We start from the raw sequence: 144179 nt of genomic DNA, 5'->3' as shown, positions 1-144179 counted from the left end.
CCTCTACCTAGTGCTCCCATGCAGTGCCAGCCACTTAGACTGGAAATCCCCCAGTAGGCTGCCATCCTAAAGAAGAGGTCTAAAGGCTTTCATCCTAAAGAAGAGGTCTGAAATAAATCAGGTGTTGGACAGCAACTGGGAAGCCGATCCTGGTGGTTTACTCTGAAGTGAAGGGTCATACTGATGCAGCAGTGGCTTCTAGGTGGGTGTTCAGAAAGTCCCACCTGGGTCCTTTCTTTCACCACGTGAAGGTCCCTGCTTTCATCTCTGTTCCTCAATTCTCATTCTGTAAAATGAGAATAGCTCCCGTCCATCCTGAAGAATTTTGTGACAGTAAATACAGGCCTGGATATTCTGAAATGGCTGGATGAAATTAAGTGGTATAAAAAGCCACATGGAAAATGTCAAAAGGAAATGAATAATTTTTGTTTTCAGAGCAGGTTTTTAAAGTTTTACAGCAATAAGGAATGGGGGTCACTCACTGTATGAGGGAAAAGCTTATGATGAAAGAGGTCCTACAGAGAAGAAAAAGTATATGATAATGCATGTGATAATTAAAAACTATGTAATAATGCAGCTGGCCAAGAAGTCTGACAGAGAATTGTGCAGTGTTTCATTTTTTAGTGCTAGTCTTGCAAATTTAATAACATTCTTTTACTTCTGAGTGGGTAACACATCAGAGAGATCTCAGATCACTAAATGACAGAGCATTCACTCCTTAATTGATCCTAAAACATACAGTATGTCTTTGCATGTTGTAAGATGCACTGTTTTGAAAGTACCTTTTTTCTTAAGGTAATTTCAAATACTTTGGAGATTTGAATCTCAGTAAGCATATCAGGCATTGAAATTACTGGTTGCTTCATTGTAGTTTTGTGCACCCAGAAGCTGACAAGTATAACAGTAGGGTTGGTGAATCCATCTGTCTTTCTCATATGTATACATACATATATGTGCACACACACACATGTGCATGCACTTGTACACACACACACACCCCTACCTCTCTCATTATGACTTTCTCTTTGCCCAAGTCTCTCACATTCAGGGTATTTTAGAGTTTCAAAAGAACCTCAGTTATGTTCTCCTGCACCACATTTCTCCTTTAAAATGTTTTCCTTTGCCATTTCCCCCCAGTTTGGTGGACTCTCCAAATTTGACAAGAGAGCACACTCCGTCTCTTCCTCCAGATTGTCGGTAAAGGTGCTAAACGGGACAGGTCACAGGACAGACGCATTCAGCACCCCACTTGTTAATGGCCCCCAAGGTAGAGTGTGACCCTTCAATCATGCAACCAGTTTTACCCATTTAGTTTTACCCCAGATCATAGTGCCCTAACTTGAATCATGCTTGTTTTACTCATTTTCCTGTATGCAGTCCTATGTAGCTAATATCAAAAAGTCTTGTGTAACAAAGGTGCATATAGGTGTATATAGGAATTTGTGTACTAGGAGACAAAGTAAGCTGCATCCTAAAAAACGTCCTTAAATAACAGTAAGTAGTCTTATTAATGAAATGATTGTGAGAACACTGCGAGACAGAAAAAAATCCAGGTTCGCCTGGCACAGGAACACAAGAGGACAACAGTCATTAGCAGAGACGTTGCAAGAAAAGAAGATGACTTAGAAAAAAGACAGTGAATGCTAATTCTCTGCTGCTCATCATTATTTCAGGGAAACTGGACTCTTTCCAAAGCCAGGCACTTTGTGCATTGCTATGCAGCAATGAAAGAGCCATTTGGGGTCAGTAGTAACTGTAAAATAAATGGACAGCAAAGGAGTCCCTCATTACTCAGCTTGACTGGAGACAGAAGAATATTTGATGATCACTTTTATATTCTGTCCCTGAAGGTGACCACAATTAAGCCAAGCCAAAATGATGATGGCTAATGGGATGCCACTGAGATTCAAACATTATGTAGAATCCCATGGCATGTGAAGTCAGAGCCAGTAACACACTTCTGTGGTCTAATTAAAAATGGAAATTTAATGAACACTGTGTTAGTGCAATGGGAGAAATTTGTATTTTAAAAATTGTCCTAACAAGAGAAGATGGAACATTTGTGAGAGCTGAGAAAAAGCCCAGCTGGCCAAAGGATCAAAAGGTCAAACATATTTCACTATTGCTTTTAGTTTCCTGTAGGAATTATAAACAGAAGGATCTCTGAGAACCTTGGTGCAAGAAAAATAGCTTTAGCAGCACCTGAAACTATAGTGGGCAAAGGTATTTCAATGGCATTCATTGTAGCCTGAAAGAAGAAATTGCTCAGTTCTCTGGGTGAAACGTATTAACCTCTAACAGGCAGTGAGTCAATAAAAATGACTTAAGACTTCTTTCTGGCCTTAAACTCTGTGAATCTATGAATACCAGACGACACCTGTGCAAAGCCAACTGCTTGTCATTCATACCATGATCTTCTTTATGTTTCCTGAAGTATTAAAAGAACAATGTTCTTCTTCTCTATCTGCCCACTTGCACATCTTAAAAGAGTTTGTAATCATATGCCAAAGACTTTGCGAGTTGTTGCTACCCTCTGCATGACCTACTTGGAAGCTGTGAACTTGGGATACGTGCACAGAATTGCAGCTATGCTGCTGCCAGCTCATGATAAAAGTGGGAATATGACTGTTTCTTTTATTTTTACCAGATCCTTCTTTCTAAACTATGGATTTCACATAAATCCTGTAGCTCTCACAGCTCTGTCAGGACATAAACACCAACAGTGACTGCAGAATGTAAGCACTGGTTTTACTGCCATCACAAGACACAGAAGAAGGCAAGGGCATCTTTGAATGAAACAATCCCTTAGTCACAAAGTTTTGAGCACATACTAACTTGAAAAGATATTCCACAAGGTAGGGAGCAAAATGTAAGTGTCTCTTAGGGAGGATTTCAGAGAAGGAATGGTTTTCCAAAAGCCAAGATGGATGGGAAGGGTGACAGGCAGAGAGAGGGGAGGTTGTTGGGATGTCCTCAGGCATTGGCATTAGGGAAAGCACGCCAGGTCTCTCCCTGACTGCAGAAATCAGCAACAGTTTATTGCCCTGCTGCAGCCCCAGTCGGAGGAGTCTGCAATTTGTGTGGTGCCAAGGGCTTTCCATTTGCACCTCTGCTGCTTTTCAGTCACAATGCTGCGGTCTACCAGTCACTTTTCTGGGCATCTCTGCATCTTCATACCCCAAGGGTGCTGGGGCAGAATTTTGTACCCCTCTATCCAAAATGCTGTCATCCTCCCAGTTTTGCACTCCCAGTTCTGGACCACAGCCATAGCTGTTGCATTGGATTTCTCATGAGAAGCAATTGGTACCACTGCATGAACAACTGGTTTTGACTTTCTCTCCTTCTTCAACCTTTGTTTTGTGGATTTTAGTGTATAATATTATTTTAGGGAACGTGTAAGAGATGGCAGTGTTTTAGGTAGCCAACAAGCATTGCCCAGTAAGACATTTGCAAAAAGCTCAGGAGCCAGTTAGCATGGGCAACACATGTGCAAGCAAAATGTGCTCTGAGCAGTAGGATTAGCGTAATGAGTAAGGGTGACTACTAAAGAGGTGGAGCACATCAGGGTGGAACCATATGCTTACTGTAGGAAGATTATCTGGGAGGGATCACCAGCTGCACTGGAGAGGAAGACTGTCCAGGAATGCCCACCACCACCACCAGCACCACCACCACTGCTTCACCTCCCAGCTAGCTGCCATGGAAAATTCCCTTTTCTCTTTACCTTTCTCCTTTTCCTTTCTCATATCCCTTTTCTCCTTTCTTTTTTTTCCATTCCCATTTCCTCTTCCCTTCTCTCTTTTCCCCTTTCTTAAATTTATGGGTTTTTTAGTCTTTCCTCGAAAATGGCCATTCCCACCAGAGCTGATATCCCTTGACTCTTTATATCATCAGTCATATCCAGACACACTCTCTGTAAAACATCCATGTGGATGTTGCAAAAAATCAGCTGGGTAATCAGTCACTTAGTGATTTATTGCTGGTGCCTAGGGTGCCTTGGGTTTCCACTTTTAGGTTTGTTACAATTTCCTCTGAATTAATGCCTAATGAGCCTAAAAGGTCTTGCTGCTTCTTCTCTGTTCTTTTTGCATTTAAAAACTCTTGTCCACAAAACGCTGAATCTTTCTCTCTATGCCAAACGTTTCTTCTTTAAAAAAACTGTCCTCTGCCTCTCTTGCTTTCTGCCTCGCTTCCATTCATCTAGCAGCCTGGAAGGATACCTACTGGATAGTTACTGTGTCAGGAGTGATACTGGTCATCTCTGCAAACTGTTTGATTACTCTTTCGTGGGAGGCAGCATGCACCAGTAGACAAGGCAGTGTACTAAGGCTCAAGACTGCTGGGGTCTATTCCTGTCCGCATGATTCCCTTTTCTGTGTTTTTTGCCGAGTTATTCCACCTCTGTGCCTTAGTTTCTTTATCTGTGGTAAAGAGAGCACTGATACCAGGTTCTTACTGTTGTCTGCAAAGTACTTTGACTCTAGAGATGAGAAGGGATGTAGGTAAGCATGGGAGCTTTTTGTTAGATCCAGCTTGTTGACAGTGAAATCTTTATGAACAAATAGGTCCTAAAATTAGATCATTGTGAAGTCAGTTTATTTCATTTCACCACATCTAGCAGCTTGGTGACAGCAGAGGAGGGAAAGTGCTGGAAGTGCATGGAGAGGTCAGGTTCTGCTACAGTTCTTTTATACAATCAGTGCAAATGAAACATTCCCAATTCCCAGCTAAATATTAGAAGTGTGTTATTTCACCTGTTTTACCCATCTAGAAAGTAGGAGTCAGACATCTAATTTCCTGTTATAGTTGAGAGGGAAAGACAGATTCCTTGAACAGCAGTCCATCCAACTGCTAGGATACTACCCTGCACAACGGCATCTTTATCTGGTATCTGCTTATCTACTAAGCATACTGTATCTGCAGTGTCCTAGCATTATACGTACAGTTTTGTAGTTGCACCTCTTTGGTTGCTCATTATCTTTGTGTGAGAAAGTAGTCTGCTGAAATCCTTCTCAGTTGGTTTCAAGAGATGTCCTCTTGTGTGACTGCAGAAATTCTTTCTACTATTCCCTAAATTCATGATTTGACATTTTATGCTGCGGAAATCTTTTTTCCAATTTCCAGTACTTTGAATCTAAAGATCATCTATCTATTTCTTGTGCAATAGCTTGAACCTCTTCTATATTAATCACTTCCCATAACACATTATCACAAGCAAGTCAGCATGTTTCCACATCTAATCCTAAAATGCTGTGAAAATACTTTAAAAATCAGTCACTAGGCTACTCCTTGAGGAACTCCACTCCTGAATTTCCTCCACACAGTACATTCCCTTTCAGAAGTACCTACTGCTGTCTCTCCTCTAATTCCTTATTCACCTGAAATTTCTTCTGCTAATTTGCATCTTCTCCAATTTCCCGTACGGCATGGTAGGCCAGACAGATGACATCGATGCCTTTTCTTTTGTCTAGAAAATGAGTTAGCAAAGAAGGATGTCAGGCTATTCAAATGTGATTCACATTCAGTAAAACCAAGCTGCAATTTATCTCATTCTCCATTTTTTCATTGTCTCCAGTATCTTTTTCCATCAAAATATGTCAGGGCCCTGAGGGCACTAATAAGCCTTAATTGTCCTGACCAGTCTTGCCTGAGGCCCCCACCCACCCCTGCCAGCTCCTCCAGGAACCATCAACCCTGGCTGTTCCCTGACAATTCGCTCTTAAACTTCTCATACTTTTGAGATCAGAATAATGGGCCTGTAGTTACATAAATAACACTTTTAACCATCCTTAAATAACATCACTGCATTTTCTTGCTTTCCCTGACTTGAGATCTGTGTTGGAAGTACTGCTATTAGACCAATAGCTTTGTGTATTCCCAAGTCTCTTTATAGAGAAATCTGTAATGGAGATGACACTCTCCCTCACCTGAACTCATCGATCTCTCTCATGTTTTTGTGTGCACTTCAGTTCTGGTAATTTTTATTTCTATATTCTTAATCACAGAGCTGTCCTGCCTTTGCCCATATGTTTAGTATTATCATCTTTACTAAAAACTGAGAAGTACACCAACAATTAATGCTTCATCGGAAAACTTCTTTTTGTAGATTCGTTTACAACCTCACAGTTAGGTTGTTAGGTACATGACTTAGAGGTCAGTGGGAAAATTTGCATGTTTAAACACTTCACTCTATTGGACACTGGCACCCAGTTGCCAAGCTTGCTGCCACAAAACTAGTGACATTCTGCAGTTCAGCTCACGTTACATAGTCTTCAGGCATCTCAAGGAGCTGACACAGGTGTCAAGAGACACTTTCCAAGGCTAAATATTGGAGCTTGCATTTTAATACAGTATATTATTACAGGCAAATATTCTCATCTAGTAGCCATGCACCATATGGTTATCTAGTTTCAAGCAGATTGCTAACCCCAGACCTCCTTAATGCAAATAAATTGTGGCATTCTCTTAATATATTGGAGGCTGCATCTGTTATCCTGCACCTGTCACTACTGCGGCAACAGAATGATTTATGGTTCTAAACTCCAGCTTGTTACAAAATGGCACAGGCCTAGACACACGCGCCACCATCAGTTTTGGGGATAGATGGAAATGTATCAGTGTCATAAACTTCAGACATTATTTCCTGATAATATCAAAGTTCTCTGTTGGACAGTTCTTTTGAGAAACACACCTAGAAACTGGTTACTCACCAGTATCTGCAAGTTTCTTTAGTAACTGGAGCAACGCTTTATATCTGCTGGCTTAACCTGTCTTACATGACGTGAGGTTCATTTAAAACATCCACACTGGAAAAATGAACATCAGTACACAGCTTGACAGTACAAACAAGAATAGAACTTCTCTAATTATTTGTTGTTTGCAACTCAATTTAAAGGTGATTTTAAATGAATGAAGTGTGTGTGTGTGTATGTGTGTATACAGCTTAGACAGACCTACTACTTGTTCAAGAACAAGTAGAAATATATTCATAACTTGATAAATAAAAAATTACTTCAATATTGTTTTGAAAGTGTTCTTTCTTACATATAGGATAAATTTCACCCAACCTTACCAATCTAATATAAACATCTATGTCTCTTGTGGCCCTATTGACAATGAAGGGCAATTCCTCCCATCTTAAAAATAGATGTTGAAGATAACTACCTCTTAAGTAAGTGCAGATTTCTAGTATATGCCAAATTTTAATCACATAAAAGAGGATCAAACCCAAGACTCTTCTAAACATTAAAGTTAGGAACTAGCATGGCTTGCTCAGATTAAACTATTAATTCATCTGTTTGCCCCACCTTTTTTTTCACAAGCTCCTTGCCCTAGCTTCCATCTACGAGTTGACTGTACTAGCATATAGTACCAAGAAACTCTTACTGATGTCTGGTCTTTTCAATGCGTTTAAACATAACTGCAAATAATTTCAATTACAGAATGTTTGAACACCATGAAAATAATTCAAGTAGCTTGAAATATTACCAAACGCTTTGAAGAAATTTACTTGGGAGAGTCTTGGTTTTTGCTATTCTTCCATTTCAGCTTACCACAGTGTATGCCTGGAGAGGAGCAGAACATGGATTATTTTATCACATAGGCCAAACACCTTAGAAAGCAAGATGAGATGGTCCAGAAATGCATTTCTGTGTAGTTTTCTCTTTCATGACCAAAGTGGAGCAACTAAATTTCTAGTGCCTAATAATTTCATACATCAGTACAGGTAAACTATCTTTGATTGTGTTTTTCATTCATACCAAGAATCTATAAATTACATCTGATCTGATCAGAAATTTTCTGTAACAAATTGTACCGGAGTCATTCATTCACATAACTTTTTTGATGGTTACATGCCTGGTTTCATGCCAGCTTGCCTGCTTTCTCAGCAGCCACCAAGAGATCCAAAAAAACTTCAGATTTCTCAACTTTTTAGCTCTGTGACTAGAGGATTAAACATGACAGTTGAATTCACTGTTTCATCAGAAAATTGCTGTCTGACTAATGAAAGAGCATGCACGTGAGTAGTTACCTCTACATTCAGGTGAAGAGCTTCATCCTGTCCCAAACAAGAAAGCTTGTTGGACCTCCAACTCCAAAGCTCTCTGACTCTTTCACAGGCCACCAAGCAGGATATTGTGAAACAGGAGCCCTCTAGATCCCTGGAGAATATCTGCAGCTAAATATTGAGGAATTTTGGCTCCATTAAAATTTCTGGGGTATTAACTTCTCGTCCCAGTTCTCAGAACTATTTTTCATGGATGTAGAATTTGCTTTTTCAGCAAGCTGTGAACTAGACACCTTGCACTAACAGATGTTACTATACATCTCAGTAGACATCTCACAGCTCACTAGAGTTTTTATATTTGTTTGATGTCATGCTGCAAGGTTGTCAGGGTTTTCAGATGTGCAAAATTGCAGCTAGGGTACTTAAAATGATTTTCAAAAAGGCCTGTAGGCATCTAATTCCAATGATTTTGAGTGTGCTTTTTCATCCTCTATATTCAAAACAAACATTTTAAAAATTATTATTATTATTGCTTCTGTAGCAAATACTCTGCAACAGAGAACAACATACCCTAGATTAATTTTTTATATTCTATATATAATGAGAATTATTGATGTTTTAAGGTTGTGCTTTAGAGCCTAGAAGGTATTTAAAATGCAAAATTATTGTCAAATTGTTAGCAAATTATCACTGTTTTCTAAAAAATGCATGTGTAGATTTCCATACATGAACAGAAACTTCTCTTTGAGGACACTCATAAATAAACTTTAGGAAATTGGGCCAAATTTTGCCTTGACAGAAACAAAGTAAAATCTCAGTATTTTATTGAGAATTTGTAGACTGTAAATCAAGGCAGATTTTGGTCAGTGCTAGGCAACAGAAATGTACCAGCCTTGGAGGAGCTATAAGTCACAAATTTAACTTTTCTATTAACATTGAGCTGGCTTAGACAAATTGCAATTCTCAATCAACTGCTTTGCCCATCTGAGACACAAAAAACACTATGCCAACCTTATGCTTTCAAGTGAAAATACATCATCAATGTTATTAGTTATTTAAGGATGGATCTGAAGCCTGTGGAAATGTGCCACTTATTTTAACAGATTTTGGAACAAGTCTTTCAGAATCATAAACAGCTTAATAGTAAATAGAAAGTACTACAAAAAGCAATCTCAATCATCCTTCATGGGTTTATAACTCCTACAGTTGTAAAACTACTCTATGGGAGTTACAGACATATTTCTGATGTGTGAAACCACATATGCAGGCAAATCTGCACACAGAAATAAACATTCTTCATGTTTTATCTTTTGTTGTCTGCATTTTACATATAGTCTATTTCAACTTGAAACACAGCAGCCTGAAAGCAAGTAGGAAAGTTGGTAAAAAAAATGTACCCTATAGTTTCAACATTCTGAATTAAATAGAAAAAAGAAATAAATCATTGCTGTCTGAAGCTGTATGAGAGAAAGCTATTTTTAGTTGTTTAAAATGTTTCTGTAGATTACCAACAATTATATACAGATAGACTTATTTAACAAATCAGTGGCTGTTAGATTGATATTCTTTAGGAAAATTACTAATGTTACCAATTTTATAAATTTATTCATAAATGTTGTGATATTTAGTGCTTTTCTTCTAGTTCCACATTCTTTGAATACAGTAATAATGTAGTAATTCCAGGTATTATTGAAAGCCAAATTAAGTTTCTAATCCCTAGAGCTAAAGAGAAAGCAGCATGCCAAGGGATAAAACCCAAGCAGCTTACAAAAGGATCAATTAAATCTGTAGGGTTTTTTATCCCAAATCATAGTTATTGGAACTATTAGGATTTAGCAGCACTGAACCACTGTTAAGGATACAAAAAGGCTATGCTTGCTTCACTTGGGGTCTTATTATATTCTCATTATATCATTATATGATTATATTCTCATTTCTGCTCTGTTAATCAATGTAATTTGGGGGCTGAAAGTAGAATTTGGTTTGTGAGGAAATTTTTCTTATGTTATTGGCAGTCCCTTTATCCCCCTCCTGAGATACACATTGGTCTCAAAAAAGACTGGAACCCCAGGCAGTACCTACAGAGTCAGTTTAGCAGAATCACTCAAAAAGAGAGCAGCAGCAATGGTAAGATATTCAGAAAGCATGGCCTGCCCTAAGAAGTTGAAAGAACTGGGATTGTTTAGCCTAAATGAATGAAAAGAGAGCACATTTGAGTGATTTAATATAAAATATTGTCAAAAAGTGGAAAGGATTAACTTGTTCTGCATTCCTGTGATGGTCAAGATGAGAAGTCACAGGATTAAGCTGTAGAAAGGATCATTTAGGTTAGATATTAGTAAATGTAATTTCGTATGGTTTTATTTGGCCCTTTGATCTGTCCCTCACAATCCCAACCACTGAATATGTGTTAGGGAAAAAGGGCATTTGTATAGTCTTTATATTCTTGGTGACAGAAAAAAAGGGTAAGACATTCAAGCATAGATCTGCATAATTACATAGATTCTTTGATTTGTGGAAAGTGAAAAGATCAAGAAGGCAGAAAAGTGGAAAGTAAGTGGTGACTTAGATCTGCTTTTTCTATACCCTTCAAGTGTATATTTTATCATAATGAATCCATAATACAAGATTTCCCACGTCAATCCAGTCCCTTTTAAGACATTAACATCTGATTTATACACTCAATCGTAAGTTTCACATAACCAGTTGCACTACAAGACTTTGATGTAAAGGGATCATTATGCCAACAACCAAAATTATAAACTACAGACAATTGCAACTTCTCTAAAAAGTTTAGTTATCCTCACAATAATCCAACAAGGTAACAAAGTGTTAGAGTGGCCCTTTTAAACCACAGGAAATAGAATGACAAAGACTAAGTCCCTTTCTTGAGATCATGCAGATAATAAGTGGCTATCATTAGAGCAGATTAAATAATTCTTTTCTATTCACTAGACAGTGCTTCCTCTCTAACCATGATAACATCATGATTAGTTATTTATGACAGAATTGGGCTGAAGTAATTCCACTACGTTGCAATAATTGATGGAAAGTGTGGCATTTCTACTTCTGTTGTCATTTGCCCTTTGTCTCAATTCTAACTCACAAATTTGGTGTTTCATCAGATCGAGCTTCCAGAGCATCCAATTCACTGAAGCTGAAAGCAGAATTCCTCACTAGGGAGAGCCAGGCTCACTAGAAACAGTGAAAGGTCAGCTGCAAGATAGCTTGCTTTCTAAACTGCATGTGGAAATTATACTATTTGTGCAGTACCATAACAGGATGGATGTCCATTTGACAAGGTAACAATACAGAAACCTCACTGTGCTAATACCATCTTTCAATAATGTAATTACTTCATGAACTGAGGTACCCAATTCTTTAATTAAAATTAAGGAATAGAAATTATTTTTAAATTATTCAATTGCTGTCCACCTGCATATATTTAGAACAATAACAATGGATTATCTACAGATTGAGTAGAAAACTCATTACAGCAGAGTCTTTTCAGAGACAGTGATTTGCAAGTTTGACTTCTCTGGCTGTCTCATTAGATTCCACACAGAAGATAAAACACCATGTTGAATGTTTTTATTAATGTGCTCAGTTACTACATGGGATGTTACACCGTCAGTCTAGACATACAAAGCTTTCTGAATGACAGAGTAGAAAACAGCTTTCTCAAAACAGTCTTCACAGTTGCTCTCAAATAGCTTTATAGAAATGAAACCATATCAGACACAGTTTCATTTTGGTGAATCCTACTGAGTCAATCTTTGCTAAATTTCTATTTGGCTGACTTCAATACCTTTTTGTCTCTTGAACAGTTCTAAAATTATATTAGGCTCCTGCATTACTGTTGCTAGACATCATCCATACCTATTACAGCACAGAAATTAAAGATTTTTTTTTTTTTTAAAAAAAAAGCATAATGATTCTATTTGTAATCCAGTAAATGTAATTTGTCATTCAGGAGCCATTTTTAGGGGATGTTTCTGAATGCTTTGACAACTCCATTTCAAATTACTCTAACAATGAGTGTACACCAACTCTTTGGCCAAAATGTCACTGTAGGAGATATCATTAACATTTTTGCTGCTGGTTTAAGATATATCTCATAAGCTGTATCTATTCAGCTAATCATATCCTGTCCCCTATCTTGATGACACTGAACCATGATAAGCCCTTCAGATAACTGCAGTTGAGAACAGATATACAGCAAATAGGAACACACCCTGGTTCCTCAGTGGCAACTAAAAGCTTTATGTCCACCTAGCAAAAGATATGCAGTAAGTTTTCTCCACCTCTGCTTTACCTCTGTTGACATTAATTAATGTGCAAAGTAGTTGTATAAAGTTATATCACTGGCTTTCAGCGCTCACCTGGGCATCTCTGCACTGCTTCTCTGAGGCCCACTTAAGGTAGGTAAGCAAACAGATTTCAAATGTCTTAAATTTGCTTCAGTGAAAAGTTTTCAACTGAAAACCATTACTATTAAATTGGATCCATATATTCCTTTGCAAAAGAAAATATAACAAACTAACCAAGAGAAGTGGGTTATATCTGTGATATTTTTTTGGAAAAAAAGTGTATCTTTAAGCACATAATGGTGTTTATTAATTCATTTTTAAATTCTTCACAACCTTTTTTTGATATTGAGGTGCTCATAACAGTCCATTGTTGTGACAGCTTAATATAATATCTATTAATAATATCTAATAGCTATTTAACATCTCTGTGCACTCTGGTGTCCTGTACAATTTCAAAGTAGGAGCTATATATTCTCTCTGCCCCAAGAGCACTAACTAGTCTGTAGTTCTATTTTCTTTTCATTTTGCTTAATTCTTCTAGGAAAACAATAAAATTAACATCTCCCTGGAAAAAGTCAGGCAGCATTCACTCCACTCTAAGTCAGCTATACCCATTCCCTTCTAAATTTATTAAACAAACTAGTCCTTCTGTTACTACTACCACTATTAGTACAACTGACTAGCTGTACTGCAGGAACACTGCAGTGCCTCAACTTGTTAGGCACTCCACCATCACACAGCAAATAACCAGACCTGTTCTCAAGGAAAAAAGAGGAAATGATAGATATAAGAAATGGATGAGGCGAAGTACAAAATAAGCATGGGAAATATGCCACATTTATTACAGAGAGGAAAACAAAGACAAAGAATGAAATTCTGGTGACAGGTAGGTGAGCTACTCTGTGCATGTAATTACAAACAAGATGCTCTCTTCCCCAAAATATCAACAGGCCAGCCTGGAAAAAGCAGTGTATCTTGGAGCAAAGGGAGACTGTGAATCCTCTTTCTCTTCTGTAAGCAAGAGAGCTTATAGCAAGCAGACACAGAGCCTTCTGCACATCTGTAAACCCCTTCTACCCTATATTGTGATTTTACTTACCAGATGTCCATGCTCTCCCAGTTCTTCATAACCAGCTTGGTATTTGGATACCGTGATGTCCTCAAGGGCATGAACGAACCCTTGAATCTCTCAAAGTCTCTGTTGTAACAGAACTTCAGAGGCTTTACTGTTTTGGGGAATTCATATGTCTTTTCATATCCAACATCATCTGCCCTCTGGTGCATTAACAATTGTGAGAGACGAGAAACCAGGCCTGTGAGAAACTAAGACAAACAACCTGGGAAAGCAAAAGTTGAGGCTGATTGAAGAAATGCCTCAAACACTCACAAGACAAAACTCTGAGTCACAGGGTGCATTCTGTGGAGGCCGAAGCTGGTAACGCTGCCCGACGTATCTGGGGGACAGAGCCCTGTGGAGACAGGACGGCTCTCCTCTGGGGCACCTGGGCAAATTTCAGGGGCCATGTGTCCGGTGAATGAACTTTGCTTCATTATCCACGAAATGCATATTAAAGTTATCACCCCTCAATATGCTAACGAGGGCTGTCATGATCATGCTAATGACATCATCCCATGAAACACCTTACCCCTCCCCGTACATGGGATAAGTAGGTCTGTGGGTCGACCTAGGGGATGGACCCAAGGAAAGTGGGTATAAATCGAAGGGGAGAAGAAAGGACTCTCTCTCTCTCTCTGACCCCCTCTCCCTGCCCCCTCCCCCCCCCCCCGACCATCTGGAGAAAGCAGTGAAGCGAAGAAGACGAATGCCAGCGAAGAAGACGGCCGCCTCCTGGAACCCTCGCCGGCGGGATCAGCGCAGGAACCCAGACCGGTGATCTGTATTCCCCCATTCCCTCTATCTCCCTCTTTTCCTTTCTCTATTAAGAAATGCAAGGCATATTATATTGCTCGCCACAACTTGCTCTGTACTTAGCCAATTATCATGTGTTCAATTAGTACATTGTAGGTAGTTAATAAATGCTTGAACTTGGAGACTTGTTGTCCGCTCCAATTGGGGATTTGCGAATCTGAGTCACTTGTCCCCCTCGTCGGAGCGGGACGTGACAACAATTCATCTCTGAATTGTGATTATGGTCATAATGTTTGAAGGGCAGTAATATTCTGAAAGCTAATATTCTGAAAAGAAACCTCAAATGGCACTGTACGGATGCACCTTTTATTGTCTCCTTGGTGCCTCTAATGCAAGCTGTTTACTTTGGCATATTTGAAAGACCACACTGTTATTTGTCCTAAAACTTGCTGCAGATTGATTTGATAATCATGCCAAGTTCTTTCTATTTCTGATATCTTCAGTCCTAATAATTCAACTCATTTATCAGTGGCGGTAAAGGAATGGAATGCCTCTTGCTGTGCAACGTTCACAGGAGTGAAAGAACTTTATCAATGTTACGTGTCCAGAAAGTGCTATGAAACACTCAGCATGGTTCCTGTATGTTGTACTTCTGAATTCACACACCTGTAACCTTTTTATTGTCCACTTTTCTGATTTTCATTGTACTTTCAGAGTAGTCCTTGACATAGATGCATTCAGCCCCATGAGGACAAAATGCTCTAATGATCACATTGAAAAGCAGATGACCAAACCCAGAAAGATTTGTTTCACTCCTTCATTAATTATAAACTTGTCTTCTGCTTTTAAGAAATTAAACTCGAGGAAGACTCAAAATTATGTAATCTAGAAATCTACCTGCACATATTTCCCCCAATATTTAAGTGATTTTTCAGGTGAAATTGTCACAAATGAAAATAAAAATAGTTGATGTTCCTCTGGAAGAACTCAGCTCATGGTTACCATTTGCATCCACTTTCAAATTTTGCAGGTCCTTGATGAATTACTGTGTCTATTCCCTTGGTCACATTCTGAACCAGTGTGACTCATTTTCCTGTGCTGGAGATGCTGTCAGATCACATGAGAGCTACTAATCTCAGAGTCAATATACAGTTAATTTGGAAAAGGAAATCAGCTTGCCATACAAAAAACTTAACATGAGGTGTGGATAAAATCTGAAGAGAGCCTGAAAGAACAACAGAAAAAAGCACTTGACTGAAGAGTGCAGGTGATCTGAGAGGAGCTGTGCAAAAATATGCCACTAACACTGGAGTTTATATTCATGGAATTTGACGTCACAAGGACATCATTATTTTTTAAGTTTATTATAACACAAGGTAGTTGGTTCAACACATGACAAAATAATGCAGCTAGCAAGGTAGCAAATACACTTCTGTAATTTGGCTACCTTTATAGAGGTACATCTTACAGACCTGTGTGGGAAGTCAGGTTCTACTCTGCAGCTGTGGTAAAATCTACATCAAGTTCTTTTTTTGTTTGTAGCTTCAACAAAGCTAAAAAACCGAAAGAAAAAAAGTATAAGTAAAATATGGATGCATAATTGTCTTTATTTTGTATTCCTTACTTTATCTACTCGTCAAATATGGGTAATGATTTTTTTCTCTGTACCCTCTAAGCCTGTATGTTTATAAACCTGGAAACTGGATGCAAGTTTTACAATATTCTTATTTGCATAGTGATTAGTATGCATTTCTTCATACACATATGTTCATTTTTTTCCTTCCAGTCCTGCTTCAGTGCTGAACAGAGAACCTGATATATTGATACACAGTTTGCTCCACTATAAACCACAACGAACAAAGCACTTGGATATTTTGATGCTTTTAGGATTTAGTGAAACTAAAATGTACATGCATACTAAAGTTATGGACTTGAGCTTAGATGTTTCAAAGGAAAGGGGAGAAAAGAGGAGCTATCGTAGGCAGCAAAAGACAGCTGTCATGTTCAAGTACAATGTCCTATAGGATAAGGATCCCCACAGCCTCTGGGTCCTTTGAGGGAATTCTCTTTCTTTACAATTTCAGACTGTGGCTACTAATGCTACAAATGCCCTGTTTCAATCCTTCGTGTTGTGGTCTGTTCATACTCTCTCCTACCGAAATAAAGAACATCCTGTAATCTGTTTCTTGAACAGAAGCAAAAGCAAAATATTCAAGCCCTGTAATATCTTAGTTTCTTTGATCACAGCTGGGTGGCAATATAGACTAGAAAGACTAATGATTTGTAATGAAGAAATATTCCACAGACATTCAAACACATTTACCTATAATTTTTCCACCTTCCCCAAGTAAGATGAAGAAATCCAGACAGCCTTTTCAGAAAAAAACTTTACACAAAAGTGGATGAAACATGAGCTAAAGCCAGCAGGCACCAGGTAACCATGATACTAATTAGCTGTGATTTTCTTTCAAGCCTTTGTCTAACCCACCTATTTTGATAGCACTGTACCATTAGACTGTCTCTTCTTTCTAGGAGTATTCTTACATTCCAGGCTCTGTAATCCAATGATAAGAAGGTTTTTAGAAGTCATTTAGTCTTTAAGTCATATAAAATATATGAAGAACAGGCAACAAGGATCAGGATGCAAGACTGCTTTCCTCTCACCAGAGCATGCCCTCTACTCACCACTCTGAAGAATCCAGCTCTCTTTATTTTCTTCCTCTGGTCTCATTAATCTTGAATTCTTCTACAGACAGTAGTTTGATCAAGCTCCAATAAAAGCAGTAGAAAGCACACCCTAGCAGAGATCCTCTAGACTTCAAAAGGGTGAGATCTAAGATGGCAGGGTAATTTTGCAAATTTGTTTTTTCTAAAATTTTCTAACCACAAGGTTGTGATGGAAGATATATCTCACTACTGCTGTCAAAATCCAACATTTGACTCTGATTCCTGAAAGACATAGGAATCAGACATAAAACAGACAGACACTCTGGTAAAGCCAGATTCCAGCTCAAACACAGCTCTGCATCTTGTGTTTCCTATTGCCTTCTCCAGTTGGGCCCTTCAATGTCATATGTAAAGTCAGAAGACTGTCACTGTAATGTAAAGGAGCAGTGTTAAATAATTTTCATGTTAATACATCTGGCAGTGAAAGACAGGAAAATAATAGCAACATTAAATAAAATGTGATAATTTTAAAATACTTCTAGAATCTTCTAATCATTATATCAATCAGTATTTTTGTATGTAGAATCTCTTCATCACAACACGTTGGAAAGCAAGCAAAGGTGTCAGGACACCTGCATAGGTGAGGAAGGAGCTCCTAACTGAACTCAGACAGAAAAAGAAGTGTATAAGAGGTGGAAACAGGGAATCCAAGGCCAACCTGGACCTGAATCTGGTGAGGGATGTGAAGGGCAACAAGAAAGGTTTCTACAAGTATGTTAGTAGCCAGGGAAAATATGGGCCCACTGCTGAACAGGGCAAGGCAACTGTTGACAGATGTCATGAGAAAGGATGAGGTTCTCAATGCCTTCTTTGCCTCAGTCTTTACTGGTAAGCCTGGTCTTCAGGAATCCCAGGCCTCTGAGACCAGAGGGAAAGTCTGAGACCAGGGAGAAGACATACTTTCAGTGGAGGACCAGGTGAGATAGCACTTAAACAAACTGGACATACACAAGTCCATGGGGCCTAATGGGCTGCACCCACAAGTGCTGAGGGAGCTGGCTGATGTCACTGCAAGGCCACTCTTCATTATCTCTGAAAGGTTATGGCAGCTGGGAGAGGTTCCTGAAGACAGTCAGGGAGAAAACATCACTCCTATCTTCAGAAAGGGCAAGAAGAAACATCCAGGGAACTATAGGCCAGTCAGGCTCACCTCAATCCCTGGGAAGGTGATGGAGCAAATAATCCTGGAAAACATTTCCAAACTCATGAAAGACAAGAAAGTGATTTGGACTAGTTGGCATGGATTTACAAAGGGGAAATCATGTGAGCCAACCTGATAGCCATCTACAATGGGGTGACTAGCTTGGTGGATGAAGTAAGAGGAGTGGCTGTTGCTTAGCCCAGCTTTAGAAAGGCTTTTGACACTTACTGTCTCGCAGAACATCCTCATCAACAAGCTGACACAGTACAGGTTAGGTAAGTGGACAGCAAGGTGGATTGAAAACTGGTTGAACAGCCAGGTCCGGAGAGTTGTGATCAGCTGCAAAAAGTCCAGTTGGAACCAAGTCACTAGTGATGTGCTCCACAAGTCAATACTGGGGCTTACACTTTTTAGCCTCTTCATTAAGGACCTAGATGATGGGACAGTGTACCTTCAACAAGTTCATAAATAATACAAAACTGGGAGGAGTGGCTGATAGACAAGATAGGTGTGCTGTCATTGAGATGAACCAGGACAGGTTGGAGACATCAGGTGAGGGTAACCTCTTGAAGTTCAAAAGAGAGAAATGCAAAGTCTTGCCCCTGGGGAGGAATAATGTCAGGCACCACTACATGCTGGGGGCTGAATGAAAAGCAGCTTAGCAGACCAAGACCTGGGCGTCCTGGTAGACAACAATGCTGATCATGTGCTGTCATGGCAAAAAAAGTCAACAGCTTCCAGGACTGCATTAGGAAGAGTGCTGCCAGCAGGTTGAGGGTCTACTCACAGCTGGTGAGGCCACATCTGGAGTACTGGGACCAGTGCTCCCCAGTACAAGACAGATATGAACGTACTGGAGTGAGCCCAGAGCAGGGCCACAAAGACGATTAATGGACTGGAACTTGTTTCATACCAGAAGAGACTGAGAAACATGGGACTGTTCAGTCTGGAGAAGAAATGGCTCAGGGAGGTCTCATCAATGTGTATAGGAGGGAATGAAGAAGAAGCTGGTGGGAGGGAATGAAGAAGTAGCAGCCAGCCTCTCCACATTAGTCCCCACTGAGAAGACAAGGGGTAATGGGCACAGATTAAAAAACATGAAATTCCATCTGCTCTTGCTCACACTGTTTGAGCAGAGGGATTGGACTTGACAATCTAAAGAGGTTCTTTCCAACCTAAATGATTCTGTGATTCTATGACAAAACAGCAATGAAAAATCAACTAATTTCTCCAAATGTGACTGCATTCATGAATTAAAACATAGTAAAACATGCTGAATGCCTCATTCTCAGGAAATAAAATAGCAATTTGGTCTTACAGAAAACCTAGTATCACAAAGGACTGAAATAAAAGCACAATGTTTCTACAGAAACAGTATGTAGCTCTGGAAACCAAAATCCTCTGTAGAATTATGAGTATCAATCATCTTGAATCACATCAGAACGTATTACTGTAAGAAAAGATAACAGACTATCAAATCAAAAGAAACACAAATTCTGCTCTCTTTTAAAGGCCTTGCTTTCTCATTTAAGAAAGCCTTAAGAAAAATCAAAGCTTACAGAACGTATTATTATTGAGGCAAAGATACCTAACGGTAATTGCCAAATGAAGATAGTTGGGTTGAACAGTCTGCTAAAAAAGTATACATTTTTAATATATCATAACTCTTGTGATGTTTGTTATAGATATGCAAAGGAAAAAAATGCTGAATTTTGAACTAGGAATAAAGTCCATGCCTTCTAATTCTGTTTTCTCTGTTTCTTGATATAAAGTTTTAGAGCAAGAATCTCTGTATAATGTCTGATAAACAAGGCTTCAGATCCTGTGTGTATCTTGTAGGAGTCACTACAATGCAAATAAATAAGTATAGGACAGAGGGGACAAGGTGAAATAAATAGAAAAAAGAAATAATAGAAATAAACTTCATGTAAGTTAATCACAGTCTTTTAGTTTAAAATAAATTTCAGGAAAAGAATCTCTAAAAATATTACGTACTTAAGACAATTCATAACTTACTGTACACAAGATACACAGCTACTGTACAGAAGATACACAGCTTTCTCTTCTAACACCCTCGCCTTGAGGAAAGGGTGTTATAAAGCACAGTCAGTCTTTCTGGATGGAAAAGGAAAAGGAATGGAAGGCTGGTGCATGAACTTCAATGGAGCTATAGCATGCTGGAACATCTGTGTAAATCATAGAGATGTAGAGCCAATAAATCAGAAGGCCAAAGTGATCTTTTCATCCCATTTCCAAACCAGCAAAAATCAGTTAGTTCTTTTCCTGAGGAAAAACAGAAAAAAAAAAAAGTAGGGTTCACGTGTCTAAACACTGATGTCTGCTACCATAGCAGACACCATAAAGTAACTGAGATACCTGCTAGCATATATGAAACACAGAGGAAAACAATCAAGGTCAGAGGAACAGGTCCAGATGAAAAAGAAATTATTTGGTGGCACACACCATTGCATTATTGGTAGTTATAGAGCTTCAAAAAATAACACAAAGTTCCTCAGATTTCAATAAGCAAGGCAGTCACAGAGGAATAATCATCGGAGAAAGCAGCATATACTCACATTAACTTTGTGTCAAAAGTAAAAGCTAATCAATAATATTGTAGAAGATAATGATTGTTCAAGATGTTAGAAAAAATACTCAGATGTAATATATGGATTCTTCAAAAAGAACCTATGGATTAGGACAGAATTATGACTGCAACCTTGGCAAAAGATCTCCCAATAACACAACAGAAAGACACTGACTTAGTTATCCTACTAGCAAAGTTGTTACTGAAAATTCACAAGTAAAGACATACACAAAACAATGAACTGTAGCACTTTGATGGGTTTGTTTCAATATTTCCTTTTGTTAAAATTATTCCACAATTATAAAATAAGAATAAAAACTTCAGCTTCCAAAGTGAAGTGTAATGGATAAAAAAGCTGAAAGTTATTTTTAGTTAAAGAGAATGCATGCCTTAGAGTGAACAACAAATTTCAACAGATAGAGCTTGCAGTCCCACTCACAAACCACTGTTCTCCGAGGATAAATGGTATTCTAGAAACAATGATGTCTGAGTATGATCTATACCATCCAAAGTAACTGATACCAGATTTGCCAAACACTTCACATCTAAGTAGCAAGAATTTCTGAAAGCATCAGAAAAGAGTGTGAAAATGATAGAATATAAAAATACCCCAAAAGTCTCACAATCCTAACTGCAGCACTATCTTCTTAATCAGAATTATGGGTAATACATCTAGAAGAAAACTTCTAAGTGGGAAAACCTTCTTCTTCATTATCTGCTGTTTAGAAACACCCCAGTATGAAGTCTTAGAACGCAAAAAGAAATGTCTAAAATAAAACATCAATAATCATCTGGCTTTGGGGTCCTCTGAGAAGTTACAGTCCTCTACAGTTAAACCAAATAAACAATACTTGAATAACTTAACTCTTAGAAATGCCACAAGGTTGCTTTTCAGTATGTATCACTTCCCATTTCCCTGCATTCAAAACTGTATTAAAACAGCAGTCCTAAAAAAAAAAAAAAAAAACACAAAAAAAACCAAAAAAAACCCCAGCAAGTCAAGAAATCAAAATTCTATTAAATCACATTTTTCACTTCCTGACACACTGTTTTGACAAGCTTCCCCATATCATTTCATTAGCAACAGCATCTTTAAAGAAAGGAATGACACATTAAGTAATAGGACTATATATTCAAACTGCCTGTGCAGTATTTACTGCTATTCTAATTACTTTAGATGGTGGAAAGTATCCCATTGATGTGAAAAGTGTTTCCTGACTTTAAAATTTAGTTCGTTTAGCTTTAGACATATAATATACAGTTTTATATGTGAACTAGGCATCCTAACTTCCCTTTATAGTTATTGCACAGAAACAGAGAGTCTGAAGGCGTTTCATCCACTTCATTTTAGATACATGTATTAGGAAGAGATGAATTGGGCCTAGAAATGCTTGTCTCTTCTCGTGGACTGTCAAGGGACAGAAAGACAGACATTTCAGCTGTAGATAACTACTATGTAGACCTTTATAATTTTGAGACTTTGATTAACTTCATTTGACCTAGAACAATAGAAAAGAAGCATTATTTTAAACCAGATTTTGAGGAATCTTTTGCATACCTAAATGATATCTAGATATTAATGTTAATTGGTGTAGATATCTTAATGTTAATGGTATAGATATCTTAAACACACAAATGTACCAAATATATTTTTATGCAATACATATATTATAAAAACTGTGGCCTGGGTTTGCATAAAAAGGTTTTGGTAGCAGGAAGGGACTGCAGGGGGGGGCTTCTCTGAGAAGTTCCAAGTCAGAGCCATCACTAGCCAAGGCTGAGTCCATCAGCAACTCTGGTAGTGCCTCTGGGATAACATATTTAAGAAGGAAATAAAACCCCTGTGCAATTGCAACCAGACAGAAGAGTTAGAATATGTGAGAGAAAGAACCCTGCAGCCCCCCAGGTCAGTGCAGGAGGAGGGGCAGGAGGTGCTCCAGGCCCAGAGCAGAGGTTCCCCTGCAGGCTGTGGGGCAGCCCATGGGGAGGCAGCTGTGCCCGGCACCCATGGAGCTCCACGGGGGAGCAGAGACCCACCTGCAGCCCGGGGAGGAGCCCACACCGGAGCAGGCGGGTGCCCGAAGGAGGCTGTGACCCCGTGGGGAGCCCACGCTGGAGCAGGCTCCTGGCAGGACCTGTGGCCCCGTGGAGAGAGGAGCCCACGCTGGAGCAGGTTTGCTGGCAGGACTGGTGACCCCGTGGGGGACCCACGCTGGAGCAGCCTGTGCCTGAAGGGCTGCACCCCCTGGGAGGGACCCACGCTGGGGCAGTTCCTGAAGAGCTGCAGCTCATGGGCAGGACTCATGTTGGAGAAGTTTGTGGAGGACTGTGCTCTGTGGGTGGGACCCTATATTGGAGCAGGGGAAGAGTGTGAGGAGTCCTGAGGAGGAAGGAGAGCCAAAGTGCAATGAACCAACCACAACACCCACTCCCCATCCCCCCTGTGCTGCTGGCGCGGAGGAAGTAGAGAAATCAGGAGTGAAATTGAGCCCAGGAAGAAGGGAGGGGTGGGGGGAAGGTGTTTTTTAAGATTTGGTTTTATTTCTCATTATCCTGCTCTGATTTGATTGGTAATAAATTAAACTAATTTCCCCAAGTTGAATCTGTTTTACCTGTGATGGTAATTGGTGAGTGATCTCTCCCTGTCCTTACCTCGACCCACAAGATTTTCATTATATTTTTCTCTCCCCTGTCCAGCTGAGGAGGGGAATGATAGAGCGGCTTTGGTGGGCACCTGGTGACCAGCCAGGGTCAACCCACCATAAATTGATACAATGTAAGTAAAAAAATTGCACATGGTCTGTCTGTATTCTTCTTTACTTCCTACATATCATTTATCTTGGGTTCAAAAAGACAGTGGAAAAATCATGGAATATGCAGCTGCTCATTGCAGGGGGGTTGGACTAGATGACCTTTAAAGGTCACTTCCTACCCAAACTATTCTATGATTAGTCTTCTTGAATTAGAAAATTTCTATGGGAGGAATCTCTTAACAGAAACTTCCTTAACTGAGGGCTAAACCGGCTTAAGTTACTTCCCATTTGTTGCATATCAAGAACACAAAAATGTGAAATTACTATGAACCAGCTGCTAGACAGTAACTTGTTAAAATGTCTAGAACACAACTTGGCACCCAGAACCTACTGCTATAGAAAAGATATTTAATGAAACAAAAGTAATGCAGTCGAACCTGACTTGACTGAAATAAAAAATGCTCACACAGTTGGCTTGAAAGAATTATAAAATAGTTTTTAAATCTATGTTTGGCCTTGTGTAAGTTAAACAGCTACAAAATTATTTTTTCAAGTAAATCATTGCAAGGGGTTATTCAGGTACAAAGATAATAAGACCCTGGAAAAATCCTTGGTAGCAACAGACAATCTGTCTTTATTGAAGCTAATAGTACAGCGGTTATACATGCAAAAAGATAACAAAAAGGAACTGCTTAATAAGGAAATAATGTGTTATCAATTGACCAGGCATTTTTTTCAAATATAGCTGACGAGAATCCTCTTCTTGATTCAAAGATTTCACCTTAGGACACTTCACTCTGCGTTACAGCAACTATGCACACTGTACCTTACACAAACTATGCACATACCAAACATATACCAACAATAACTGGCTTTCCAGACAGGGAGAAGGATGAAGAATTATAAGCCTGAGTACACACTAGAAGTGACAGAAGATATCTCCCAATCCACCATTTGTACAACAACACATGTCAAGTTTTATAACTATGAAAAATAACCTACTACACCCTGAAAAGATGCAGGAGGCAGAAACAGAAATATTCACAGATTTGGTTCCATGTGGCAGTAACAGATGACTAGCCATGTGGCTTGGGAGTGCTCTTAAAAGAAGAGTAACATTCACTTCCCAAACCTTAAGGAAAGAAGAGCAATGTTGTGAATCTTTTTGGAAAGCACTCTGTAAATTTGCAAATATGGTTACTCTCTATGCACTGATAAAGAATTCAACACCTCAAAAGAATGAAAGCTTTTTTTCCCAAGGTTTGAAAAAATGCAAGGAGAACACAAAGAAATCTTTATCGGCATGTCAGTCGATGCTTGCTGTGTGGAATTTTTCCAGCAGAAAACTCTGTGGGAAAAACCCTTTACATGCTATAACAAGAACCATCAAAGCAGTTTAATCTTAATGGTCGAAACTGTCTGCTTTTCAACACAAAGATGCTAAACTGCAACAAAGACATTTACAATGTTTCTACACACAAAAAAAAATATTATTTAAATAAATAAACTGAAAAGCATATTAAAAACCTTATTTCCAGATGTAGCAATGCTTAAAGACCATATGAAAATTACCAATATCCCACCGATTCTGTTAATCTGAATTCAATCCTTCTGCTTCCAATACACCTCTAAGAGTCATTTTATAAAACGATTGATGAAATGTGTTGAACTACACTGGAAAACAGGAAGAGAATGCAGAATGCCTTTTCATTATAGCATATTAACAGAAACGTTACTTTGGGTTAGATTTATCTTTCTCTATCAGACAAGATGAAATTTCATTAAACTACTTTTGCTGAAGTAAGAAGAACAATCTGTGAATGAAAAATGTATATGAATAATTAATGTCATGGCCACTGAGTTACTGAATCCCAGCCAAGAGAATTATTGGATGTAATGGGAGGACTTGCTAACCTAGCCAGGACTCTGTTCCCTAAATATTGCATGTGCAATAAATAGGAAATGGTCATTGCTGCAACAGACAAAGGACAGATAGGCAAATGAGAATATAATTAATATTGTATCAATTTTCCTTTTCTGGAAATTAATCCAAATGGTCTGCTGAAAAGCTCATGAAGCCTATGACAAAGTTCAGAGCTGAGTTCAGAACTCATGAGTTCACGTAACCACCCTCCTTCTCTATTTGCTACAGGTTATGACTGTATAAACTTGGCTTTCACGGTTTCTTTTTTTTTTGCAGTAACCATATACAAGAAGTCCTAAAATCCACACAGACTGACTGCTTTCAAGCATCCTCTGATACTTCAGGTGATCAGTTATCCTACTGAATAGTTCCACCGACAGAAGTGCACGGTTTTGGCATGAAACATTAAATGCTTCAGGAAAATTGCTGAAATGTAGGCGTGGCTGACCCCATACCACTACACATTATGGAGGAGGAGGAATTTTTTGGGTGGGAAAAGTGAAACTAAATAGAAGAAAATCTTGAACAAAGGCCCAAAAAATACTTACACCAGTGAGCTCTATCTGCCTGCTGAAGAAAACCTCCAGAAGAGCACCACTCTTTCAGTCAATAAAATCTAGCCTGGATATAAAGATCATTAGAATTGGCCTTTAAAGATCATTATGGCCTAGAGAGAGAGTAGGTAATGCAGGAGGTTCTTTATAATACTATGTATTGAGGAGGGTAAGCTATTTTTAGTCAGCAATTTTATATTTGGTTTTTCAATTTAAACTACTGGGAATGTGGAGAGCTGAAAATATTGCTTTAATATCTCCCGAGCTGTGGACTTTTTTTGATAAGATGGAAAATACTAATAACACCTTATATGTATGCAACTGCCTTTGTCCCAGAGGATTCTAGGACACTGACAAGCTATTCAAAAAGAAAAGTATATTCACTCAATCATAGATTGCAGCAATCAGATATTAGTCAGGAATACAAAACCAGTTAGAACAAGAGACTAAACAAGGACATTTTGGGCACTGATCTCCTATGCAAACCCCTGTGCTTACAGCATATGATTACAAGACCCTTAAAGTCAATAACATAATTATTCTACATCTGAAAAGTGGCACCAGAAAGGGAACAAAAGTGGAGCCTTTCCTGAAATGCTAGAGGATGCAGAATACAGCACTTCTAGTCAAAGGTAATTTTTTATCTGAATGTTCCTAAAGAATGTACGAGATAGCTGTGAAGGATCGAAATGGAAGATTTTAAAGAGATGGAACTGGAATTGTTTTAAGGTAGAGGAAGAATATTAAAGATTGTGAAAGGATCACTATAGAGCAATGCCATGGGGGCTCTCATGTTACTAAATAACCATGTTATTTAGTTATTTAGAAAACAATTATGTTCTTAATGAACCAAGATCTTCTTTGCAGACCTATGTCCACAGTACATCTGGTTTTAATGGAACGTTATGAGAGTAGTAACGAAGTTCTGGAAATAAAACTATATTCACCATTCAAACTTTCTCCTTCATACCTCTTGTAAAAGTCTGAAGGGAGGATTGATTCTCCATTTCATATTTTCAGTCCTCTGTTTCAGCTGACCTGTAATCCTTTCCTGCTCCAGCATCAAAGGAGCAATGAAAGACAGCAAGCTTGCATACAGGATGGACTCAACAATTATATAACAGAGGTACATCATAAAATTGGATCAAAAAGCATATACATTGTATTCTGGATATAATTTGTCTTTTGCATGCTCTTTTGCCCAGCACCAGTGTGCATATAGCTAGCAGCCAGCACCCCAAGCAGCCCCAAATATACAAAGGTGCTTTTGATCCGTATTGGCAAAATGTCATTCCTCTTACTTCACAGCAAACTAGCGTTCTCCCAACTCCCTTCACATGTGTGCTCTCTATCTACTGTCTGCGCCCGTACTGCTGCCATTCCCCTTATTCTTTCATCTACCTAGTTCTTCCTCAGCCTTTCTCAGCTCTTCCCTTAATCCTCTTTTCTTTCACACATCACACTGATGTCTGCGAGGGCTGCTATAGGACCATCTTCTTTCTTGAGTCTTGTGTCTCAGACAGGAAGAAGGAAGCAGAAAATAAATCTCTTTGCTCACAGGCCAGAGAATAAAACCAGGGCTTACTTCTTTCCTGCTTTCTCGTCACCACTTTACAGTAATGGTATCAGCTTCCAAAGTATGTACACTAAAGAAAAACAGACGTAATTGCTGTTTCCTAGGAAGCGCATTGGAAAAGGTGACTAATCAGAGACTGAAGTACTTAAAACTGAACAGTGATGCTCCTTCATGAGAAAAACATAAAATTGGACAATGTCCAGGTAAAAACAGCTTTTGATAGCGGTAGCATCAGAAAACCATTCCCTGGATATACACTGTCTTTGCTGTTGGTATCTTCAATGCTTTGCCTTGAGACTTGGTCAAAGTCAGGTTGGAAGCAGCAAGTAGCAGAAGGCAGCAGGTTTGAATGTACCAGTGAGCTCCCACCCCAAGAGGGCTCAGCCAAGTTCAGCCAGGGAGGTCAGCAAGAGCAGATGCTTTGAGAAGAACTCTGCTAATGCCCCAAAAATGTCCAGCAGCAACTTGGCCAAGCAACCCCAAAGCTATTGAAGAGCAGAGATCAGTCAGCTGTAGTATTTTTCTTGGCACGCCTACCGAGTTGGGAGATTGGATGCTTCAAGAGCCCTGCCTCTCGAAGAATCTTTTGCCCTGGCCAGTCAATCAGACAGAACAGGTGAAAGATTAAAGTGCGCGTTTGTGTTCATGTGTGTTTGCACACATATGTTTGTGTTTCCCCATGGATCCTGCACATTTTTCCCCTCTAATTTGATCAACTTCTCTCAATAAAAACTAAATTGACTGTGGCTTATATCTGACCAGTTATTCTTTTGGATAACAGCATAATATTTACAATATAATAATTAGCGATGCCTGCAATAAAGTTGTAATGTGGTCTTACGAGGTGGTGATGTGCAGGTTGGGAGGGAAAGTCAAGGATTAAGGTTCCACCCTTAGAAGTCATATGGTTCCTCTGCTGAAGAGTGGGAGAGCAATTCAGCCCTCATTTTCAGCTTTTAGAAAATGCAGAGTACTTCTGTTATCTCAAATTCTATAGGAAAGCCTTGCTTGCTTTTGCTTTTTCCAGCAAGCTGAAGCAAAGTTTCCACTGCTGCTGTTGCTGTTATATATCTGAATGCAGTCAGCTCTGCAAGGAGCACTCATACTACGTGAAATTTCACTGTGAACTGATAACTGTTGAGCAGAACTTGATGTTCAAGAAGGTGCAGTATTTGTTCAGCTCAAACTCAGCCTTGAGCACATAAACTATCACGAGCCTGCAGAAAGCAAAGAAAGTAAGCAAATGTTGTGTTACTGTTATTTGCACTCTAGATAGAATGATGACTCTCAAGGTCAGGTGAGTTGTTAGATTGTTAAAAAGAAGTTTTCTGTTTCTAGAGAAAAGCAAGAGTGACATAGTCAGTATCATATCTGCCCACCTCTAAGCTCCTAACCTGACTGACCAAATACCACTGTACAGTCAAGTCAAATGGGGGCTTAACTTTGCCAGACAAGCCAAATAGCTCAGGCCTCATAATGAACTTCTGTAGAAGGCAACATAGCAATACATTTTAATTGCACTACTGCTGTACCCCAATACTAATTCTAAAAATAATTACATTCATATCATTAGAAAACTAAACAGTGAACCCAAAGATAAATAAAATTAGTTAGGGCAGACTACACAATCATCCAACCATAACCTGAAAATATCATCTTAATATAACCAATATAGTGTTGCATTCTATATGAATACATTCTTATGCAAGTGAGTAATGTGAACTCCCATGTCATCTTCTCAATTGCTAACTCTGAAACCCTGAATGACAACCTAAATGTCAGCACTGTTAATTATTCCTCTACAAGTTATTTCAACAGAATATTCACTTAATGTGCTTGAGTCAGAAAAAGTAATTCTTAAATCTATGCAAGATTACAAAAGTTCCAATTATCCACCCATCAGTTGTCAAACTTAAATGTGACCAAAAGCAGCTGCTACAATCCTTATCACATTTTGTGCCACGGAAAATTAAAATTGTAGAGATATCATAAAATAATTTAAAGATTAAACAAAATGCATAATTTGTTTCCTGTAATCCCTCCGAACAGTACAGACCTATATTTATGCTTTAGAGAGCTTATATTTTTCTATAATTTGCCTATTTTAACAAGAATTAATTTTTAATAAATCCTTACGTCAGTGTGGCACAATGTAGCAAGCAACTGTGGCACGATAAATAGCAACAGATGAAATGCACAATATGAAGTTTAACAGTCTTTTCTCCTTTAATTACAGAGAAGATCACAGACAAGAGACTAGTTCATTTTGTAAGTAAAAACAAGTTAACCGAGAAATATTTTTGTCTATAGAGTACTAGAAACCATCCCCATGCTACTAAACCATAAAGAATTATTTTTATGCTGCAGTAGCAATAGCTACAAAGGAAAGATTATGCCATGCCAGAAGATGTTGCAGTAATGCTAAACATTATCGAGTTTCCAGAAAAAAATATGCAGAAAGCTTTAAAAAAGAGATTTTGCTGCATACATTATCTAGCATTAGATAGATGAGATTCAGCACGGGTCAGTGCCGGGTCCTGCACTTGGGTCACAACAACCCCACTACAGGCTTGGGGAGGAGTGGCTGGAGAGCTGCCCAACAGAAAAGGACCTGGGGGTGTTGGTTGACAGCCAGTTGAATATGAGCCAGCAGTGTGCCCAGGGGGCCAAGAAGGCCAATGGCATCCTGGCTTGTGTCAGCAATAGCGTGGCCAACAGGGACAGGGAAGGGAACTGACCCCTGTACTCGGCACTGGTGAGGCCGCCCCTCGATTCCTGTGTTCAGTTTTGGGCCCCTCCTACAAAAAGGACATTGAATGACTCGAGTGTGTCCAGAGAAGGGCAACGGAGCTGGTGCAGGGTCTGGAGCACAGGTTGTACGGGGAGCGGCTGAGGGAACTGGGGGGGTTTAGTCTGGAGAAGAGGAGGCTGAGGGGAGACCTCATCGCCCTCTACAGCTACCTGACAGGAGGGTGCAGCAAGGTGGTGTTTGTCTCTTCTACCACATAGCAAGTGATAGGACAAGAGGAAATGGCCTCAAGTTGCACCAGAGGAGGTTTAGATTGGATACTAGGAAACACTTCTTCACCAAAAGGGTTGTCAAGCATTGGAACAGGCTGCCCAGTGAAATGGTTGAGTGACCATCCCTGGAGGTATTTAAAAGATGTGTCGATGTGGTGCTTAGGGACATGGTTTAGTGGTGGACTTGACAAGAGTTAAGTTAATGGTTGGACTTGATGATCTTAAGGGTCTTTTCCAATGTAAATGATTCTATGATTCTATGTTTATTTTTGTCATCATTAAAGATGGACACAGAAAGATTAACTTGTAATTGTCACAGCAGCAGGCCTAATGTCACCTCTATCCCCCTTCTGCATTCTCTCAGGGTACTACCCTTACTTTTCAGGTTTTCTATTACAGGATAAATTCTCACAATTCTCCACTTTTAGACTAGGCCCCAGCCTACAGTATGACTTAGCAATCACTTTACCTGGAAAATCCAACTAAATCCAACTTCTTTCTGTTCTTCCCTTCAGTGATCTCATAAGCTGCTTAAGAAAAGTTTTCAGTTTAAACTAGAAACAAAATATTTAGAAACAGCACTCTGCATCTATGTCTGTATTATGTCAGGATTTATCACCTCCTGCCAGTAAATTAGTTAGGCACCTTCCAAATCTTCAGGCAGATTTTATGCCTGTCTAATTTTCACAAACGCAAATCCCTCTTGCAAAGGTTCTTTTTTAAATGTCATTCTTGTCTTATTGCTTATGTCTCAGGGATTTTTTCATAGGTTTTATTGTTTCTCAGTGACTTCTGCATATTTGTTGATGGATGGCTTATACTGAGCTATTCCTTTTCCTTTCTGTCTGTCACTTCTAACAGAGCTTCTGTAAATTAACTTGGTATGTTCATAAACACCTAAACTAACATACAGAATGTAATTCTTAAACTATTATAAAGCTGTTATGAATCCATCACATAAATATCACTAAACCCATGTGATTTCTATGCTAAAGAAATGAGCGTGTTTCTTGTGAGAGCTCCGCTGAGCCTACTGCAACAAAATGTTCAATCAAATTTGTCATCTGAGATTGCAAGGTAAGGTATGAATATGTCCTATAAATAAAAACTGTATTTAAAGTTAAATACACAAACGCACTTAGCTTTTACCTACTATTACATACTACATTACAAAAATAACACATCTTGAAGAATTCAAGTGACAAATATCCAGGAAGGACAACCAGTAGGTATATAATCATTTATCACTTAAATTACATTTCAATTATGCTACTCCCTTAACACCACCTCTTCTATTCTGCTCTGGAAATATGCTATATTGAATTGTATATTATTGATTTATTATTTGAAATGTTCCAAACTCTCAGAATTATTATTAGACTAAAAGCATTTTGCTTTACTTAGGAATTCTTTCAAATCTCACATTACAATTTGGTGGTGGAATAGATTTGTTAAAAGAATTAATGTTTTCTCTCAGCGAAGTTTTTTAAAACAGCTATATGATTCGCAAATGTTAGCAACAAGAGCTCCAGAGCCTCATGCAATGCCCACACCAGTGACAAAGGCTACCTTGTATGACAAGACTCACTTTCCATAGTTTTCCCCAAAACTGAAACGTCTCATATACTCTGTTGGTGACAGGATACCTCTCAATGTGTTGCAATGTGACATAAAAGTGGAAAATAAATTCAGAGTTATAGATGTGGAAATATCAACACTTCTCTTGACACTGCTTCTTTCAGTTTATCTACTGGAGCTGTTGTATGCATGCCAGGGCCAGGCTGAGCAAGGGTACAGAACATTATACTCCCTGGATCATTACTTAGCTTTCCATATACTCTCTTGTTCCCAGCTAGTTGTGGCAGGGAATGGAATGGAATGGAATGGAATGGAATGGAATGGAATAGAATAGAATAGAATAGAATAGAATAGAATAGAATAGAATAGAATAGAATAGAATAGAATAGAATAGAATAGTTCAGTTGGAAGGGACCTACAAAGATCATCTAGTCCAACTGCCTGACCAGTTCAGGGCTGGCCAAGCTAAAGCATGTTATTAAGGGCATTGCCCAAATGCCTCTTAAACACTGACAGGCCTGGGACATTGACCACCTCCCTGGGAACTCTGTTCCAGTGTTTGACCACCCTCTCAGTAAAGAAATGCTTCCTAACGTCCAGTTTAAACCTCCCTTGGTGCAGCTTTGAACCATTTCCACACATGCTATCACTGGATACCAAGGAGAGATCAGCACCTCCCTCTCCTCTTCCCCTCCTCAGGAAGCTGTAGAGAGGATGAGGTCGCCCCTCAGCCTCCTTTTCTCCAGACTAGACAAGCCCACAGGACAGGCCTTGCAGCCCTTTCACCAGCTTTGTTGCCCTTCTCTGGACACATCCAAGGACCTTCATGTCCTTCTGAAGTTGTGGGGCCCAGAACTGCACACAGTACTCAAGGTGAGGCTGCACCAGTGCTGAATACAGCAGGATAATCACCTCTTCTGACTGTCTGGTTATACCATGGTTGATGCACCCCAGGACGTGGTTTGCCCTCTTGGCTGCCAGAGCACTCTGCTGACTCACACTGACCCTGCTGCCGACCAGCACCCCGGATCCCTTTCTGTAGGGCTGCTCTCCAGACACTCCTCTCCCAGTTTGTACTTGTGCCTGGCGTTACTCTGTCCTAGGTGCAGAATCTGGCATGTCAACTTGTTAAATTTCATTCCATTAATCATTGTCCAGTGCTCCAATCTATCTAGAACCCTCTGCAAGGCATCTTCCTAGCTAATTCCCCTTGTTTTTACATGGGTATCAATGTAGTACCTTGTCTTGTTTGACATTTGGTCACACTCTGTTGTTTCCCTGCCCTGATCTACCTCCTTTTTTTCTGCAGAAATATGTTTATAGCTTTCCATTAATTTTAGTCTATAAGCCGATTTGAAAGTAGTTTACTTTTTCCGTGGCTATCATAATTTGTAATGCATGTGTAAAGCATGTTCTTTAAAGTCAACAAGTAAAAGTTTTATGTCTCATAAGACAGGCTCTAGTCAAGAGATGATGTGGATGAGTAAAAGCAAATAGAAAATGTCAACAATTTGATGAGGGATTTTTTTAATATAGTGAATGAGATATTTAAAGGCACATCAGGGAGTTAGAAACACAGCTCTGGCTAATGACAGTGGAATTGTCCTTCTCAAAAGCTTTGAAAATGTTAGTATGTAATTTATAATTATTTTTTTTTTAAAGTTTCCCCCCATGACAGATGGAAGTTAAATTTCTAAATAACTGATTACCACTGAGAGAGGATGAGACAGGAAGGAAATTAAAATATATGCACTGGGAATATGGCTGAAAAGTTCAGTTGCTGCAGATGAACAAGTGGAAATTTGCTGGCAGTTACATTAAAAATTATTTCTAGTACATAATACTTTAAATCATCCTAAATCTAAGTATTTAAAATAAATCATCCTAAATTTTGCTATTTAAAAAAATAATCTTAAAACTGTTTCAATTAGAAGAAATTATATTTGAAACATTTCAGGTATCAAAAATCGAATGTTTCCAATTTCTTCGTATTAATTCTATTACAGTAAGTAAATCATGAAGAAAAGTGTAATTACAGTGCAATAACAAAAATGTTTTCTGTGCTCTCAGCGCAGCAATAGGTCCTTCCTTCTCTCTTCGATAAGGGTTTGGCCACCTACCCTCAAGGCCAGCTTTGACATGGCACAGCCATAACTTGGGGTCAAAGCTGCTGGAAGACAGCCGCGAGATGCTGTGTTGGGTGCCTAGACCCTCAGCTCAGGAGCAGCATTTCGCTCAGGACCACGGTCCTGGGCCCTGTCTGAGCAAAGCTGTCGCTGAGCCTGTGCTCAGCATCACACCTCGCTGCTCCTAATTTTGCTGACTCGCCTTCCGGAATCACTTCAGATCTGCCCAACACCACGGGCTGCTCTGGCCATCCCTTGGCTGTGGCAGGCCCCAGTCACCGTCCCTGTCCCCACTCTGTGCTCTGGGTGGGCGTTGTGGGACTGCGCGGTGCTGGGGAGAGCATTGCCCTCAGCTCCCCGCTCGCCTGCTCTCGCCCAGCAGCTGCTCCTGATGCTGCCTGACAAACGCCTAAAGCGTTCCTGAGATTAAATACAACCATGAAAAAAGTGTAAAGCAAAAATACAAACAATTTTAGTAACCTTTAAGAAAACCGCAAAAGAAAATTGCAGTTATTTTCTAGAGTGAGCAGCAAACGTTATCAGGAACTTTCCTGAAACTCTGCATATAATTTTACTTTAATTTTTCATTTAAAAAAATATTTTTTGTAATTCATAGATTGAAACGACATTCCTGTTGACATGAAAACCATCTGCCTTAGCACAGAGATAGGAACCAAATGAAATAGATTATTCCTCAGAACTGATACCAAGAATGCAGTTCACTTGGCTAATTTATGTAAACAGTCCAAGTAAAGCAAATCGAACACTTGAAATTTAGTGTAAATAAATACATTATCAGCTCCAAAAAAGGTCAGTGCAATTTCAGGGCAATAAATACAAAGTAAATTGTACTGTCCTGGTAGAAAAATTCCCTGGTGTTTGAACAGGTCTATAAACTCTAAGTTTGGAAGCACAAATTATTACTGTAAGAAGTTGAAATAGCTGTGATTCTTGAAAGTGTTTTGTTGTTGAATAAGACAGACTGAAGTCCATAAAAAGTGTCATCCAAACCTAGGTCGTTTGCACAATAGTCTGAAAATCATTTGAAGCAATTTTACAAAAGCATAGCTAGTCATTCAGAAAGAAAAGGGTAATGTTCAGCCTTTTCATTATCTGGTAATAATAGCGTTTTATACAAAAAAAAAAAAAAAAAAAAAAAAGAGAAAAGAAAAAAGGAAACACCCTGCCTACTGATCTCTTAGATTATGTTAAAGCAAAAGTACGTGCTCTTTACCCCGGGTGATATTTCCTGAGGTGAAATTCACTCCAGCTCCTTTCAAGTCTACGGCGGCTCCTGGAGGGACGCGGGGCCCTGCAGAAGCCCCGAGTGACACGGGGCTGCCCGCTCCGCTCCCCCCGCGCACGGCAGCTCCCCCGCGCACGGCAGCTCCCCCCGCGCACGGCAGCTCCCCGCCGGCCCCGCGGGGGCAATTCGCGCCTCCTTCCCCCGGCGGACGGCGCCCGGAGCCCCCCGCCCCGCCGCCCTGCCCTCAGCTCGCCGGCAGCTCCCCACCGCCCCTCGGGCCACCGCCCCGGCCTCGCCCCCTGTCCCACCGCCTCGCCCCGGTGGCCGCCCCGCCCCGCAGCCCCCGGCCGCCGTCCCGCCTCGCCCTGCCGCCCTTGGCGTTACCGCGGCGACGGAGAAGCCGCCCGCAACCGTCCGCAACGGCCGGTGGGAGCGGCGGGCCGGGGCGGCGGCGGGCGGGAGCTAGGGCGGGAAGGGGGGCGCGGGTGGCCGGGATGCGGAGCTCCTGCCGCGGCCATAGCGACTCCGGGTGAGAAAGGAGCGGCGGGGCGAGCGCGGCAGGTAACGAGAGGGGAGGGGGCGGCCGCGGGGACCCGGCGGGTGCTGTGCCTGCCCCGCTCTTCTCGGGTGCCCGGCGCAGCCAGGGCTGCCCCGGTGCCAGTGTCACCGCAGGGCCGGTCTCCTGTGGAGCCAAGGGGGGTGGTCCCGTGGCAGTGTCACCTCAGGAGACGGTCCCTGCGGAGCCAGAGCCCCTGTGGCAGTGTCACCTCAGGAGAAGGTCCCCGTGGAGCCAGAGCCCCTGTGGCAGTGTCACCTCTGGAGACGGTCCCCGCGGAGCCAGAGCCCCTGTGGCAGTGTCACCTCAGGAGACGGTCCCCGCGGAGCCAGAGCCCCTGTGGCAGTGTCACCTCTGGAGACGGTCCCCGTGGAGCCAGAGCCCCTGTGGCAGTGTCACCTCAGGAGACGGTCCCCGTGGAGCCAGAACCCCTGTGGCAGTGTCACCTCAGGAGACGGTCCCCGTGGAGCCAGAGCCCCCGTGGCAGTGTCACCTCAGGAGACGGTCCCCGTGGAGCCAGAGCCCCTGTGGCAGTGTCACCTCAGGAGACGGTCCCCGTGGAGCCAGGGCTGCCGTGTCACTCCGCAGTGTCTGCACATCTGCACTGGTACCCGTGCCCTTGAGAGCCCCACTGCTCACCCCCACGAGGAATTAGGGCTGTTTCATGCCGCCCTGTCACCATGTCGTCATGTGGCTGGTACCTGTTCTGGCACGCAGCAAGCCTGCCCCACATCCCTGTGTCCTGCTGGGCTCACAGAACCGGGCTGGTCCCACCAACAGCCTTGTTCTGGTCTGCCTGCTGAGGTCCTTGAGGGCTGCGTGTCTCAGCGCTGCATCTGCCACGTAAGGGAGCAAAGAGTCAACAGGAGTCCAGCATTGTGTTTGAGAGCAATTACAGCCTAGGTGTGTGTTAATTAGGGGGTGTGAAGGTATGAGAAATGCAGCCATGGATCTATGACAAATTTAGGTTTATGTGTTTTCAAGTGTCTTGACAAATCATTGACACCACACAACAGAGAATGATCCAAACCAAACTTCTTGGAAATCCAGGGCTATCCTCAAGCTAGCACCACCTCTAGTATCTCAGTGCAAGAGCTGCTGACACTGAGCTGAGTTTACTCCAGAAGTTTTAATCTTGCCCATTCCAGCCTGTAATTAGAGCTACATTCGCCTGCCCCTGTTGTTTACAATGGGAGAATGTCAGAATTGAAAGCATAAAACTATCCGATATGCAATACTCGGCTGTATAAATGCACACTTTCAGGAATCTGAATTATTTGGGTTTTGTTGTTTCAACAGGTTAAAAGAACCATCAGTAATATGGAGCAGGACTTAGAAGTGTTTCAGGAACAAGCTGTCACTGAGTAAGTAATGACTTATTGTCTGGGCGTTGAATATATAATGTAATTGAGTTATGTGGGTTTATTGAAAATTTGAAACACAAAATATTAATGAATTTAGAGGCAAACGTGATTCTCAATTTCTGCTGTTGCTTCCATGCAAACTGGAGAGGTTACTGATAATTAAGACAACACATCTTGCTGCTTTAGCTAATCTACTGACAGTATTTACATTTAAAAATCTTCATAACATAAAAGGAGAAAAAAGAAAGCTATGTGGGGTTTTATTAAGGTATTAAGAAATGTTATTTTAGACTGTTTTAAAAAATAATTGAAGTTGCTAGGCTACAGCAGTATAAACTTACATATCTCAGCTCTTAAAACATTCAAAAATCTTTTTAAAAAAGGCTATTAATTGCTAACACCCAATTCTTATTTTGCAAAGGTAATAACCACAATTGTTCTTCCCAAGTATTAAGTGCACTTTTCATCACAACACAATTATCTTTTTTTGACATTATCCAAGTTTAGTTCTTTTAGTGTTAATCTAAAAAAACATTAGTACAGCACAAAAAGTTTCTAAAGAAGTGTGAACATGGGTAAGATTTGATGTAGGACCTCATCCCATCCACCCTGTTCAAGGAATATGGCAATGTAAAAAGTACTTTGCCATGTAATGCACTAAATAGAATATTTATCTATCATAATATATTAAATGTATTACCTGTTTTTCATAGAACAGTTTCATCATTATTACCAAGAAGCAGTCCAAGGTAATTTGATGCATATTAAGTGTAAAACTATTTCTTAAAATAACAGAAACATGTATATTCGATCATACCTAACTATGGCCCAGGGAAGTTTTAACAGGATTTGAAAGTGTGCTCTGTTGTATGAAGAATAATATGAGCGGCTTTCATGATATAAAAAATTGCTGCAGTAAAATATTATATTCTGAACAATCTGGCCTTTTTTTTCCTGGCTTTTTGTTAGTGATACGATTAGTAAATAAAGTCATATAAAAACTTGAATTTAAAAAAGAAATCAAAATATTGCTATTCTTTGTATACTATTTAACAAATCAGAAGCCTATCTCAAGAGTTCAGATCCTGCCTGGCCTTTGTTGTAATTGACATATGTGAAATTTAAGGCCATTACAGATGAATCTAGAGAGTGATTTGTCCCATCATAAACCAGGTATTTTTGGTAGCTATTTATTTCCATTAACTATACAAAGAATCTGGAAGAGTAGTTTAGAATACACATCCAACGACAGACATTCGTTCCAGTCTGTGCTGACAGTATTCCAGAGATAATGCAGATAGCTTTAAAATTTGGGAAGATGGCTGAATAACAGTGGTGGCAATCATGGCAATTACATCCCAGCTGCAAGAACCCATAAATCGCAAATTACCCATCCACAGATGTGTACGCTTCTGTATGGATGAAAATTGTTAAATAAATTTGTTGTAGTTAGTATAATGGAACTTCGGGATAGAAGATTCTAATGGATGATTGTATCAGAACTGTTGTATATATTTCCTATTTTAAAAGCAAGTTTTAAGAAGATAAAATGAGTTAATTGGCTCTAGAAGCCGTGTTAAGGATCAAAAACTAATGAATTACTATGTAAGATGGAAATCTTTGTTACCATTGTTCTGCATAGATTTTGCTTGTGTTTGCGTAAATATGGCCATTCATATTTTCCTATTTGTCAGCAAACCTGAGTAATAGGGGAAGAAGGCACAAAGCAGAGACTGACGGTATGAACCAGATCTTCTTAAAACGTCAGTTTCTAAATTGCAACTTTATTCTAAAGTGTATGGACAGTAATATTCTTTCTATGTCCATTAGAAAACAATCAAAAAAATACAGATCTGTGCAGAACTCCGAAGCAAAAGACAGATAAATAGAACTAGAAAGGTCTGACTAGTGAAAAAAAAAAATTGTGATAAAGGCCTCGAGTTGGTAAAACCTGTTATCTGGATTTTAAGTTGTAGAGATTTGTAAACATGTAGATTTTACATGAAGGTAGTTACTAATGACAGCAGAATATGAATCATCTCTATTTTCAACAATATAGATATGGAATATAAGAGCTTGCCTAAATCACTTTAAAAATTAGATAACTTTAAGTGTTTTGAGCTGTTTCAAAGTAAATGCAACCAAAAACCAATAGCTGCCACTTGCTTAAGTACAATTCATTACTTCCACATATGAATAATCCATTTGATGTATATATTCAGCAAACTGGGAATGTTTTTTTACCCATATGCATACTTCATTTTCTTTGAGTGTTTGTTTACCCGATGGCATATTAAACAAAAGATACCAGAGTTTTCTGCATTGCACATCCAGTGATCAAAATAAGTTCTCATGATCGTGATACCAGGTGATAGGTCATATTCTGGGGGGGGATAGTTAGCACACTTTTCAAAACACTGAATAGACTAAAATAATAGTTACAGCAGTTAGTAGTATCTATATGCTAGCAGGTGGGGATAACTTGACAAATACACCTTTATGCAGATGTTTGGAGTACCACAGCCATGATACAGAATAGTTCTGATAGTAGAACAGCAGCAGTAATCTACAGCTTCAGGTACAGCTTTCCTTTTTCAGCTGCAGGTATACTTGGAGGGTCTAGGTAAGGAATTAGACAGAGAAGGTGAAGATAGACTGAGAAGCTGTTTCAGAAGGGATTTTTCCTTCAACAGCTCCCTTTTCTATATTGGTGGTTCTAGGTCTAAGAAGCATGCAATAACTGTTGAGAGAAAATTTTCTAGCAACAGCTGGAGAACTTGCCTTGTGTGGGATGATCTGAAAGAGACAGGTGAAATTTAAGAGGGAAGGATGTCAGCCATGGTGGATCTGAAAGGGTAACCTGATGATCCAGGCTAGAGATTGCCTTTGCACTTGCAATGCTCCATGTGACACACAATAAAGTACCTGTTTCTGAAAGCTAAAATCAGATAGTCATTGCTGGTGGTTCACCAAAGTGTTGCCACCTGACATTGCATGAGGCTTCAAGCCACAGGTCCTTACAGCAGTACCAAAGAAAAGGTAGTCTTGATGCAGCTAGCACTTCCTTTTCTGTTTTTAAAATCCCATTTTATAGTCCACCCCGAGGGAAGCAAAGTTTACTGCATCTTTAATGCTATTTTGAGATGAGTTTCAGGCACTTGGGAGGGGGCTGGTTTTGTTTTGTGATATGTACATTGCAGTGTACTACTTGCTTGCACTTTGGTTATTATCATTCTGTGACTCATATTAAATTTTAAAATGGCATTGCTAACAGTTTTAACATTTAAAAGGCATTAAATTTATGTGAGTATTTAAAAAGCCTTTCCAAGCTTAACATCGATAATGTTAAATTTTCAAGCATTTGTTGATATAAAAATATTTTGAAGAATTTTTACTTTTTTAAAAAATGTTGTTTTAATTATTATATGTTAAATCTAACATATTTGCTACAATTTCCTGTAATAATCAAAACAAGGGATATGCACCATTAAGAACCAAAAATAAGATATTCAATTAACACATATCCATCCATCCAATAGATTACCTTTAAAGGTCCCTTCCAACCCAAACTATTCTGTGATTCTATGATTCTGTGTTAAGGAACTCTTTTTTCTTGGAGTGTAGTGCAATCAGAAGTTGAGCATGCAGGCTATGAAACACAGAGTGTGTGGGACCAGCACTTGACCCAGAGCACAGCCTACAGACAGGGGACTTCAGTATGTGTGCATGGACGCTGGGAGGACAGATGTTGGGAGGGTGGGCTGAGCAGCTGGGATGTGAAAGATTACCAGAAAAGAAAGGAAACATTTTTATGCTAGCATTTACACAAGGTGGTGGTATCAACTACCAGAAGTAAAAGCATCTGCTTCTATTAAGGCTTAGATTGCACAGTCATTTACAGTAGAGAAGCATGTTAGTTAGCTTACTGTTCTTCAGTGATGTGCTGGCAACACGCTCAGCAGTTGAAGGTTTACTGGCAATAGGGATATTACCTCTGAGTTCATAGCTCAGTCTGTGTTTGGTTAAGTGTGGCTCTGCTAGAGTTCCTAATTGCTTGGTGCGTTCTTGGTTGCAATGTCCCCCAAAAACATACACCAGACTGTAAGGTTTACGATACAAAAAGGCATTCTGTTCTAATTTGGGGAACTGAAATCCTCTTCAACACTTCCTAAGATGGCGCGGTTACAGGCATGCTGCTGTGCTTTTTATCACTAACCCTTTTGCAAGTTGCTGCTACATTATTCAGATGCTACACCATCTTTTGTATCTGTGTGACTGTCTCTATGGCAATTATTTAATAAAATAATAGCTATGCTCATTTTAAGGAAATAGCTATGCTCGTTTTAACAAGCCATCATGCTATAGAGATATTAGAATGGCTGCAAAATGATTAGTGACCATAAAGGCACTTTATGTGCATACAGATGCACACAGCAGTGTGTACCATCAGCAGTCAAAAGAATACATAGATTTTAAGTTTTTATAAATTACAGAACCAATTAAATTATAACCAGTGGCTATCACTTTTACTTTTGGGGAAAATGTCAGTGAGATGAATAGTATTATTAAAAGAAAAATGGAACATGTCATAACTCAAAACAATGTCCCAACATTCTTAGATTATTTTAAGTGAAGAACCTTGTTTATCAGAAGGCTAAATTTATTATGAAAAGTAATAGGTTATAATACATTTTTTTTGCATCGGTTTGGCTATCAGAATGGATAGTTAACGAATTTATGAAAGAACACAATTGCTGGCTTTATCAATGGAAATTCAATATAGGCTTGTAATCAAAATTTAAAAAAAAAAGAAACTTGAAAATTATTCAACAGTATGAGGAAATGGAAATTAAATGCAGATTGCGCTTCAGTTGTACAATGAATAGTCACTATAACATGAAAAAAGTGAAGAGAAAGCAGGTGTACTACAACAGTTTACTAACAGTGTAACTGGTTGAGATAAGGGAGAGTTGACAGTGGAGAAACAACACTGGTTTTATTTGTACCTTCATTTAGATATGGCAGTGGTTATACACATTAATCTCTAAATCGTTGCAGAGAGAAAATGCAGAAATCTTCACAATGATCAGATCATACCACTGAAAAGAGTAATTTGAAGATTTTAAATAAGAAAATTTTTTTCATGGCCAAGATAAGGTTGCAATGACTAAAGACGACACATTTCAATACATTCCAATATGTTATAAAGATAAGATAAAGGTACGTCTTCTACATAAAGTAATAAAACTGTATATTAGGGTAATTTATAGATAGGATCTCTTATTTAGGAAAAAAAGTAAAGCAATTAAAACTAGAACAGGAAGCAAGAAAGGTATTAAAAAAGCTCCAAAAAAATCAGTGGAAACGAAGTAGAACAGTTTATCAGCAGTTAACTCATATGAGAACAGGATATGCAGATAACATGCCACTAAAAAATTGTGTGGAAAGTAAATGTTTACAGAAAGTAAAATGAAAGGGATGCTACTCCTCAAAATTTTAAATATTCAACATATTGACAGAATCACAGAATCATTCAGGTTGGAAAAGACCCTTGGGATCATCGAGTCCAACCATCAGCCCTACTCTACAAAGTCCCCCCCTACACCATATCCCCCAACATCTCATCTAAACGACCCTTAAACTCATCCAGGGATGGTGACTCCACCACCTCCCTGGGCAGCCTATTCCACTGTCTGACCCCTCTTTTGGTGAAAAATTTTGTCCTAATGTCCAGTCTAAACCTCCCCTGTTGCAGATTAAAGCCATTCCTTCTTGTTCTATCCCTAAATACCTGTGAGAAGAGACCAGCACCAACCTCTCTACAGTGTCCTTTCAGGTAGTTGTAGAGAGTGATGAGGTCTCCCCTCAGCCTTCTCCTCCTCAAACTAAACAGTCCCAGATCCCTCAATCTCTCCTCACAGGGTTTGTTCTCCAGGCCCTTCACCAGCTTCGTTGCTCTCCTCTGCACTCGCTCCAGCACCTCGATATCTCCCTCGTACTGAGGTGCCCAAACCTGGACACAGCACTCCAGGTGTGGCCTCACCAGTACAGAGCACAGGGGGACAATCACCTCCCTACTTCTGCTGGTCACACTATTTCTAATACAAGCCAGGATGCCGTTGGCTTTCTTGGCCACCTGGGCACACTGCTGGCTCATGTTCCACTGGCTAAAAACAGTCAGTGAAAGGTTTTCCTTCACTTCAGTGAGATATATGCCTCTTTTGGTACTTAGTATAAAAATATCTACATCCAACATTCTATGAGCTCTGAACAGACAAAAAATGCTTAGAAGCTATGGTATTTTTGATTAAACTTCATGAAAAATGAAGTTGATTAAAATAATTTTATTTCAATAAATGACACAAAGCAAGCATTACAGTGGTAAGTCTGCTAAAGGCTTTAATAGAACATTCTGTCTTAACTAATTATGATCTCGTATCTCAAGTAAACTGAGATCAGATTGAAGTCTTTAATGATTGACAAAGATTTTTTTTGGTGATGTGTAATTATATTGATAGAAAACAGTCTGATTTTTATTTCCATATGACTCTATGAAAATTATATTTTATAAAACATTTATGGGCTCATGTACATATTTAAGCAATTTGTTCAATAGCTAATTCTTCTTTGTAACAGTCCAAAAGCAGCTCTGACTGTTAATGGAATAAAATTCCCTGTCTTTATTTTGTGGGGAGTAATTAGGCAGGAGTGTACATCGTCTCCTTTATCTTTTGTTCCAAATCCTAAAATCCTAGGTTAAGTGGATAAGAAGCAGTAAATCAGGAAAATAAAATGTTCAGGAACATTTCAATAAACAGTTATATGTTTGGGGTTTTTTTTTCTAACTGGGATGTTTCACTGAATGTTGAATAGATCCATGATTTCTAGAAAGATTCTTTTACATAAATCAGTGCAAATCTGAAATGACAGCTGTAAATTTACAGATTGAGAGAAGCTATCAGTTCATAAAACAATCAAGGTTAACTGGGCAATAAACTGTTCAAAATGCTTCAGGAAAAAATCTCATATAACCTAGAAGGACTATATAATTTTGATGTGAAATAGTAATTTCTACAAATACAGAATTTTAGAGTGCAGAAAGAATTATGTAATTTCTTGCATGAAAAAGTATCCAGAAACAAATTTTCTTTAATCTGTATCTTTCTTATTTCATTTTTTTTTTTACATTCGTCATCAAATGCAAAGTTGGAATGGCTATGGAATAAAGAAATCTCCATAGTAAAATTCTGCTGTATCTGCTAAGTGGTATACACCAGCTGATTTAAACATTGTTTGACACTGTCCAGACAAAGTTTCATTTTTAAAAATCAATATACTGCTCCTATGTAAGGGGCAGTATAAGAGGGCAACTTTAACTGCTTTCAATTTCTGGTAGCCCTTCTAATATACCATAAATTAACTATATATCGTTATTTTGTTACTTAGGACACATCATATTCCTAAAACAACAGTGTAAAACATTGTCTATTACTGACAATGAAGTTCTGGTGTAAGGGATGTATTCTAAATACAATCTCAGAAGTTTGGGAAAAAAATCTAATGTTTATGCTGCAGATATTGTGCAAATCTCTATGAAATCCAGCACATGGCCCCTGAAAGTCAAGATCTTTTTCAAAATGCACTGACTTCTGTGCTTCCTAGTAGAATTAAAGCTCACTTTTATGTCGTGGTTTGACCCCAGCCAGCAACTAACCACCATGCAGCTACTTGATCACTCCTCCCCCTGCCTAGGGGGATGCGGAGAATTGGAAAAAAAAAAAGTAAGACTTGTGGATTGAGATAAGTTTAATAAATAAACTAAAATATAACAATAATAATAAAAAATATAGTAGTAGTAATAATAGTAGTAACAGAAATGAAGATAATAAAAGAGAGATAAATAAAACCCAAGAAAAGAGAAGTGATGCACAATGCAATTGCTCATCACCTGCTGACAGATGCCTGAGCAGCGATCCGTGCCCCAGCCAACTCCCTCTCAGTTTTTATACTGTGCATGATGTTCTATGGTAGGGAATATCCCTTTGGCTAGTTTGCGTCAGCTGTCCTGGCCATGCCCCCTCCCAGCTCCTTGTGCATCTCCTTGCTGGCAGATTATGGAAAACTGAAAAATCCTTAATTTAGGATTAAATTAAGGATTAGCAACAACTAAAACATCAGTGTGTTATCAACACTATTCTTGTACTAAATCCAAAACACAACACTGTACCAGCCACTAGGAAGAAAATTAACTCTATCCCATCCAAAACTAGGACATTTTATACAAGTCACCTTGTTATTTAAGTCCACTTTCCACAAAGAGAATGAGAAAACAGGGTGTAAAAGTTGAAATAGCAATTAAGAATTGTGGCTTGCTTTCAAGCCAGCTCTTTAATAACTTCCTCCAGCAAACTCAGCTTCCATCATTATGAATTCTTAGTGGGAAGTCCTGTGCCCATAAGCAACTTAATATACGGCTTCTCCTGCTCTTGTCCACTGAGGTTTGGGCCTGGATACTTTCAGCTCAACTTATACTCATTTGACAGTTCACCCCTGAAAGTGTGAGAGAATATCAAACAGCATTTAAACTAGGCAAATAGTCTAGAGTATGCTAAATACTCTGATTTTTACTTCAGGCAAACTTAAGATAGATGAAGTGAAATTCCAGCTACGTTTGAAGGCATCATTTAGCTTTCCCATTTCTTTCTTTCTGATGTTGAAAAATGGTTATTGGCATCAGAATTAAAATAAAATCTTAGCAATGTAAATAAAAATTTGTTTTCTCCCTTACTCTTTATTTGAAAAAATAAATATCTCTGGTTTTATATTATTAGAGCTTCTCCATGTGAAGCTGAACTTCAGGAATTAGTGCATCAAATTGACATCATGGTAAATAGCAAGAAAGTCGAATGGGAAAGGAAGATGAAAGTTTTAGAAGCAAAAATGGATATCCAGAATCAAGAATTAGCAAGTGCCCAAAGCAAACTGGATCAAAAAGGTCAAGAGGTATTTAAGAATATCACGTTCTATACAGAAAGTATTTATTCTGGTAGTTAGTTAATAGTATGCTCTAAATGCTCTATAAGGAGACCTGTTCGTTCTATCATGTAAAAATACCAAACACCCTTTAAAGGTCACTAATTATCCTTAGTGTTTTGTTTTAAAGTGTGCTTCTGTTCTGAAAGTGATGGTAAAAATGTCATTGAAAGTCTCATATTTCTTCTTTTTCCCTAAGGTCTAAATCAAATATTCTCAGTTTAGCTGTAAAAAGATAATTTGATGCTTTTTCTAAATGCCAATACTTCTAGTTTCATCAGAAATTTTAAATGGAAATGTACAGTTCAAAAAGTTTCACAAAATTATTTCTTTGTAATTCCTGTTTATACCTGATTTTTATCATTTTACATGATATACTGTCTTTGTATGATAATTTGATTATTAATAGTGAAGATTCAAATCATATTACCACTTAGACGTGCTTATCAAACTGAAAGCCCCAGGGTACTTGATGTTGTCCGTGCTTCACAGTCTCGTCTGCTGAATAATCATTCAGAAGTATCAATAAATCCTAGCACAGTATTCAGTTCTAGTTCAAGACATCCTGTGAAGTTAGGTGTTTGCACACGGGCATCCTTGGTGTCTAAACTGACAGTGGGAGTTTGGAAAATTAAGTAATTCTCCCTAATGAGCAGTTAGGAACTTGTCTATAGTCACTGCAGTCAGAGGAGCCAAGAGAATAATTCAGCTAACCAGCCCTCAAAGCATGAACTTATTAGCCCATACAGAGAAGCTACCTGAAATATTTTAGCATATTCTACCTAGCTTCAGCTGCCTCTCCAGAAAAATATTGGTGTCATGTATACTTGTTGTCATATTCCTCAGATCTCTTTGAAACTCAGATAATTCACGATATCTTAAATGGTATTGTACTTAGGGAGCCAAAATGAATCTACAGTGTCTCCTGATAATATGTGCATAAGTAGCTGAAAGTCATTCATATGATTATATAAACCATTCAAGCAATGTTTTCACAATGGGGCACAACAGTTCATTTGTGTAGTTGGGTCAGAAAAGCTTTCATTAAATGGTCTTTCATGACAGACTCATACAGTATTATCATTAAATCATAATGTAAGCATACAACAAGATTCTTTACTATAAAATCCCTAACTTGATGTTGACACAGTCTGGGTTTGTGGTATCCGATTTTATTCTTGTTACTGAATGAATATATATCTTTAATATCTATCTTTTAAGTAACAGTCTTCTTTCGAAGTTTCAAATTACTATTCCAAAAATGACCTATTTTGGAACACTTCAGAAAAGGTAAATTTGAAGGCTTATTCTAACTGTAGGTGGGACTACTTCGACAGAAACTGGGAGACTTACAGAAAACTAAATATGAAATGGCTCAGAATTATGAAACTCAGCTTCAAGCACTGCAATCTCAAGTAAGAAAAATGTCAGTTTAATTATTTTATGATTGCCTTGTGAAGAGCTTATACATGCCTAGTGGTATAGATGTACCTTTATGGATTTGGGAAAGCTGGATCGTGCCATACAAATGATTATGACTACAGCTTCCTACAAGTCTCCATTACCATTTCTGTACTGACATGTCCAAACTATTTGGGTGGATCTTGGTGTGATTGTGACATCTGTTATGAAGACAGATAATTGATTTCCTGACTTTGGACTAATAAACTAAAACCTTGGCAAATTAATAAAATAAATAATGAGATTCATGCTAATAAGACTGCATATTAGGAATTTTAAGACTTAAAACTGTTTTTATCATGTCTTTGCTATATTTTTTTCTGGTTTTAGTTTGCCTGATTTACAGGGATTATTAAAGTGATCTGATAGCTTTCCATAAGGTATATACTCTAGTATAAAACTAGAGTAACCCAGATTATTGACCTTGGGAATTTGTTTTGGCTCTGTTTATTACAGAATGTGTTTACAGCCCAGAAAGCCAGTTGTATCCTGGGCTGCATAAAAAGAAACATTGCCCGCAGGTCGAGGGAGATGATTCTCCCCTTGTACTCTGCTCTGGTGAGACCCCACCTGGAGTACCGCATCCAGCTCTGGGGCCCCCAGCACAAGAAAGACACAGACCTGTTAAAACGGGTGAAGAGGAGAGCCATGAAGGTGATCAGGGGGCTGGAGCACCTGTGCTGTAAAGAAAGGCTGAGAGAGTTGGGGTTGTTCAGTCTGAAGAAGATGCTCTGGGGAGACCTTACTGCAGCCTTTCAGTACTTAAAGGGGGCTTATGAGAAGAATGAGGAGGGACTTTTTACTAGGGCCTGTAGTAACAGGAGAAAGGGCAAGGATTTTAAACTGAGAGTAGATTGAGACTGGAGATGAGGAAGAATTAGTGAGGCAGTGGCACAGGTTGCCTAGAGAAGTTGTGAATGCCTCATCAGTAGAAGCAGTCAAGGCCAGGTTGGACGGGGCTTTGAGCAACCTGATCTAGTGGAAGGTGTCCCTGCCCATGGCAGGGCGATTGAACTAGATGATTTTTAAAGGTCCCTTCCAACCAACAATATTCTATGGTTCTATGATTCTATTTTGCTGTGTTTGCTCTCTGCCTGTATTTTTGTTTCTTCATTATTTTCCACTTCAATCATGAATCTAAATTCTTAGCAAACTTCAGTCTATTCTGTTTCTCAGATTTTAACAAGCTAACGTACATAATTCTACATTGTTTTTCCTGCTTTTCTGCTGTTTCCTTCACTGGATTCTCCTACTGGAGATTGAATGTTATAATTAAAAATTCCCAATCACACATCATAGAATCATCTTGGATTGCATCAATTGGATATAATTATTTTCATTTAGAGATGATAACACCACCCAAATCTGTCAAATGAATAAATGCGTAACTTAATTTTAAGGTTATGTTGTCTTTAATAATTTTTTTTTATATATGAGAATTGATTTGGCAAACAGTTCTGTAAGTAAGTAGAGAATGTTTTGGGTTGTTTTGGTTGTTATTTAATTAACACTTTTAATCATTTGAGAAAGTAGCTAGAAAAAAGCTATTTTGTAATTTACACAAATTACAGAAAGTGAAACAGCATCTTAGCATTATTGAGAAGGTAAACATCATACAATGAAAAATGGTGTGACTTTTTACATATAGGTTGTAAGGTACCTTTAGCTATGCAGAACTATCCCCCAAAATATAGCAGATCTCTTTTCTCATCCTTTTTCACATTTGCTGCAATATTTTTCTCTTTTTTTTTTTTTTTTTATCACGTGCTGAAAATGACTGGGTTTATGTTACATGTTGTTGCTAAGATCTTCACTGAAATGGACCTTTCTGAAATGAAACTCCAGATCAAAATCTCTGTGAAGATTTTGATTTTGAACTTGTTAATTGCCCTCAAGTCCTTTCCATGGTCAAACACAATCCGTTCTCTCTTTGTGTTTTTTTAAAGGATCTGACACTTCCTAACCTACAAGCTTCTCTCTGTAAACTTGATTATAATTCTTACCAAGCTTCTCCTTTTTAGTTATCACTCAGACCACCTAACCTTTCTTTCCATTTCCTGGTTGCTTCTTCTTTTATCTTTATGCAAGAAGTTTGGATTTCTACCTCTTAAGAATATACATCACTTTCTCAATCTATGCTTCCAAACATTCCCTTCTCTCCCAGTTATTCTGTTTATTTTACCAAAGGTTCCAGCATTGATGCTGTCTGCATTTTATTTTCTAATTCCTATTCTTCTCACTAACAATACTTCTTCATGAAATACTCATCCAGTACACACTGACTGAAGACATAAACTGTTAAGTGCCTAAGTTAGGAGGCCTGCCTAGATTCTCTATGAGATAAACAGAAAGTTTGCCTGTCAGAACAATTCCAAGCACCTATGCTAGACAGTAGGACTATCCCACTCTGCTCCTTTACCTTTTACTACGTCTCCTTACTGAGTTTCTTCCTAAAATTGCAGTGCTGCATTGTTTACAACAGCATGACTTTAAAGTCCCCAATTCCTAGCTGCACAAACTTGTATCTAAAATACAGAGCTTCCTTGACAGTATTAATCTTTGCCTGCTCTCCTTTGTCTCCCTTCTTTTGGTTCTTATTCTCACTTGAAAGTTATACCTCCTTCTACACTGTATAATCTTAAGAGCTAAAATATAGTTTTCCGCAAATGGTGTGTTAGAATTTACCAATAGCATTGTGTCTTTCTCTGCAGATGTATTCTTAAAAACCCTCCCAGTTTTTGTTCCTTCCTAATCTTGGTAGAAAGAATCACTTTTTCCTGCTCACAGAATGCTAGGCTATTCAGAACAAATGTCTCTCTGATAATACTGCTTCTGTGGTCCTCTGTGCTTTTTACCCTTGCTACTGATAAAAGCAGCTGTTTAATGAGCAACATTCCCACTGAATTGATTGTGTGCATGTTGAATGCAGTAAAACCTGTACTTTCCTTATATTAGGGAAATAATTCCTGGTATGTAACTTGAAACTCTTAGGCCACACTGCTGCACTCAGTCAAATGTACATTTTGTCATGATTAAATAGAAAAAAACTTTAACAGGTTCATCTTCATTACTTTTTTCCTTCATTTTTTCCTATATTAATGTTTAGTAGTTATTCTCATTTTGAAAATGACAGAAATCCCTCAGCAGAAGAACAAGAATCCATTCTTGCTCTAAGCACTTTAGCAACTAATTGCCTCACTTAGACATTTAAAAGCTAGATGACTACTTCTAAGCTACCTCAGGCTCCCTTTAGAGTCAATGGAGGGAAATGGACAATCCTAGAATATAATTCATGTCAGTGGATGACGAGAATTTACGATAGCTGAAATGACTAAGCATTTGGAGGCAGATTTTTCTGATGCAGAGTAGCTCAGGTTTGGATGTCTAATTTTCAGAAACCTAAACTTAGATGAATTCTACCCAGAACTCACTTGTACAACATGCAAAGAGAACTTAGACCTTATTTTTAAAGCAAATATCTAACATTAAATGGAAGGATTCTTGGCTTTTTGTCTAGTTCCCAGTCGTGATAACATCCAGACTATAATCTGTCTGAAATATTCTACCTTCATTAAATAAATCTAATATTCAAACTAAATTTTCTCATTTTGGCCATTCAGTTCCTGTTTTGCTGAAGTGTTGGATCCTGTATTTCCTAGCCTTTTTAGCATGAACAGTCTAATACCTGTCTTCACCTGAGTTCTTCCCAGAGAGTTCACTTATGCCATAATATGTGCAAGAGCAAAACTCCTGTTAGTGAAAAAGGATATCTTTCTTCCAAAAGCAATGACATCCATGTTGCTTGAGCCTGGATACTCTGACCCATTTTAGATATTTTATCTTAACCGTGTTCTCTGGCAAGGTCAATTTCAAATATAGGCAGCTTCTCTGCAAGACTTTTGATTTTGTTTTGAAGGTGATATCTTAGCTCTGTAAGTCCATGTTATGAGATTTCTAGTCAAAAATTCCAAGTTGGTCAAATCTATCCCTGGACCTCCCCATTTCATGAAACTTTCTAGTCTAGGACAATATATCTTCTGGTCATCTCTTCAATCTTTTTTTGGTGTTCCATATTATGAGTTTCCAAAATAATCTCTAATGTCTCTAGGAATTTTACAGATGATTTTTTAACTCTAGTACCCGTTCTATATCTTTTCTGGACTTCTTTGGCCATCTTTTTTATCTGCTCATTCCAGGTTGGTTCAATAGGATTCCATTCTATTTCCAATTACTTCCTTGGAAGTAATTTATCTTCCAGATAGTAGTTCACCTGAGCAGTAATATGAGCTTTTATGGATTTTGTCTGGTTAGACAGAGGACTTCATGTTAGAGTCAGAATTTTTAAAGTCATGTATACCTGAATTTAAAGGAAAAAACAAGATACATGATCAGTATTCATAGCTGTGAGCTTCTGTTCTACTCAACACTCTTTGCAATGTTTTTTCACTAGGCTTCCTACAAGACCATATTTTTAATGTTTCCTTTGTCAATATCCTTGGTTTTCCTTTTTTTTTTTCAAAACCAGATGTACATATCTCTACCAAACAATGCCAGTTTGCTGTATCAAACTTGCTAATGGCCACTAGCCCCTTTGCTTGTGTAATACATCTAACTGTTGATCAGATCGGCCATCTTTCTGAAGAGGCTGGTACCTTCTGAAGAGGCTAGTACTTATACTGATACCTTCCCTTCTCTGCCTCTGACTCCTTTGTCTCTGACTCTTAAGCCATACTTTCATGGTAAGATCAATAGCAGAACAGTATTTAGTGTATAATTCTCACAGACACTCTTTGGTACTTAATGATTCCAGAAGAATGCAGACATGACACCCATGACATTTCAACAGTTTTCATAATAAAAAAGAAACATGCAAGTTTAAAATATGTTAATGATAATCCTTCATTCTGCCTAGTGAAGCACCCTTTAAAAATGTCAACACAAGATGGCAGTAAACAAGTATAGAACATTTCATATAAATATTGTAGAAGAAATGCCACTATGAGTAATGGTGCTGTGAAGAACTTCAGCAGAATTAAGTAACTGTTAGATGAACCCATTTGAAGAGTTAGTTAACATTTAGATGAAAGCTTAGTCGTGTTCATCTCTAATAAATTAACTTTATTCATTGATTCTTTGTTACATTGATTAAACATTTAGAATGCTGAAGCTCCAGTTGGCAATTTTAGTTTAAAGAAAATTTTGGCCACATGATCATCCTTGATAGATTCTGTATGTTCAACTCTGCTTTCATTTTTAGTTTTCAAAGTTGACACATATTTATGAAAAGCTACAGTCAAACCAGTTAAAACAAAAAAAGGTTGAAAGTAGAGAAAAATGTGAGGAAAGCCTAGAGATACCATCTGAACTGAGCAATTTATACAAGAAACTGAAGGTAAGAATACTTTGTTATTATATTCTATTTTAATATGCCTTTAGAACTAATTTGTGGTTTACAGTTGTGAACTTTAATTTCTTGATAATTCTAGAAAAATAATATAATTTTGTTGCTCTGGTAAGAAAAGGTGCATAGTTTAAAATTCAGGTTTTGCTATTTTAACCAAGTTTTATTAGTGTTTTTAGTGGTTTTATGAGGTAATAGTGATAACTATCTGCATAAGTGTAACTATAAATAAATTTTACTTTTTTCCTGAATAATATATGTGTACTGGACAATATAATCTCTTGAGGCATGAGGTCTTTTACATATGCAGGATACTGTCACATAATACCTACCATTAATTCAAGTTTTATAGACCTCAGGACAACTTTGTCCATGTAAGGCTAGATAGAAAAATTATTTTGGATTGGAAAACTGCTTGTTACACAACTGCTTGTTACAAACCACTTGTGAGCATGTGCCTCAGGCAATCCACAACCCTCACCTCAGTGCCTAGTTTCCCTAGGTAATGCATAAAGAAGTATTAGGCACTTAAATATACATTCCACAGAATCCAGTTTGTGAGATGCTGAGGACAGGATTTGGTCATATTCCCCATCCCTCTGGACACAGAACAGTTTCTAGCTGACTTATTCTTGGATGCAGGAAGATACTGATCTCTGGTCATAATTCCCTAGCCTTGACTTCTCAAAGTTAGAAGTTACTTTATGATCTGTGGACTAATCAAATATTTATTGGGCCAGCAGGAGAGTTAGCCAGCACAGAGAACTGGCATACAGAGTGTGCCTCCAAGTGGTGGCTTCTCCCCAAATACTCTTCTGGCTACATTCGCTGGTGCAGAAACTGATAACCAGTCTCATTTCTTATAACTGAGCAATATAATCTCTAGCTGTGCTATTTTTTTGCTGCTGCTTTTTTACTTATTGAATAAATTTGCTGGTGTCCTGTGCAAAGTTACACAACTTCAAAAGGAAGAATTCCAGGGCCTGTTGAAAAATAACATTTGTTTGTTAGGTAGAAAATTAACATGGGAATATTCCGGTTTAGATACTGTCTGGAAAGATTGTTAAACTGAGTCTTCCACATATGGGGAGAACAGTCTAACCACTACTCTGATTAGGTGTAGGAGGATCACAAAAGAAATTTACATTTTCTCTGGCCATCCTTTGTAGAGAGCATAATAGTGTGTGCTTCAAGCATTTACTAAACTGTGTCCTGTAGAGAAAGTAAGCAGAGGAAGACCAGTTGAAAATGTGAGGTAGTTGCCTAGCTGTTAAACATTGTGAAGACTTACAGGCTTATAACAAGATTTATGTAGATTTACATAGATTTATGACATAGATGATTTAGGCACTTTGAGAACTTTACAATCAAAAAATTAAGATCTAGTAGATTTTAAGTACTTTCATACTTAAGCTGCAATCAAGCAAGGTTTTAGGATCTTTATTTTGGACTTGCCTATCTTCTATATTATTCTGTAAGATACAAGACTTAACTTCTGTGACCTTCAGGTGACTGCACCTACATAACAGGACACATCCTAGACACATCCTAGCTCTAGATAATGTTTCTTGTCTCTTCCACATGGAAGAGTCCTTACCATCAGAAAAGCTGCTACACTTTGGACTACAGCATAGCTGCCAACATCTGCTACTACAAGAATAATAAATGAGTTCTACATCTATCGTTGACTAAATATATCACTACTGTGAAACTGTCTGATCCAGCTAATTTGAGAATGACCTTATTCGAGATTAAAATGTGAAAATAATGTAACACAATGCTATAATTTGATTAATTATGCAGCATGAAAAATGAGTGCTTGGAATATATTCAGCAAATTCTAGTATTCAGGAAATAATTACTTGTGTTGAAAATCCACTAAGCTCAGCATTGCTTTAGTAAGGCCTTGAACCTGTAGTCCTCATTAAGTAGTCTGAAACTCCATTTGTATCACATTTTGTAAAGTGGGAAGATGTTTATTGTTTAAAATACCAAAGCAGATATTAGGAAAGCTGTAAGAGAAGATTTGTATTAAATCTATATTAGAAAGCATTTGATTTTGTTTTAGTAGTAAATAAAATCACGGTTTTTAGAATTTGGGGGATACACTAGTCTAGGATAATTATAAAAAGCATTTATTTTTTAGGAACCAACATTTCCATTGTGAAAAAGGAAATTCTCGTAACAGCTTATAAGCATTATATTTTTAACTGTATAAAACAGTATACTGTTATTTTGCTAATCCTTCAAACTAAAAGAGCAACAACTGTAGTAACGAGTTCTCCTACTTATTCTGTGGGATACTGCCTTTCAAGTCTAGTTGCGAACATATGAGATCTAGTGTGATTTAAGAGCAAATTAAGATACACCGTAAATGGGAATATAAGGGCAAATAAAAAAACAGATAAATTGATACAATAGAATTTGTTAAACAAGTTTTTGTTTAAACCAGGTGAACTCAGAACCAGAAGCAGCAACTGTAAAAAAAAGTAGAAGTAAAATTTATTCGCAGTAGCTGCTGTTGCATTTGTTAAAAAAAGAAGGAAAAAGCAGGCACTCAAAACAGTTGTCTGAATATTAAGGGTTTGATTCCCTGCTGATTACTCTACTTGACACTGATACAGCTTTAAAGTCACAGGAACTACGCTCCAGTAGATGGGTGCTTTGTAGTCATAACTCTAAGATCTTCAGCAGTGGAAGTGACTTAAAATATTTTATCATTTTTATTCAATGATAATGTTTACCACCCATTTTTTTCAGATCATCAGGCCTTAAGACTGAATTTTTTCTGTTGAGGATGACTGGATGGTTGGTTTATATCATTGTTCTTTTTTTCTTCTTTCCAGAATTGGGGAAAGATTATGTATTCATTAAAAATTAGATTTTTCTTAGAATTATACCAATTACAAAGTTATTTAGATTAAGGAAAAAAGTTATTTTCCCTGTGTTTACTGGCCTTGTTTTGCTGCCTTTCAGGAATTTAAGGCAAAATCAAGAGAATGGGATAAGAAGGGGACAATCTGCCAAAATTATCCTGTTTATTTGGATGCTCAACAAAAATTATTGGCTGAGAAATGTAATTTATTTCAGGTAAAATTCCTATCATCCTGTTTTAGGAAGAAAAGCTGTTAGCCCAGCTAGAGTTATTTTAATTTAATTTTAAAAATCTGAACACCACTAAGCTTATAGTGAATCTGCCAATACATGGATATATTGGTAGTGAGTACATTGCTTTAGGTAAGGCAGACCCATACTGAAAGATCTAATGATGCATATACTTATTTTCTTTTTCTTATGAAAGTGAGAAACTGAGTAAGTATCATGATGAAAATTACAATATTTCTGATTTTAAAAAACCTGCAAAAAACAGTACATGTTCCTTTTTACTTTTTAAGTATACTGTGGAGATACTTTTATCTTCTGTGCTATTTACTAATATGCAATTAATTGTAATGACAAGTTATTGCAAAGTATCTCATCAAGTAAGTAGTACCTGCCATTATATTTGAAGATCATAAATATACATTCATATAATTTATGCAGAAAAATGAATTTCTATATGCTACTCCAAAATCACACTTGGAGTTGTTTGTTGGATCACTTATTTTTTATCATATTTTTCAGCTTTCAAGTTACCATTCAGTCCTTGGTTGACTTTGTCATTCTGTTTTACTTGCCAATTTGCTTATTACTTTTTTTATATAGCCTATTGATCTAGCATATTTTAATTCCCTCCAATCCAGAACAAAATATTTAATGATGTCTTGATGACATATCCTGCTCTAAAAAGTATTAGAAAATAACTTACAAATTAACTGGGCCACAAGACAGCTCAAAAATTAAGGGGAAGCCAGTTACGTTGCTGACTGGTAATCCCCTTTTCCACCGTTACTAAACTCATTGGATCTTAATGTAGTGAAACACTTTCTTAAGAATTCCTATAAGACTCTTTTCCATATCCAGAGTTTCCAAAGATGACAGTTAAGTTTTGGGTTTAGACGCTGAAAGCATTATATTATTACATCTATTGAACTTCCATACAAATGTGTTAAAAAAAGCAAGGCTCTGACTAGACAAAACTACTGACTGATGCACGTTGATTATATAGTTAGATAAATCAAAATATTCAAGGTGATCATCCACATTTTTCTACTGAGGCTTTCACTGCCATCACTTTTCTTTGAAGACAATTTTCTTCATAACTGTAACATAACGCTGACTACTAAACAGAAGTCTGATGGACTGTTACCCCTTAACTGTTTCAAAAGCATTATTTGGTCGTGTGTCTTTGTCTCAGATTCCTCTTTTGTGAACTCTTTGATTTCCAGATGGAGTCTTGCACTATATTTTTCACAGAATGCTTTGACATTTTGGTATGTCATAGCCCATAACTTAGATGTCAAGGGAACCTTAATTTATTATCTATAGAAATGAAACTTACTTGCAAATTTCTGCCTTTTTATTTGATATGCAGCCAGTGGTCAGTTCTACTTAGGTATTCAGCCAACACAAATTATGGGAACATAGTCAATGACATCAAAAGCTGTCTAAAGCATGCCTTTTTGCAGTCCTGGTCAATGAAATATGGTATTTGTAATCCTATTTATTTTTAATATACATTTCCTTGCTCAACTTGATCTCTGCACATGATATATCATTTCCAGGTTATATTTTGTTGTAATTTTTCAGGTAATTCTCAGTCTTCTGAAAGATTACTGCTGCTTGCTAATCTCCCAGTAGAGGGATCCATGTGGATAGTTTTTTAAACAGCAAAACCAGTTACCATAGTAATTATGCTTCTTCACAATGCCTCTGAATTCACAAATAGTGGCAATACCAATTTTTCTGAAGTTTTGGGTTTAGGATTTTAGTTAGTACAACAAACTGAGGGGAGTATGGAGCTCTGCAGAATGTGCAAATGATTCTTCCCCAGGTTTAAGGATAATGGTATCAAAGAAGCACAGTTCCTGTAGTAACTCAGCTGTTTATACATGAACTATCTAAAGCTAGCCCTCTAGTCAAAGGTTAATATGTATCCTGAGGCACACACACACACACACACACACAACTCCTACTAAGTTCAGTGAATCAGAGAAGAACATTTCTCTCAAATTATTTTTTATAGGTAACTGCTTTGAGTAGGTCATCATACTCACCTTTTTCACATTTGAGGCTAATTAACATTAAGTGCTAGGGAAATACACAGTAGAGAATAAAAATCCTTGAAAGAATTATATGCCCTTGAAAGTTTCTGAAACTTTTTTTTTAATAAGGAACATGAAACTAAAATAAAGGAAATATCCTTCAGAGAAGTAATGCAAACTGTTCCAATTGTGCCATCTTTTCTAAGCAAATCCTGGTGAAGATGCAAATAGCTTTATGATTTTAGTAGTAATGGTTTGGTCCTAGCAATTTACATATAATTATTGAATTTAATTTAAAATATTTTCTTATTTTATAGAAACAGACCCAGAATTATCAATTCCAAATAAGCAGTAAGAAACACCAAGAAGAGGTGACCTGTGGCCAAACTGAAGGTGAAAAGGATGATTTGTTTATTGAAAACCTAAAGGCAACTGTCAGTGAAATAGTAATAAACAAGAATAAACTAGAAGAGGAAAATCTGAAGCTCCGGGAGGATCTAAAAATGTATCAAAACCAGTGCCAGGTAGTAACCGTTTTTCATGATGACTGTGGGATTAATGTTGGAGAATTCACTGCTTAGGAGTATACTTTTAAAAGTTGTACTGAGATGCCTATATAAAAGATCTGTACATTGGGTATACTCTTTGCAGAAACACAAAATGAGATGTGAACAGTTTTTTGAGTAACACTTAAAGAGAAAACAAAAATATGTTTGATATGTAATAGTATATTTTATTCTTGTCAGATTATCTAGGGTTTTATAACTTTCCTATATCTGTACCATCTACAGACACTTAGCCTAGTTCACTTCTATATAAATGACTTCTATGAAATCTCTTTATCTGATTTACACCTTGTTGTACACTGTGCCATATAGCTAGTAAATAAGTATATAGAAAAGTGTATGGTATACTTTATTACTGATGAGAGAAGATTTTGCAGTCAATGAATTTTTAAGTTGCCAGGCATGTGAAGAACCATCAGTTTTTATCTTATCTCTAGTTTACCGGTTTTCAACGTAGCACTGATTTATGAAGACAGCCATTTGGGCCTCTTCTTCTGGTCATGATATATGAGTTCTGACAAGATTGAGATAATAGAAGATCTTTACAGCCTTTTTTTATTAGCTATGTTTGAAACAGATCAAGAATGAGATTTAAGTTGCTATTTTTTTCTGGTAACATATATAAATTATGCTTTTGCTTCTTTATTTAAGCACTTCAAGGTTCAGTTATATATTGAGTGGCCTATAGTAAATTCAACTCTTTCTGGAAAAACATAATCTATTACTGTTTATAGACAACCTTGCAGAGTTATAACTTCATATGCAATATACTTTATAGGAATTAATGTATATGTGGTGGAGATATAAATTTCAGGTGGTGTCAGAACAGCCAAGTTTGATGTTTATATATTTATCGTGTATAACGATATAAACATCACGTGTGATATTTATATATTTAATTTGCACATTAGTTCACTGAGTCATTTGCCTGTATCCACGTTACCGGTATGCAAGCAAAAACCTCTGGTTTGGGGCCTGTTAAGAAGGCTGCCATCAAAAGTAGTGACTAGAATACGGAGTGGAACAAATCATGGTGACTGGAACAGGTGGACAGATGCTGTACAACAGAGAAAGTACATCTTACTGTGCTGTAGCCTATCAGAAAATCTTCAAGCAAGAGGATTTTTGGAATCATGTGAATAGAATACATGAGCTGTAGGAAGCACTGACAACACTTTAAGTGGAAGTGGAGCTAGATGTACATAACATTATCAACTAAAGGGTAGAAAGTTGCAGAATAAATGCTGGTGGTGTGGAATTCTGCTGTGTTAGAAAAGCCACATTTGCAAATAGCTGCAAAGGGAAACACTGAGGTAAATTCAATGTATGGTGAAAACATGTTGCTTGGAGGAAATATTATTTTAGGAATATCTGTATGAGAAAGAAGGAAGTGCAAAGTCAGAAGAAGTAAGAAGGTTTGCCTGAAGGAGTGCTAGGTGGAGGATGGGAATAGTTGGACCTGATGTGTGGGTAAAGGAGGGAGAAGTAGATGGGAATCTTGGTGGGGAGAAGGCTGATAACAATGGCAGCAAGCCTAGTATTGTGCCTCATATATTTTATATGCATATGACCATTTCATGTCTGCCTCATTTCTCTCATACTATTAATTTGCAAGGAAACAGTGATAAAGTGAAATGTATGGAAGACCAATTTGTTGGCTCTACAGGAAATACAAAATTTAGAAGATCCAAATGGAGACTGCAGTCTATTTCTCGAATTATGAATTGTCTGACAAATGTAATTGCAGCCATACATGAGAGGCAGCCTCAAAACATCACACAAGAGGCTTGGTTCTTAGAAAGTCTGCATTAAGTCACCTGCTGGACACTATTTTACACAGAAATACAGCATATATTTTTATTTAAAAGGTTGAACAGTGTATTTGGTTTGTGTGGCAAGGTTTTAGTAGCGAGGGCGCTACAGGGGTGGCTTCTGTGAGAAGCTGCTAGAAACTTCACCCATGTCTGACAGAGCCAATGCCAACTGGCTCCAAGACGGACCCACCACTGGCCAAGGCTGAGCCCATCAGTGACAGTGGTAGCACCTCTGGGATAACGTATATAAGAAGGAAAAAACCCCGTGCAATTGCAACCAGAGAGAGAAGTGAGAATACGTGATAGAAACAACTCTGCAGCCCCCCAGGTCAGTGCAGGAGGAGGGGCAGGAGGTGCTCCAGGCCCAGAGCAGAGGTTCCCCTGCAGGCCGTGGGGCAGCCCATGGGGAGGCAGCTGTGCCCGGCACCCATGGAGCTCCACAGGGGAGCAGAGACCCACCTGCAGCCCAGGGAGGAGCCCACACCGGAGCAGGTGGGTGCCCGAAGGAGGCTGTGACCCCGTGGGGAGCCCACGCTGGAGCAGGCTCCTGGCAGGACCTGTGGCCCCGTGGAGAGAGGAGCCCACGCTGGAGCAGGTTTGCTGGCGGGACTGGTGACCCCGTGGGGGACCCACGCTGGAGCAGCCTGTGCCTGAAGGGCTGCACCCCCTGGGAGGGACCCACGCTGGAGCATTTAATGAGGAGCTGCAGCCTGTGGGACAAACTCATGGTGGAGAAGTTCATGGAGGACTGTCCCCCATGGGAGGGAGCCCACGCTGGAGCAGTGTCACAGTCCACTTGGTGGACTCATGATGGTTTGTTTGCTATGATCTGGAAAGTGCAAAATTAAGATGACCAACACCAAAGGGGATAGCAGTAATCAAACGGTGAAACTGTATTGTGTTGCCCATGAAGCGGCACGCGATACTTAGAGATGGGTGAAAGAAAGGAGAAAAGTAAAGTTTAGAGAGAGGAGGGAGAGAGGTTATAGCTTCCGCCACTGATCTCACGATGTACTAATGGTCCCGGGTCCAGCTGATGCTGCGTCGTCAATTGTTGTGGTCCTTGGTGGGGAAGCTTCCAGCTTTCATTGTCCATAAGTCATCCTTTCATGCTCAGTAACACACCTTGCTCCACCTCCGCCTCAGGGGTCTCCACCCTTCTCAAGTGAGGCCATCACACATGCGCAGCAGGGAGCGTCCAAGGCGTGGTCAGTCTTGGAGGGGGGCAGCCTTCAACCAGGAGGTGTGTTTTGTTATTATAATGAAGCAAAGTTCGTCTAAGGTTCCTGATTTCTTCATTGATGTTATGGCAACAGTTGCGATCCATCTTTTCTGACAGTGGCTATGCGGTTATCTCTAACAGCTCTGGCTAGGTCCAGGCACCAAACAATAGCACAGCACTCTTTGTAGTGCACGGCTCAGGCACTGCAGAACAGCCCAGCACTGCCTGCACCGCATGGTCGGTGCTCAGGAGAACAGAACAGCACTCGCTGTGCCACACAGTTCTGCATTCAGGAGCCATTGCACCACATTCCACTCCAGGGATCAGCAACTGTTCCAAGCAGGCCATTGTCAGGTACCTCACTGTCCATGTCCCTGATGACAATGTTGAGACAATGCTGATCTTCTGACCGACTCTTACAAGCACGGAAAGAGTGTGAGGAGTCCTCCGCTGAGGAGAAAGCGGTGGCAGAGACAATGTGCAATGAACTGACTGCTGTTTTGCTGATTAGGGATACCAATTAAACTCAGACACCAGCGTGAAAAGAGCAGGCATTTTTTACTTAAAATAACTAAATAATGTAATAGAATAATACAGAAAACATACAGTAAGAAAAGGCAGAACAGTGTGCTTAAACAAATAGGAAAATACTGTGTAATGCATCAAATAATTACTACACGAGAGAGAGAACAGTGATTAAGAAAGATCCCTCACCACTCGCACACGTTACCATCATCCAGCCCCGCAGTGGCTGGGCAGCCCCGGTTACAGCGAGGGTTTGGGGAGCCTGTCCCGGCAAGGGGGAAATCCTGCGTGTGCGTCCACCCATAGGTGAGGCTGCCAAAGTCGCTGTGAGCGGGCCCAGCCTTATACACCAGAGATCGACAGGCCAGAATAGCTGGGACCTTTGTTTTAAGCGGAAATATCTGGTTTCAGTCTCACATTAGATTCCCCCAGAGCCTGGCCAGGGCACAAGAGAGAAGCTAAGGGAGTTTCCCTGCTTATCTAATTGGAGTATACGCAAGACCTCACAGCAGGCCACAGGGTCAGACTATGGTCTCCACGACCCTGTTATTTTATCCACACACAAAGAAAGATAAATATACATTTAAGATAGCTACATTTTCCATACAGATTTCACTAATGATTACATACTGAGTTAGCAGTTTCGGTTCAGGGCCTGTTGCTCAGGCTTCAGTACTTCTACCTTTTACATCAGAATAGGTAACTTAGTAAAATACCTATTAACACAATGGTTATCAGTTATAAAATATACAGGATTCATCTCTAGGTCAGCTCTGGCTTGGGCCTATTGTCCAAGCCCTAGCACTTCAACTGCAACCCCCATTCCCCATCCCCTTGTGCCGCTCAGGTGGGGGCGGGCGGGGGAGGTAGAGAAATCAGGACTGAAGTTGAGACTAGGAAGAAGGGAGGTATTGGGGGAAGGTGTTTTAAGATTTAGGTTTTATTTGTCATTATCCTGCTCTGATTTGATTAGCAATAATTTAATTTCCCCGAGTTGAGTCTGTTATGCCTGTGATGGTAACTGATGAGGATCTCTCCCTGTCCTTATCTCAACCCATGAGCCTGTTGTTATACTTTTTTCTCCCCTGTCCAGTTGAAGAGGTGAGTGATAGAGCAGCTTTGGTGGGCAGCTGGCATCCAGCCAGGGTTAACCCACCACAAACACCTTTGAGTAGAATTAGAACAGGAGTTGCTCAGGAAATGTTTGAGATTTCCTTTTGATATCAAACATGGCAAGGTAGTTGAAGCAAAACTTTTCACAGAAGAGAGCATTTGGTAAATTTTTCAACTTGAAACAGACTTTTTAAAAAGTTTTATTTCATTAGATATTTTCTAAACAGAACCTAAAGTTTTCTGGTTCAAAATTAATTTTCATTTTGGTGTTTTAACTAGATGCAATAGATATTTCCTAAAATAATAAGTGGTACATATCTAGATGATTTTTTTAAAGTAATGTGTGAAACTCTTGACCTGAAGTTCTGTTTCAATTTTTATTGCGGCTGCTGCTGTGACTGCTGTTGTTCCTGCTATTATAATTCACAGAAGAAAATACAATTTATGTAAATATGTATGATGACTGCAGTCTGCCACAGATGATATGACTTCTACCACACATTTGTGCAGCATTCATTCTCCTTATCCACGCAGAATGAAATCAGAGGGGTAACTCTCCCCCAAATTCGTATATTATAAAATAATTGTGGCTATTTCTTGAATGTTGCAGTCATGAAGATGATCATAAGCAAGTCTTGCAGACCATTTTACCAGTTCATTAAGCTTTATTTGACTTCAGTATGCCCAGACTTGCATTTCAAAGTTTAAAAAAAGTGCTCTCAGCCTTAATTTAACAAAGGCTAAGATGAATTAATGTATATATGCAGCACCTATAAAAACGCAAAAGCGCTTCATATCTGTCTTCAGCAGGCCTTTCAGCCAGAGGAAAACCACAGGCTTCTTGGAAGGACGGTCATTCTCATATGAGGCTCTAAGGGAAATAAACCTTTGAAGTTCCTTGCTTGCAGTGTCTTTTCTGGATTCCAGTTGTCTTTTGAAAGTTTAAAGGCTTTATTTTTGCTTTTAAACAGGGAAACTATATTAAAATAAAATGAAGAAATTATGAAAAATATTAGTGGGTTTAGTGTAATAGTTTTAATGGCAAAGGATCAACATCCTTGGAAAATCCTTTTTCTTTAATCCGGAACATGCTTTTGGATCTTGGTGAGAAGCAATAAATATTCTCTGGATATTATTATTACAAGAATCTGATTATTATTGCTACTTTTGTTATTTGTGGGTTATATTTCCAAGTTCTCATCTTTAGTATATTTTCAGTATATTGTGGGGGGAATCCTGATTTTTTGAGGAATTGAGATTTTATGTTGCCAAATATAACACGTATCTTCAGGTTGGCTATCATATCAATCAGAAATTAAAGGTAAAATAGAGGCAAGATTTGTGGTTTCCCTAAGAATAATCTTTTTGTGATTGTTTAAGATTTTGTGATATTCATTTAAATAATGTGATTCAGCACAAAACTTACTTAAGCACTTCAGTCTAGATGTATCTGCTTCAAGCTTCCAGGCAATGTTTAATGAAGACATGCACCTTTCTATAGTCTTGTACTTTTCAAACTTACAAATTTGGAAATGCTGTTAGGAAAACAGAAAATGCAAGAGTACTTACAGCACTGGTTCCAGCATGTGAACATGTTCTAGGATACTGAACCTGCTGAAAAAAGCAGACTATGTATTTTAGATGTATTTAGTGCAATAAAGAACTTCTGAACGACGGTTCCTATGATAGTTTCGGGCAGATGCATTGGAACGTTGCAGAGCTAGAGAATATTCAGCATCTGATTTTTTAGGTGACATATCTGGAGAAAGGAACAAACATGAAATCAATGCCTTTTTCAGAAATTAAACTCAAAATAACAGCATCCTTTCATACAAGTTATACAGGTATCAAAAATTATGTGTTAAAATACAGCATTTTGAGCTACTACTGCCTCATTTTATTTAACTATATACATATTTGCTTGTTTCTTTAGAACATGGAGGCAGGCTTTTTGGAAATGAGAAGTGAGCTGCAGTCACGGGATGCTCTCTGGAGAAGGTTACAACTGGAATGCCAACAGTTGCATACAGAATTATTGAAACTCAGAGAGTATACTGATATGCAGGAAAATAAAATAAAGTATGTATGTTGAAGACAATATTTAAATTAACAAGTACTTCTGAGCTAGTAACTTTTCTTACATTTGATTTAAATTAAGTCTGTTTAAAAAGATACTCTGGATTCAAATGTCAGATTCTAAATTTTTGAATAAACATTTTCATTAGCAATTATCTATGCCAAGATTGCAGGCAATAGATGCAGGCTCTGTTAAAGGCTTTAATGATGCTTAGATCTTTACAAATCAATGCATTTCATTTATTTCTATTTATATGTTTACAGTGCCTTTCCTTCTCTCAGCATTAAAACACTTTGAAGGTACTGCAATTAAGATTCTCCCTAACGTCTTTTGAGTTAAATGTTCATCTTTTTATGGTTTATCTAATCTACCATAGCTATTTGAGATTATATGAAATACTAACCTACAAGAGATTTCAGGATTCTTTCTGCACACACTTGCATTGTCCTTAATCTCTAGATACTTTCCAAGATCAAACCTGGTTTAGGCCAAATCTTTAACTTGTTTGGGCTTTTTCATCAGCAAGTAGGTCTTTCACAGTTTTACACTGAGGAGAGGATACTGTAAGGTAAAGGTCATCAAATGTTCTGCTTGTTTCATGTTTTGTTTATTTCTTATTTAAAGACATCAATCATCTTGTGTACATCTTACTGAGCAACTAGAAAATAAAAGCACTGAGTTATTACTGTTGGCACAAAGTCAAGAACACCAACAAGAAGAGCTAAACAAGGTATTTCATATTGTTATGTATTTCCAGATCTTAGCTGCAATATGTGATTTTAAAAAGAGAGCAGAGTACTGACCTTGGGTATATTCATATGCAGGAGAAAGCAGGAGGATAAATTGTGGCTTTAGGAGAGTATGAAGTTTTCCTATATGGCTGCATTTCTGGAGGTAGTTGTATAGCTGTAAAACTGACACTCTGATTCTGTGCACTAACAACAGTTAGCTACTCCACTGAAATAATGAAAGAGACCACGCCTAAGCATCACTGTGATTCAGGTAAAACCTTGCAAGTAATAAACCCTCCAAGGCTATAAGTAGCTAATAAGCTATAGGAGGTAAGTAGTTTTCAGTGGTCTCAGGTGTAAGATATGCTAACAGATCAACTGATATGGGTCCCTGTGGCAGGTACCCACACAAGGTTAAGCTTCAGATTGGTCCTCTGCTGCACAGTGTAGGGCAGTGCTCTTTTGTTTGAACTATGCATCATCACATTGCATTGCACATTTCAGAAGTGCTGTGTGCAGGCAGTAGTGGCATGGCACTGTGGAGTGGCATATGGCTTGGCAGGCCAAAACACTTTGGGAGTAAAGGATGCTCAAAACTCTTACAGGCATGTTGTGGTTTCGCTGAGTAGCAATGTAAGCAGGAATATCTCTAATTGGATGCAGCTGACTTGGATGCAGCAAGTTTGGCATGATAGTCATGATCGAGCTCTTAGGTTTTTTACATCTACATCTATTTGTTTACAATTCTAGTATTTCTGTGTGGTTTGAATAAATAAAAATGAAATGCCATCTGTTCCTGATTGTGTACAGTACTGGGAGAAACTATTAAAATGGGTTCAAAGGTTGTTATGCTGTTTTTTTAGTTTTGTTTCTTACATAATAAAAAATCTGTCAATACTAAATTGTTGGTTATAGTAGAAAGATTATGAAAACAATCTTTGTGTTGATTCTTTGGAGAACTCTGAACAGGAGATAGTGCAGAAAGTTTGACCTTAAATTTTATATATAATAGCAGGAATAATTCTCATGAAGTAATTTACCATATCTACTCTTTATTTCTAACATAGTTTCTCCTTAAATAGTCTCTAAATTGATTTATTTATGTTGCTCCTAAGTTAATTTAGGCTGCATTAAACTTATTTCAAACCTAAATTAACTTAGGAGCAATATAAATAAATCATACTTAGCTTTATTGAATAGGTATTTCCTTGGATATTCTTTGCCATACATTCCAATTCTTAGAATTAACATTATTTTTATTACATTCTTTTAAAAATGTTAATTTAAATGCCTTATATTTTGTTCATTTCTAATACTAAATAGGCAAATGAAAGCACCAGAGAAGGGTTGAAAAAGATGTAAAAATAAATAAAACTATGTGCACTGACTCATGAAAGCATTTTATTATACAATCTCAAAAATCTCTGACTTGGTTAGAGGAGTTGGTGTCTTGGAAGCAACAGCAAAAAAAGCCACTGATAGGTAGCAAGTGATGCAATCATATTTATTGCACAACATTTTTTCATTTTGATACATATTTGCTACAGATAAGAAACCATGTTTATCAAGAGGAGGAGCAGTCCCATTGCTCTGAGCAGGAAAGAATGAAGACAGAAATCTCTGACCTGACAGAAGAGCTTCATCAGAAGGAGATCACTATAGCAACTATCATGGAGAAAGCTAGTCTTCTGGAAAGACAGTTAAAAATGGAGTTAGAGATAAAAGACAAATTGTTAGCAAAACAACAGGTATGCAAGCAGGCAAAAGCAGCCTAGATCATTTTACTCCACACTGTTGATAATGACATACATTATAGGTGAAAAAAGACATTACATTTCTTGCAGTAGTTTTCATCAGCAGTGCTGTAATATCTGTGAAGTATTACTAAAGCGGCCAAATTGATACTGGAACAAGAAAGCACTAGTAAATGTCAACTGTACCTCTAAATTACAATTCATTCAGACCATCAAATGTAGTTACAATTTTAACATACAAAAGATCTTCAAAACCTCCAGTTTGTTACTATTATATGTGCTCTATCATTAGAACCATTTATTAGATTACTTAGAACGTTTCCTGATTTTTCAGGGTTTTTTAAAGCTTTTTGAACAATGTTACAAATCTGCTTAGAAAATACCAGTAATTTCAAAGCTGAAAACTGTAAGATACTAGTGTTTTAATGGCAAATTTCAGTTTTAAGAACAAATATGTTCTCTTGATCACTTAGCTTTGTAAACGAAAAGAATGTTCATATTTAGAGGTTTCTGGGTATATCTGGGTTTTCTGAGAGGGTCACTGCATACTGAAAATTGTGATTAATGTAATACTATACTTTGGACAATAGAAAAGTTAGTGTTTGGGAAAATGAGAGACATCTTTACCGTGTGGCACTCACAGGCCATATTTGCTATCATATCACTAAAACAGTGGGTGTTGTTCCTAGGCTTCATGACTAGGATTTCATCCAGTTTCAGTGGCCTGCAAAATCTGTCCCTTAGTATCTTGTAACTACATGTGAACTCCCTTATTTTCCTAAGGGATTACTTCTTCCAAAAAGCTAAATAAATACAGAGTTATTGTATTTATATATCTTTTATAGATGGTTTAAGATTTCTTTCTGCTAAAGTATTGCTGTATTTTTAAAAAAATTATTATAGCTAGTTTCATAATTATGTATATTTTGTAAAATTAAACTTACAAATATCTATACACATTGTTATATCAAATTAACAGTAATATTCTTGTATTTAACTAAGAATTGAATCTTCTAGTTGTTGGATTTCCAATACAAAGTTATCAAATCTGGAAACACACATCTAAAAGAGATAATGGAAAACCAGGAGTGTAGAAGTTGCAGAGTAATTTTTTTTAATCTATGCAATATGCAGAACAGTTACTTATATTTAGAGTAAATGTGGATTGAGATCATGGCAGATTTAGAGATTTCTGGCTTGCGTAAAGATAAATAAGTAAAAATAAGGTGTGTAACAGAATCAAAACCAAGTGTTATTCACACACATTCTGAAGATGGGTATAGCTAGGAATAATTTTTACCTTAATTGTAGTAAACTAGAATTAAGCTAAATTTTTCAGTAACTGTCTAGACACTAAACAGTTTCTGGAGCCTATTTTCTGTAAGTGACATCACTTATTTCAGAAAATACTCATTTTTAAACAATCATTCTCACAGATAGAAAAATATGTCCATTTTTTACTGGTTTACCCCTTTGTTCATATGATAGTTAAATAACAGTGCAAACAACTGGCACATTTTGCCCCCACCCGGCTTATTTTCAGAGTTTAGTATTTATTTCTGTCCAACCAGAGGATATTTATAGTTTAATTCATAAAAAGTGTGCCATAATATCTTGTAGAACTATAGTTTATATGGATATAATAAACATTACATATGCTGCCTTCCACAAAAAGCTTCAGAACATTCCCTGCTTACAGAACATCTGCAGTCATTGTATCTATCACTAGAACAACCACTGGAAAGTTACTTGTAAATATTGTTGTAAATACATCTTTGGGGGATTTGTAGCCTGTTAATTGTCTTACTGTGGACTGGTAAATGCATAAAAGAATGTCACTTTCTTCCACACCCTTAAAATCACATATATGTCTATCAGTGATGCATTACCTATACATACATATACACTATTAAGGATATATGTGTATATATGATATATTATTGTGGAAACATAGATGGATGTGTGCATGCATGTCTAGCTCTTCTCTACAGTGATATTCTTCATGAAGATTGAGAAGAGCTGTCTGACATGCACACCAAGGTCACTACACATGTTTGTGCATTTTTGGACTTAATAATTCTTTCCTACTTTACTAGTGTATTGTGAGAATCTAAATATTAAAGATTGTGAGATATTTGATACTAAGATTGCAGGGACTGGACAGATTTTTACGAATGTGTTTGTACAGCGCTACACAGACCCCTCAAACTAGTGCCAGCCTCAGTCAGTATTGTGTAATGCATCAGCAGGCAGGGTTACCTGTTTAGATTTCCAAAACAAGGTAGTTGTGCCAGCTCAGTTTTGGGGTTCATGCCATTACAGCTGTATTGCCGATTCTAGAGCTATTAGTGGTAGGGTAACATAGCACTCTCCTTCTTCCTCTGTTCTGCAACTCCGCTCCACTTGGGAGACATAACTGAGACCCTGTCACCCATCCTCGAACAAGATATTAAATTTTTTTATAATTTCTGGCACTTCCATGCCGGCTTGGCTCATAAGTTTCCCCTAAAACTAGCAAAGCAAGGCAAGATTTATAGGGAGAGATAGCATCAGACCAGTTATTGCAAGGGATAGACAAGCTTTCAGGTGCAGGACCCCAACTGTGCTAACAGTGTACTAAGATATGAAAGTACAACTTAATAAAATGTATGTGTTTTTAGTCTTTTATGTGTAATCTGATAAATCTTTTGAGAATTTTCTGTTGATGACAGTATAGTGTTATTTATATATATTTACACAATGCCATGGCAGAATTCTGCAGAGTAGTTCCAAATTAACTACCTGAGGTGTTCAGCATAGGCTTTATGGAATAAGTGATAGGACAAAAAAGGAATGGGGTATCCTGGCTAGTCAGCTTCCAGAGCTAATCTCCATCTTCTCCTCTTGATATCCTAGTGGATGGGCCTCTTTAGCCCCGCTCACAGTGCATGTGTTGCTTGCACTTTCAGTATTTTGACTTGTATACCATGTGGGCTAACCCAACTGAGAAGCAAGGTTTAGTAACACGGATGAAGAGCACTGTGCTAATGTGGCTTTACTGCTTCTGAAACTGAAGGTGACTGTATCTAGACACAGATATTAAATTCTGCCTGTAGACATACCCTGTATCTAGTATAGTAATGAACTTATATAATTTTTCTTGTTATTTTTGGTGGAATTGTTACCGGAGGGAGCAATACAGTCTGCAGCTATAGCTGTTATTGTTGCTTTTATGTCGTAAGTTTTACAAAGCAAGCAATGAATTTACAACAATAATATTTTGAATGCATGTGTGTTGAGAAATTTTAATTTGTTTTATTGTGTTATAGAGGCTATTATCCCTTCTTTTCCATTTATCTACAGTGCTGTGTTTTTCTGGAGGCAATTCTCTTGGTTTGCTATAAGTGCTGCATGATTATATATGGTAGTTAAGTTTTCTTTAGCATAGAACATTGTTTTGTGTTTGTTAAAAATACTAACATCCATTTATTGTGGAAGAAATAAGTATTTAATGATGGTTTTATCTCCTTTCACAGAGTATAGATTTATCTAACAAAGAACATGGAAATTTCACAGCTTCCATTCACAAACTAGAACATGAAAATATAAGAGTACAAAACAGTCATGTTAAACTACAAAATGACACAGAAACATCGATACGGGGTCTCCTAGATACATATGGAGAAACAAAGCACAGCTACCAAACCCATTCAAAGATGCAAGAAAAGGAAGAGAGGTAATATTTATACTGTACACATATATGAAACTTCCTGTAATTTTTTTGGAAGCATCTAACTGGGCCGAACTGTTAAGCTTTTTTTTCTGTTTCTATTAATTCAGAACTCCCACCAACATAAATATCAGACCTAGTTAGTATATTTGTAAAAATTTCCAACATTTTTCTGAATGGCTAACTGCATTTGGCAATAAATGAAGTCCCAGAAATATTTGATCATTATTTTAATATTTGTCACATGAAAGAACCTTAAAAACTTCTTCTGTGCTGCTTAAGTTATTCTTAGTTCCAGGTTTTGCAAAACAGTAAAGAATGTATTTTTACTGCCAAAGAAAATCAAGACAAGGAAAGTATATAAAAACTTACATGAGAGGTAAACTGCTCCACAGGAGGTTATCTTAATAAGCAGTTTGAACTACAACCCCTGCTGAAAAGCTTTGTGTCCTGCCAGTTTCATTTGTTAAAAGTTTCATTAAATGTATTTTAATGTCTTGTCTAGTTTTGGTGTTCTTGGGTGACCTGATTTTTAAAAGAAACATAATTTCAGATGCCCTGAATAGATCATTACTACAATAAACATCTTGTTAGGGAAAAATAATGAAACTTAAGAATACTCAAACTCATAGTAAACATTGTAGTGAAGCCTTCCTTCTTATTTCCCTGTATTCAGTGAAGAACTGAATTACCTTCAAACATGTTATAATCATGGCGTTGCAGTAATAAAAGAAAATTAAACTCCCTGCTAAACTAGTTCACAGTATAGGAGAGTAAAAATTCATAGGAAGCTAAATACTCTGATCAGTTGTAATAAAGAACTTACATTGTAGCACTAATGTAAAACAGTTCTGTGAAGCAAAGTTTAAATAATTGGAGAAAAAATCATACAGGTTAAGATTTCAAACTCATACATTCATTCTATGGCAAAATTTAAAGTGAGTTTCTTTCTGCAAAACAGAAAGGCATCCAGTTGTATGTAGCTACATTCTTGCCTAACATTTCTTTTTAAATATGATGTTTAGTGTTGGAGGTAGTATTCATGTATGTAAATACATATATAACGTAAGTATTTATGTTCATACACATACGTGCATATACATAATGCACACACATATATAGAAGTGGCAGATGTGGCTGTTTTGCTACTAAATTTCAAATTATGTTGAAGGCTTTGCTGAAACAAATATTTACAAACCAATATTACAGGCTATTCTGCACTTGTAGGTCTCATAATTTCAGAAAAAAATTGGTCAGTGCAATTTTTGCTCATGCTTCCACTCTTCTTGAGTGAAAAAAAGTCAGACTTTTTTCCCATTTTCTCAGGAATTACACTTGCTGTACATGAGGAACTGTGAAATTTCATTCGTGAGAATTTAAGCATATGAGACGTTAGAACTATGCAGGTAATTTGCAGGATTTTGGTTTCATAGCCATTGAGGACAAATGTTAAACCAAAACTGGGAGAGAGAAACCTGGGAAAGCTAACCTTTTTCACAACAGAAATCTCAGCCACATAACTGAACATAATTTAAATTATTATTCTAATTAATCTGATGAAACAGATACATTGAGCCTGGTTTTCAGGATCTAAAACATGCATTTGATTTCCTAAATGAAAAGCTATTTAGATAAATAAATACATCCACAGATTTCAAAAAATGTGCAAATTCCACATGTACTGTATATACACACCAGCCAGCCAGTCTTTTTAAGATTGGGCCCTTTCTGTACTGTCATTTCTCTGTTACCAAACAGGGAACTACCTCAAGGTTTTCTCAGAAAACTAAAATTATATTTTCAACCATCAAATGTATGCAGATAAACCATGCAATTGATGTTGGTTGAGTTAAACTCTGGAGTTTTATTTTATTGTGAGTATAAACCATGTTATTTCTGTTTTAATTTGCAGTTCTGTTTCCATGGTAATTATGGCACTGGAGAAAGGGCAAAAAGACTTTTTTTGCATAGGAGAAAATAGAAAACGCAGTTTTTGTGCAAGGAGGGGTATGTTTGTGTTTTAAATAGTAATTTTCAGAAGCTGTACTTTTTGTTTTTCCTATTTTCATTCAGAAACCTAGAAGGGTTTGCACAATTTAAAAAAGATGTCTTCAACCAAGTATATTCTCTAGTTTTTTTCAGGCATGTCTCACGATAAGTACTAGAATCCTAGGCATGGACATAGCCATTAGTTAGATAGGAGACCTCTAGAGAAAATACAGGAAATTGCAGGAAGTTATATTGGAGATTTAGAAAGAGGCGTGATTTCTTCTTTCTTGCAGTCTACAGTGAATTTCTAAAGATACGCAGGAGTAACATCTTTTTTGCTAAAAAATACTGTTGCCACATCCTACCTATAACCACTTTAATTACTGTTCTCATATATGATAATTGACTCACTTCTAATTGCTGTTTACATAAGCTTTCCCCACCGTCAAGATTTCAATCCTTTATTTAGAAGTCGGCTACATACAATTCATTTAAATTTTGGTATGGTTGAAGAGGGCTTCCTCTGATGAAACTGGCATGTTTAGCCTGTTCTTTTCAAAATTAAAACATGCATGTGAGTTCCCAAATGAAAGGGTACTTATTTACCATAAAAATATACACCACATAGGTAACTGGTCAAGCCAAAGTGCACTTTTATCATGTGGCAAAAGTGAGGGGGTAAAGGCTAGGACTGAATGCCTACTAAGTTAGCTGGGGGTCTCTTAAAGCATCCGTGCTGACAGTGGAGTATCTGTCTAAAGGAGGTTTTCACCACCCTTTGGAGGTCACGCACTCTTAGTCATACTCACCACTGTATCAGCTATTGCAATAGATAAACTGGAAGCAGTGAACACAATCTCTTCAGGAAAAATACCTTTTAACAATTTTTAAAAGCAAGGTAGCAGTTATACTTACAAGATAAAAGCAGCAATACGAATTCTGAAGACATTCTGGTCATTAAAGGTCTGTTGTTTTCTTTCTCAAGACTAATATGGTATGTCAGTCAGCACAAGCTGTGTAAGGAATTTGGTTTGCACCACTGAAGTCATTGATCGCGTAGGGACTAGGCTGATTTTATATATAAATCTGGAAAAATCAATCCTGTCTATATAAATTCCCTTTGCGAGGACATCGTTCTTTCATTTTTTGTCCCATATGTCGTCATGTCAACTGATATTATTTTTGCAAAGTATATGTATATGTTAAATACTCTATGAGGGTAAACCTGCTGAAAGCATATTATTCAACTGCAGTTATAGTGTATTTGCATTGTCAGTGTTAACAAATGGACAGTTTTTTACAAATTTGCAGATATTTGCCTACCTTTACATTTGTATTCAAAGTAGAACTCTGTTCTTAGCTATTATTTTGCACTAAACTGGCAGAAATTTAAACCCTAACTGTGAAATCTGACTGAAGTGAAGGCATAGCATCCATATCAAAGCACCTAAGTGTAGGTGTCATGTTTTTCCAAGATAGCAAACAGCCTCAGCAATCATATGGATTACAGTAGGAAGTGAGGTTCCTTTAAAAAATCAGTCCTTTTGGGGGGGTGTATCTGTTTTTATTATCTAAAAGCTACCATAACTGTAGGCACTCAAGTCTGAAGATTCTGGTCTTAAGGAAGTAAGCTATAACATAACAGTAATAACTGTTATTAAATACATAGAGAAGTAGTTCTGGAGGAAAAAAGGACACAGAACACATAGACTTTACTGTGGGTTTACAGAGGAAATTACTTCCAAAAAGGTCAGAACACAAGATGAAAAAAAAATCTATGATTTTCTTATTCATGCCATCTATCTTCAGTTGTGGCAGTTTTTTTCACTGTGCCCTTCATCCAAACAATAGATAGAATGGACTTTAAAAGAAAAAAATGTATTCTCCTGTGCCCAAAGAGCAGAGTGTATTTATTTAAAGAAAAGTATGAAAGAAAAGAGAAAACTCTGCCCCCATAAAGGTGAACATTTTAGGTGATGTAGAAAACTGGAAGGTTTGGTGAAAATTCTCAGTTTTATGTTAGAATGTATAATAATATTATAGTGATAATAATATTATTACATCATGATTATGATTTGCTTTCCTGTAGCATTAGGAATATCTTAATCACTACTTTTTTTATAATCAGAGAAAAAATATGTTCTTCATTAGTTCTCTGAGTTTTTCTGCAGTCCATTTATGGAGTACTTTAGTTTCATGTTTCAGGGCTTATGTACAGCAGGATCCATTAAGACTGCACAGCCACACTCTCCCAACACCAAGTATTTAAATTAAGATTAGAAAATTATGGTGTGATCTTTCTGCAGCATTTCCCATGCCTGACAAATTCTTCTTTTTTATTTAAAAAAAGAAAAAAAAAAAAAAAAGCAGTTTTCCTTGGATCTGAGCAGCACTGCATACTCTTGCATGTTTATAATAATTTTATTTTCATGTCAGAAGACTTGATCTTTGAAAGCTTTCGTAGCTGCATTTCAAATTAGTAGTGTTTTATGATACTTGCAATGATAGGATCTTTTCAAAGCTATCATGTTTAAGTATAGTAATTACCTCCCAACACTAAAATTTCATCATAAGCACAGACCTCAGTACAATGGAAATTCTTACCTCAGTCAGAAATACTGTAACAGAAATGTAATAAACCCAGAAATAATTTAGGGTTTTTGGCATGTTTTGGTATGTAATACAAGTATAATAAAGATGCAATTGAAAATTAGTCTGATTCAGCGGACATCTGGGCAAGCTAGTCTCAAAATTCTCTGCTCTTATCAGTATGGTTTCAGAATTGTTCAGTTAACTGTCAGGAAAAGGAGGTATTTTGAATGGGAAGAAAATAGCACTTTTTTTTTTTTTTTTTAAGTTGCTGTTAACCATAATAGTTTTTGCTTTACAGAACTACAAAATGAATACAAATATATGCTTTCACAACCATTCTGATCACTGTAAGTGGGATACAAGAATTATGGAACATCATACTAAAATACTTAGAAGTTCTTTTGTAAGCTTGAAGATGTCACTTATTGTTACAAAAGCATGTTCTTGTACAATTTTTAAAAAAGTGTATTTTAAAAATTTATTTCTCATATTAATCTCCAGTATGTTAGATTAGTGACAAAATTAGTATTGCGGTAACAATGCAGGATCAAAGATTCCTATACCACTTTTTTGTTTAACTTATTTAAACATTTATTTTAGAATCTAGCTATTTGAACATAGTTGTTTACAGTGATATTAGATCAAAATTGACTGATTATCCAACCACCAATAACAGTTTTTGTTCCCATCTCACACTTTCATATTTCATTTCCTCTATTTGTGTGGCTAAATTCACACTAGTTCCTATCATACTATAAGCTAAGTTACCAAAACATGGCTGAAGAGTGCTTACATAGCTTCTTCATCTGAAAAGCTAAAGGAATGGTAACCTCTGGCAAAGGATAGGTATCAAACACTTAAGGAGTATTGGTAGCTTCAGTTCCTGAAGCGAGTTTGTGTTTTAGCTCTTGTCCTGACACAATTATATGGCAAGGTTACTCAAGCTCCAGTAAAAGGGTCTAAATTAGTGTGATTTAAGTCACAGCTGAAGAAGGCATAAAATGCACACTCAGATGTTTACAGTAACTTAGGTAGAAAGTTGCTAAATCGCTGGCAATGCTTAATCTTATGCCCATAACTTCATGCATGAAGCAGTTTTAACAGCTGAGTAATCAAAATTGCACAAACAAATAAAACTAAAAAACCCTTTGCTTTGCTGTGATAGCTTAGTTTTAACACGCTTTCTCTTTTAGAACTTTCCAAAAGAAAGATGCCTGGGAAATGGAACATCAACAGACTGCTATGTTCACAGGCAGTGGATACGACCGAAACTGTAGTCCTGCTTTATATGGCCAAGGTGATATCATGGGTTCAAAGAGTGATAGCAGTTTATCTTCTCATACACTTCACAGAGGTCATGAAAAGAAAATAGTTTATAAATCTCCATCACCACCAATGGGGTATCCTTTGGGCTTTGGTGGGCCATTTCCTGAAAAGGGCAGACCAGGCAGCTTACTGAGCCCTGCTTACAGTGCAGAAGAAAACAAATTACCGGTAAGTAACTATTTTCCTTATAACACATATATTCTCGAAAATCCATCTGGGGACCAAATGCAGCCTTGGAGGAGCCAAAAATTAGATCACCCCTGTTGTCATTGTTATTTATACAGTGCCAGCCCAACAAAAATGGGAATACCTTATCCTAACATAAATGTATTTTTTTCTGGAGATTAAACATCCCCTCGCGGGCCATACCTCTGTTACAATGATGGTGATAATTACCTGCCATTATGTGACTGTGAGAGAAATTTCTATATTTTAGCTCATTGCCTTCCATACTGGGGCACCCTGCTTCATATTGCCTTCTGTAAGGGCACTCTGCTTTAAGTGTATTTCCATAATGCCTGCAAACTTACTGCCTTAAGTGCTGTTAGACAAATCGAGTTTCTACAGCATTCAACTGATGGATGAAATTAGAGGAATTGCAGCAACTATTTTCTATGTGTTAGCTATTGTATTTTAAAAGGAACAGAAATTATAACTGCTGTAATCCTTATTTTTCTTGAAATGAGAGAGTAATAGTGCAGCATTCTTTCTTTCTGTCTTCATAGGCTGGAGATTACCAACCGCCATGATGAGTGGGATAAATCCCACTTTGCCTAGGGAAACTTCTTAGGAAAAAATTCCCATAATACTTTGGCTTTAGTTCTTTCTTTAAATTTGAGCTTTATCCTCTTCCTTAGTATCTTCTATTCTTCTTTAGACCTCCACTACAGGCTGCTATTTTTTTCCACTTGAAAATTTAGCACTTATTTTCCAGACCTCAAACCATGCAACCACACCATCATTAAATAAGGGAACTAACTGATTAGTAAGGAATGGACTGTAGCCATCTCTCTGTCCAGCTGTGATACATGTGTCTTTGTACCCAGGAGATCCTGAACTGCAGGTGTACGGCTAAACCTGCAGAAGGGGAAGATGGAAGACTTCAGCATTTACTGGCAGTTTTCTTGCCACTCATCACCTTAAGTAGGAGCAAAGAGGCATTATGACACCAACAATCACCTTCAAGCAGTTTGTGGTTGTCATACCCGGGTTCTGCTCTCCTCTTCAGAAATGGACAGATATCCTTTCCTATCAGAGACGTGGCTGCTGGAAGACCGTCTCTGCATTCCAGAACTTCACTGTAGATAGGGAGCACCACAGTGATGGCCTGCCTGGGGAGCTGGGATTGCAGTGCAGCCCTTCACTGACCATGATCCCAGCAGCTGGGTCCCAGTACTCAGAGAACAGTGAGAACTACATAATCCTGGGTGTTTCTATATTCTTATGCTCCACAGGAGTTTTAGGTAAATTACTTTTGGCTTCTAACATCTTGGGAGTTTTCCCTCTTTAAACTGCTAATCATGAAAAAAAACTGTGGACTTTTTTGGGAGAGTCTGATAACACCAAGTCTCCTCATCTCTTCTGTCAGAAGTCTCAGACAGACAGCAGATCACAAAGCTTCTGATTCCAGCCAGCCCAGGGAAAATTCCTATTCTGAGATACTTTAGCAAGCTGCAAGGAAACTGTTTCCCAGCTGGCACTCAGGACAGGGTCGATGTCAAGGCAGTTGACTAGATTATAAGGAAAATACTTTCCAACTGGTGTGTGGGCAAAGTACATAATGAAACTGTTAAGCAAGGGATATTTCTTCTACAGAGTCTAAGTCCAAATCAGTGGCACTGAATCAGGTACAAGTTCAGAAGACCACCAAAATGAAATCATCATTCAGACTGACACTGGATATCACAGCTTTAGTGCAGAGATGATTCGTTACTGTAGAGTTCTGTGTTCAAATGGAAAGCCATTGCATCAAGGAGGAGTTAAAAAACATAAAATATGTTGTAAACCAGAGTACTCTGACAGAGTTCTCAGGACTGAAACTTCACCTAATGGAAATCTCCAGTATGTTCAAAACTTCTGAAGGTGTTATAAGGGTCCATTTTTCTGAAGAATATTTGTAGCACTAGTTGAAAAGGTCAGAATTATAGATGATGTCTGGATACCTACCAAAATTAGTCTGTTTGTATTTAGGGAAGAGTTAAAATAGTCTCTAGGGCTTGTCCCATCACGTGCTTACTTAGAGGTTACATTTTTAGAGAAAGTCGCTCTTGCCTTAGAGTAAACTAGAAAGTGCAGCTGAGATTCACTGAAAATTCCCATAACTCCAAAAATTCTTGTTTCAAGGCTTTCCAAATCTAGGGAAGTACTTTTTCTCTGAACAGTACTTTGGGCTGTGCTCTCTTTCTGAAGTAAACAATTTCAGAAAATGGTTGCCTGATTCATTCCCATTCTCTGGGAAGACTATTCCATAGAATGGTCCAATGTCCAGCTTCAGAAAATAAACAAATAAACAAATAAACAAAAGAGCCAGTAAGATTATTTGCAGCTTCGGAATAGTCCATTTCTACACAATTTCTCCATTTCAGCTGGAGCAAGCAGTTATGTACAATGTGCTTTCCAATCTGGATCTTTAACTTTCAGTCACAACTACATTCTCATGTTTCTCTTCAGACAATGGACAGACATTGTCTGTTCTTGCTTTCAAGACTTGGAAAGACAAGAAAGACTTAAGTGGTAGCAAGGAAAATTTAAATTAGGCATTAGGAAACTTTCTAACAGTAAGGATGAGAAATTGCTTAATAAATAGGTTGCAATGGAAAGCTGTGAGAATTCTGCCACTGGGCATTATTAGGAATGATTTTGACAGTCTTGATCCTACCCCGAGCCATGATGTGGTCCATGCCTCTCATGCGTAGGTATTATTATCTAGCTGCTCAGGTACTTAGGCCCTCGAAAAGCCTTCCTATGTCACTTGGCAATTTCCTAGGCATCTCAATTTTGATTTTCATACATGAGCAGAAGAGTGTTGAGGACAGGCATCTATACCTGCTACCTAAGATGTATTGCAGTGTAGGGTTAGAGGAAACTACTCCCCAAAGCCCCCAGGTTTAGTCACAGTGAAACTAAAATTAGCTGGACCAATTTCTAGTCTTGGTGTTGTAAGAACTTTCCTGGAAAGTAGAAGGGGCTAAATATGAGAAGACTTCAACAGTCTGGGATTTATGTTAGAATATCCCAAGTGCTGGGATATTCTTTCTTGCTGCCCTGCTGAAGGTGCATCCAAGAATGCTGGGACAACTCATGGGGCAAGACAGAGATTAACTCTAGGCAAATTAACTAGGTAGTCTGTGAGAGAGAACAGACCTAGCTTCCTGGGGCGCTGCTCCCTAGAAATCCAGAGCTAATTCATAAGCGCTTTGGGTTGTTCTTGCTTAAGGAGAAGACATATTTAGGACGTATTTCATATGTGAAAATATACATGTCTGTCAGGTGCACTCCTTCATTTCCAGCAAATGATGAGGCAAAAAGGTGATTCTCATTACTGGTATACACCAAGGAAATACGGAATCAGCTGAGACTGTAGAAATTAAAAAATAGAGTCCTTGTTGCCTAACTACCCAAACAAGTTAAGTTGAAAGCTTACCAATGAACCCATATCTATCCAGTTCAGTTAGAAAACCACAAGACATAAAAGAAGTGTTATCTGAGGAAGAAATTAAAAACTAGAGACCATGAATCTGATCTGAGACATGGATTAAAGCAGTTACTTTATGGTTTTTCTTCCTTGGCCACTGCAAGTAAAGACAATAAAGAACATAGTGAAAGAACAGACCCCAGAGGCTTGGAAAGCAAAGCTTAGTTGCTAACAAGAAATGTTGCCTTTTAGACCTGTTTAGATACGACCTTCTCTCAAAATGCATAAAACCCAATGCATTAGGGACCTGTCTAAAATGACAGTCAGTGATATGTAACCCTCGGGTAAGGGGCTGTAGCAAACCATGATCTGCTTATTCTAAGTGATTAACATTCTTCTCTCAGCTCTGAGGAGATCTCGTTTAGAGCTTGCAGTGTATGTCAAGAAACAACACATCAAAGTAAGTACCAGTTGAAGCAAGGACACTAGCGTTTCAGGAAGATAGCTTGATCATGAGGCAAACGTTTCCAATGACAACTCAGCAATTGTAAACATTGTTATAGTGAATCTCCAAGAATCTCTCATAACTTGCTATAGCATTTCTGAACACTAGAAGACACAGAAATCTGCTATCCATATGGAAAAGCCTGACGTGACTTTTTTTCTCTAGGTGATGACACCTATTAAATTCTTTTTAGATTCACATTTTCTCAGTTTCTTACACTTCTCACTGGAAGTATTTTATTTGCTCGGTATTGTATCAGTGATTTCAGAGCTGATACTCAGTAAGAAAAACACATGGTGATTCTTTAAAGCCTCCAAATCCAGTGTCTTCTTCATAATATAAAAGGCATCTTCAAACACTTCAAAGTATTACTGCCAATTTTATCACTGAATCCAAATATCACAAGGAGATATATTTGTGATCTAGCCCATGAAGGAATAAATGTGTATGTAGCCATGGCATTCAAAATCTTAAGAACAGCTCTTCATATGAAAACAAAGATGATCTATGGATGGGAAATCATGTGTTTATGAGGAAAAGAAGGTGGCAAGTGATGTCCATCCAGAGTTTCTCAAACATTAGGGGATTAACATTCTTTCTTACCCCCACTAATGGCAGGGATTGACAGAAGAATGTTGTGGCACAAAGTGTTCCAGTACATGTGGGTTCCTTGTTCTTACATGACAAATTACATCACTTTTTCTTCCCTGCACTGTTAAAACACTAATTTGGAGGGATTGAGAAAAGGAAGATTCTGCTTTATCTGTGAATTTCATTTTAGGAGCCCTATACATCAGAAAGCCTGTCTCAGTTTAGAATGATGGTATTACATTCAGAATTTATTTCCAGTTATCGCTTAATTGCTGTACTTTGAAAAGGAGTTTCCTATAGGAAATCTCTAAACTTCATCTCAAGGTCTGCTGCAAAGAGTTTGAATAGAATAGCACTTTAAAGCCTTTCTCTAGTTAGTGTCTTTTGGCCTGAAAAGCTGCTAAAGGGCAGTTTTAAACCAGGCTGAAAAAAAAGACCAAATCTGACTCTAGTTGCTCAGGAAATAGGGAATACCCCATTCTAATACAATGAAGCCTAGAATAAAAATTTACAAGTGTAATAGAATTGGCCTTTTCCATAAAACATTTGAAAATTTAAATTATTTGAAGCCATTCCTATTTGATGTGCTGACAGATAAATTCTCCTCTTTACAGTTTAGGAAAAACAAAACTAGAGATTCTAGACTAATAATCAGTTATTAAAACTATTTAACATATGGTTTAATTAAGATAATAAATGTCAATCATCTTCCTCAATATATGATCATATAAAGACAGAGAATTATCTTTCTCTGACTCAGTATTACAGCTTCTATACTAAATTTTTTCTCAGGCAACTGTTAAAAATTCATGTCATAAAATTGTATTTATCTATACAAATAAACATTGGATTTATTTAAGCAATCAAAATATCTTTAGGCAAAGAAAAATTATTTCATTTTTCTTTTGATAAAGACATTCCAATGAATGAATCTTAAGTATTATCAAAAAGAATTAATAAAAATTGCTGCTTAAAAATTTAGAAGTTGTTCCAGCAAAGACTCACTCACGTCCTTTGCTTTATATTTGAATAATGTTTAGTACATTCTCCAAATTATCATGACTTGAAGTTGATAGTACTGAAAGCCTAGGGTTTCTTCGTTTCCTCGGAAAGCATCACATCACAGGAGCAGAGCTAAAATTACAGGAGACAGTCAGCAATACCCAACACTACTTATATTCTGTAATTCCAAAACCCAGATTATTGTCCTCTGTCATGGTCTAAATTATAAAAGTGACAAATATATCCTTTAGCTGATGCAAAGATTTTGGAGGTTCTGAAGCAGCTTATTTCCGTCTCATGGGATATTTACATTTTTAATGGCAAATCTACATCCTAATGCTGTGAATATCACAGGTATTCAGACATCACATTCACGTTAAGTCATTTAGGCACCTGAATGCCTTTAAAACTGTATGCCCAAATTCATGTTTTCTTGGAGAGTTATAAAGCATTATAGTGTTATTAGCTGCTATAGGGCATTTTTCAAATCTGAAATTTGATAATGCAAACATGTTGTCGACTTGCTGGTTTTTACTAACCATGATTTTCTATTCATTGCTCAGTCTCCCCCTGAGATATCCTTCCTTGTGACAACAGAAAAGTTCCTTCAAGAGGAAGAGAAACACACAAGAGAGTTTGAAGAACGTTTAAATTCGCACCTTGAAGAACTGCAAAGACATTCTGAAAATACTCTAAAAAAATATGCCAGGATGCAGCAAAGCGGGCATACTTAAGGCAGTGACACAATTAAGAAAATAAAACCAAGTAATCATCCGTGAGTTTCTTAGAGCTAAAATTTGCAACAAGCTGCTTAATGTATTTAGGCACATTGCCAATAGCATGTATTTTTAACACCAAAGTTTCAATAAGATAATCATTATCTTACAGATTTAGGTATACTGTAGCTTGACTATATTACAAAATATCATACTCTATACATATACTAAAAGATACAGGTTGGTTTTGCATAGTTAAATTGTGTGCAGCAGAGACCCTGTTGCAGCATTGTAAATTAAGTAAGATACTTTGAATTCTGTGATGTACAGAGGGCTAATAAGTGAAATTATTCCCTTGAAAATATAATCAGCCAAGAGAAATTCTCTAGATTGCACAGAATAATAGGGGCCTTTAGCTATGTCATAGCTCCTAGCATAAAGAGCTTATCTATGCTCTGGTTATTCTTGGTTATAGAAATAGCCCTTGGGACTCTTGACCGAGAAGTTTGAGCTCTTTCTGTCTTACGCTCTGAGCCATGCGGGTCCGTTGAGAGGAACATGAATAGACAAAGCACGTATTTTGAAGCCCCCCATATTGCCCCTTTTACCAGACCTATAGACTTCACCTGGGGCAGAGCCTCATCCCAAGTGCTTTATATGCTTTACATTAACACTTTATGATTTTTAAATCCTGTCTTCCAAAGCATCTGTTTTGGTATTGATGTTTTGACACTATGTTGGCTTGTTGTTTGACTACATTGGAACAGGGTAGAAACCTTTAACTTCAGACAACTTGTGATCAATCTTAGGTAAGGGCCTAAATTCTTTGTATTTTTCTACAACATAGGAAAACATTATAAAACTGAGCGGAGTTAATTCAACTGCATGTGCTGAAAAAATGCATAATGTTGAGATTCCTTTTATTTGCAATTCATACTGAATTCTGTTGCTGTGCAAGCGAAACAGAAATTACAGACAGTGTTGATGAACCACCAATTTCAGTGAAAGAGATACTGAAGAACCGCTTTCCAGCATATAATGTTGCCAACTTCCTGGAAGAATCTGGATAAAAATAATACCAGACTGTCAAACAGCTCCAGTTTGTGAGTAAAAGAAGTCTCATTAATATTCAAGACCACAGCAAAAATGTAAATTGTTTTTGGAAGCTATATTTCCATTAAGACAAAATATACTACATCACACTTACACAAAATACCAAGATTTTAAATACCAGTTTGGCTCGGTTTGCAATAAAATGAGTAATGAAAATGAGGACATCAAAGAACCTTTTACAGGAAAATTCAGGAAAATTACTACACTCAGCTGGAGGAACGAGGACTGAATAAAAAGATGGTGGAAGGACATCTGAACAAACTAAATATATGTGTGTCGACTTAAGGGGAGATGCATCTGGGAGTTTTAAAAGAACTAATCAAGAAGTTTAGGAATCTCTAGAAACAAAGTAAATTTTAAGCTGGGAAAGATCTGTAGAAGCAAAAAGACAGCAAAATGTTGTCTTTCAAAAGGGCAAGATAAAAAAATATGGGATATTAGCCAGTTAGCCAGATTCTTTTGCCACTGCAAGATTTAAGCATACAAGACAGCATGCTCCAGATCTTCAAAGAAACTTGTATGTCTGACCCCAGTCCAGACCTGAGGATCCTTCTCATGATACAGCTCTGTGAGATGATACAGAATGAATGAATGAAATTATCAAAATACAAATATTTTTTTCTAAGCCTCTTTAAGATCTAGCCAAGCTAACTTTGGCTAATGAAGTAACCAAGTTGGTTTCAGCCTGGCTTTTGTGTTAATGCCATATAATAAACTCCCTGTGAAAAGCACTGAAAACTGCAAAGTACCTGTGTGTGAACAGCCTACTTGCTCACTGTGATTTCCTGCTCGGAGCATATTATGCCACAAATGTACTGAGACGATATGGCTCAAAGCACCATTTGTTTAACACATACTTACCTGAAAGGTCATCCTTTTCTTGCTAGCCAAAATAGCAAAAGTTGCTCATCTGGCCATCCCCAATTTAGAGCCCATTGCTGCCAGAATATAGATGGAGCCACACCACTGCTTCCAAATACTTTCACTGTATTAAAAGGTAGAAACGTAATTGAACTGGTGAGAGATTTCTGAAGGAGGATACATATTCCTGATGTTATCATCAAAAGTAGTTTATATAACATGTACCACATTTCAAGTCATTTGGAAAATTTTTTAAAGAATGGTGGACAGCAGAAATAATAAAGACTGAGAAATTATATACGTTACGAAGAGGGATTGGAGATGTATGCATATTGTCAGAAAAGGAATAATCAGAAGGGTCCAAGTCTAAATGTCTGAAAGCACCAATAAAAATGAAAAAAATGAATTATTAATCATAAGTTCATTTGACAGGACAAGGTGCAATGTTCAGGAGCTACAGATTACCCAAAACACACAGAAAATTTCTGTTCTACTTTGTGAATAGCTGGGCAATGGAAAATTCTTGTAAGCTGCTGGACTTCTTTTATGATTTTTCAAAGCTTTACCAAAAAGCATTTTTTTGGCTCCCAGTTGAAAGACTTGTTTTAAATAAAGAGAACAATGGTTCAGGCTGCCACCAGCTTTTTTTTGTTGAAGGAAAACCAGAGGTCATGTACACAGTTGCCACCATGTTTCATCAAGATACAATTTTGAAATAGTTGGTGGTATAATAGCTGCCAGACCATAGCTGTCCAGCTCACTTCCCAAAACTTACTCTGATGGGGCTGTCTGTGAAATGACAGTAACTGAACAGAAACATTTAAAAATGGCTCATAGGAATGTTGGATATTTAGTGCATTTTCTTCCTACCATTTTTTTCTCCTTTTTTGTATGGGAAATTTAAGAGTATGAGAATGGGAGAGTGTCGGACAGTGGGTACTGTGAACCATGCAAACAACAGCAGCAACATACAGTGCCAAATGAAAACAAAATGGACAAACATTATGAAAAATTACAGGCAAAGCCTTCTTACTTTTCCAAGGGGTAGACCTAGTCAATGGCTTTAGCTTACCCAGTCAAAGGCTAATAAATCTGTGCTGTGATCAGAGATACGACAGAAAGCACCTAACCCCCCAGTCTCACTGTTCTGGTTTTATTGTAGTGAAACTGGTTATAATTCCTGATTTAATGGGGGTACGACAGTGCACAGAATCAAGCCCACCACCACTTAATAATTCAAAACTAGACAAAACGCCACCAGTGGGAATGAGAAAGAAGTAATCAACAGAGCTGTCTAATGAGATGACCCCCAGGTGATTTTACATCTATGGTATGTCATGCCAGTCATCCAAGTTTTATTTACACAGCCAGCTTAGGTATGTCCTGCAGCTTTCTGCCCCTGGGTCTCCCAGAGACCAACTGGCTGGAAGGAGGCAGACGGCACTGGGGGAAGGTTCTTAGCCTGTATCATATGGAGGATGGCATTGCATTCCTATCTGGCTTTACAGCCTGCAACAGCAAATTGTGTCATTCACAATCACTTCCCATTTAATTCTGTGCAAAATAGCTATCCACTAGGTTTTACACCAACTGCCTTGTGCTAGCAAAGGTTTTTTTCTTCTCAGACACAGCAGTCTGCTGAAAAAATGCTAGGTTAAAGATTGTGCATAGCAGAGCTCATCTGAATTGGCCAAACAAATGTAGCAACTGTGTGGTGTTTTCTTCCTCGCTGCAGGGTCAGATCTCAAAAGTTCACTGTGTCCGAGTTACTATTTAATCAGATGGGCACTCTCAAATCCATAGAGGCTGCAATTTCATGTATCGCGCCTAAATTTCCACTAGTTGGTTGAGCAGTGCCCCAAGACACTGATACGCTGTGTTCCAGTGTCCCTTCCTAAACCAACAAACCAATCGGTTTGTTCCTCTACTCATAACCACACTGCTAGGGGCTTTGAAACAGATTAATCAAGAACATCCTTGCCCAGTTAGCTTACAAGAACATGTTTGTGTGCAGAGAACAGTCCTGAACCATCCTGCCACTGAATTTCCTGCGACAGATGTAGGATTTACTTTACTAGGTATGAAGCCTTGTACAGTCCCAGATAGAGCAAGAAATCCTACAGAAGCCCTGGTCCTCAGTATCCCGTGTTAGCACTCCATTTTCAACCAGATAGAGGTGGTGCACAGAAGGCAGCATCAGCTAACGGCTCCATCCATAGTGATGGGAGCTGGGACATGGATGGCAGGACTTTGCTGGTGTATGGCATGTGAACTGAAACTACCTCCCCTGGTAAGAAACGCCTCTGTGACGCAGAGGCTCAAAGCACAGGCTGTAGTTCACATCTACAGCACAGAGCTACGGGAGCATTCAAACCCGTACACGAACATCCAGGCGCCAAACATAACTAGTCTGAAGAAAGAACGGTGCATTTCCTCTGCTGTATGTATTTTAAAATGCCGTTTACTGAACATCAGGATGTGAATGAACAAGCATTTTCTTGTAGATGGATTGAAACAGAAGACTGAGAGACAATTTCGCTGAGCTCTGCCTTCAGACCATGGGCAGTCTCGCTGGCTTCTCTCACTTGGTTTTAGGGAGCTGGGGCCACATGTAACACACGTGGGTACTTACCCACTGCAAGAATACTTGACAAGATTCCTTTATTTTTTTAGTAATTCGAAGACATTTATAAAACTCGATTCAAACCTTGATCTTTAAGTATTTGACTCGGATTTGGTTTATGCTTTGAAAAATTGGTTTTCAAAAGTTGCTTCTGTAACTTGATTTATCAGAATCCAAGGATAGATTTTTAATTACTTCACCTGATAATGAGCACTCTTGGAAACTGTATCAGAAGACACTGCAGAAGTATCTCAGCATGGGTTTTCTGGTAGAATGCTTGCAATAAATCATTCCATTTTGCCCACAAGCTACTGTATTTTGGGAGAAGGTTTGAAACCCCATTTCTAAAACATTTTTGAAGGCAACTGACAGTTGGAATAATACATACAGTAAAAACAACAGAGACACACCTTCAGCTGAGAAGTTCACAGGATTTGACATTTGGGCAACTGCCAGTAATTTACTTCCCAATTACTTCCCAGTGATTTTTGACAGTTTCTGTCTACAGAGCATTCATAACATTTTTCCAAATGCACATTCTCACATCCAATACCAGTAAAAGGGAATTTGGTAGAAAATGTCAGAATCCAACTTCACTGCTTACTAGAGAAAATATTTACTGTTTTTTAAGAGTCAAACTGTGAGATCAATTCTAGCTTCTGCATAAGGAACAATTCAGGATGCGTAACACTATTTTCCTCTCAATTAGCACTCAGTAAAACTTCACATCTCAGGGAATTGAAATACACAGTGAAAGCCTGAGAGGGACTTTTTATAAAGGCACGTAGGGATAGGACAAGAGGTAATGGCTTTAAACTGAAGGAGGGTAGATTTAGATTAGATGTAAGGAAGAAATTCTTCCCTGTGAGGGTGGTGAGACACTGGCACAGGTTGCCCAGAGAAGCTGTGGCTGCCCCCTCCCTGGCAGTGTTCAAGGCCAGGCTGGATGGGGCTTTGGGCAACCTGGGCTAGTGGAAGGTGTCCCTGCCCATGTGTTTTGCCAATTATTAGGCCTAGCATAAAGGACACAGCCAGCATAAAGATGAACCCATAACCAAATTGTATTTGATACAAAAGGGTCAGTACATGGGTGAGCACTGCGGGTACAAACAGTCAGATTATACATAATTGACATCTATCCCACTGACTCCAACAACAACACCACATGACCAACAATGGGTGGAATAAACGGGGAAATGCAGTTTCCTATAGAAGGGATGGGAGACAACAAACCATACACTTAAGACCAAAGAAACCACACACTGAATCTCTACACAGCCCACACTTACAAAAGCCAGACCTGACTGGAGCCCAGTCCCAGGGAGGCAGGAGGTCCTTCCCCAACAGGGAACTCTGCACAGGGCACCCACCTCACACACAGACACTGCCCCTGCCTGCAAGTGCTCCCAGCTTTTATCCCTCAGTGGGACACCTGACCTTTGCCTACTGAATGCAGACACCTGGGGCTCATTTACCCTGTCTGCCAGGCCGGCCGCACCCTGGAGGGAAGCCTGAAGGCAAACTCATCCCCTCTTTGTGAAGGGCAGTGGGAATCACCCATATGTCAACCTTAATTTGGGGCTTGGGGTTGAAACCCCAGCATCTCAACCATGGCAGGGGGGTTAGAACTAGATGATCTTTAAGGTCCCTTCCAACCCAACCATTCTGATCCTGTGACTTCACTGGGACTATCTCTGTGTCAAAAGACAGCACGTGAATTAAAGACTGGAGGGGTCTTTGACTTTTGCCACAGAAATATCTCCTGCTACGCCTCAGTGCACTGCAGCATCACATTCTTCCCTGCTTGGTCCATATTTAAGCAGCAGTCAAGAGTTCTACAATTCCTTCCCTAAAGTCTTCTGAAGGTTAATGCTTACTGAGTACCTTAAAATATTTGGATGAGAAATGGCTGTAAAAGAACACAGGATTATTGAAGCATTTTGATCTGAATTTATAGCTTCATTTCCTAGAATAAAACTGCCTGAGTTGTGCTCACAGCTTCCTTTAAGTGATTGGAAGAGGGGCATGTCACAGGACAGCATCTCACTTCAGCAAGTAGATCAGAGACCTAAGTTACACTAATGTTACTTTTCTTTCCTTAAAAAAAAAACCAAACAAACCAAAGACTGTATCCAAAATCATCTTTTTATTGCCACTTATACAGATTTAAATATTTAACATTCAGATAAACAACTATCTGTGTTTATGTAGTTTGTTATTAGTTACTTCACCATAAACTGGTAAAATCTCCCTTTCCAAGTTCTGGAAGATTCCTTCTGGCAGATCCTGAAGTATTCACTTTGCATGTTGGCATCTCATAGCAAAAAGAAATTCTTTCTGAGTGAACTATATAGTGATTAATGAAAAAATTATTATACAGTGTAGGCTTTCACAATAAGTCACATTTTTTGCAAAATAATTTGAAGATTCCAAGTAAGACTTCTCTCTTTTATGCAAAAAATAAATATATCCTTTCTGAATCAAAGCACTTCATATGACATTAAGTACAAAGAAGAAATGTACTTCTTTGGAAGTTCTGAAATAGGCATACAAGAGCTCATGGGAGCAGCGTTATCCGTAACAGTGATAAAAGCTGAAAGCTGATTTTTTACAAATTTATAGCAGAACACTATTTCCTTTTACAATATAGAGCTTCAAACAGATTTAAGAAAAACACCATTTTAAAAGTCTGAAAGGCACATGAACTGCACCATAAAACGTACTGGCACATTCACTAATACGTTTTATGTTACATTCCTAGATAGAATCTGCGGGACCCTAACAAAGAGAAAGACTAAAAATACCAGCAAGTTCCTTTGTAGAGTAGTAAAGGGGTAGCAGAGAGTTCCTTTCGGCTCTTGATAAAATTATTAATACCTCAAAGCTATGAAGTCTGCAAAGCTGCATCATTCAGTTGTATTTGGACGAGTCGCTACATAAACAAATACAACAATCAGCAGTACTACAACAGCCAGCGTGGGAAGCACCACGGTGGTGATTTGTTGCCGGGCCTCTTGCATTGCCTGTTTTCTCTCCTTTTTATCTTTGGAGGTCTCTTTTTTGGGTTTTCCTCTTAGCTGCCTCATCCTCCTCTCAGGATCTTGTTCACAGAAATGGGGGAGGAAAGGAGTTGAACAGCAGAAAATAGTCCAAGGTCTTCTGAAACAAGGGGTTGAAGAATTCCTTCTCTTTCAAGTGGCTGGCTGTGCAAGAAACTGCAAGAGAAGGAAAAAAACAATTCTTCTGAGCGAGAGCTACACATATTCCAGTTATTAAAACTATCTGCAGCTCCACTTGGTAAATCTTTTATTTAACTGGCACCACTATCTATGAAGTTTCTTTTAAGGAAACGGAATCGCAGCGCACTTGCTCAGCTCATCAGTAACACTTTCCCCATAAAAACTATAGCAGTTCATCATGGTGTGTTTATTTGTCCAAGAGCACTGAACTTGCACTCTGTTAAGCCAGAAACAAAGCCCAGCACCATACATTTTATCCTCCAAGGCAAAGAAGATAACACAGCTAAAGACTTAATGAAAATAATATGAATTAATCTTGCATCAGAGTACCAGCTGCCCCTGCTTGTAACAGCAGCAGGCTCCCTGCTAAAGGTCTGCAGCTCCCCACAAACCTGGAGAACAAGGAAGGGCAAGCACACACCCTGCCGTAAGGAAAAGCATTAGGCGTTTATCATCCACACCAGGTACTGGAATAAAGGGTATTCTAACAGGAAGAAATGTGGGGAAAGAGCTGCTTAACTTATCCTTCTGGTCCTGCTGCCGTAGAACAAAGTCTAAATCATAACATGACTCAGTGCTCTTACTCTTACTACAGCTGTCATTTTTATAAGAAAAAGATCCCAAGTGATAACCAGCCTGCTTACAAATCACTGGTGTAGACAAGCAGTCATTAATAAGGTAGGTGCTCTGAAGCATCTACTAGACCAATTTTTAAAAGCAGAAGTACCTATAAAGTGAGATTAACAAAGCCACTGCATGACATGAAAGCCTTTCTGAAATCAGGAGAATTAGTAGGTACTTAATATTTCCATACCCTAAATTTTTTTTTTTGCCTCTAAGCTGTCTACAGCTGTGTAATTCACTGACTGGGGGGGGGAGGGAGGATGCCACCTGTTTGGCTACATTCCTCTTCGCCACAACCCCCATTTCTGCAACAGCACAATATCTGGATACAGGCCAGATGCATCTCAACACAGATATGGAGGGTAACAATTACTGATGTCAAATACTGAGTTGAATTGAAAGTAAACTATGAACTGATGCTTTTCCATCACTCTGACATCCTCAGAATAAAATGTATTATAGAAAGTAGTGGGTTAATGCAACAGCCTCTTTTCTCTCTCTTCTTTATATCAAAATATAAAGGTGATTTTAGCTTGCTGCTGTAGGTGAGGAGCATGTGTCAACAAGCAAAGCTGCAAATCTCACTCAGTTCATCACAGACATGATTTTCTCTTGATGTTTCTGTCATCTCTGGTCAATGCTACAAGTTGTCTTATGACTGCTTTTTTTTAAAAAAAAAAAAAAAGAGGTTTTCACTGAAAGTGTGATGTTTTCTCTTAGAGTTAGCCCTCAACCTTATTTGTCAGCCCCACCACAGAAGCAAAACCAAACTAAAATGCTCATGTACAAAACAAGAATCATCAGCTACAGATGATGTGCAACTACAACGGAGTGTTCCTCCTTTCTCATAACAGCAGCAGCCTGCCTGTTCCGATTCTCATCTAGCTAATTAGGTTGGTGAGATATTGCATCAATTAGGGTAAAATGTGGAATAACTCTACTAATTTGAATTTACAGAAGTGAATTGAGCAACCATGTGGTACTGGGAAACTAATAGCAAATCAATGTGTCAGTATTTCTGTCTTTACATGGTCCTTCCTGGATATAATCTAAAAAAAAAAAAAAAAAAAAAAAAAAGCATGACAGGATCTCAGTGTTCAGCTGTATTCACTGATTCTGCATCCCATGCACACACATCTTTCAAGTAGTTGTTCCTTCTGATCATGAATTTTGCAAATTCAACCTGCCTTCTGAAGCAAACACTTCATTTCAGTTTTGATAAGCACAAAAGGGCAATTTTGGTGCCTGGGATGATTTTCAAAAGAGGAAACAATGAAGTTCGTCTGAGAAAGAACTCATCCCTTCTGCAAGCTGCAGCATGAGAATCAAAATACGTAGCAGCACATTTAGAGAGAACAGAAGTGGTCAGTGAACTCCATAATGGGGAGGTAAATAGGAATTGGATGAAGCAACTACACACAATACCTACTTCGTTTCTAAATTTTCGTAACTGTTTCTTCTCAGAAAATCCTCAACTCATTGATTCAGGATAGAGTCTTTGGTATTCCATCTGCAAGCTACGGGCTTCTGGTTTGGTTTTGTTGTTTATCACTTCTCTAACTCCTGAACTGCCTCAGGGGCAAAAGAAATCTTAGTTTTACCCCTTCCATTTCTGTTCCCTCTCCTCCTGCTCTGCTCACAAGCTTTACTACCAAACTCTAGAAAAACTACGATGCAAAATTAAGTTTTACATTTGCCCTTTGAGATAATTAGACAAACAGAGCACTTCAGGCTACACTATTTTCATACTGTTTTCTGTCTCCACTGTTAATATACATCAGTGGGTTTTGTATCCAGATTACTCACAAGACCCAAGAAGTGATGGACAGTAAAAGCCTTTGGGACTTTCTGTGTACCATAGTAACAAACAGGAGTTGCCATGAAACCAGTCTCTCCAACAATAAATGTATGCCTTGCTCTACACAGCATCACTTGCTACTCAGACATTAAAAACATCAGGATGTTTTTTTAAGTCTCTTTTGAATGAATATTTCATTCTGAAGCAAAATTATACCAAGTTAATTACATACACTAGCTAGCTAACATCTGACGGCTTAGTACAGAAAGCCTTCCCGCAAATGTCAGCACCACTTGAATTGCAAGCTGATGCTTTCCAGTTTGGGAATCTGGCATCAATCTCCAAAAACATTTCCAATAGATTGGGTTACTTGGCATTGTTACTGGCAGAGATGGCCTTGCACAGAAACTGGCCCACAGTTTTCAGAGAAATGAGCCTTAGGGTTTGCCTTAACTGAACCATAAAAGTGGAAGCAGTGAAGCTCTGCAAGTTGCTGCCAGGCTCCTGCTGCGGTGAGGAGCCTGGACACGCCTGCCAGTATTAGACAGTTGCTGCAAGAGACAACACTCCCCCACAGGAAAGGTCCAGGGTGTTGTACATGTTGCTATGTTCATGCTGGTTTGAAACAGCACTTAAAAACTAGTGCTCAGTTGCAGAAGACGAAATTCTATGGCCCATGTTGTGCAAATGGAGTAAGAGTGCCACTGCTATCTCCTTCTGCTGCCAAGCCTCTTACTGGCCACCCGTGGACGTCACTGGAAGGCAGGTGACTGCTGGCAATTACTGAAAAGAAAAAACAGATACATGAAGTACAGCAAGTCAGTGCCAGGGTCTGGATTACAACATTAGGGTCTCATTCCCTGTGGCATACACAGCCTGTGAGAATAAATTATCCCACATTACTGAGCTACATCCTCCTTCGGCCAGTAATCACCCTGCTTGTGCACTGGAAGGCTGAACTCAGGAGAAAAGAGGAAGGAAATAATATAGAATTGGGATGGGTGTAATTAACAGCCTAGTTAGCACTGCCCATTTAAAACATCTTAGAGCAAGTTGCTGTCAGAGGTCAATGAGAAAGTCATGTCCCACACATACTTCAATCTTGTGCAGACTCTAACCTTTGTGACCAGCTAACCTCACTCTGCAGAAGAAGTGGAAACTCACCTTTTCTCCTGAAACAGAAGCTGAGAGTGTCCTTTCCATTCCCAGTCTCCCCTGAACAGGAGAGTGCTCACTGCTACAGACTGTATGCATCCTCCTAAGGCTGCTTCCCCTTTCTGTTAACTGCTCAACCTGGCCTAAGCATCTGCCAAGGCTGGTCATGATCACCAAACTAATTCAACTACTGTTTTTACTGGAAAGTCCCCAACTTTCTCAACGGGGACATCTGTAGGAATAGCAATAAAAGGAATTAAGACACTAGCAAAAGTGGAACATCTGTAGTCCACAACGGTGTGACACTAGCCAGACTGTAACTCCACCTCTCTTATGAATCATGCAATTTAAAAATTGATAATAAAATTGTATGGGGTGAGATTATTTAAGTTCACTATAACAAAGTCTCCCCTAAAGCAGGAATGTGCTGGCTAGAAAGAACAATCTCAATTGCCTAGTCAAAAAATGAGTGTTGACTTCGTATATTGGTTTGAAACATCCATTTCACAGTCTACCTCTTCTCTCTAACACTGCAGGGCTCTAACTTGACACTGAAAAGCTAAGGTTTTGAGCAGAACAAAACATTTAAAAGTTCAAGCTACTGAAGACAAACCTAAAGATGTCATTCTTCAACATAACAAAAACTCGCAAATTTAGTACCCTGGCTTGACATCTAGAGCAATTACATTCTTCCTTGCCCATCATCCAAATTGCTTTTTATATACAAAAGTGCTCTTCATTCTACCTTCTGGGTTAAGTTACTCTGACTGTTTTTGCAGAGCTAACCTCAAAACCTAAAAGCATAAATCAGTGGACTTGCTGAAGTCGCTCATACCAGTGCTGAAGCATTTGCCAACATCCTAACTAAGACAACTGTTGTTAAACTGGGTAATTTTGTACCAGACAGCTTTAAGTGAAACTTGTGGGGACTGCTATCCTTCAAAACGTATCACAACGTTCCAACCAGAATTTATGGCAATCCACTGTCTCCTTTTTTTATGAAATTAACTCTGACCATTAGTAATTTGCAATTAAAAGCTCCCCACACCACACACGGCTATTCCTGCAAGCCAGGAACAGCAGCGTTGACTCCAGCTACACCAGCACTTGCAGAGTACTGCAGTTCTGCATCTCCTTCTACACGCAACACATGCACAAAAGATTTTGCTTATCTGTACTTAGTATAATCACATGTCTAGACGTCTAAAGAAGTTATTATCACCAACCTTACAGCATGAATGTATTAGCCATGTTAAGCTGAATAATTTTTCTCTAAATCCAAAATTACAAGTGTTTGTAAACCAATTTGGATTAACCTGGCCTCATGATCCTGCTACTGAGCACTGTAACATTGCTGGAACAGCAAAACATCTTGAAATTCAAACAACCAATCTGACAAGAATTAATTTTTATCATTTAAATTTTCCCCTAGGGCCATGGATGTTACTGAGGCATTAAAAATAAAACCAAACAAACCAGCAGACAACCAGGACACACTATATTCAAACTGCCTGCTAGCAGTAGGGAAAAAGAACACAGGACACCTAAGCAGACAATACTCTTAAGGTTATTTGAGCATTAAAAAGCCCCAAAACCAGTAGTTCCCAATCACCAGAGCATACCAGCAGAGTCAAGAACTAAACCCAACAAATTTATCAGCTTGTTACTTGTTTTTGCTACTGGGATGATTGCTTTAGGGCACTGCAGCTGGAGCTGCTGTAAGGAGGCTGGAAGAAGAGTTGAGTATGGAAAGGGGCTGTGGTGGGAACCCAAGGGGCAAGAGGAAGCCTGGTCAGCAGGGAAGCACTGAGCAGTCACTAAAACAGGAGCACACCCCAGCCTCGTGATAAAGACCACCCTTCCCAGCAGTGGAAATGTTTTGCTCCTTGCCGTGCTGCCGAAGCCGCAGGCCATGGTCCCAGCAGAATGGACAGAGCAGCTCTGGGCTGCCAGGAGCGGCTGCGCAGGGTCTCCTAGACATGAGGCTTCAATCCTCCCTTACCTCACGCAGCTTCGGCTTCACCGAGGCCGAGCTGGTGGTGACCCCAAGGAGACGGCAGCTCCTGACAGAGCAGAAGGAAACGACGTGCTGCCCCAGCCAGTGCAGGGAACCAGGACCAACACATTGGCTGAAGTAATACCATTCTTACTTGTACCCTTAACTAAAGTTGGGTCTAATCAACACATACATGTTACTACCTTTGAAACCATGAAAATGTTCTGGGCTTTTTTAATTAACCGCATGTAATACTGTTACACAAACCCTAGGTACTATTTAATAAAGGACAAGACTTGTCTGAGGCTATTTTTTCTATCATTACTCCATAACTTATTTTACCTTGAGGTGAAATACCACATTTTGGATAAGGAATTTTCCTTCCTGCAGCTCTAAAGTCTGGTCATTCTAGAGTAGCATCAGCAAGTACACCAATTTCTAAGGTGATTTGGCCCGCTTAGAAATTCAGCTAAAAGGGAATTTTAAGAAACTATTTCAGTAGGAGCTTGGGACAGATTTTCAAACAGGAATACTTGCGCACGGAGCTCTAGATGGAGTCCCCAGAGACCTCAGTTTTGCACGGAGCCTCTTCATCCACCCAGATTCAACTCTGTCCCTTGTTTTTGCCCTTGTGTTTCAGTTTTGGGAGGTGTAAAGAGATAAAAATAACAATCCTTGTATCTTCTCTGAAGAACACCTTCATCCCTTTGGGTGGCTGCTACCTGGGTAAGATTTACAGGAGCACTTAGAGCAGTTTGCACCCAACTCCCACGCCAAGACAGAAGCTAAACCTGCTCCTGTGTTTGTGTCAGATGCATTAAGCACCTAATGCCTTGCAAAGCTGGCTCTGAGGAAGGAACATTTAAAAAAAAAAAAAAGCAAGCCTGATTGTAACAGGTTTTATGCAACTGCAGTAGTGATTGTCCAGCACTATTTCCATCACATTCAAGCATAATTATTACACTCCATTTTATACACTAAATGTAAAATGATAGTTTAAAAAAAAAAAAAAATCTTCATTATTTGACAGGCTCTACAGGAGCAAAATGTTCTGTGTAATCACTTGTGTGGGTGACAAAGATGGATAGAGCAGAGATTTGCCAATTTGACTAAGAAAGCTGAACCCTAAAGAGCAAGCCTGCCCAGAGGATTAACAAAACACTAATCCCAGTCACATCCTCCCTCCCTCTCCCCAAAACTCCCCAGCCAACCCACTTTCAGCAACACAAAATTGGCCCCATGGTGAAGCAAATACTCCAGTTGCAGGACAGTTCCTTTTGGTACCAAAACACAACTGGTGTGTGACCACTAAAAAAAGGAAATTATTATCTCCTGCTTAAAAAAGAAACTTTTAATTTGAACAAACCATCCCCCTAACAAAACACGAGCAACCTAAGTATGCAAGGACTCTGCATGAACAGCCACACAAATAATTGGCTTCTGCACTATCAAATGCTCTGGGGTCACCCAGCTTGTTACTTTTAAACAGAAGTTGAAGAGCAGAATTGATGCATACCTGAAGATAATGCTTGCAATGCTAAATTTGAGATCTTCATGTTTTGGTGACACTATCTGTCATGATTTCAGAGTGTCCTAAAAACAAAGAAAAGCATTAAGAGAAAATTGTTTGCTCTGTGAAAAATGGATTTTCACATTACCGCATGTGGCCAATTCTTAATATAATAAAAATTTACCTCAGTCTATTTGACTGTAGCAAGGAATTATGATTAGCAAATCAAAACAACCCTGTTTTCAAGGGTAAAAGCTTTTAATTACACACATAACAATATGGAACTATTAAGATGCTGTTTGAAGTCAGTTTAACATTATCTTTTAGTGAGGGGTGGTGGCTTTTCTTTCAAATTACAGACCTAAATCTGAATTGACCCATCATTACTGCAACATCACATTTACTGTAAATGTAGCTTTGAGAGTCTCAAAACTACTCACAGCATTTGGAAAATGAAAGCCAGCACTGAATGCTGCCAGAAAGTCAGAGAGAGCAAGGCTGCCGAAGCAGAAAGCTATTTCAATATGATTTTCACAATTCTGAGAGCTTGGATATAGCCAGTAATCTGAATTAGAAACAAAAAGCCATGATCTCTGCACTGTTAAACAGAGATGAGGTGATGGTATTTTTGGCACATACATGTTGCAGTACAATCCTATCTGCCCTGAATGCAGCAATTCAATTAAAAAAAATAAATAAAAAGGCAAGTCCTTTTGCTCCATGAACAGATGGATAAATAACTCTTACTTTTCTTTGTAGATAAAGAAGCAGCATCAAGACAACTTTTGCAACAGGCAGTCCAATGAAAAAATGGAACTAATGTTTACTGAAAACACAAGAAAAACAAACACGTAATTTCTGTCACCGGTGAATTCGATTCCTAGGGGAGGCTGTAAAAGAGCTTGCCATTCTCCATCTATACAGATGATCTTGCGCATAAATGCAGTAAACCACAACACCTAGCATACGAATTGATATTATGCGTTTGCTCAGCTGTTTTCTTAAAAAGTGATTTTCTCAGCTGTTCCTGACAAGACTCCTTTGGATACAAAACATTTATCTTTCCAGTGTATTTATGGAAATTCACTCAGTTTCTAAAAGCACCGCTAAATAAATAAATAAAAGTAAGTCACTGGTGTCAGAGCTCCTCGAAATTTATGTATTGCTCTCTCTAGACCAACCCCATGGCATCTGCAAGAAGGTGCAGCAATAGGAATCTCGTGTGAAAAAACAATTCTGTTCTCCAGTGCAGCTGCATCAGTGTCACAAGCCCACCACGACCTGGACTGTCGCTGCTAACTCACACCACAGGCTGAACAGTCACCAGAGGGTAGCAGCACCCATCCTCTGAGATGATGATGACCTAGATGGGAAACACACTTTTCCTACAATCCAGCGTGCGGTCTCATTGTTACTTCTCCCGTTCAAACTGCTGGGTTCCCAACACAGTCCCTCCGTGAGACATCATCACTATAAACGTCTTGAAACAGATCCCCGAGACACACACCAGGAAGTCCAAAGCCTGATGTTACAGTTTTGTAATGCAAACAGGAGAGCTGAGGGACTGTCACTGCTTTTCATTGTAATTCTACTGTCATTAAAACTTTGGCACTGAAAATTCAGTCCAGGCTAAAGCTTGGCAGGCAAAAAATACATACCCACAGTAAGAACGGACTATTAAATCTAAAACCACAAAAAAACACAAAGACAAGGGATGAGCCTGGGGCGGCAGGGGTGCATGCATACGCCTGTGTACCGGAGACAGGAATGAACAATGGAGAGTGACCAAGAGAAGAAAAAAAGATGAAAGAACAGCTCCCAAGGTACCAGGGCAACATCCAGAAACAGCACGTGTGCTTCCTGACCACAAGACAGTCTGTGTATGCTGCACTCAAACTATCTGTGAAACAGTTTGTTTTTTCAGAGGCATGAAGAGAAATCTCCCTCTTCTAGCTCAAGATAAAGCAGTATCTGCCAGAGCAGAAAGCAAAACAGATGTGTACCTCGACTCCTGAAACTGTCCTGAGACAGTCCTGCAGGGGAAAACAGACAGCACTGCACCGACACTGGCACTCACCATTTTATTTTATGAAGTAACTTGAAGGCATTCAAAGATTTAAAGCAAGCTGGATGCAATGCCAGAGCATGCTGAATGATGGGTTCAGATCTCAAACTCATCCCCTTCAGGGCTTGTCTGAAGTTCTGTTTTTTCAAGCTTTTCTTGGCACAGATGGTTTTCCAGTAGGAGACTGAGGAAAGACTGTTGGCACCATGCCTGTCTCTCCCTGCTTGTACACGTGCCAGGGGAGGGCTGCAGGACACTGGAGAGTAACTAAATCACACAGAAATCAACACAAATACAATCATTGAAGTGGGTGCCTGTGTTACTCCCTTGTTTTCCAAGCGGGGCAGGTGTTTCAGAGCTTATGCAATGCTGCTGCCATTTGGCAGATTCCATTCCCACCTCTGTGCTCTTCTACAGGCTCTCATTTGATCCAGGTAATCAAGATATCAATGAATGAAATAAAAAGCTCCACCTTACACCGGAACAGCACCACAGGTTTAGGCTAGAGGTCTTTCTCCAGCAGCCAGAAATCTGCACCTTTCCCAAATTCCTTTCAAATTACAGAAACATCTCAACATCAGCATGACAACAATGCAACCAGGACACTGTTTTTGGGGGAGGACGGAAAGTTGCGACACAGGATGGGTGGGGAGTTTTTTCTTCCTATCACTGGTCTCATTAAAATCTCATTCTGTTTACTCCCCAGCTTAAACCTGAAGTCTTATTACATTTCACTACACAATCCCACATTATAATAAAGCAGCGGGCTTTCCTGCCATGATTGATAGACTCTGTTTGCAATTATTTAAGGAGAAGGCACAAAATTACATACAGCTGGATTAGGTTGATCAAATCCCTGTTAGTTTCTGTCAATATACACAAAATAAGACAGTGTGACATTAATGCAAACTAATTTAAATGCAGAAGGTTTAATTAAGACTTAATAAAATTACAGAGACAGAAAAAACGTTTTGCACAGTCTAACCAAAGGGAGTTTCCTAGCAAAGCCACCATCTAAACACAAGCCCTGTTTTGCCTAATCAGTTCTGCAACACTGGTTTTTGCACCAGCTATTTATGTACTCCTATTACAGTCCTACTGCCAGGACTTTGCACCAGCTCAAACACTCTGAAGCAAAAGCAAATGCTATGGAGCCATGTGTGTAACAAAGTCCATTACGAGCAAGCCGAGGTAGTCAGAGAAGAATGTCTCTGAAGTTCCTCTACAATGTTCAGCAAACAGCTATCGATCAGTCCCATAGTTCAACCACCGTAAAGTACAAGTTTAAATCATTTACCAAGACCAAAACATTACATCCCCCTACGTAACAGTATTCATATTGTCCCTTCTCATTTATTCCTGTACAGCCTCCCTTTCCACTTGGGTTGTTTTTAGAGCAAATCGCTACATTCACAGTGCTCTAAGAGAGAGCAACAATACACAATCATGCATTAACTCCAGTAAACTGAACTGCAAGTTACCAGCTTCATTCCCTGCTGAGCAGATCCAAACTTTTCCAAGGGCAGGCACGCTCATGCACTCAGTCATCTTTTTCATGCGACTCATAAGCATATGGATGCAACTGAATTCCTAACCACAGGTAACATATCACAGAATCATCTAGGTTGGAAAAGATCTGGAAGATCACCTAGTCCACCCAGGACTAACCTCACACTGACCATTCTCAACTACACCAGATCCCTCAGCGCTATGTCAACCTGACTGTTAAACCCCTCCAGGGATGGGGACTCTGCCCTGGGCAGCCCATTCCAACACCCAACAACCCCTTCTGGAAAGAAATGCTCCCTAATATCTAGTCTAGACCTTCCCTGGCACAACTTGAGGCCATTCCCTCTTGTCCTAGCGCTTGTTACTTGGTTAAAGAGACTCATCCCCAGCTCTCTGCACCCTCCTTCAGGGAGCTGTAGAGGGCGATGAGGTCTCCCCTCAGCCTCCTCTTCTCCAGACTAAACCCCCCCAGTTCCCTCAGCCGCTCCCCGTACGACCTGTGCTCCAGACCCTGCACCAGCTCCGTTGCCCTTCTCTGGACACGCTCGAGTCATTCAATGTCCTTTTTGTAGTGAGGGGCCCAAAACTGAACCCAGGAATCGAGGGGCGGCCTCACCAGTGCCGAGGACAGGGGTCAGATCCCTTCCCTGTCCCTGCTGGCCACGCTATTGCTGACACAAGCCAGGATGCCATTGGCCTTCTTGGCCACCTGGGCACACTGCTGGCTCCTGTTCAGCCGGCTGTCAATCAACCCCCCCAGGTCCCCCTCTGACTGGCAGCTCTCCAGCCACTCCTCCCCAAGCCTGTAGCGCTGCTGGGGGTTGTTGTGGCCCAAGGGCAGCCCCCGGCATTTGGCCTTATTGAAACTCCTCCAGTTGGGCTCAGCCCATGGCTCCAGCCTGTCCAGGTCTCTCTGCAGAGCCTCCCTACCCTCGAGCAGATCAACACTCCCACCCAACTGGGTGTCATCTGCAAACTGACTGAGGGTGCACTCGATCCCCTCCTCTAGATCATCAATAAAGATGTTAAACAGGAGTGGCCCCAACAGCGAGCCCTGGGGGACACCACTCGTGACCGGCCGCCAACTGGATTTAACTCCGTTCACCACAACTCTTTGGGCCCGGCCATCCAGACAGGTTTTTACCCAGCAAAGCGTGTGCCCATCCAAGGCTCGAGCAGCCAGTTTCACCAGGAGAATGTTGTGGGAAACGGTGTCAAAGGCCTTGTTAAAGTAAAGGTAAACTACATCAATATCAAAATCAAATGCTTGGTATGGCATACAAGCCACTTTAGCTCATGTAAGCCCATACAGGGTGCCAGGGAGATCTGGGCATGGAGTCCAGAAGTCCTGCTGTCCACACGCATTCCCTTTCCCCTTTCACTCTGTGCTAATGACTCTCTGTTCTGCCTGTGCAGGTTGTCACCATTTCTAACCTAGACACCTTCACTGTTTGCATGCCAGGCATCTTCCAAGAGATTAACTGAGATGAGAACGGTACAGGACACTGTGCCACCACAGACCTCTTCTCCACCAGTACGCATGCTTGTGCTTCGCTACATTTAAAAAGTAGGATCTCGGCTCTCACGCAGGGCAATTCACTGCTCCCCAAACCACCTATTTTCCCATGCTACAATTTCCTGGTATGCTCCCTGCCAAATTAAATCAATTTCAGTATCTCATTAAAGAAAAAAACATTGCAGATTTTGATTCATTTTTAATAGGTCTCTGCCAGTTGAGCCTGCTGCTCTGATCTGGTTTTCTCGACGATTTGTTAGCTGCTCTGCTCAGCCACCTCTCTGCAGAGGCCCTACAGCATTTCAAGAATTTTTGAAAATGCTGAACAACATACAGGATCCTCACCAGAGCATTATCCAAAAAGGCAGCAAAAATTCTGAATGAGTCTATTTCCCAAACATGAACATTTCCTGCAGAATTAGTTTTTGTCAGCTGGGGGAAGGGGAAAATGGAAACAAGGAAAAACTTGAAAAACATAAGTGCTAAAAAGGATTACAGTGCAATCTCCTGGAAAATGTATTAAAATTCAATACTGTATTAAAACTGACCAAAAAAACGAAGCCCTCCCCCGTTCAATCACATCCCTCCAAAGCTCTCTGCCAACCTCCCTATGCTAGAGACAAATCACTGTTAGATAACCTTTTTTGAACAAGTCTATCATTTATTCTAGTTTATGTTCCGTTTCCTTTGGCAGCACAGCTATTTAAGTCACCCTTCTAATCCAGAGCCTCTGGTAATTTTTCTTTTCTGTTCCACAGCAATTCTTCAAAGCATCATAAAGGCAAATTTAATAAGCACCTCAATTTGTATTGCTTTCTATTTATAATACTGCAAGCACCTGCTGCTGCTGAGATCTAAGCAGGTATCTTTCTGACTCTGTATAGATTAATTCAGATTAATCTTAATAGTTTCATATTTTAAAGCAATTTCAAGAAACTGCTCCAAGCTGCTGGGTGGGCTGGTTGTTTTTTTTTTTGTCTTTGCAGGTTTGGGGTTTTTTTGTCTTTAGGGATTTTTTTTTTTGTTGGTTTTGCGGTGAGTTGTTTCTCCCCCACCCTCTATTTTTATTAAGATCCTGCTGACCAGCTCTTAAAAACTCATTTTGCTTCATTGTTCACATCAGCCACATCCAATAGTAAGTTTTCTGATGTATTCAGTAGATCCCTCTTGTCAATGCAACAGCAGGCATCCAACAAGCAAACCACTTCCAGTTGTACCCTGAACCCTTAACAGTAGAAGTCAAGTCAGTCCTGGGGCCCACGGACAGTTCGGGAACGGTGGGTGTGCAGGGAATGGGTGTTTAAAGGCACCTGCCCATGACCCAGCACACGTAGGGTTTGGATCATGTATTATTTGACCTTTCCTCAAAACAGGGATATATTAGTTTTTAATCTTATCAATGTTCCTGTGAACACCAAGTGACAGCTAAGGCTGCACAGTACAAAAGTTAAGTCCTACGTCTGACCTTTCAGAGGGGCTGAGGAATCGTGTCCTTAGACGTCTTTTAAGTCTGTCTGCCACAGCTATGGGCAGAATATTAATGGGTACACCCTGGGCTGCAGACATCCTGGTATCTACAACATCAACACCAACTGCTTTTACCATTATTTCATTTAAAAAGACCACAGATACCAAGTTTAATGCAGTGGGGCGAAAAACAAAAAAATAAAAATTGCGATGCAGCGCAGGTAGGGGAGTGAGATAATGAAGCCCAGACAGAAAGAGCAGGAAAGCCCCCTTAATGCACAAGAAAGGAAGTGAAACCAAAGGAAAGAGAAACCACTGCGTGGAAGAAAAGCTGCTTGGAAGTGAAATAAAGACTGAAAGAAGTGGATGGAAGAGTCAACCCGTCAGAGAAGACAGACATCAATTATCAGTCTCACCTCTGCACTGTGTTTATTTACTATTCATGGCTGACTAGAGAGCTTTGTATTTCTCATCCATCTCCTACCTATGTAGTTAGGTGTGGTGGAGCACACTCCGCCACAACTGCCGAGAAGATCACATGGAAGACTTCACAGGACATTCTGAGAACAATTTCATCTCCAGAGTGACTCGTAATGCCTCAAACGCCTACTCCAGACGGATGCTGTACTATTTGCCTCTGCAGTATTTAACATGGTCTTTACAGGGGTAGGATTTTAACTACTCCCATTAAAACCACTCATCTTTCTCACCAAAAGTCTTCTTGCTATTTTTATTCACCCCAACCTTGCCAAGACTGCCGTTAACTTCATGAGAAAAGCATGCTCATAAATGCATAAAAGGAAGTTTTAAAAACTCTTTAACTGAAAAATTAAAGCAAATTAAAAGGCTCAGAGACACAGGAGAACATCATGGTAAGGTACTCAGTATTATGCCTTCCTCTTACTTATCTATCACCAAAAGCTCAATACAGCCATTATCTTGGGAATCCATGGATTTTTAACTTTCTATTAACATGAGAGAGATGACAGTACAGATTTCCTCAGAAAATAAATGAGGCACAGGGACCTTGCATGTCATTTAAAAAGAGGAGATGTCATAGATCTTTTCAGCCTCTAGCTGCAGGTTCCAAATTACTGTCCCAAAACATCTGTAACCTTCATGCTTTCTCATCCTCTTCCATAATTATTTATTACATGAGGAGGTTTTGAACTTTTGCAACAGCTATATTGAGTAAATCAGCTATAAACAGACCTGCTATAGATACTCCAAGCTGATAGCTAATCGTGATTTTTAGTCTTTCAAGCAAATAGGACAACTTAAAATGGCAAACATTGCTCTATCTACCCATCCATAAATTAGGAGTGACAATAGCAGATTATTACTCATTCACTCAGAGCATTTGTTTGGCCCTGAGAGAACTGGCTTTATTCCAAGAGCTGGCAAACATTGGTTAATATACACGTAAATGTTTTATTTCTCTCAGACTAGGCAATTTCACAAAATGAAATACCAAATTAAAGACAACCCTAGTTTTTCTGCTGATGCCTGTCTCAGATGCAGTACTGCTGAAAGCCTTTGCAAGATTTTTCACACCAAGTCAACAGGGAAAAAGCCACCTTTTCTTTTGAGAGTGAGACAGTTTCACTGTGGCAACATGAAAGCTTTTATATAAATATTAATCATTGAAGTTGTCCTGCAGTTAAGTGGATGGAGACTGGCTTCTTATATAAGGTTGCAGTTTGGTAATAGTGAGATGTACTGAAATGGTTTTGCAAACACTGCTCTGAACAGGCTGTTCCTCAGTACAAGAGCTGTGGTGCCAGAAGTAGATTCGGCAACCCCAATAATTAACCTGCAGATACTATAAAATAGCACTTCACTCCTAAGGGGCGTTTTGCCCTCTTAATTTTCTAGTAAAGGAAAATGTTAGTTTCCACAAAAACTGCAACTAATTTGAACTGGGAGGAGGAAAGAAGACTAAGAAAAGGGATGGAGGTTCAACAGAGAGTCAAATAAACCAAATATCTGGACAGAAAACTAGGCAGTAGTTTAACAGAGCCTCTTACTAACCTAAATATTATAAACTCAAGTGTAATCCATCCATACTCTTTAACATGGGCTCTCCAAAAACCAAGAGAATCAACAAGCACTTTCTGTGCATTTGAAGGTGAGTGAGGACAATACAAACCACCTCCAGCAGGACCCCGAGAACCATCTTTTTCCTACAAAGGGCTAGAGATATCAGAAGATAACTAGATCTTCTTACTCCTCCTATGATACAGGCCATCCACCATTGCTCACCCCTCTGACCAACAGAGAAGTGAACATTTTTTGCACAAATTAACTGAGCCTTGAAACTCAAACTACAACCACTAAGCAGATTTTTGAGAAGGGGAAGGGAACAGCACAGCCTTTTATCTATTGTACTGTATCATTTGTATCATCTGAACTTCCTTGAGGTCAGGCTAAAGTTTCGATCAACTAGGCATGCCAGCAACAGGTCAAAATTGTTCATAAACCTCTAGACAGAAGTGACACACTACTAATATATTATTTCAAAATAGCAACTTTAGAATGGAATACAAAAGAAGGTAGAAAGCACTGGCTAAGATCACTGTAACTTAATGGAACCAAAGAGCAAAAAGTGCACAGCACTTAAGAAAACAACCATCAGGACAGCCACAGTCAAAATTCACCTCCTCCAAGTGAAAGGAAAGATGGAAGATGAACAAACACTGATGGAAAACAAGAACTACCAACAGAAGACACCTTCAAAAGATACAGGACTATATGCACGTGGGCAGACCTGATGAGAAGTTCAGTTGACAACTTGCCTCTGTTGCTACCACAGCACTCCACAGGTTTCAGCCAGGTCTCTCCACGGACATAAACATCTATGGGTATGGAGTGGACAGCAGATCTGTATGTTATGGAGCTAAATACATCAAAGACTGCTGGCATTAGAATTGTTCTTCCTCACATTCTCCATTTTATCAGGAAAACAATTTGGACCTTAGAGGGTATTACATTAACTATAGGTACTTTTGATCTTTTTCATGTTTTCTTCCCAAAATTATATGGATTTTCTTTTTTAACCTGCAGAAAATTACAGAGATGATTACCGCTGGAGCAAGCACACCATCTAGTACTTGACAATACTTTGCTTTGAACCTTGAACTTAATGCTGCACTTTTCAGTGCTGCTTTCACACAAAGCACACTCTCTCTCCTCTTGTATGCTACTGCTTACATGACACTTTTAGATCTCACAAGGAAATTTGCTGAATGGAAGGGCGACACAACAGAACAAGACAGTGCCAGGTTCAGCACTGAAGAGGATTTTAAAATTTATTACAGGGTATCATTTCAACGCTCAATGTTATACGTGGCTGAAATGAATACACATGCTTGGCAGAACTGCAAGAGAAGGCGCCTCTATAAAAGGCGACAGCACTATTACCAGATAAGCTACCAGTTAGACATCACTGATTACCACACTGGACAGAGATTTTAACTCATCTGGAGAGCAGACAGCTAATCAGATTTCTTAATGGGCTTCTCTCAGTTTCACTGGGGCTGATGCATACTGCATATAGGATTTGGAAAGAGATTTTTCCCCAAATAGCACATACCACTCTACTACAGCATTCTGTTATCATCTTGGCTTATGCTTATATAAAATACCAGATGGAAAGCCAGAAGTTACATGAACAGTCACTAAGAGGTTAATCATTAAATTCAAGCTATGCCAGGGCAGCAACAAAGCTGACCTCCTGAATAAATTGAGCTTGGATAAAGGTAGCATTGATTTTCCTAAAGAGGTTTCATTACTTCACTCTAGATTTGTGATTTCTTTTGAGAGTATGAAGTTAAGAGTTAATGCAAATTTACTATTACTTTTCTACCCAAACAGAAACCAATCCATTTAAAATGCAGACAATATGATGGACTTCCCTCCCTTTCATTGTTCTTTTCCCTCCAAGAGAAACTGAACTTCATAGGACTTCAAACCTCAGGGAAAAAAATAAAACAAAAGACCAACAAAACAACAAAACCAAAAACCTCAAAAAAATCCCAGTTCATCTTTATTCTACAAGCTTTTCTTCCAGCACTGAAAATCCAATGCATATTTTCTCCCAACTACTTTTATCTCTGTATTGTTCTTAACCCTTTCTAGAAAGGAGTTTCTTTAGCACACAAATGAAAATGAAATGTAATTTGATGAAGGGATGGGGACTGTTTGGAGCCTAGTCAGTGAAAAGACATGAGGTAAACATTTGGATATATTACACGACATCAAGACTTTCTGCCCTATTTTCTGCTTTCCAACTCTGATCTTCCCCGTTTCAGTTTTTAAAAGATACAGGAATCAACCAGCTGACTACTGCAAGCTATACCATTATACAGAAGAGTTACTTCTTTACCCCCTTCAAGCATGATAAGGGTCATCCATAAAAGCAAAGTGATCTGAGTCTCCTATTTCCCACAGGTACTCCAAAATAATTACTGAACCATGGCAATTATGCCCATGACAAACGGAGTGTCTTACGTACTTGGTGTTTTCTAACTTTCTAAAGTAAACTGTTTTGACTCACTCACATCTCTGGGATTATAAAATTTACTTAAAGTCTAAGAAAAAGCAAGCAAGATTAGAGAGACTAAGTTAATCAGAAAAAAAATATATACCCAAAACCAAACAACCAACTACATATCTTTTACGAGAAAAGGGATATAATTTCTTACTCTCCTATTTTGAAAGCCTCGCCTCTTTCACAGTTTCCCCAAAGAAGCCATCACTGATTGCATTAATTTGGAATTTTTATGTAAACAAGTGTTGGAATATGAAATAGAAAGCCAAAAAAGGATATTAAATCACAGGATATATACATCCCAGAACCTTATATGTATCTCTTTGGAGAGCAGGAATAACAACAACAACAAAAAAATGGACAAGAAATAAAAGTAGACAAGAATGTGGAACCTGAAAGGCTTTTTGCTTAAGGTCCCTAACGTCTTAAGAATTTATTAGAAGGTGATGTTAGAGCACCTGAATTTCAGAGAATTACTTCAGAGATGGCTCCTGTTGCAGCAGTTTCTGCTGGAATATTTTACTCTGGCTGTCAGCCAAATCTTTGCTATGCTGATGCCAAATAAATGATACCCAATTTCAACGGCAGATGCTGTTGTGTTGACACATAATTGATACGTTTATATTCAGGGCTCCCTGGAAATCTGTAACTTTATTCGCAAGAAATACAGCTGACAGCAGAATTCAAAGGGGCTTGCACATAGCTGATGCCACTACACTGCTGGTATTGTGAGTCTGGAGGGAAGAGATCACTAACTATCCAAGGTGGTCAGGAACGGTGGAGAACACAGATTTTCCAGGGCAACAGAAAACATGTAGACATGGCCCAGCAGTAAAAGTTAACTGGCTCAGCCAGAAACCACCTTGCTCAGAGAAACAGGAAACCTGAAAGTTTTTAATACAAGTCGCATATCCCTTTCCTGCAGAGCTCGTAACTGCGTAGGAGATGGAAGTCATAGAAACGCCACAGCACTGAAGTAACAGATATGTCCATAATCTCCTTCTCTCTTTGACTTCTTTGGTTTCCTAGGCAGGAAACAGATTAGCAACCTTTAAAAATATATTTAGCAAAGGTATGTTCCAAAGAAAACATTACATACCCCCTCCTTTCATGTTCACTCTCTGTAGATAACTTGAAATAAACTTTCATAAATACTATTTATTTTGGAAAGCAACTATATCTCCCCTCAAGCTTAACCAGTGCCTCAGCATCTACTATAATTCTTACAGGGGAAAAAAACGCTGATGACATTACAATAGATGCCTACAACCTAAATTTTCTTCCTTTTTAGTAACGCAGCATCATACTATTTTCACACAGTGAATAAAAACATTCACATAATGAAAATATTCAGAGAAAAACTCACACTTGTTCAAAAGAAAAAACCTAGCAACAACTAAAATTTGGCACAAAAGACAGCAGTAAATAAACGCCATATAGCAAAGTTTTCAGTCAGTTATCCAGACAGTTCAACAAATATGCAACGTGGAATATCCTGACATGATCCCTCTTTTTAATTAAAATAAGGTTAAGCTTAAAAAAATTTTTGAATTGCGTTATATGGGGATTATCAAATACATCTGAAGCTTGCAGATGAGGAAGAATCACTAACTAGAAGTCTTTTCAACCCTTGAAAAACACATTTTATTGACTGTTTCTTAAACTGGTTTAGAACACTGATCATAGCCCAGAAAGCTTCAAGAGTGTAATAAGCTTCTGCTGCTTGTGGGGTCTTATCTGGCCCCCAAATACTGTCTGTGCTTCTCTGCTAATAACATGGGAAAGATTTCTTCCTCCAGTCACCTCTTTCCTTACATGATATCCTTTTTCTGATGTTAATTCTTCAGACTCTGCACACTGCAGCTCTTTCCTTTAATTCTTCCTCTCCTGTGTTTCTAAGGCCAAAACTGTCAGAAGACCTCTCTTCACACTGTGTTTCTCTTTCAGGAATGCCCAGCACTGAGTATAAAGTTATACAGGGAAAAAAATATGCATTTATCATCAAAGCTCGTACCTCTCAAAATCCCAAAATTGTCATTTAGTTCAGCAACATGGGATATGTAAAATATCCAGGTTTATATCCTTGCAAAACCACAAAGTGATTGAAAAGGTCAGGGAAGTACATTAAGTAGAAAAGCTTTAGGGGCCAGTGGGTTCTTTTCACTATTGCAAGAGGCATTGGAAAACCAAACTTTGCCAGAAAAACCATCCAGATATTAAGAACTGAAGTACCAATTGCACAGGTACCTTCTTCCAGAAACACCAAACCAAACCAACTAACAAATACAACACTCCAAGAAACCACCCAAAAAAGCCCAACACACACACACACCCCAAAAAGACCCACAACAAAAAAACAACACTGAAGTTTTTCAAAGTCACAAAGGACAGCTGAGACTAACTTCCCACTGGCAGCTGGGCATCTCATGAACACATACAGAGAAAGGGAACATGAAAACAGCTAAACCAGCTGTCAACAGCTTTGATTTACCAGAACCAGTCATGGGGCATGACGGGGTGATACACCACAGGCAGACCCAATCTTCCTCACTCCTGTTCAGAGAAGATCAGATGCAAACCCACTCCAGTTCAAAAGCTGCAGTGATTGGTTAAACTGGTGCTGTGCCTAAGCTAAAAAAGGCCAGTCTCTCAGCACTGCATTTTAAATTGAGCACAGCACTGAAATAACAAAGCTAGAAGGCTTACAGAGAAGAGCCAACTCCTGTCTAATTATTTGAGACTGTGAGCAGAGAAGTGTAGGTCAGTCTGCAAGGCACTGTATAGCTACACCCTCTCTGTGTTACAGGGGGCATAATTAGTTCAGGAGGAGGTCAATGTTAAGACACACAGACCAATTTGAATATTTCTGCTTGTTACTGAATTTGCTTCAAAGATTTATTTCTACAGGTTTGTTTGGGTGATTGGAACTCCCCTTGCTCCCCCTTAAGCACAAGCTAAATTTAATAACCTCTTTTAAAAAAATTATCATTTCAATAGTAATAACACATCCTGTTATTAACAAAGGCAAGGATTTTAAAAGTCAGATGGATTCTCCCTCCTACTTCTACTATTGGCTTCTGCATTTTATTCTGTTTGGACACCAGACAGAAAGGTCTCACTTTCTCCCACTCAGGAAGGCAGTGCTATAGCTGGAAGACATGAAAAAAAAAACAATAAAATGATTGTACACAAATATTTCCGTTTCTCTTCTCCAATTTGTAATGTTATTTTAAAAAAGCAAAAGCATGTTTGTTAAAGATTATTGTACAATCAATTAACATGATCAACAGAACGAAGCAAGACAGCTTCAGCTTAAAAGACTTAGAAATAGTTCAGGCAATCAATCAGATTTCAGAGCAAATCTTACTTTTACAGACACTGTTTCCTATCCTGTTAAATATTTCTCTTACCACTGTGGGAAAGACTTAAACAATGGAGGGAAACTGGCTAAAGCTTGCTCTGCAGACTGAAATAATCTCAATACAGCAGCAGGAACCAGCATGAAGACTTCTGAATAATGGTATCAAACCCAAACATTTAGGCAAGAAGTTTACATGCGTCCCTTACCTCCATTCTAAAGTCCTTCACCACACGTAACTCCAAGTCTCCAAGCCTTCAAACATACTTCATAGGTTATAACTGTACAAATACAAGCCACTCCTTTAAAGTTATCAATTCAGTAAACTTCAGTTTTTCTGATGCTATGCAGCATCACCACCTAAACCCCTCAAGCCACTTAAGACAGATGTTTATCCTTCAGTTTCTGTCCTAACCTATGCTAGAGTTTAACTGTGTGCTCTCCCATCCAAAGCAGGTGAGACCCAGCTTAGTGGGTGTATTAGCAGACCTAAGTTTGCAAAAACAAAGAACTAGAGGTGAAATTCCTGAGCCTTTTTGTGGCATGGCTGCAGGCTCACAGTCATATTTTATATTGGCTCCAGTAAGGTCTAATAAAACTATCTAGGATCTTGAATCTTATTTACATCAGGACAACCATATACCTAAGCTATGTTCACGAGTGCACTTTTATAACTAAAAGTTGGATCCTGCAGCTTCACCCGAACAATTCCGTATTTTTGTTATCCTTCTAGTTGGGTGTCCAAGTCAAGCACAAGATCTTTCATGACGCATTGATGCTAGATAAAGTGTAAGATGCTGTTGACATCTCACTACCAGTAAGCAGCCATGCTAGGAACAAACATTTTAGAGGCAAAGCACTTCAGTGAGTTTTAATAACAGATTTATACAGCACACCTCCTCTCCAGACCTGATAGTAAGCACTGCACCGTGGTCAGAGAACTCCCTTCCAAATATACAAGCAAAGCCAAGCTCTCAGACAAAACCAAACTGACATTGGGTGAAAAAGCAGTAAGACCATTTTATAGACAGAAACCAGTCTGAGGAGATGGGTATACACTCTGAAGTTTGGTACATCCAAATCACAATTATCCATACCTCTAGCCTGATACAAAGCCCAAAACCAACATGGCCCAAACACAAGGTTTTTATATTTAGCAATTAATAAGGCTCCTTGAGCCTTATTAAAAGACCCTAATCAACCTGAAGGCAGATAGTACTTTGAACATTAAAGCCCTCCCAGTCACCTGCTCTGTTTTAACTTTTTTCCAAGTTTAGCATCATGCAGCCACAGCTCTTCAGCTCTTTAACACTGGTATAGCTTTATTCTTAATAAATTTTTTTAGAGCTGCCTATGGCCAAGGGAAAAAAAAAAAAAAAAAAAAAAAAAATCACAGCTACACAAGCGCTTGTAAACAAAAGTACCAAGGCAATACACAGTCCCAATCAAAATGGATTGGATTTGTTACTGCCGGAGTCTAAGGGATGCCAACAGAAGGAAATATAAGGCCACATCCTTCTGCACTCCCCCCACCCCACCAGCTCATTTCAGCCTGGAGAAGTCATTTGTGCCTGCAGCAGGGCAGGCCACATTTCTACTCTTCACGTGACAAAGACACAAACACATTGGTTTAGGCAGAAGCAGCTTTTGCACTGATGCTGCTCTTTATTTTCCACTCTTTTTGTGGAATACAGAGACAATTTCTGAGCAAAGCCTTTGGGGAAAGAGCTTTACTCAAAATCACTAGTCCTCTGTCTAGCACAATAAGAGCAGAGAATGCAAATTAGTTTCAATAAAAGCAGCTGGCAATCAATAAGAAAGGGCTGGTCTCCAGAAGTAAAACTGGTTCCTCTAAGGATAAGAGTTAAAAGGGGAGAAATATAAGAAGAAGAATAAAGGAAGAACAAATGTAAACAACATGGGGGAGATACACAGAAGGAGAAAAATCTAAAGATGCAATTAAAAAAGAAATCAGACAAACTGACAACAGCTGGGGGTAAAAAGGAAAGAAAAATACAGCTAACTATAGTGCAATGAAAAGGATCATTAGAAAAAGTCTAATGGAAAACATGTGCAATCCAAACAAGATAAAATAAAAATCATGAAAAGAAGCAGATAAGAGGCTATCTGGCACTAAGATACCAGTCACAAGTTCATGTTCTAGCCTGGTTCACAGGCACTGGTTAGTCCAATAATGAGTTTCAGCATTCGTGCTACAACACATCTGGCCATTTCACAAAATCTTGTACAGTTGTCTCTTCTGACCTTCTGCCATAATGCAGAAAGTCAATACCCACCTGAGTGGGCCAGAACCCACCCACCCTGCATGCAGTCAGACTCCTTTTCTCTGTCCCTTCACCTCAGGAAGTCCACAGGCACCTGCAAAGGACTGAGAGAAGCGCAGCATTATTATTACCACCTGTTTAAAGAAAGGAAAGGATTCCTCAAGACCAACACTTCCACTGAGTTTCCCTATTACTGTGTCTAATTTTTATAAACCAATTAGAGAGAGAATACATTATGGTCACAGAAGCAGCCTTGCAGCTGTTGTAGATAGTACTTGATAATGTCATGGTTTAAACCCAGCAGGCAGCCAAACACCACCCAGCAGCTCGTACACCCCCCCACCTGGGGGATGGGAGAGAGAGAGGATTGGAGGGGTAAAGGTAAGGACACTCATAGGTAATTGAAATAAAATTAAAATAATTATAATAATAATAGATTATAGAAACGAGCGATGCACAGCGTGATTGCTCACCACCCGCCAACCAATGCCCAGCCTGTTCCCCACTAGTGATCCCAGAGAAGAAAAAATCCCAAACCCACAATCCTGGGAGAGCAAGAGCACCAGCTTCCCCACCAACCCTCCTCTATATACTGAGCGTGACATTATAGGATATAGAATATTTCACTGGCCAATTTGGGTCCATTGCTCTGGCTCTGCTCCCTCCCAGCTTCTTGTGCACCTGCACACTAGCAGGACATGAGAAGTTGAAAAGTCCTTGATTTCTTAGCAACAACTAAAAACATCAGTATATTATCAACATCCTTCTCATACCAAATCCCATACCGAATCCAAACCAGAGCACTGTTCTAGCTACTAAGAAGGAAAATTAGCTCTATCCCAGAAAAAGACAGGACAGTATCCATCATACCATTTACATTACACTCAGGTTCTGTGTTTTCCAGAACATTCTAATTAACCACCATCCCTTTTCCTGTTTCTTGATGTATACACGGATATCATTCTCTTAGTCTATGGGCCATAAAGGGGCAAATACAAGTATTTTGGCACATTAGCAACCTCCTCTCCAAAGAAACCTAAAAATCAAGTATCTTGCATACTGCAAGTCAGTGTCACAAATCACTTACCCTCTCATCTTCCATCTACAAAGCCAGTTCCAGTTTCTGGTTTTATCAACACCTTCCACCAAATGCTTAGATAACAAAGAACTAAGGTCCCTATCTTGTACGTGCCTTTAATATTGTGCATTAGGAAACAGGAAGGCAAGCAGTAACTTTGCTCAGAAGCTTTTTAGCCCTAAAGAAACTCACCAGCAAACTACACAACATAACTCCTTTGATTCCAAGAATGTGACCTCATCTTCAGTAAAGCAGCTGCTTAAATACCATACATTAATTACACAGGACGGACAGTGGCGTTTTCCATACTCACATGTAACTGCAGAGAAAAGTCCTATCACTACTTATTTATATTATTTTGACCAGCATACTGATGGATTAGACAGAGAAGTCTCTGTCAAGCTGCTAATATACTTAAAATTATGCTTATACTTTCAGAACTTTAATACAGAGTAATTCGATTGGGGCATGCCCTACGCTTTGAGAAACTCTATGAGATTTCTAATGACAAAAGTGGTCAGAAACTTCTAGGCACATTGACATCTGAAAGCCAGAGCTCGCATTTTAAAGAGAGAAAGAAGGGACTAACTTCTTCGCAACTAAAAACGGTGCAAGAAATCAAACAAAGCAAGATGAAGACAAAAAAATGCTGAAACTAAACTAGTGGTAGGCCGACAGACAACAAAGTGAATATTATCACACATTCTCATCCCCTCAAGGTACACATGTGCCTAAAGGACTCACAAATATCTGATCTCTGGCTGTTTGCCACATTCAACATACAAAGCCTGCTTCCTCTATTGCCTACAGCAATTATTTTAGGGTTTGTCTTGCCATGTAAAAATCTATCTTAAAAAAAAAAAAAAGAAGTGGGGGGAGGCCTGCACTGTTGCAGAGTTCTAGATGGAGAACCTCATAGCCTGCCACTATTGCTAAGGCAATTACAGCATTTTAACAGCGCATTTCCCTAAGGTAGCAAGCAGTTAAGACCTTTATAAACTGAAAGAGATGCCCTTCCACATTAGCATGGCCTATTAGCCACAAACAGGATTAAGAGCTCAGCAAATCCTTACAGAGCCCACATCTGTCAACATAACTCTTTCCTATAATGGGCAGAAAGGAAGGTAACTTCTCAGCTTTAAGGAGCACTTACTGGAAAGCTGATACTGCAATAATTAAAAACCCAAAACAAACCAAATAGGGCACAACACACAACATCACAATCATGAAGACCCCTCAGGATCTCTTACCTTGTGAGAAAACAATGTCACCTAGTTACAGAACTTGTGGTCTTACAGAGCAGCCTTGCCCTTGTTCTGGTGACCCTGTAGAACAATCAGCCTTAGGGGATCTCCAGAGAAGACAACAGCCAAGATCTCTGCGGAACATTTCTCCAAGTATGATAGGATTTACACAATCAGTCAAGAAACGGGGAAGTCCGGATTGGCACGCAGCACAAATTGCTATTAGGCATCATGGGCATCAATCCACCCCTAGACGCTTCTTGTAGCACATGGAGAGACTAGACAGAGATCATTTTATTCTGGAGCACCTGAACCAAAGTAGTTGAATCAAGAATGCCAGATCCATTCTCACAGGGCTCAGATAGCTTTTGGGAGTAGCTGGGGCACAGCTGTAACAGTAAAAGCAAAACCCAGCCCAGTTCAGCAGAGCGAGTCAGTGCTCAGGTCCCTCAAACCCTGATACCACTGTAAAAGATCTGAGTGCAGTCCCCATGACAGCAGCTCTATCTGCTGAATCAGGGCAAGTCTCCTGTGACTGTTCACGGAGAAATTCTTTCAGCTCCTCTACACCACTGCTTCTTGGTAGTGCACACACCATCAGGACCAGCCTTGTGGCGCTACAAAGTAACAGGCAAGGGAGAAAGCCCATGGAGGAGGAAAATTTGTAACAAAAATTAACAAGGAAACAGCATTATATTACACATTAAGTGTCATGGCCAAAAGATTTCATGTATAGTCCACCTACAGTCCCATAAGACAGCTCGTATCACCTAATCAGCATGTTTATCATACATACGCAAAAGCATTTCACTGTCTATTTAATGCATGGAAAAACATGGTTAGATTAAAAAAAAAAAAAAAATCAAGATTATTTTGCTAACATACAGATATAGCAGCGACCAGCAATGAAACCGTCTACTGTTACTGTACACACCTCCACATGAGCAGCAACGAGCCAGCGCTCAGCTAGGGAGCTTGACTGATAGCTGTCACCTCTCGAAGGGCAATTTCCACTCAAGTCTGACGCCCTGGTGTAGCTGCAAAGCTCGGGTGGTGTTCCCCAGACAAGAGGCGAAGGCATGGGGCTACTGCTAAATATCTTACGTCTCACACAAAGCAGTCCCATCGGTCTTTGAACACCAGTTACATCCCAAAAGTGTGTTATGCCAGAAGGGAGGGCTTTCCAGTGTCCACCCTGGCAGCATCCAAAGATATCCAGGTCGGTAAATGGCTTGTCTTTATCTCTGTATGCCTGCCAGTGCTGTCCATGCTCTTCTGTATCACCCTGCATATGTGGTCAACAGCTCCACCAAAACCCTCTGGAGCAGAAACAGAGACCTGTGCAAGTGCAGGATGGAAAAAGCACTAAAGAAACCAAGAGTTCCTAGAAGCTCCCAACAGTAAGGGGTATTTGACAGCTGCATCCAAAATTCCTGTTGGTAGATGTCCCTTCTATGTTTCCCACAAAGCATGAGGGAAAGCAGCAGCTAAAATTGCTGTGACAAGAAGCAGTTCATTTCTCTGACAAAAAATCAGTGAAACTTCTACCTACAAAGGTTGAGAACAGTCTAAAATAATCTTTCTTCTTAACTTCAGTCTAGGAGGTCTGTATGTTATAAATAGGCCAGTAAAAGGCAGTTAAGAGAGAGAGAGCAAAAAAGTTATTAAAGATGTACTAATGAGAAACTCATTTCACTTTTTTTTTTTTTTTTATTTAACAGGGCATCAGGGAATTCCTACAAGACTCCCGGTTCATCTAAAGGAGGAAATTTTTAACAAAGCTAAAAATAATTTACAATCACATTTTCAAAATTCAGAGAAACATGGAAACCCCAGGAGGTCCCAGCCCAGGGTGGTACCACACAGACTGATAAAAAAGCTCGTACAAATTTCAGGCAGGATGGGGACTCCGGAATGTAAATCTCTGCCACGAGAACATTTATTTTCTCTACTGCTTTAAAAGAAGGGTTGAACCATAACCGGTTTAGAAACGTAACAGAAAATAATTTTTTTTTCAGGTAACCAACAATAAGAACCAAAAAAGCTATGAACCGAACTCACGTCAGCACATCGCACGGACAAAACACGCACAAATAAAGGCACGGTGCTTCAAAAAAAAAAAAAAAAAAGAGACGAAAGACACAGTTTTACATTCAGAAGGGATTATCTTGATTTTTTCCTGGGTCACCTTTTAATGCCTTCCTGAGATCTTTTTTCAATAGGCTGCTTAAACACAGGTCTTGGTCGTTGCTCAGCACAATTGTACTCGCGACTGGGGAACCGAAATTAAGAAGGGGATAAAAAAAAAAAAAAAAAAAAGGGAAAAAAAATTTAAAAAGCGGAACCACAAAACGTTAAAGTCTTCTGCGAGTCCTTTAAAGAGTTATTTTCCCCCCTAATCTCTCAACGGTGCTTCCCGGGGGCTGCGATTCAAGCCCAGCGGCGGGGCCCGCCGGCGCCTCCCGCTCCGCGGAGCCGGCGGCACACCTGAGCTCCCGCCCGGCGCGGCGGGGTCTCTGCCCGAGGCGGCTTCGCCCCGGGGCCCGGAGCCAGGGGCCCGCCGGGCCGGGCCGGGCCGCCCCGCGGAGAGGCGGCGGGAGGCGCCTTGAGCCGCCCGCGGCCCCCCCTGCGCCACACGCCGAGGCGGCGGCTCCCGCCCGCCCGCCGCCGCGCCACGCTCGCCTCGCGGCTCTCCGCCGCGGCACCCAGCCCGCACACCGGCTTTCAAAACTTTCCGGTTTTCACCGCGGCGCCCCGGCCGCCGGACCGCTCCCGCCGCCCCGGGAAGGAGCGCTCGCAGCCAAAGTCCGCAGGAAGTTGGCCCGCCCGGGAGCCGAGCGCGCTGCCCCGCGGCTCCCCCGGGGATACGGCGGGCTCGACCCGCGCCCCCCCAGCGCTCCCCGCTGCCGCCCGCCCCGCCGGCCTCCCCCGGGACAGCGGGCGGGAGCGGGCCAGCGCCGCCCGTACCTGGAGTTGCGCTCCGCCGAGGGACGCGAAGGGCCGGGCGGCGGCGGGAGAGGGGCAGAGCCCGAGCGGGCCGCCGGCAACTTCCCCGCTCCGCCACACGTGGGGCCGAGGCGCGGGCGGGCTCCGCTCGGCGCAGAGGACGTGGCAGCTCCCTCCCCAGCCGCACCGCCCCGCGCTGGAGGCTCCTCCCGGCCCCGCTCTGGCGGAACGCGGGGCGCCCTCTGCCGCCCGCCGAGGGACCCGCTGCCCCCGCGCCTCGCCCCGGTCCCGCCGGCAGCGGCTGCGCTGCCGCCGCCGAGGGGGCACGGCCCGCGCCCTGCCCTGCCCTGCCCCGGCGGCGCGGGGCGCTGCGGGGAGCTCAGCCGCGAGGGCGGGAACCCGAGGGACCGGGCGCGGGGCAGTCGCCGCCGTCCCTCAGGGCCCGCCGCGGCGGGGCGAGCGGGGTCCGCCTGAGGGAGCGGCCGGGCGGCTGTGAAGTTGGGGGAGTTACAGCCGAGCCCCCTCCCGCCTCAGGCACCGTCCCGCGGGCTGTGCGGGACCGGTGCGCGGGACGGGGTCAGAGCGGCGAGTGCGGCGTCCCCGGCAGCCCAGCTGCAGATCCCGCACGGACAGCGATACTCCCGGTCACGCGGTGTTACCCTTCCTGGTGAATTAAAAAGATTAAAAATCTTTAACGCCAGAGCAGGTGAAGTCACAACAGCGGTGGCTTCCGTGAGCGTCTGCAGGATGGAAGGAGCGCTCTTTGAGGGGATCAAACCGCGATCGTGGGCCTCGGATAAAAAGGGAGAGCAGCCTCCCCCCCTCCAGGAGCGGGCTCACTGGGACGGCGGGAGGTCGGAACTTGCCGAGTGCCCTGGCGCACCCGGCCCCCGCCGCCGCGCTCTCTGCACCAGCAGGACCCCGGGGCGCCGGTAGCTGCTCCCCCTGCCCATGGCGTAGGCTGGCTCCGCCACGGAGACACTCCCTTCATCCTGAGGAGAAGAGACCTCTCACCGCGTTCCTAAACAGACACGAGCTGTAACTGGTAGAAAACAAAAGACCTCAGGCATCTGTTTGCGTTTTCATCTTTTGGGGATTACACATTTTGAAAATAAAAGACGTTACCTGGGCTTCATGGTTGCAGAACGCCCGACACAGAGGTTTTTACTGGAAAGCTCAGCTGGGAGGAATCGCACCCTTCTTCCAGGTTAATAACGGCTACAAGACTTCCCACACAATGGTGTCGTCCTTTTCCTCACACCTTTCTTAAACTGTTTCCTGTAAGAGCGTTCATGTCGAGTACCTTTGTGTAACCTTAATATACCTTCTAACTGAGTGATATTAGACTGCCGTGTTGTTACCTCCTATTGCTCTTCTTTCTGCTGAAAACATCCATTTCTTCCAGTGCCAGGCAGATTTTTAATCTCAAGGTGCACTGCCAATTTAAGGTTAGAATCTGACTTTGAAGTTGTAAAGAAGTGCTGTTGCTGATGTTCAAATAACGTTGAGCCGCTTAGGGCTAAAGCAGAGAAGAAATAAAATTGTATTTTTCTAAAACATCCCTCGCACTGGGCTTATCTCAAAGAGCTTTATGAAGTAATGTCAACTGAAGGAGCACCTTTAAGTATAGCAGCTGTTCTATGCACAAATGTACCTTTGAACACAGATTTTTGACGTTAGAGCTGTCTATACTCATTTAGCAGGGCTACTATGTATGGTTAATGGTCACCTGCAACACCATGAGAAATGTCCAATAATGGTCGCCGCTTAAAACCATTGAGGAAATATGAAGTATGTATATAAAATTCCTCCTTGGACTGATTCTAGGTAAGAACATGCAGCCCAATAGATTCAAGGTTAAAGTGGATGTGTGACTCTTTACTCCATATTCCTTTAAAGCTGTTACACTTATAAAATACACAGTTTGTTGGTTATGGAGTTACGTATTTATGCTAAAGTACTCTAACAACAAACTGTTCCTGAACTTAAGTTTGAGCAATAGCTCTGTCTAATGCTGGCTGTCACACAGTTAATTGCTACTGTAATCGCTCTAGCTTCAGCAGTGCTCTAGCAACAGGACATTGCCATTTAGGAAACAGGAATTCTTTTTGAAGCTTTAAGCAGAAGGCATTATGTAGACCATACAGGATTTTCCAATCTGCATCTGTCCAGCATAGATATGATTAAGTGCATTTTTGTTTAGCTATTGATTTATTCACCTGGCTTCCTCAAATGTCAGATATATGTATGGGTTTTGTCCAAGAAAAATACGGCTGCTTGGAGTATTGATTGCAGCAGTGGAGTCTGCAGTACAGCTCAGTAAAAGGTTCGGTTCACATTTTAAGACATTGCACTGTTCTTTAATAAACCTGCACATCCTTTGGATGTAGATGTAAAAATCTGCTGCCAGGATTATATTATAATCTTTATTATTTTATTTTTAATCTAGGAAAAAGTCTTTCCAAGCAAGCTATCAGTGCACAGTAATCTGCCCTTAAACCTGCTCAGAATTGATAGATCTTTTTATGTAGTACTGTAAAAGGATGGGAAGTACTGTTACCAAATTCAGTATTTTTTTCCTTTTGTTGTATCCTACTTCTGTGACAGTAGCAGCTTAGTCTTTTAAAAAATACGTATGTTTTTACATATGTGTGTGGATGGAGAGAAAGAGAAAAAAATCACACATAACTAGTAATTGAAGCGCAGTAACTGTGGTAGCAATTACAAGTTCAAATACAAAATGTAATTTTATGGGGGCATATATGTATACACACTACAAGAGGCCCTTCCCTGGAGAATTTTATCCTTCTCGGAGAATTTACAGTGGAAAAACCTTCCAGATTATATCTTTCCCAACTGGCAAAATATTTCCTACAACAAGAAACATATGTTGCTTGATTTTATGGATTTGTCATTTCCACAGACTCTGGCAGTTCTGGACTTCCTTTTCTCCAAAGGGTACCAGAGCCACAGCACTCTTACAGCAAATACTTCCCACCTCTCTGTGGTTCCACCTCTGGGTTTTGCTGGTGTCTTTACCTCTCAATAAGTCCTTTTTCTTTGATTTCTTTTTGGTTCCACACTTTTTCCAGATTTACTCTGGGCTCTTTTCCTTTATCTTTGTTCATACCATACTCCTGTGGCACCTCCCCTGAATCTCATCATCACAGTTTCATTAAATAGAATAGAATTAAATAAAATAGAATTAAATAAACTAAATAGAGAGATTTAACATGGAAATCTCCTGTACTGTTACCTGAAACACTCAAGCTAGGTGATATTCATCTGTCAGTTTTTAGATAGGAGGCATGTGCCATGGAAGTGTCCATTTATCTTTTACTGACTACAAAAAGTACATAAGAAGTAGATCAGATTTAGACATTTAAAGTAGGGTGAAATTAATTCCATTTTGTGAGACTTTTCTGTTGCCAGTGAAGTCAAAGACAAACTCTGAGTAATTTCAGTATTGAAAGATAAGGCCTGGAAATTTTTTGTCCTGGTAACAATGGTACCTGAGGTGATGGATAACGAATGCCGCCTTCTCTAGCTCAGCAGCTACCTCAGAACACAAGTGACCATTAGTTATTCCTGTCTGAAAGTAGTTTGGTAGTCTCTGAAAAATGAGACCTGGCTCTAAAAAAAGACCTGGCTCTTAATCTGTGTTCGCGGAGATGACTTCATGATAGATGTCACTCACTGAACTGTCCCAGAGACTGCAGTACTCTTTCTCTTCTGGAGAGGAGATCTCTGGAGCTCAGTCTAACTGTGATAGAACGAGCATATCAAAGGGATGCTTTAAGGAGTCCATCAGCTGTGAACTGGAAGTACCTGTGTGGGGAACAGAATTTCAGGAACAGACTCTTCAGGCTCCAAGATTAAAGTTAAAGATCGGCATATTCACACTAAGAATGACATCAAAAACATGCAAGCAAATTAATAGGGAGAGCAATATTCATCCAGTATAACTTGAAAAGTGTCAATACTGGCAGTGTCTAAATCAAACCAGGATACTTTCCTTAAAAATTTGCTGTAGTTCACACAAGAGTTGAGCCTCTATATATACAGAAAGTCAGAGTAAATTACCATTGTGCTTTCTTCTGTCCTTACAAACTATGGGATAAGTTCTTCAAACAGAAAGTTGGTCTATATTGACAAGGTAAAAGGAGTGCTTTGCACTATCACCATCCTGCAGAACTCTTTTTTTCTGAACTCTGGATAACAGTTTCACAATCACAATAGTTTGTTCAGTGTAGAGCCCAAAATAACCTTTAGAAGAAATTGTGAATTGTGATAGAAAACAAAAGACTGTATTAATCTGCTGCTATTAACTCGGCATAGCTCCATTATGAAATGTCAGTGAAATGAAACATTTACAAAAGGAGAAATTCTGATCTATGAACATTTGAAGGTAAAACTAAAGCCCACTAAGAGGCTAGTCTTTTCCCTAGAACTTCAGTTTACAGCAGAGGTCTTTAGTATTCCTATTTCAGCAGGACATGTTGTGTAATACTCTGAAAGTTATTATAGAAATGTGACATCACCAGAACTTTTGCTGATCTTATCCAAAAAGTATAAAAACATTATTCAGAATCTTCTGACAGATAATTTACATTTTGTATGTTGGACACACTAAAATAACTATTAAATTTTGCAGGCTAATTCTGTAGTGCACATTTAGTCTTTTTACATTTCATTCACTGTCCCAAGTTATCAAATGACAGATAAGAAATTTACTTGATAATAATTGAGTATGTCATCTGCTTTCAAAGGCTCACAGTCTTAAAGCTGAGAAACACTGAAAGAGGAGAAATGTTTAGTGTTACATTATACTTTATCTTTCAGGTAGATAAATATTGTGACTAAAAGTCAGATTAGACAGTTACATCTGCACCATGTTTTACAGAAGTGGAAAGATAAGTCACAGACATTGACAAAGCTTTCTTCAGTACAGACTATTGATATAAATGCTTTAGTAGCTCTGCTTATAATTTTTCATGCTGTCTCCTCTTTTGGCACTGAACTATATGAAATTTATAAAAGCAACACCTGCAGCTCTCTAAATCACAACCATTTTGAAAGTTGATATCTACCTATAACATTTTTCACATTCCATCATAAATATATTAACAGTTATGTGACTTATGGTGACTCCCTGAAGACATATGTTTGAGAAAAGATTTTCTTTGATTCGAGATGTCTTTCTCTCTGAAGAACCTGTCATACCAGCTAGACTTTCAAAATCTGCACTATTAACACCATGGTGTAGTGCTGAGCAACTTCCTGCAAGTTAAATGTTTTCAACTCCTATTGATCTTTTAGGAATTGAAGGAAGTTGCCTATTTACAGGAAGAGCTGAGACTTTTAAAGAATCAAGTGCAAATTAATTCTATTAGCTTACACATTTGTAGTTACTTTTAGGTATAGTTTGACATTTTCTATTTTTTCTTCTTGACATAAAAATACACTTAACTGGCAAACACCTACTGTCACTTCCTTTGAGATTCTCACACCAGCCATCAACTTCTTCCGTTGCTGTTCATGTTATCTTCAGTGTTAGAAGACAAAATATTTTGGAGAAACAAGTGTAAAAAGCTTTTAGTTTTAAAAGTTAATGTTCAGTTCCATGACTTTCAGCAGATAATTTGCCTCCCTTATGTATCTAAACATACTGATGCTCTTTTATATTTTTCCTAAATCAGAGCAGCCAAATATCCAAACAGCTGATTTGGTTGTGGACTGTTCTCTAAACAGTCAGCCTAATTCCAGACTGGAGCTGTTGACTGCTCAATGATCTGTTGAAAGTTAAGATATTAGCATTTGGCACATAGATATTGTTTACAGCACATCCTTTATTCTTTCTGGCACATGACAGAGCCTTCTGCTTCCTCCTTCTTCCCCGATGATCACCTTGCAGTGACTGGGGAAAAGTAAAATAATACAAAATGGAGTGTGGGTATGTCCAGATGACATTAGAAAATCGCACAGCAGTATTATCCAGATTTGTGCTTATCATGTTTAGCAGAGATGGGTCCTGTACTTTTTTGACATAGATGTTACTATAATTTTTTGTGATGGGCCTTCACATTTGATGACATTGCAAAATCCAAAAGCTTTAAGTCAGAGTGGGATAGATTAAACCTTGAAGTAAAACACAATCTGTGAGAATAATTAAACAGTAGGGTGCCTTAACAAGGAAGCAGCAGATCATTATAACTTAGGTTTTTTAAAAGTAGGAGTTAATACCTTTTTTACAAAATATGCATTAATCATCTGGAAGAAATTTGCAGCCTGTGTGCTGAGATTATGCGCTGGAGACCTTGCAGTTCCTTTTGGTCTCAGGAACTATGAATGTGTTTCCTTTCTTCGTGGGTCATGGCACAGTGAGCAGAATTGTGTCCATAGTCCTTGCTTTGCTCGTAATACTTGCAGTTTTGTATTAGGCCAATGTCTGTAATTAAATCTCATGTCTCAGGACTTCTGATGATTTCCTGAAGTGATTAGGAAGTATTCTCTTCCTTGCCCCCTCGCTTGCCTGGGCAGAACTGGACAGATGTACTTCTACTTATCTTTTCCTCCACCAAACCTATCAAAAGTGAGATGTTGGATTGCATGGACCGGTGGCTAGAGAGGATGAAGATTTCAGACTGGCTGGCCAGGATGGCTTGTTCACTAGCCAGCTTTGGGCCTAGAAAGAGAGATCAGTCAGGCTTAGACTGTAAGGTAGACCTATGTGCTTACAGGTGGGTGGAGGAGTGCGGTGGATTCAGGCTGTAGATTGGCTGGCTCCAGTAGTATCATTCATGACATCACTGTAAGACATCTTCATATATAACATGATACAAAGAGAGTGTTTGGGTCCTGTTTACCTGCTACTGAAAAGGAGTTTGTAACTTGACTGTAAAGACCTTCCCAACTATCACATTCACATTTCTTGAAAGCTTGGGCAAATTGAACCAGGCAATAAAGAACTGTCCCTCATAAAACTATGCAAGTTTAATTCCAGCCTAAAAACAATTTTATTTAATAATATCAGGCTTTGAGATTTTAGAAGAAGCATGAGGAACTTTGTCTTTTATCAGCAGTTTTTCTGGGCTTAAATCCAAAGTCTTTCTCCACAGTGTTCGCCTGGACATAATATCTAATATTATATATGTGGACGCTCTTATTGATTCAGTCCTGTGGATCCCAGAGATCAGGTTCATAACCTTTCTTTCTTTTTCCCCAAGGTTTTATATTTATAATGCAAAGACACATATTGCCCTTTTTTTTTTTTTTTGCAGTGTTGCAAAAAGTGAAGGGGGGAGTTACTCTTATCCCCTTCTCCTTCAATCTAATAACTTGCATGAGTAGGTGCTACTCAGCATGAGCAGGGACTAGAGGACCAATCTCACAAAGGTGAAGTGGGCATGAAATTCTGTTTTGAAACTGGACCCACATGGAAGCTCACAGTCAGGGATGGGAGTATTTGAAATGGTATGTTCCTAATGGCTTCAGATTTGGAGTTCTGGTTTTGAATCTTCTTCCAGTGGAGATAAGCATGATTATGCACCATAGCAGTTCTAATCATCTCAAGTTACATTTGGATTCACTGCTATGTATGTTTCATACTTCCTCTTATATAAAATATTAGGGATTAGTTCTCTTCACCTCCATCTATGTAGTCAGGGGGTTTTTTCTATAAAATTCAATAAGAAGAAAAAATTCAATGCATTTATACTTACAGAAAACCAGTCATGCAAAGCATTCATTTATGAAAGAGAGATGGTTACACTGAGTCAATACTAATACAATTACCTACTTGAACAAGCTCAGCAACTCTATGCATTACCTAATTCTGCCTCTTTAGATTCTTGCTGGTTTTTTCTGTAAGGTTCTCTTTTTGTATTCTCTTATTCTTGTGTTTTCAAGAACCACCATTACCTAGAAATGTAGCAGTACACACTGTTGTCATGGAAAACCTGACTTACCTATACGGATATCTTACCGTCACTGTAAACAAAAAACAGATGCAAGATCTGCAAACTGTGTTTACAGCTCTGAGACACAGTTATCTATTTGGTAGAGTTGGCTGGGAAATACTTTTTTCAGTCTGTGAATATCTTGAGATAAGCTCTTATTCCCAATGGGACAGAATTTTTCCTTATTCCAAGTGGGACAAAACCTCCTTCTCCTTTTTTTAAGAGGCTTGAAGATGAGTGGGATGAGAATTGTCTCTGTTAAATTATTACATAAAAATAGATTAGTTAGATTTTTATTACATAAAAATTAGATTAGTTCCCATGTTTTACCTTAATCTGTTCCAAATATTTTGTTTCAATTTAAATTTCTTTTATATGAACTTTGTTCCTAAATGGTGAACAGTATTGAAGTTAAACATTTCTCAGTTGGAGAATACCGAAAGAGGAAGATTTTCACTATTTCCTAATAGAAATTGTTTTGAAATTGATAGTTTCACATAAAACCCTCACTTCTATAGAAATGGTGCTTTCCAAAGAAAATTATTTAGATTAAAAAGTATAGTTTATCACTGATTCTTAAAAGGTGAAAACTGCTGGTTTGGAGTTGGTAATTTCTGTGACCTTCTGAAATCAATGGGAATCTTCTACTAATTTCTGAAGACTGAATCAATGATTTTTGCTAAGTGTTATGTGTCAAAATCATTACAAAAAATCCAACAACTGGAAATAGGTTGCACTTCATCTTAGAGACCTACTGAAGCTTGCCATATCCTGACTTAGTTGCCCAGCAATGTAACGGGAGCTGATTTAAATGATTGAACAACTCTCTGTGCATGCAAGGGGCATGTAGCTGCCCAGTTCTTCTCCTTTAGTTGCAGTCAGAGGAGGTTACTCTACTGCACTACACCCGTGCGGTTGCATTTGATCCTACAAAAACGTGGATTACCCCGAAGTGTTGCACTGATCGCAGTTTGAAGTCACTTCAGGAGGCACCATCATCCAGTTGTGATCCACATCAGAGAAGAGAGTGGCAAAGATGCTCCTTTACCACAGCAGTTCATCTCAGAGGAGTGTTGTGACCACACTGAAGTCTGTGTCACTGTGCATTGCCTGCCTAGCATTCATCTTAAATTTTCAATTACATACTTAGTAAATTAAAACTCTCAAATAATTCCCTGGAGAACAGACAAAAAACTCATCCTCTCTCCAGATGCCTACCTTAATCACAAAATTACAAGCCATACTCTCTCAGGTCCCTGCGAATATTATTTATTCCATGCAGAGTGGAAGAGCTTCAGCAAAGGTGGCCAAGAGAGACATTCAGAGTGCTCTGTAACTTGGACATATGGCACTTTTATGGGAAAACAAGCTCAAACCTTTAAGGCAAAAGAAGCAACAGGGATACTTGTGTCCTGGGCTGCATTCAAACTGGGATCCTTATCAGCGAGCTGTTAGGTAAAACACCTAACACCAGGAGCATCCAGCGGGCCCAGCAGAGCTTAGCCTTGAACCTAATCTAAGCAGTCTCCTTGTAGTACACTACTCACAAGACCACTGCTGATATTAATATGCTTTCTTCTGGTGTTAATTGTTATTTAGAAATAATCGCTGCAGTATTTTTTCTTTCACACAAAAGGAATGAGGGTAGAGCATCCCTAATGCTTGCTGTGTCACAAGGGGAATGCGAAGCAGTAGCTCTTTAGGAAAGCATACTGCTAGAAATCTACATCAGCTCAATCACTCTGCAGCTCACAACTGTGAAATGGCCTGTTTTGTCGAGCTTGTCAGCAATGTGCATCCTTCAGTTGACAACACAGAAAGCTGGGGTTGGCTCACACACAGCAATTTCCAGTTGATGAGTTGGTTCAATTGATACATTCACTTTGGGAAATAAAATAAGAATATTCCCAGTTTGAGCAAGACTACACTGCATTAATATCTCCCCCATCAAAAAGAGAGACAATGACTGTGTACAAGACCAGGCGTGATTAGCAGGAGGGAAAAGAAAGAAGCAATAAATCTTTTGGAGGGAGTTGCTTCATTCATTTTTCCTTGAGCTTTTTGAAGGAGATTTTTGTTTTCTTTATTGGTCATATATCCCATTTGAAGCTAATGGGAATCTATGTTTCCACCCTTTGCCCTTTTCTCACATACACTGCATACACTGCACAACTACGAGTGTAACTTCACAGTTGTGCACAGGCTGTATTTCTTCTCCAAAGAAGAGGGATCACTACTTCGTAAATATAGAATTAAAGACTCAGGAATTAATGACTGATAGTCAAAGTGCAGCTGGACACAGGAGGGGACCGATTCTTGTGAAGTTACAGGATACCAAGGGCAAATGTCATCTCTAAAAAGATTCAAAAGAACAGGAGTTACGGATCAGATAGTAGCAAGTAACTACTTACCTAGTGGTAAGCTTCACTCCATTACTTAGATTCTGGTGCCTTCTGGAGCAAAGCAGGTTGTTTTCTGAAGTTGCATGATATAGCATTAATAAGAGCAATTCATGGTTCAGCACTGCTCTTCTAGGCAGTACTTTTTCATTTTTCGGTGCAAGGAAGGAAGGAGCTCTTGGCTTTTTTTAAAAAAATGCAGCAAGCAAGGGGGAATTCCATGTTGTATATAGTTGGTTGCTGCTATTTTTTTCTGCCACTGGCATTCAGTCTCCTTCATTATTTTGCCACAGGTCTAAGTGCATAGTAAAAATGCAGCACATGTTAGCAAAAAGATCAGAGTGTCCTCTCACTATAGAACTTGCTGCTATAGCTGCTGCAAGAACTATTTGCTATTCCTGTTCCTGCTTGGGGGAGAATCTTACCGGAAAACCTTTAAATAAATTAAATATTCCCAGTGTGTACAGTTTAGTGTCAAACTTTCCTATTTTAAGATGATTTTTCTCCTTCTACTTTGTACAGAGTATGTGTCATCGGTAGCCTTACAATCCTGCGGTGTTAATCAAACCATCTAAACTGTGGGCTTATTTTGTTTCTAGTATAGATACCGATCCTTAATTACCCCAGTATTGTTTTAACTACCTCAGCACATCCTTATCTGTTTTGCTGCACTTCCTTTCATATTACACTTTTCCAGTTGGAGACTTGACAGGAGGCAGAAGCAATCAAACCATATTGTCTGGCACAGCAGTGGGGAAACTGCCATGTCTCTCATGCAAAAGATTAATAATAGACTGTGTGCTGTCTTTGTAAAACAAAAACGTGTCTCGCTTGAACAGCTTAAAAGTTACAGCCTGTGTGATGCTGTCAGTGTGGGGGCCCAATGTCAGACATCTAAAGGAGTTTTAATCTTTGAAGAAGCAGCTTTTTTTCCTCGTAAATCATACTGTAAGTTCCTGCTGCTGATCTCAGGGCGAGATGCTTACACCAGACTGTTGCTGCAGATAAGGGGCAAACTGTTGCTGGGCAGACGAGTGTGGAAAGCCACAAGTGCCTTAGGGGGAGAGTGAATAGCCTGCTATTGCCAGGCGAGGGAGCTGTTTAGGTGCAAGCTTGAATTTTAGATCCAGGCGTTATCTCTGGAATATAAGGAGCCTGACTGCATTACTGCTGCCCTAAAATACCTGTGAGAGCCGGGCACTTAATTGCTAGGTCTGACAACAGCTTGGAAAAACCTACATAGGTGCTCTCTCCCTCTTTGCTGTATTTGAGCTGAGGAGGTAGGGATTTGTCCAGAATTATTAACTGGAAAAAATAGGAGGAGTAGCAAGATTTAAGAAGATGCAGCAGAAGTTTATTTGGAAGTCTTGCTCGTGTTAAGACTGTCTTCGGAAATACATGAAGTCACTCTAGGGACTGATTTTCAAGCCAGCACTATAACTACTCCATATTGCATTTTCTGTGATGCATCTTGTCCTAAATATCTGAATTAAGGGTAATGCAACACAGAAACAAACACTGGATTTTATTAGTCTACACAGAAATGGTTAAACATCAAAAACTTTGCAGGTGGTGGGGAGGTGGCGAATAGAAAGTCCTGGAAATATGCTTGCAGGGAATGTATAATCTTCATTAGAAAATTCAAAGCCTGTCTGCTTGGCATGGATCCTAGCTGTGTAACGGTTTGTTTAGTGATGATGGAAAGCTCACTGTACATTAATTCCTAATGGATTATTGCAAAATGTTCTGTAATGATGACGTGCTTGAGCTGTTAATTGATTATGAAATGCCTTAAGAGCTTTATGAAAAGCATAAGATACAATTATTATTGGATCATGCCGCTCATTAACTTTAAAGAAAATAAATGTGCTGTGATTCCAACTTTTGTTTGGAAATAAATTCATGTCACCCTTCTTTTCTCTGGTAATATCAATGTTTGCTGCTTGTTCAAATGGAAAATACATTCAGAAAGATTAAGGGCCTGAACCAGTCTGACCAAAGTCAACTGGGGTTGTTCCTGTTGACTGCAGAAGGAGTTGGAATGGTCCTTGTTTGGTCTGTCCAAGTCCAGAAAAAAAGGTCTGTGACAGAGCAGAGCAGCCACAAGAATCTGAAAAGAGGGGACATGAAAATTTCTGTTTCTGAACTGGAAGCATTACTTTATCCTAGAACTGTTTCAAGCTTCTAGCTATCTTTTCTTACCAAAATAAATTTTGCATAAATGGTGAGGTATAGGAAATTGGGACCACGTTTGCCATGATAAAGCTGTGCACAATCATTTGACCACTGCTGCAAGTGCTTGTGTGAACTAGTGTCTTCAGCACTTTACTTTTTGTTTTGTAATGAACTCATAAGGTAAATCCTGTCAGTAAACTCAACTTGGCAGCATGCATTTTCCTCTGTTCCTGTTCTGTGCTTCTAAAAGCTTCAAGGACAGCTAAGAGAGTGCAATTCTGAAGGAATCAAAAGCCTGTACTGTTGGTTAAGAACAAGCCTGACCCTGTCATATCCCAGATTGACTTACTGGTTTATATTATGACAAGCCTCTGCTAGAAAGAAGCTTAACAGGAGGCTGAGTGCTTTAAATGTGGGTGAATGTAACCCCGGGGTAAGTTATTCACACTGCAGATCTGGTGATAAATTGACCCTGGGAAAGAATAGTCAAATAGTCTCTTACCCTGTGGCGCTGTGACTGGTGTGGGAGAGAAGGCAGAAAAGGGACAGAAGGTTACTCTGCCCTCCCCAGGATGGACCCATCAGAGCTCAAAAATTAGGTCCTTGGGCACAATCCTGTCCAAGGCCCCTCACAGCAATGAGCACCAACTGCTGGCAGCCATCAGCCAGCAGGCATCACTGCCAGCACCTGCGCACAGCCCAGCGAGATCAAAGATCCCCGTGTCCCCCGCACCCTTTACCAGCCCCTCCATCACCCATGGGTGTCCTCTCACTTTCGACCACTCTCCCCCTGCCCGCTGGCTGATGGGACCCTCACTCAGGGCAGGGACACCCCATTCCCACGGCCACGAGCTCCAATGCCTTCGACGGCCGGTACACGGGGTGCGCGGTGGCAAGGAGAGCGGGAGGTTTGGCTGCGCCCGGCCTTGGGGCTGAGCATAGCGGAGCCACCATCACGGTGGCAGAAGAGTCAGAGGTCCCTCAGCCAGAGCTGATCCAGTTGTTACTTTAGCCGGTGATAATCAGTAAATAGGAAGTATGGAAGCACAGAGGGATCAGAGGGTAACACCCCGCTACTCGCTACCCCCCCCCCATTGGGATGAGACACAAAGATGGTCCCATGAAGGTTCCTACATGGATCTCAGGTGTGACACGCAAGCAGAAAGTGCCATGTCCCAACCCACCAGGGCCTGGCACCAGCTACAGGGTCTCTCAGCTATGTTGGCCCCGTGGATCTGAGCAGTTTGGCTCTGAGCCTCCAAGCTTGACGTGCTGTGCCGTGCCATGCCGACACAGGCGTCCCTGATTTCGAGGGAGACACCCCAGGCCCTCCTGAGCTCCTCACAGGGGAAATGGCATGGTGGGGGGGCTGCTGGGTGTCACAAAGAGGGCTCTGACTGCCTGCCCCAATATAAAAGTCCACATCTGCACTGGGCCACGGCCATGGTGTGCAGCAACGGGCCCACCCCAGCCCAGCTGCTCCCACTACTGATGCTCATCCTGCTGCTCTTCCTGCTCCGTCCCATGTTGATGGCCAAGAGGTTCTGGTAGGTGATGGCTGCACTGTGCTGCGCCGGGGGGTGGGATGGTGTAGGGTGGGGTGGGGGACTGTGGGGTGCGCCCGGGAGCTGCTCACGTCTCACTCAGCTATTGCATCCTGCAGAGGATGAGGAACAAGGGGAAACGTTGGAGAAGGACAACGAAAGTCCAGATGAAGAAGTCAAACGCTGAGCGGTCCCTGAGCACCCTGCAAACAGCCAACACTCCACGGCAGCTGTGAGCTCACTCTGTCTCCTTCCTGGGCATCTTCTCCACTGAAGCACAGAGGAATGAAGGATCCCACCCTAAACCTGGAGCCATGGTGAGTGCTGGGGGACACCCCCAGATCCTGCCCCAGCCCCTCAGCCCATGCCCTGCCCGTCCCACCAGAGGGGCTGGGATGAAGCAGCTTCACTTCCCTCTGCTCCTGTGCAGAGCCCCTGAGAGCTCCCCGGCCAACACCACATCCAAGCAAGAGCATATCCTGGAGACAATCTACATCATCTCATCAGCAGCCAGGCCATGCCAAAATGTGGCGGCCAAAATGTGGCTTCAGGACCATGGAGTGGAGATCCCAAGGCTCCCGCAGGTCCGGCGGCACAGGAAGCGCAACTGGCTACGGCGACTGCGGCCTCTGCTGCAGCAGTACCAGGCCATGCTGGCATTGCTGACAGGTGCCCACGACTGCCCTGTCCTTCAGGGAGTCAGGGCTCTGTGCCCCCACCACGCCCCTGCTGCGGCTCCTGCTGAGCTGGTACTGGGCTGTGCTGGACCTGCCCATAGGTGTCTGCAACCGCCCTGTCCTTCAGGGAGTCGGGGCTCTGTGCTCCCACCCCGCTTTTATCTAGGGTAGTGGCTGTGGGGACACGCCGTGTCACAAAGGGCCTGACCCTGGCCCCCCTATATAATGTCCACGCCCCCCATCTGCTGCCCATTGCTCCCCTGGGACCAGCGTTATTGCCTCGGGGCTTGCGGAAGCAGCTGCAGAAGGGCTGGAAGCACCATTGCCACCAGGCCTTGGGACACTGTCCTGGTTTTGGCCAGGACAGAGGTAACTTTCCATGTGCTGAGGGAGCACAGCTGGAGGGCTGGGTCCTGATTGATCACAGGAGTACGAGTTAGGGAGAGTGTTTGTGAACGGGCTTTATCCCCAGGCTTTGATTGTTATGACCGCTATTGCAGACCCTATGATTGTTCTAAATACCAAGGGAGATGGAACTGAACACATGTAAAACTCACAGCAGCTGGGTAAAATGTTCATACCAAGAACCTAGAGGGGAAGGTTGTAAAGCGGTAATGCAAGATCAATTCTTTGATGCGCTGTTTGGAAATTGTCTACATGCCAATAGTACAGATACAAACCATATAGTGCAGGTGTTTCAGTGGGCCACCTGGAACCCCAATGAAGTGATCAGCCGTGCTCAATAACCTGTTTATAATTTAAATCTCATTATTTGATTACAAGCTGGTTTAGAAATTATCACCAATGAGACTGCTCGTGCCCTGGGTCTATTAGCAGAACAGGCCACGCAAATGCGAACTGCAATATTCCAACATTGTATGGTTCTTGATTACCTGCTAGCTGAAGAAGGGGGTGTTTGTGGTAAATTAAATGATTCAAACTGTTGTTTAAAAATTGATGACAATGGTCAGGTGATCAAACAAATAACTTCTGGGATTAGGAAACTAGCCTATGTCCCTGTTCAGACCTGGAAAGGTTGGGAATTTGATCCCTTCTAATGGCTTCCAGGAGCTCCATTGGTTAAGTGTATCTTGTTTTATATGTTATGTGGCTTGGCTATGGTAGTGTTTTTACCTTGTTTGATTCCATGTTTTATACAATTAACTCAAAGTGTTGTATCGAACATACAGTTTGTCTCTACCACTTTGCCCGATGGCATTAAACAGATTCATGCCATAAGTAAAAAGGCACCATCTACCATACAGGTTGTATGAATGCATGCGTTCTTTTCTCACTTACAAAGGCCACCATTCCAGTCACGGGGTGGTGTAACAGCACCCTGCCTTATTGTTAGTAAGCATAGCAGTGAGTTACCCATGAAGGCAAAATGAAAGCACCCGGGTCTAAATGACACGTGTGCTCTGGGCTGGGAGCATGGAAACACATTTTCCTGCTGAATAGGCAGACCCCAGCTCCAGCGAACCAGACCACCATCTTCAGCTCTGCAATCAACAATCACCAGAAATGTATACCTTTTTGATACTTAATTCTGTGGCGGTTACTCTGGTAGCTCTTGTGATATGTATGGTTGGTCTTGTAAGTGTCCATGTAACCCAGTTTCACAGTTGTACTTTTTTTCGTGGACAACCACCTTCTCCCCCCAGTCCCCAAGGGCCAGGAGCGTGTCCTTAGGCCCAGCCTGGGACACCTGTTGGTTACACAGGTTAAAATATTGTTAATTGATACTGTTATTGTTACCTTTATTATGCATTTGGTTAGAATATTGTTAACCATTGTTAGTATTAATATTGTTTTATTTGTTGCATGGTTTGGCCTTATTACAGATTTTGCCATGTATTATTCTCTGCTTTATTCAAGTAATTCAATGCATTGTGACCAATATGCAATTTATAGCCACCTCATCACTGGACAGGGTTAAATATATCCATGTGATGTGTGGAATAATGACTTTACAACCAGTAAGGTTATAAAGAAGGTGTGTTTATTCAGCGCTGGGTGCACTGGGGATCGCTCCTCCACAAGCATGCACACCTTGGAGTGAAAACCAGCTCCTTTCTTTAGTGTAAAGCGTTTACATATTCATTATAATTCTGAGAATAGGGAGAGATATTAAAATAAGTTTTGACAAATCATTAACATAAATCCCGCCCCAAGTCCCTCTCTGTTGCGCCTGCGCAGTGGCTCCTGGTGGTCTTGGGCGGGGGTTTTCAGGATGAAGACTGAAGATGCCTCCTCTTAATTTCATGACTTTTCACCCAGTTAGCATTTCCACAGTCATGACAACTCAGCATTCCTTGAGTCCCCATTCTTTATCTTGGGACTCAGTAGTTGCAGCTCCTTCCTTTTCTCAAAAGCCCCTCCTGCTGAGAGCCCACCCTGCTGTAACTCATCCTTTTCTTGCATTATCCTGCCTGTTGACACACAGAATCAAAATCTACAACTCAGAGAGAGTTATAAAGCAGGCATGTTTATTCCGTCCGGGGTGCAAGGGGATTTCTCCACAAAGCTTGCACACTGTCTCTGGCAAGTAGCCAAATATTTATTACACCAAAGCATACATATTCATTAGGAAAGGTCGGGTTATTACAATTAGTTTGGGGAATAGGTGTGATTATTATAATTATTTCTTGGAACTCATTTGCATTGTCTGAACATGCGTAGTAGAAATAGGGTGAGGGTCTTTGGTAGTCAAGGGCAGAAGTACATGGTCTTCATGGTGTCCGCTCTTTCCAGGGCACGCGCTGTGAAGCAAAGTCCGGATGTCTTCTGCCTAAATCAGCGAGATCATCCTCCTTAGAGAGCATCTCTGAGTCCTTGAACGTTTAAGTTTGCCTAAGTGCCCACTGAGGGCTTTGAGTAGGTGCCCATTAAGGGTTTTGAGTCTGCTATCAGTGAGTTGTCTTTTTAATTCATACCCCAAGGGCTACCTGCTCCTTTCTCATCATAACCAATCCCCAAACTATCTGAGCAAGCAGGATTCTTAGGCAACGTTCAGAAATCATCGTATGTTCTTATAAGTAAATAATTTGCAAGGAAAGTGGACACTTCTCTGTATCAGCAGCATGGGCAGCAGCAGGAGCCCCAGCAGGAGCCCCAGCAGGGGCAGAAGCCAGAGCCGCAGCAGGGGCTGCAGCCTATGCAACCGGAGGCTCCCGTGGCTCCGGTGACTGTGGTACCTGCTGCTTTCCCTACTGCAGCAGCTCCTGTGTCTCCTAGTGCAGACCCTGTTCCAGTTACTGGTGCAGATCCTTACATTAAAGTCTCGTCTGGCTGTTAATGAGCCACAAGGAACGGCTGAGAGTACCCGATGCAGCCTGGGAGTGGGAAATGTCACTGACGGGGTGCGAGGGTGTCCCCCCGGGAGGTGGGGGGGGCATGGGGGGAGTGGGATGCTCTTGGAAAGTGGGGTGCCCCCCAGGAGTGGTACCCTGGGGAGCGGGATGCCCTCGGGGATAGAGTTGCACCCCAAATGCAGTGCCCTGGGGAGAGGGATGCCACCGGATAATAGGGTGCCCTGGGGAAGGGCCTGGGGTGCTGCGGGGTGGGTGCTCCCAGGCCCATGCCCCTCCCAGCTCTGAGAACCCCCCAACACCTCGATGGGAGCCAGTTGGACTCCTCAGCTTCAGGGACCTCACACCACACGTGCTGGGGCTGCAGGGTGGGGTGCATGGGGCACAGGCAGGCAGCGGTATGGGCAGGGGTGCAAGGCAGGGATGCAGGGTTAGGGTGCATAGGGGTGCAGGCTGGGGCACATGGGGAGGGGTACGAGAAGGGATGTATGTTGGGGTGAATGGGCAGGGGGGCGGGTAGGGGTGCAGGCAGAGTGCAGGCAGGGGTGCAGGCAGCATCCCAGAGCCGTGACAGCCCTCTTGCGGTCCGGTGCGGCCAAGCCCGGCCTGGGGCTCCGCTGAGGAGGAGATGGGGATGGGATAGGGACAGGGATAGGGATAGGGATGCTCCCAGGGCACAGCAGGAGCCTGTGAGTGTGCAGGGGCGCTGTGTTGAGCAGCCGGCGCAGCCTGTGAGCGTGCAGGACGTCACTGCAAGCGCCCAGGGCCCCGTTGCAGGTGTGAAGGGCAAAGGGCAGTGCTGCGATGTGTGAGAACGCAGGGCACCATTGCAAGCGTGCAGGGCAGCATGCGAGTGTGCAGGGAACTGTTGCAGCATTGCAAGCACGCAGGGCACCACTGTGAGTGTGCAGGGCCCTGCTGCAGTTTGTGAGCATGCGGAGCAGCATCACAAGTGTGTGGGGCACTATTGCAAGCGTGCAGAGCCCTGTTGCAGTACGCAAAGATGCAGGGCACCACTGCCCTTCAACAACCCATTTCCAACCGCTCCTCTAAGTTCTCTTTCTCCACTACTACAAAGTAATCCTGCAACTGAATCAAGCAGGCACCTAAAATAGCGCACATTTGTCCTTCACTTCTGCCATTCCACCAACTCCCCCGGCTTTGTTCCAGCTTTCTCACAACTGCCACCAGATCAAACCACTTCTCCTTTGCCCACTGTACATCTGGGGGAGAAGGGACACAACTAGACTTCTGTAATAACACCTCTACTGACATTCTGCCAGCTACACCAATTTGTTAGGGAGGCTCTCAAATAAACAGCCAACCACCAAAATTTAAAAATTTATTACTAACACAATTAACTAGCCCTTCACAAACTACAGCTTCCAATGTCTGTGAGAGGAAAACAGAACAACTTCCTAGGCTTTAACGACAGCACGAGACACAGAAGAAATCTCCACTCCCTAGGGTTTAAGGACAACCCAAAACACTCTCTCACCTAACAAGCGAGGGTTGTCAACCTCGAGGACCTTCTCAGGGCAGCGTCCCAACCCAAGTCACCTCCACGAGTTTTCTTGGGCGGCATCCCGATTGCCGTGTGCTGCTCCAGGAAAGGAGCTCAATGGCTGCTTGACAGGAGGAGCTCCAAATGGCTGCTCCAGGGGACTCCACTGACACCCAGGCCCAATCTGACCTGTGGTCAATAGCGGCTCCCATTGGCCAAAGGCACCAACTGCTGTGAAGCCCCGAGAGCAAAGGCAGCCCCGAGCTGCTCACTTGAGCAGCCAAGAAGGCCTATTTTCACTGGGGGGGGAGGGGGCACCTACCAGAGCCGGTGCTTCCATACTTCCCATTTACTGATTAGCACCGGCTAAAATAATGACCAAATCAGCTCTGGCTGAGGGACCTCTGACTCTTCTGCCACCGCAATGGTGGCTCTTTTTCTGCCTGAAATGGGTATTGAGTATTGAGACCTTGGATTTGTGAGTCCAAAGTCTCAGGAAAAAGGTGACAGCAGTTGGTGCTCATTGCAGTGAGGGGCCTCGGACAGGATTGTGCCCAAGGACCTAATTTTTGCAGCTCTGAGGGGTCCATTCTGGGGTGGGAAGACAAACCAGCAGATGCCTGTGGAAGCCCCTCAGCGACTCACCCCCAGACAATGTATTGACATAGGCAGTAGATCCTCTAGCAATACGTGTGTACTTCTCGGAAATGACAGGAGTATTCATTTCTTTTCTTGTCTATAAGAAGTGTGCCCTTGCCTTTGGGCATGCCCGTTGGGTGGAATGATTCCCCGTGCATCCAGTGCTGCAATACGGATCGCTTGCCTTCTAAAACTTCAAACTGAGCCTCAGTGAGTTCTTCTGAGACCAAATTTATGGTAACATTTGGCGACCCAGGTGGGAAACTGCTTCTGAATCTCAACGGATCTGTGGGATCACGGGACCTGCAGCCAGCACCAAGGGATTCTCAGGAAGAACCTCCGATCCCTGGGCTAAAGAGCTCAGAGCAAATCCCCTGGTAAGATGAAAGGCATTCTGTCCGGATTTCCAGTTGCCAGCCTGTCAGACGTGGTGAAAGCCTTGCTAGGTTGGGCCAGAAGGGTACCGAGGGGTTCGAGTCCCTCCTGGACAAGTTCTCCCAGGTGAAAGTTTGGAGGACGCCTGGTCTGAAATATTGTGGCTTTGCGTGTCAGCTGGTCTGAAACCGGAACAGGGGTTTGAGTCCTCTTTGGGAGAATTGTGGGTTCCAGTCCCACCCGTTGGTCTCAGTAATTTTGAATTATGTGCCTTGTTTACTGGATTACGGTTTTTGGATTACGTGCATCACAGTTTCTGACTTTGTGCGTTGGATTATGGCTTGTGGCTTTGTATATTAATAAGGTTTAACTACGATGGTGCAAAACAATCTAAAACTATTGTGATAAAGTCTCCATTAGGATGTATTTTAAGGAACTGGGAGTAAACCCTGGGACATGCGTTTAGCAAAAGCTCCTTGGTGAGTCAGTCCCAGAGTATCTGCCAAGCAGGCTGGCCCAGCTCAGCCAAACCTCGGATGTACTGTAGAGGGGGATAAAGTGCCTGTAGTGCACAATCCCCATGGGTGGGATTACTTTTGCCCCAGGACCTGGGTGCCTTGGCAGAAGGATGAGAAATCAGCTGTGTGCCTCAGGGGATTTGATTTTAGGTGGAAAGAGCCAATGAACTGACCTGTCAAATCACCCTGCTACTGCAATTGTCCTGCAGCCCCTGGCCTCTGGAGGGGGGCAGGAGGCAGAGGCAGGGTGCAGGCAGGCACAATCCCTGCCTGCTCTGGCAGGAGCAGCTCTGGGCCAAGAAAACGTCCCTGTTGTGGTGCTTAAGGACACGGGGCCAGACAGAGGTGACAAAGCCTGGGGGAGCTCGAAGCCAGGACCTGGGGGAGACCCGGCACAGGTTTGGGGGGAGTCCCTGAGGGGCTTCCTCAGGTGTGTGATGGGAACACATCCCCCCCATAAGACTACAGATCCATAGGTAAGTCACAGATTTTTCCTAGAGAGAATGTATCTCATTATCTGTATCTCTACTTTTAGCATCTGCCCCCCATTATGTTTTACTAGTGCAGTTAATTAAAAATAAGGTGAATATGCCTTACCTTAAATAAGTAAACACCAGCCAATGAAATAGAATTTATTTTCATGTCTATTTGGTATCACAGTTCAAGAATCAGGAAATCCATAGGCTTTCTAATTTATTGTGCAGAAAGATTGTTATTACTGTTTACAAAGGAAAAGTTTTCCACAGAAAACATGTTAGACCTGCCAGCATCTCTCATGCATACAAGTGCTGCCATGTGAGACAGATAAAAATCCCACCTGATGATAAACTGTATTAGGAAAGAGGCATCTCTGACAGAGAAAGAAAAGCAGCACTTGTGGATGATGGAAATAATGAAACAGCGATAAGTATTTTCCAAATTCCGTTTGCAAATTGAGCTTTTGAATATTAATTATTAGTGAATATTTTGGCAACTTAACAGTGATGGTTACTTACACACTACTATAAATACTCAACCCACACTTTTTAAAATGCTGCCTTTGATTTTTGAGATACTTAGCAAAGTTTTCTCAACCTGTGATTCTTATCTCTGCAATTTTTGAAAATGGACTACAATCTCTAGAGTTGTGCTAAAATTGAATGGATTTAATTTTCTGGCTCAAAGTTGGTCTTGCAAAGATTTTACATAATTGGTTTTCTTATACATTTAACTTTGGAAAGAGCTTCATGTGAAAAACAATTTTGGAAGAAATAAATGCTTTATTTCCTATTTAGATTTTCAGATTTTAAATATTTAAATACTTTAAATTTTCAGAAGATTATCAAACTCCAGTGGAATATTGGCTTTAATTTGGCCTCCATGTTGGTTTCTGACCCAGAAAGCAGATTTTCAGTCTGTAGATCTGATGTTATTTCATCTGGAATACCCAAAATTTAGTTCCAGTTACCTTCTAACCTGATTTCAAAAAGGAATTTGAATTCTTAGGGTAGTGCTCGGCCATGGTGAGGGGACACTGGCCAATGCACAAGGGCCACTCAGAGCAAGGAGATTAATGAGTGGGACTTTAACCTTTTTCTGAGTGGGGCTTAAACGTGATGCTTAGGTACTGATCCTCTGTTTAAGGCTATATCTCAGCTCTAGGTCCCAGACTTGCAGTGAGTATATTACAACTAAGCATTTTTATAATGGATACATTAGAAATAATTTAACTAGGAGACATGATAGTTGTATTTGTAAGTGTTTTTAAGTCATATTGCTTCAGAAATAATACTGTTGTCACCACTTACTTGGGAATGAACATATATCTTGCAAAAAGATTTTCTGTTTTTGCAGAAATAGTGTAGACCCCTAATTTCTGAAGAGCACTCTGTCTAGATAAGTCAGCAGACTCCCACTT

General features: G+C 40.0%; 2 protein-coding genes across 3 annotated transcripts; one reads left to right on the top strand and one right to left on the bottom strand.

Annotated features, from left to right (window-relative positions):
* Positions 1-37297: 37297 nt before the first annotated feature.
* Positions 37298-84264, top strand: DEUP1 (deuterosome assembly protein 1). The gene is made up of 13 exons (XM_074901543.1): positions 37298-37341; positions 46173-46344; positions 47694-47789; positions 53093-53227; positions 56213-56326; positions 58698-58904; positions 65554-65699; positions 66322-66427; positions 67976-68176; positions 69200-69286; positions 71698-71897; positions 77666-77966; positions 84094-84264. Exons 1-13 carry the CDS (start codon positions 37298-37300, stop codon positions 84262-84264), a joined length of 1980 nt encoding a protein of 659 aa, XP_074757644.1.
* Positions 84265-90970: 6706 nt separating this feature from the next.
* On the bottom strand, positions 90971-121368 carry SMCO4 (single-pass membrane protein with coiled-coil domains 4). 2 transcript variants are annotated; one of them, XM_074932512.1, is made up of 2 exons: positions 121204-121368; positions 90971-92058 (listed from the first exon to the last, which is right to left on the bottom strand). In XM_074932512.1, the coding sequence occupies exon 2, from the start codon at positions 91927-91929 to the stop codon at positions 91750-91752; it is 180 nt and encodes a 59-aa protein (XP_074788613.1). In that variant the 5' UTR covers positions 91930-92058; positions 121204-121368; the 3' UTR covers positions 90971-91749. The 2 variants fall into 2 exon arrangements, with proteins under 2 accessions (XP_074788613.1, XP_074788621.1); XM_074932520.1 differs by lacking the exon at positions 121204-121368 and adding an exon at positions 99172-99193.
* Positions 121369-144179: the final 22811 nt, after the last annotated feature.

The sequence above is a fragment of the Athene noctua genome, chromosome 1 (assembly GCF_965140245.1).
Source record: "Athene noctua chromosome 1, bAthNoc1.hap1.1, whole genome shotgun sequence".
NCBI classification, from domain to species: domain Eukaryota; kingdom Metazoa; phylum Chordata; class Aves; order Strigiformes; family Strigidae; genus Athene; species Athene noctua.
Note: the sequence above shows the minus strand (reverse complement) of the source record. Positions and strands in the feature narration are given on the sequence as shown.

Coding starts and splice junctions, on each gene's coding strand:
- SMCO4 (XM_074932512.1), bottom strand. CDS start 91,929: ATGAGGCAGCTAAGAGGAAAACCCAAAAAAGAGACCTCCAAAGATAAA.
- DEUP1 (XM_074901543.1), top strand. CDS start 37,298: ATGGAGCAGGACTTAGAAGTGTTTCAGGAACAAGCTGTCACTGA. Junction 53,228..56,212: donor ATTTATACAAGAAACTGAAG/GTAAGAATACTT, acceptor GCTGCCTTTCAG/GAATTTAAGGCAAAATCAAG. Junction 66,428..67,975: donor AACAAGAAGAGCTAAACAAG/GTATTTCATATT, acceptor TATTTGCTACAG/ATAAGAAACCATGTTTATCA.